Genomic DNA, 144,179 nt, shown 5'->3' with positions numbered 1-144,179 from the left:
CCACTAAATTGAGAGTCACCATATCGCAGCTAACTTTCTGAACAATCAGATTGGAAGTCACTAATTCATAAGGGACATTACATCACAATTGAAGTAGGTATTAAAATTAGGGGGTGATTTAGGGTTGGGTACAAAGGGCACTCCACCACAAACATAGCAGAGTACCCTGTCCACCAAAATGATGATCTACCTGCTCAAGAAAGAGTCTGACAGAGTCAGCAGGGGCACCACTGTTGGAAACCTTACACCACAGCCTAATGAAGTAGGTGCCATCTGCCCTATTTAGGGCAGACAGCCTAATGTTTTTTTTGCTTCAGAAATTCCAGAGAAAACTTGACAGTTCAGAATATTTATAGTAATAATCAGTATTATGTCCCCCTACCCTGCCAATTTTCAGGACTCCGGGACCCAGCCCCCATGTTTTGTGATGGTAGCTGCAATATTTCTCTTCATGTTGCAGCCAACCAATCAGAGAGTAAGCTCCTCTGTGACTTGCGGAAACCTCTTGCTATAGTGGAAACAAAGCCCCTTTGGCCAATCAGATCACTCTACTATTTGAATTTGCACACACACTGGAATCCTGCAGAACCCCATTCAGATATCTATAAATTTAAAACCTTAATTTCTCAAATCCTGCTGAATAGATGTACACCAAATCATATAAAGCACCATTTCTGAGTAAAGATCTAGCTTTCTGCCATATTTGGTGTTATTCTGTTCAGACGTTTTGACAGTTCTAATCCCTATGGAAATTGCATGGGGAAATTCCCTGCTCTTGGTTGACTAATCACCTCGAAACATTTCAGGAAGGAGCTGACGTAGATGAACCTTTACTTGGAATGTTTCTGTAAAGATTTGTCAAATAGAGCCCAAAACTTTTTTTCCCCATGATGTTACCATTGCAAAATTAGACAGTGATGAAGAAAAAATGACTGACAACAGAATTGCAACAAGAGAAATTAAGGTTCAAAATGTATAGATACCTGTCGCCATAGGACTTCTGCAAGAGTTCCAGGCCACTGCACAGGCAAATAAAGCCTTCTTATAGGCTGGTACCGCAGAACTGCAGATGGAAATTGCAATATGATTAGCAGCTGCAAAATTAAGAAAATTGTTGTGTCCAACATTACAAGAAACTGGCACTTGGCCCCAATGTTTCCTGAATGTAAGTGTTAAATAGAATGATGGCGGAAAGTAGTGATTCCCTGAACCTTTAGCAGTTATGGAGGGATCCTAGAGAGACCCACCCAAGGGGACCAACAAGGGGGGGGGCACATTGGTTCTTGATTGAGGACTGAATTAAAAAAACATAAGCACACTAAGGTGACCAAGCTCCTACTATGCACACCCTAAGCCTTGCACAGAAAGTCTCACAGAGAGCTGACTCCTTTCAGACATCCTGCAACACTATGGGGGTCATTCCGACCCTGGCGGTCGGTGTTAAAGCGCGGGCAACCCGCCAACAGGCAGGCGGTAAAACAAATGGAATTCTGACCCTGGCGGGAACCGCCAACACAGCCCGCCACTTTAACACTCCGACCTCCACCGCGGGGCAAACAAACAGCGCGGCGGTCACCGCCAACAGACAGGCGGCAGACAATGTACCGCCCACCCTATCACGACCCACCAATCCGCAACCTTTTCCGGGGCGGGAGCCCCGCCGATAAAAAACACGGCGGAAACAGACCACGAACGGGAAAACGCTCACCTCTATACACTCCACGAGGAATCTGGACAGCATGGAACCCGAATTAAACATCCTACCAGCGATTGTCTACCTGCTCCTCTACCAGGAGCACAAACGCCGCCGCAGGAGACAACGGTGAGTACTGCACCTACGACACAGGGGAGGGGGGAGGAGAAAAGATTACGGGCACACACATACGCGACCCCCCCCCCCAAATCCCCACACACATATGCACAGCAACAAGTCAGATTTACACCCCCCAAACCTCCCGGAATAATTCAAAGACAAAATAAAATGATCATTAAAATAGAAGTATATTAAAGCATATTTGAACTTAAGTGAAATATGAGATTTTTAAAACATATAAATCACAACATGAACAATGTATACATAGTCCAAAAGCCCGGCACATATTGGCTACATGCCATTGTTCGTGGGCCAATGTGCATAAACACATGGGCAAAGCCCACACACGAGACCCGATTCCATTGGAGAGAACACTGCTGGGGCATCAGATAATAAAACCACAGGCACCTCAGGGGGAAGGGAAGGGGGGCACCTCAGCCACATGAGTCCACGACGCCAGATCCACGAGGGGCCTCCATGCCCACTGTACCATCCTGGGGAGTGCAAAGCCATAGTCTCTCAAGTCTCTACAGTGGGTGGATTTCCCACTGTACCATCCTGGGGAGTGCAAAGCCACAGTCCCACAAGTCTTTTCAGTGGGTGGATTGCCCACTGTACCATCCTGGGGAGTGCAAAGCCACAGTCTCACAAGTCTCTACAGTGGGTGGATTGCCCACTGTACCATCCTGGGGAGTGCAAAGCCACAGTCCATCTGGTGGATTACAGACTCCACTGGTTATGGAGGAGGCATGGTGCCCAGAGTGCTTCGTGAAGCCCTGCCCGACACAGATCCGGCCCTGCCAATGGGCCAGCGGTGCTTGAGATGAAGGGCCCAGCGGAGCGGTGCTTGAGATGAAGGGCCCAGCAGAGCGGTGCCTGACAGGAGGGGCCCAGCGGAGCGGTGCTTGACAGGAAGGGCCCAGCGGAGCGGTGCTTGACAGGAAGGGCCCAGCGGAGCGGTGCCTGACAGAAGGGGCCCAGCGTAGCGGTGCAGAGACGGCGGGGCCCAGCGGAGCGGTGCTTGACAGGAAGGGCCCAGCGGAGCGTGCAGAGACGGTGGGGCCCAGCGGAGCGGTGCTTGACAGGAAGGGCCCAGCGGAGCGGTGCAGAGACGGCGGGGCCCAGCGGAGCGGTGCTTGACAGGAAGGGCCCAGCGGAGCGGTGCAGAGACGGCGGGGCCCAGCGGAGCGGTGCCTGACAGGAAGGGCCCAGCAGAGCTGTGCAGAGACGGTGGGGCCCAGCGGAGCGGTGCTTGACAGGAAGGGCCCAGCGGAGCGGTGCCTGAAAGGAGGGGCCCAGCGGAGCAGTGCTTGACAGGAAGGGCCCAGCGGAGCGGTGCAGAGACGGCGGGGCCCAGCGGAGCGGTGCTTGACAGGAAGGGCCCAGCGGAGCGGTGCAGAGACGGCGGGCCCAGCGGAGCGGTGCTTGACAGGAAGGGCCCAGCGGAGCTGTGCAGAGACGGCGGGGCCCAGCGGAGCGGTGCTTGACAGGAAGGGCCCAGCGGAGCGGTGCCTGACAGGAGGGGCCCAGCGGAGCGGTGCTTGACAGGAAGAGCCCAGCGGAGCGGTGCAGAGACCGCGGGGCCCAGCGGAGCGGTGCCTGACAGGAGGGGCCCAGCGGAGCGGTGCAGAGACGGCGGGCCCAGCGGAGCGGTGCTTGACAGGAAGGGCCCAGCGGAGCTGTGCAGAGACGGTGGGGTCCAGCGCAGCGGTGCTTGACAGGAAGGGCCCAGCGGAGCGGTGCCTGACAGGAGGGGCCCAGCGGAGTGGTGCTTGACAGGAAGGGCCCAGCGGAGCGGTGCAGAGACGGCGGGGCCCAGCGGAGCGGTGCTTGACAGGAAGGGCCCAGCGGAGCGGTGCAGAGACGGCGGGGCCCAGCGGAGCGGTGCTTGACAGGAAGGGCCCAGCGGAGCTGTGCAGAGACGGCGGGGCCCAGCGGAGCGGTGCTTGACAGGAAGGGCCCAGCGGAACAGTGCCTGACAGGAGGGGCCCAGTGGAGCGGTGCTTGACAGGAAGGGCCCAGCGGAGCGGTGCAGAGACGGCGGGGCCCAGCGGAGCGGTGCCTGACAGGAGGGGCCCAGCGGAGCGGTGCTTGACAGGAGGGGCCCAGCGGAGCGGTGCTTGACAGGAAGGGCCCAGCGGAGCAGTGCCTGACAGGAGGGGCCCATCGGAACGGTGCTTGACAGGAAGGGCCCAGCGGAGCGGTGCAGAGACGGCGGGGCCCAGCGGAGCGGTGTTTGACAGGAAGGGCCCAGCGGAGCGGTGCCTGACAGGAGGGGCCCAGCAGAGCGGTGCTTGACAGGAAGGGCCCAGCGGAGCGGTGCCTGACAGGAGGGGCCCAGCGGAGCGGTGCAGAAACGGCGGGGCCCAGCGGAGCGGTGCTTGACAGGAAGGGCCCAGCGGAGCGGTGCAGAGACGGCGGGGCCCAGCGGAGCGGTGCTTGACAGGAAGGGCCCAGCGGAGCGGTGCCTGACAGGAGGGGCCCAGCGGAGCGGTGCTTGACAGGAAGGGCCCAGCGGAGCGGTGCCTGACAGGAGGGGCCCAGCGGAGCTGTGCAGAGACGGCGGGGCCCAGCGGAGCGGTGCTTGACAGGAAGGGTCCAGCGGAGCGGTGCAGAGACGGGGGGCCCAGCGGAGCGGTGCTTGACAGGAAGGGCCCAGCGGAGCGGTGCTTGACAGGAACGACCCAGCGGAGCGGTGCAGAGACGGCGGGGCCCTGTTCAGCGGTGCTTCTCTTGGCGGGGCCCTGTTCAGCGGTGCTTCTCACGGCGGGGCCCTGTTCAGCGGTGCTTCTCACGGCGGGGCCCTGTTCAGCGGTGCTTCTCACGGCGGGGCCCTGTTCAGCGGTGCTTGTCTTGTGTTCCTAGGGAACCAGATCTGAGCAATTATTCCCGCTCAGTCGCCATCCGACCTATCGCTTGCGGGGCCCTCCTGTGCTGGACTCCTGGGCCCGTGGGTGTCCTCCGTCACACCCCAAATGGGGCTGGTGGGGCCCTCCTGGGCAGCTCGCCTGCTGCCGGACTTGTCCGCCCTGCTGCCCTTACCCCCCTTGGCCGAATCTCTGGGGCCCTTGCCTCCCTTTGTGGATGGGCCAGGTGACGGTGCAAGGGTGGTGTCCTTGGGGGCAGCCGTCTCAGGCCTGTCGCGCCGGCCCTTCCCTTTTTTGGTTCTTTTCCCAGGGGGTGGGCTGGCTGTCCCCTTGCTGCTGGCCGATGTTCCTGCCCTATGAGCTGGTGGACTCCAATAGCCCTGAACGATGGTCCTAGTAGGTGCAGGACTTGTGGTGGCTGAGGTGCTGTTTGGACTCTTACGAGATGGAGGGGGTGGGTCAGGTGATGCAAAGAGGTTAATTTTGGAGAGGAACAACTTTTTAGGAGCAATGGGAAGGGTAGGTGCAGTGGGTATGGGAGTGGAGGAAGAGGATGTGCTTGTAGGAGAGTCAAGTGTGCTGTCTTTGGGTGCAGGTGCTTGTGCTGTAGGCTGTGGTGAGGTGGATGGCTGTTGGGTGGGTGGCTGCCGGTGTTTGTGTGGCTTGGAAGAGGGAGTGACAGACACACTGGGAGAGGACACAGGGGACGTGTAAATGGCAGTGGGGGTGGTGACTGCACGTGTGCGGACTGTTCTGGTGGGTGTGGTGGTGATGGACGTACTGGCTGATGGTGGTGTGCATGCAGGTGTGAGTGGAGACGTCACAGGGAGGGAGGAGGGAGACGAGGAGGAGGGGGACACAGTGGAGGCAGTGGGTGTTGCTGTGTCTGCATGTGGATGTTGCTTGGGTGCATGCTTGTGTGATCTGTGGTGCTTATGTCTGGATGAGCTGCCCTTGGGTGTTGATGTGTGTGCAGGCTGGTCTGTAGGTGTGTCTGGGATAGGCAGAGGAACAGGGGAGTGGGACTGGGTTGAGGAAGTTGGAGGGGGGAGGCTAGACACAGGGACAATTGCTGCCGTCAGTGCTGAGGCCAGAGCATTGAACGATCGCTGATGGGCAGCCTGACCCGAATGAATGCCCTCCAGGTATGCATTGCTCCGATGCACCTCCCTTTCTACCCCCTGGATGGCATTCAAAAGGGTAGACTGCCCAACAATGAGCGTCTGGAGGAGGTCAATGATCTCCACACTGAGGGCAGCAGGGGTAACTGGGGCAGGACCTGAGGTGCCAGGGGCGAAGGAGATGGCCGGCTTCCTGGCCGAGCGGGCACGGGGCGAAAGCTGTGGGGCTGCTGGGAGGGCGGAGCTGGTGCGCTGGGTGGCGGCTGTACCTGTTGTTGCGGTGGGCACGGATGTTGCTGCCACCACAAGGGAGCTCCCTTCCGAGGACGTGTCGGTGTCGCTGACGTCTCTACGGGTCCCTGTTGTGGAGCCCCCCTCGCCCTCCGTCTCACTGGTTAACTCGGAGTCGGTTGCAGGGCCCTCCGGGGCCATGTGAGATGCAGCTCCCTCGTGCGACGATGCCACTTCTCCTCCGCCTGATGATGCTAATGCACACATGAACAGGAAAACCAAAAAAAAAGGGGGGGGAGAAGAAAGGAAGACATGTTGAGTGCATGCATTGGCGGCACCGTTGGCGGAGAGGACAGACACAGAAGCCCCCTGCACTACGCCGCGCACTTGGGGTACACTACTCAATGCTAGTGACTTGGCCTACAAGTCTATGGACGACAAATGCACACATAGGTGAGCCCGGGCCATGGACAGCTGTACTTAGCACCCTACAGAGGTGGGGGGCGGGGGCACAGGGCCATGTCTAATGGAGGGGCCTAGCCTACAGAAACCGCCCTGGCCTAGAGATAGCCACAGCCCTCCTCCCCCACCCAGACGCCTCCACTGTGCGCTAATATAGCGGAATGTGCTGATACTCACCCCCTTGTGTCTGCTGTGATGTCCTCACGCGCCCATCCAAATCGGGGTAGGCCACCGCCAGGATCCGGGACATCAGGGGGGTCAATTGACGACTGGCACCCCTCCTACGTTGGGAGGCCATCCCCAGCAGAGCCTCGGCGGTCTTTCTGCTCCCGCGGCAGATGTCCTCCCACCTCTTGTGGCAGTGGGTGCCCCGTCTGTTGTGGACCCCCAAGGCCCGGACGTCCTTGGCGATGGCACGCCAAATGTCGATCTTCTGATGGGCGCTGACCTATGTGACATGTACAGGGTTGAAAAATAAATATCATCACTTTTCTGCATGGTCGATGTGCGCGGCCCCCCCTCCCCAACCTTGCCATGTGGCACAAGCTCTCATCTGTCGTGCGTTGCACTCCTCATTCACTCCCCTCCCCACCATCTTACATCCACCCCACTCAACACAGGCATAGTCCATACTACGTGCTCCCAGTGTACTTACCTGTTGGTCTGGAGGACCGTAGAGTAGCGCATACTGGGGGAAGACCCCATCAACAAGTTTATCCAATTCCTCAGATGTGAAGGCATGGGCCCTTTCCCCAGTCGCAGCAGCCATTGTCTCTTCCAGACCGAGTTCACAGCAGCACTTGCAGTATAGGTCCTCTCCTGTGGATGATCAGGTCTCGAGTGATTAAGCAAGTAGAAAATGGCGGTCACGCCCGCGGCGGTGCGTACCGCGGCGGTGCGTACCGCGACCGCCGGCGCACATCGTCATTGGCTCCTGAGACCCATAGGGTTCAATGTTAACCAATGCTGCTATGCGCCGCGGTCTTCGACCGCCTACCGCCACGGTGTGCCACGCCAGCGCATTGACCTCACATCCCATTGTCACACTTCACAGGTCAGGCAGCCACCATTTCAAGGGCCCACATGGCTGAATTTCTACGGCGTCACACAGGCCTAGGCCTTGCATTGCCACTCATACAAGCCATTCAATGCATAGCGAATCGTGTGATGTGCAAGCTGTGGTTACATACCTGTGGGTTGATTGACTCTGTGCTCCATGTTGTCCTTCCTTGGCACCGTCCGCTGGGACTTGCAAGGAGATGGAGGAATCCTCCCGTGTACAGACCGCTGGTGGACCTGTCGACAATGGAAGAAAGACATGTCATACTTACATACAGACTTGACCGAGCCACTATACAGGAACTGTGTGCCCAGCTGGAGCCAGACCTGATGTCCCCCATTCGCCAACCCACAGGGATTCCCCCTCTGGTGCAGGTTCTGTCAGTACTCCATTTTTTGGCAAGTGGATCATTCCAAACAACAGTGGCCATATCATCAGGGATGTCTCATCCTATGTTTTCTAAGGTTTTGTCCAGAGTGTTGTCTGCCCTGATGAAATACATGCGGAGCTACATTGTTTTCCCTGAGGTGGGAGATTTGCCTACAGTGAAGGGTGATTTCTATGCCCTTGGACATATCCTCAACATCATTGGTGCCATTGATGGGACCCATGTGGCCTTGGTTCCCCCCAGTGGAAGTGAGCAGGTGTACAGGAACAGAAAAAGTTATCATTCTATGAATGTCCAGGTGGTCTGTTTGGCTGACCAGTACATCTCCCATGTAAATGCCAAGTTCCCTAGGTCAGTGCATGACGCGTACATCATGCGAAATAGCAGCATCCCTTATGTGATGGAACAGCTACAGAGACACCGTGTGTGGCTAATAGGTGACTCTGGTTACCCCAACCTGTCGTGGCTACTGACTCCAGTGAGGAATCCCAGGACAAGGGCAGAGGAACGTTACAATGAGGCCCATGGGCGAACTAGGAGGATTATAGAAAGAACCTTCGGCCTCCTGAAAGCCAGGTTTAGGTGCCTGCATATGACAGGGGGATCCCTAATGTACTCACCAAAGAAGGTGTGCCATATCATTGTGGCCTGCTGTATGCTTCACAACCTGGCTTTGCGACGCCAGGTGCCTTTCCTGCAGGAGGATGGTCCAGATGGTGGTGTTGTAGCAGCTGTGGAGCCTGTGGAGAGTGAAGAGGAGGAGGACGACGGGGATGACACAGACAACAGGGACACAGTGATACAACAGTATTTTCAGTAGCACACAGGTACGAATCAACCACGCCATTTTACATTTACTTAAAGTCTCCTGCCTCTCTACTGTCTGAGTTCCCCCCCAGTTCCTGTTAACTGAGTTGTGACTTTCCCTTCCGTTTTCAGAGCTGTGGGCCCCACTGCGTGACCTCTGCTTTGTTTGCCCATGGACTACAGCTGTGTGACAGTGGTATGTTGTCATCACAATGGAACTGAACATTTTGGCACCGTTATGTCTAATACATTTGTTCAAAATACAAGCAGACTCCAGATTTTTTTAGTGCAAGAAGTGATTTAATTCAAGTGCTAAATTTAAGGAACATGATTGTAAAACGGGGATGGGTGATGGTGGAGTAATGTCCATGGCAGAGTCCAGTTCTCAGTCGCACAGGTGCATTGTCCATATGCCTGTGGAAGGATGGAGCAGGGGCAGTTCAAGGTTGGACAGGGTGACAATGTGGGACAGTGGGATGACATCAGGGGGTATCGTTTGCTGGTGGGGGTCTTGCAATCCTACTCTGTCTTCTTGTGAGATCTCAGGTTCCGCTTGCGGGGTGGTTCTTCTTCTGCAGGAGGTGGGGTTCTGGTGGCCTGTCGTTGTGTGGGGGCCTCCTGTCCACTAGCGCCGGCGGAGGTGGTAGGCTGTTCCTGGTCCAGGCTAGTGACAGGGGCCCTTTGTAGTGCCAAATGGTCCCGCAATGTGGTGACTATCTGGGTTAGGGTCACGACGATGGTCCCCATTGCGGAACTAATGTTCCTCAGTTCCTCTCTGAACCCCATGTACTGTTGCTCCTGCATGACCTGGAACTCCTGGAACCTGGCCAGTACCGTAGCCATCGTCTCCTGGGAGTGGTGGAATGCTCCCATGATGGAGAGGGCCTCTTGGAGAGTCGGTTCCCTGGGCCTGTCCCCCCCCTGTCGCACAGCAGCCCTCCCAGTTCCCCTGTTTCCCTGGGCCTCTGTCCCCTGGACGGTGTGCGCACTACCACTGCCCCCAGGTCCCTGTTGTTGTTGGGGTGGTGGGTCAACCTGGGTGCCCTGTAGTGGTGGACACACCGCTGATTGACGTGTCCTGGAGACAGAGGCATGGGTCCGCTGAGTGGGAGCTGTGCTGGTGTTCCCAGAGGGGGTTAGGTCTGGTGTAGCCTGTGGCTGTCTGTGGGGAACCGACTGTCCTGAGGTCCCCGATGGGCCGGGCTGGTCATCAGGGTCCAGGGAGACAGAGCTGCTGTCATCACTGGGGGCCTCTTCTGGGGGTGGGATGGACATCTCTGGACCCTCCGTGGCGGTGTGGTGGCGTTCGGGTCCTGCAGGGGTATAAGAGTATGGTTATTGCTTCTGTGTGTGGCATTTCGTGTAATGGGTGGGTGGCCGTGTCCCTCAGTGCTGGCATTCCCTTGTGGGGGCTTTTGTGACAGTGGCTTGTGGGGGTGATGGGTGTGTGCAGTGGGCATGCTTTGGGGATGGGTGTCTGTGCTTTGGGGACGCACGCAGGGCTAGGTTTTGGGATGGGTGGGATGAGATGGTGAGCCATTTGCAAGGAGTTGGTGTGATGGGGGTGGGGGTGAGGGTGGGGGTGTGATTTGGCATGCAGGTGGGGTGGGAGGAATGGAGTAGTGAAGATTTGACTTACCAGAGTCCATTCCTCCGCCTACTCCTGCGAGGCCCTCAGGATGCAGGATGTGCAAGACTTCCTCCTCCCATGCTGTGAATTCTGGGGGAGTAGGTGGGGGTCCGCCGTCAGTCCGCTGTACCGCGATGTTGTGCCTTTATACCATGGAACGCACCTTCCCCCGTAGGTCGTTCCACCGCTTCCTGATGTCGTCCCGATTGCGTGGATGCTGTCCCACAGCGTTGACCCTGTCCACTATTCTGCTCCATAGATCCATCTTCCTGGCAATGGTGGTGTGCTGCACCTGTGCCCCGAAGAGCTGGGGCTCTACACGAACTATTTCCTCCACCATGACCCTGAGTTCTGCGTCAGAGAACCTGGGGTGTCTTTGGGGTGCCATGGGGTGGTGTGGATGAGGTGAGGGGTGGTGTATGTGTTGTAGAGTGTGGTGAGTGTGGTGGTGTATGGTGTTTTGTGTGTGGAAATTGTGTGGGTGATGTTGTGATTTGCCTCTGTGATGATGATGTACTCTATGCTGTGCTCTCTCTCTGTGTCCTTCACTCGCAATTGTGGTCGTAGGGGTTTGTGGGTGATGTGGGTGTGTGTTTTATAGTTAATTGGGTGTGTGGGAGTGGTGTGTGTATGTGTCTCAGGTGTGTGTATTTTGAATTATCCAATGTGGTAGTGTTTTGTAAAGGTGTGTGTATTTTGAGCGCGACGGTGTGTACCGCCAATGGAATACCGCGGTTGAAAGACCGCTGCGGGGATTTGTGGGTCGGAATGGCATGGGCGTATTTCTGTTGGCGTGACAGTGGAGGTTTGGTCATCGCCAGTTTCCCGCTGACCTTTGGTGTGGCGGACTTTTGTTGATGTCGGGCTTTTGGCGGTTTGCCAGTTGCGGGTCAGAATGACCGTGGCGGTTTACCGCGGCCGCGGCGGTGTTATGGCGGCCTTCTGGCCGGCGGTACGCGACTTTTACCGCCGAGGTCAGAATGACCCCCTATGTGTTCAAACCCCTTCAATGCACACTCTATGCATTGTACCAGGCTATTTGTGGGGGTTCGATCTCCTAACCACAGTCAATGAGATGTGAGTGCGCAGGCCCTCATAACACACAGCCTATGCCTTGGAAATAAATGTTCAAACTGAGTTAACTACTTCTGAAACTCACGCCTCCTAACCAGGCAAAGATCCTGCTATGCAAACCCTCACTAAGGTGGCAAAGCAGCCTCTATTCACACCTTTAGCCCTGCACAGAATACCTAGAGGAGATCTCAGTCTGTTCATACTTCCACGCCCCATTAGCCCTACTACACACACCCTTTGCCCTTTACCAGTCTATGAGTAGGTAGTCGAACTCTCGGGTGTAATCAATGAGATGTGAGCTGACAGGCTCCTACAACAGACACCCTTCACCTTGTACAGAAGTCTTCAAGCAGAGTCCACTTCCTTCTGACACACCACATTAGGTGGTAGACTCTACTACACTTATCCTCATTAAGGTGGCAAAGTATTTACTATTTACACCCCAAGCCTTGTACATAAGACTTCATAGAGATCTGCTCCTTTCAGACATCCTTGCCTTATGAGCTGTTTAAGCCCCTACTATGCACATGCTTTGCCCTCTACCAGTCTATTTGCAGGGAGGCAATCTCTCAGGTGCAATCAATGATGTGAGTGCACATGCCCCTACAACACCTTGTGAAGAAGTCCTCAAGCTGAGCCCACTCCCTTCTGACCCTTATGCATAGTTAGGCAGCAAACACCCTGCTACACACCCCCTTAGTAAGGTGGCAAAGTGTCTATTGACCTAGACTTTGTACAGAAGACTCCATGGACTTCTTGCAGACATCCATGGTCCCTTAGCTATTCAAGCCCCTAATAGGCACATTATTTGCCCTGTACCAGTCTATTTGCAGGGAGGCAATCTCTTGGGTGCAACCAATGAGATGTGAATGCACAGGTCTCTACAACAAACAGCCTGTATCTTGTAAAGAAATCTTCAAGCACTGACCACCCCTTCTAACACCCATAATGCTCACACAGTCTTATATACACACATGCAACACACCCCAAACACTCACACCCACGCATGCACATCCAGAAACACATATACACACACAGACATTCCAAATACGCAGAGACACATACCCCTATATATACCCACATGCACTCAAATAAACATGCACTCAAATAAACTCACAGCCACACCCATACACCCAACATCCACAGTCACACACAGACATAATCACACATTACCTACAACCAGACACACACTTGTAGATACAGACAGACACACAGACACAGATAAACCTATCTTTCATTATAAAGAATAGATTGCATTAGCAGACTATTATCAAATAGAAACATAAAGACACATACATGACAAACAACATAAAGTTTTTTCTATTTTTAAACCGGTGAAGGTGGTTATAAAAAAGAATCTTTTGTTTAATTGTCTTTTACATTTTTTGGGACTTTAAAAATGTTTGGAGTTTCAACTTAAAACAATGGGCACCTAAAGTTGAAAGTCTAACAGAAACGATTTCTGATGCTTGTAATTGTGTTCAATTGCAAGCTTTTTCCAGGTTGCAACATTTATTTTTCTCAAGCCACTAATATCTTTGAGCATCAGCTGCAATATGGGACAAAGCTAGTGTTCTGCTGGAGAACATGAGGTAGTGGATTCTCCCCAGATCATAGAGATGGTCCTGAGCCAGGTGAGACTCCTTCTCTTGATCTAGCTGTTCCTGCTGTTGACACTCAGCTTAGACACAAAGACATGGGTTAATTGCCCACATAAACTTTAGCGTCCCCTTTGTTCTATAAGAATACTTTTTTCCTGTGCCCATGCTTAAGTGTTGGCGGCATAACTCACAGGTCACAATTTTAGCACTAACATTTTTTCTCTGGGATGGATAGACTGAAATTGCCATATTGCCATCTCCTTTCCTGCCCTAGGACTCTCTTTCTCCTCCTCCTTTCCCTCTGGATTCTTCTTACTAGATGTTTTTCAAACTCCAAAATAAATGCTTAAAATCAAAACAAAATAAGTAAAGGAAATGCACACTAACTGATCACTTAAAAAGGTGAAAGGTTACAGGGACATTATAGTTAGCTTCTGAATTTACTCACACAAAACCATAGAAATTCATCAATTATAGATAGAGGTACTTCAAGTAACTAGAACTCGTGGCCTAAGGTAACTATAACTAGCACCCTCACCAAGCATAGTTTATTCGTCAATAATTTGTTTGCTAATGTTTTATTGATATTTTTATTGACGTTATAAAAGTTGTCCTGAGTGCTGGGGTAATTATCAGTGCATGGTGAGAGTGTGAGTTATAATTACCTTGGGCCGCGAGCTATAGTTACCTGAAATAACTCTAACCTCCTGGTCAGTGTCTGCTGCCCTCCTCAGCTCCTCTGGCTGCTGCTGCCTTTGCCTCTTGCCTGGGACAAACTGAAAGTCTCCTGACTCTCAGTTCAAGGCCCTCCTCCACCCACAGGCTCATTCCTGCACCTCATCCCTGGCGGTCTAGTGGTCATCACAACAAAGTATTTTCCTTTTCTTTTCTTCTTTCTGTTGCTCTTTAACTCTTGCATTTTCTGCCTATCTCTTCTATCATTTGCCTTTTCTTTTCTTCTCTCTGTCGCTCTTTTACTTTTGCATTTTCTGGCTTTTTCTCATATCACCCCCCATTTTTCCCTAGTGCTTTTTACTTTCTCGCCTCTTCCTCTGCTCATCCCTCCCCCTGCGAAGCACCTTTCTCGTTCCCTGCCTCCGAGCTGACTGCTCCTCCCACCCCCTCCCCTTCTTAATGGCGGCTGCAGCGCGGCCGCGCCGCTGGTGCGCCAAAGGCACACCATAGGCAAGCCTGTCTGCGGCCATCCGCGCCTGAACTGCGCCCAGCGCCAGGAACCTTGGATGTTAAACCACTGCCTGGACTGCCTCCATTACGACTCCGAGACCCTCCTCTGCTTCCACACCGGACGTCTCAACAACTGCTGCACCAAATCCCACAAAGACACCTATAGACCTTTCACTTGCAGGAACTGCAACTTCAGAGCCAACCTCAACAAACTGGAGGTACTCTCCACACATAAAGATACCAATAACCTCCACAACTCCATCAACTGCCTGCTCCTGAACATCTGTCCTTCCACAAACACACCACTGAACTCTGGGACCTGATCAACACAACCGGACATTGCCTTCTTCACCGAGACCTGGACCAACCCAACCTCGGGTCCAAACATTACCATCGCCATTCCAGATGGTTACAGGATCCTAAGGAGGGACCGGCCCTCCTGCCCAGGTGGAAGACTCGGCATCGTACACAAGTCCTCACTACGTGTCATGGCAGTCCAAGAAGATCACTGCACCCCCATGGAACACCTTCACTTCCTGGTCAACTCCAACCACAACTCCTCCATTTGTGGCACCCTGGTATTACAGGCCACCCTGCCCCCGCTCAGCTTTCATAGACGACGTCGTGGATATCGCTACCCTCCAGGCACTGGTGTCAGTCAACTGCATCCTCCTCGGTGACCTGAACTTTCATCTTGAAGACCGCACCAACCCTAACAACACCGCTCTACTCAAACACCTCGCCACCCTCGGTTGACATTGCCAAAGGCGTACTAAGAAAGCCAGCTGATTCACCACCGAACTCCAAGAATCAAAGCGTACCCACAGACATTTAGAGAAAAAATGGAGGAAAAGCCAATCCAGCGAATACCTAGTCTCATTCAGAGCCGCAACCGCCGCCCATAGATAAAAAATCAAGAACGCAAGGAAGGACGCATTCCAGGAGCACAGCAACTCCTCCGCACACAACTCAAAAGAATTATTCTCCGTCATCAACAAGTTCACAGATCCCCCCTTCAAAGCAACCAGCATCTCTGTCACAGGACCTCTGCGACAAATTCACCTCCTTTTTTCAACACAAGATCCAGGACATCTACAACAGCTTTCTGTCACCTGGCACCGGAAACTGCAACCAACCCACCCCTCCATAACCGGCCCAGACCATCCATGACTAGTCCACACTCACCACAGCGGAAACAGTCAATATCATGTACAGCACCCACTCCGGAGCCTCCTCGTACCCCTGCCCGCACCGTATATACATCAGAGCCAGCGCATCAATTGCCCCCCGCTTCGTAACACAATCAAGTGCTCCATCAGCACGGGCACCTTCTGTGAGGACTGGAAACATGCCGAAATGCGCCCTTTGGCCGACCCATCAGAACTAAACAATTTCTGGCCCATCTCGCTGCTACCATACCCTGCCAAAGTACAAGAGAAAGCAATCAACGCACAACTACGGAATTTCAACTCTCTGGACAGCTCCCAGTCTGGCTTCCGCAGCAATCAAAGCATGGAGACAGCCCTCCTGGCAGCCACCGATGACATTCGATTACTCATAGACCGTGGCCACACTGCAGCACTCATACTACTCTAGCAGCTTTCGACACAGCCTCCCACAGCACTCCGCGCACCAGACTCCATGACATTGGAATCCGTGGAAGAGCCCTGGAACGGATCCAATCCTTCCTCTTCAGGAGGACAGAGAGTGTCAGAGACCCGCCCTACGCCTCAAGACCCAAAGGAGTCAACTGCAGAGTCCCCCAAGAATCCTCACTGAGTCCCACACTGTTCAACGTATACATGGCCCCTCTTGCTGCCATCATCAGAAGCCACGGTGTGAACATCATGTCAGATGCCGATGACACACAACTCATCATTTCCCTCACCGAAGACTTGGACACGGACAAAAGGAACTTTCATGCAGGAATGGAAGCCGTCACCACCTGGATGAGAGAAAGCTGTCTCAAGCTCATCTGCGACAAGACGGAGCTCATCATCTTTGGAAACACCACCCCAGCTTGGGACGACTCATGGTTGCCCACATCCCTCTACACCCCCCCGCGCCGACCGAGCACGCCCGCAGTTTAGGAATCATCCTTGACTCCTCCCTATCCATGACCCTCCAGGTAAACTCCTGTCACCTCCTCCTGCTGGCACACATTCCGCAAACTTCTGAAGATCTTCAGATGGTTCCCAGCATACTGTTGTAGAACAGTCACCCACGCCTTAGTCACAAGCAAGCTCGACTATGGCAACGCCCTCTATGCCGGCACCTCAGCTAGGAACACCAAAAAACTTCAACTCATTCAGAACGCTGCTGCCAGACTCGTTCTGGACCTCCCTTGCAGAGTACACATCACCCAACACCTGAGGACCTTCTACTGGCTACCAGTCGAGAAGCGAATCACCTTCAAGATTCTCACCCACATGTACAAGGCCATACACAATGCAGGACCAGCCTACCTGAACCACTGCGTCTCCTTCCACACCCCCACCCGACCCCTCCGCTTCGCCAAGATGGCCCTGGCCACCGTCCCTCACATCTGCAAAACCATCGCCGGAGGACGATCTTTTACCTGCACTGCAGCGAAGAGCTGGAACATCCTCCCCCTGCACCTCATACAACGCTCTCCATCTTCAGGAAGAACCTCAAGACGTGGCTCTTCAGATGAGGTCCCTCACCCCCCAGCACCTTGAGACCCTCACTGGTGAGTAGCTGCGCTTTACAAATACTGATTGATTGGTAATTGCGGAATAACTATTGTTTTGTGTAAATAAATTCAGAAGCTAACTATAATGTCCCTGTAACATCTGTTTTTTAAGTGAATTTTCAAGGTTTTTTAATTCCATTTCCCTACCATAATGTCCCTGTTACCTCTGGTTTTTTAACGTAAAGTAAATTTCCTTACTATATGTTAATCCACCACTGCTGCTGACGGCTGAGGCCACAGGGCCTGGCCTGTGGTCAGACCCTGTGGCCAACCCCCCTAACCACTCAACCCCATGCTGCGCATGGATCTTTGGCTGTGCACAGTGAGGTTTGGCTGCAGTTTGGCTGTGAGAGTGTCTGTCTGGTGTGAGAGTAGGTGTGAGAGTGTCTGATTGTGCTCCAATAGATGAAAGATACATTCACCTCCACAAAGGATTTCTGATCATTTTTAAATATAGAATCGCAGAGTAAACACACTTGCCTTGCCTTTGCCAAGCCTAGGACTTAGGATCATTTGTCCTTTCCAGAAGTGGAACTGGGGCACCTGCCATGTTTATATTTCTAAGTGCTTCCTGTTGAGGTCTAATTTCTGTAAAGTAGAATAAATATCTAGGCTAGAATGGCCTGGCCTTTTTAAATAGTTTTTTTGGGGTGCGGAGTGCCTGGGGCCAGTCCTTTTATTATTCATGTTTTTGTTGGACGAGGGAGGCTGTGCAGCCCCTCCTTCCCTGGCTGATTTTGCCACTGGGGACTCCATCCCCTGGAGGCCAGCATCACCATTTCTTTTTTTGGGAGGTGTGCACAATCTTCCTCCTCTGGCTGATTTCGGCCCTGGGTACACTATCCCTGGCCATCAGTTCCGGGAGTCACGCAGGCCTCCCAGTGAGTGTTGGGGACTGAGGGGTAGACCTAAGGCCCCGCAGTTATAGCCAGTTCCCAGCCTCCTGCAGGAGCCAGCTTTGCTTTGCATATAGGGAGCTGCTAAACTTGCAGCTCCCTGTTTGCAAAAGCAACTGTTTCCTCTGTTTCCAGCAAGCTAAAGCTGATTGACAGCTCAAGCTTGCTGAAATCGGAGTGTTTGCTATGACTTGGTGGGAATTGTCAAAGTTCCTGTCATGTCACAGCAAACAACTAGGGGTGATCCGTCAAGTGGGGGCCGAGAAAAAGGGGGGGTCCTAAAACACATTTTGCTCATTCATTTTTCCATAGGGATTGTGAACAGCAGTAGCGCCAAAACCACTGGACCGAATTACACCAGATTCGGCTGTAAGGTAGCTTTTGGTCTAGAAAGAGGCCTTTTTGTTAATTGGTGTAAATCTATCGAGTAGTTTTAAAGAAATTAAAGTAAATTTACATTTGTATATATAGGGATGCAAAGGATTTGTGATCCCTTCCGATCTTTTACCGAGATCTGATTGACTGACAACACTTCAACAAGGAAGTGTTGTCAGCCATGTTGGGACTCCGCTTCAGCCAAATCCCACAAAACAGGTTAAAAATGGAGAAAAGGGGCAAGGGTAGAGTCACCCTGACTCCTTAGTTGTGGTGGTGGGGCCCCAGAGGGATTCTCTAGGGCTAAAAAGCATTTTTTTTAAATTTACGGTGGGAGTCGCGGTGGATCCACAGAGCCACTGCAAATTAAAAAAACAGAAACAAAGTGCAGGCTAACAGTCTTTGGGCCTGATTTCAACTTTGGAGGAGGTGTTAATCCTCCCCATAAGTGACGGTAAAGTGACGGATATACCACCAGCCGAATTACGAGTCCATTATATCCCATGGAACTCGTAATACGGCTGGTGGTATATCCGTCACTTTACCATCACTTTTGGGACGGATTAACACCTCCTCCAAAGTTGTAATCAGGCCCTTTGTCTTTTTTAAGCCCTTAGGTGGGCCAAGTCCTGGGGGCATTTATATTAAAAAGGGAGGAGGCTACCTGACCCCTCCTGCTGCCCCAGAGATCACCACCTCACCGGGGCTTATTACTAACATACGCGGGTGGCTGCGTTCCCCCCGCTGTCCCATGGACCACCAACTCCCTGTGGCTTTTATTATATATGGTGTGGGGAGACCGCACACCCCTGCAGCCCCAAGGACCACCACCTCCCCAGGACTTTTAGGATATATGGTGCTGGGGCCCGCACGCCCCCCCTGCTACCCTGGGGACCACCACCTCCCTGAGACTGTGTACAAGTATTATGTGGGGGGGGTGAAGTCCCCCCATAGCATCGGGGATCACCACCTCTCTGGGTCAAATAGTTAAAAAAAAGTAAGGGGTCTGGTTTGGACCCCCAAGCCCCTGGGACCTACCTTCCCCAGACTATGAACATTTGAGGGGGGCCGTGCGCCCCCCCTTGAGGAGCCCCTTATGGTCCTGGGGACTGCCACCTCCCAGGGCCGGCTCATGCTATGTCCTGGGGTGCCCACCCTCAGGACATAGCTAATTGCTGTGGCTTGGCCACAGACTTGACAACTGCAGCCAAGTCACAGGAAACACTCTGCTTTCTGACAGCAGGACCTATCAAACAGGCCCCGCTGTCAGAAAGAAGAGTTTTCATCTGTCTTGAATTTACTTGCGCAAAACCATCAAAAATCAGCAAATATAGCTAGAGTTATTTCAAGTAACTATAACTTGCAGCCTCGCCAAGCATGTTTTTTCTGAAATAATTTGACTGCTAATGTTTCATTGATGGGTTAGGACCTAGAATTGACATCTTTCCTGGATGGGGAGCCAGTGGATGTCTCAAAGGTGCTGGGAGATGTGGGTCATTTTGGATAGGTTGGGGATCAGTCTTGCTGCGAGTTCTGGACCTGCTGGAGTCTTTTTATAAGGTACCCAAATAGAGTGCATTGGTACCCGCATAGAGTGCATTGCTAAAGTCCAGTCTGCTTGTGATGTCACTGTTTTTCTTGTGCTGACTGGGAGCCACTTGAAGACTTTGCAGAGCTGGTGAAGGGTGTAGAAACAGGATGTGTCAATTGTGTTGATCTGGCGTTTCATGAAGAGTTCACTGTCCAGAATAATACTGAGGTTGCGGGCATGATCTTTGGGAGTTGGGGTGGGGCCGAGTTCTGCTGGCTACCAGGAGTCATCCCAGATGGAGGTGTGTCTGTTGAAGATCAGAACTTCATGCAGTTGTGGAAGTTGGATTTTGTAGTGGTGGGGTCTGGTGAGAGAGAGAGGTTGAGCTGTGTCATCGGCATAGGAGACTATGTTGATGTCATGGGTTCTGATGATGTCTGTGAGAGTCCTGTAGATGTAGATGAGAGTGAGACTGAGGGAGGAGTGTTGAGAGATACTGCAGATGGTATGATTGGGTTGCGAAGTGAATAGAGGGAACCCTGGCTCTGAGAGAAAGGATGCAATCCATTTGAGCGCACAATCTGTGATTCCGGACGGTCTCAGTTGTGGATGAACATGCAGTGGAAAACTGTGTCAAAGTCTGCAGAGAGGTACAGCAGGATTAGGGCGGCTAATTCTCCTTTGTCAAGCAGGGTGCAGATGTCGTCCATAACAGCAATGTGTGCTGTCTCGGTGCGGTGGTTGGCTCAGAACACAGATTGTGAAGGGTACAGCAGGTTGTTTCTTTCCATGTCCTGTGTGAGATGGAGGTTGATGGCCTTCTCCAGGACTTTGGCATGGATGGGAGCAGAGAAATGGGATGGTAGTTCTGAAGATCGCTGGAGTCTGCCAATGGTTTATTGAGGAGAGTTGTTGAGGGCAGTGGTAAGCTGAAGGCTAATCACATTGTTTGCTAGATTGAAGAGTCGGTGAGGGCAGGGGTTGGTGGGTACCCCCAAGTGGATGGCGTTCATGAGGGTGTTTGTGTTTGGTGCTGTGAGCAGCTCCCAAGCTGTGAGCAGATGGATGGCAGCCATGGTGGGTGTGCCTTCAGGACGGTCAGCAGGAAGGGAGTCAAAGTTTCTGTAGGTGGCCTCAATCTTGTTGAGGAAGTGATTGGCGAGGGAGTTGCAAAGTTCCTGAGGGGGGGATGGAGTTTTCTGTGGCTTGCGGGCGGGTGAACTTGTTGACTATAGCAAAGAATTATTTGGTGTGGTTGGAGCTGGTCTTGATCTGGCGTGTCAGGGCCTCCTTCTTGGTTGCTTTGAGCTGGTGGTGGTAGTTATTGAGGGCTTTTTTTTGTTGGCTCTGTCTAGGTTATTTCTACTGATCCGCCAGTTTCTTTTCAGTTGTTTTCATACATGTTTCTCCGTACTGAGTTCTGGGGTGTATTAAATGGCCGCCTATTGGGTCTGTGTGGTCAGACCGGTTTGGTGGGTCCCACTTGGTCCTTGGCGCAGGTGATCCAGACGTTGAATTTCTCTACTGTGAGGTTCATGATTGCGCTGTCGTTAGGTAGAGTGGTGCAGAGGGTGTGTTCCCAGTGGTGTTGGGTACCCTTAGTCCAGCTGCAGTGGAGGACGCTGTGGTTGTTTGAGGTGAACGCATGATGGAGTAGTCTGACCAGGTGAACTCCGTGGTGTGGCTGTAGCAGAATCCTGTTGCTGGACTTGAAAATGTGGTCTAACGTGTGCCATGCTTTGTGCATGGGGGTCTGTGAACCGTTGTTTGAGGCCTGAGTTGTCCATTTGTTTGAGGAGGTCTGTGAAGTTGTTGTCTGTGAGGCCGTCAAGGTGAAATCTCCCAGGAAGAGGTAGCGTTTGGATTAGATCGGGTTATAGTATGCCAGATTGGGGTATAGTATAACTATAATTGCTGAATTTCTATGGTTTCGTATGGGTACAATGTCAACCTAAGGTTCCTGTAACCTTTTTTGTTTTTCAGTGAAAAAAAATAAAATATATATATATATATATATATATATATATATATATATATATATATATATATATATATGTGTGTGTATTTATATATGCCCATCAAGACAAACAAAATTTCATTTGAATATATGAATATCATTGTGCATGAGTTGTAAAATATAAAATCAAAATGAACTTTATTATTAACTTACACAATAATATTGGGCCAGATGTAGCAAAGTATTTGCACGTCGCAAACGGCGAAAATCGCCGTTTGCGAGGTGCAAATGCCTCTTTGCTATGCAGAAATGCATATTGCAAGTCGGTACCGACTCGCAATATGCATTTCCGACTCGCTAATAGGAAGGGGTGTTCCCTTCCTATTTGCGAGTCTGAGTGGTATGCAATACCAAATGCGACCCCGTACGCGGTCGCAAATGGCATCGCAGTTACCATCCACTTCAAGTGGATGGTAACCCACTCGCAAATTGGAAGGGGTCCCCATGGGACCCCTTCCAGTTTGTGACTTGACCCACAAATATTTTTTCAGGGCAGGGAGTGGTCCAAGGGACCACTCCCTGCCCTGAAAAAATACCGAAACTAAAGGTTTCGCTTTTTTTTTAAGTGCAGCTCGTTTTCCTGTAAGGAAAACGGGCTACACTTAAAAAAAAAAAAACTGCTTTATTTAAAAAGAAGTCACGAACATGGAGGTCTGCTGACGACAGCAGGCCTCCATGTTTGCGAGTGCCTATACTCGCTATGGGGCCGCAATTTGCGACCCACCTCATGAATATTCACGAGGTGGTTCATTGCGACCCCATAGCGAGTTGCAGTCGGTGTCTGAGACACCGTACTGCATACCAATTTGCGAGGTGCAAAGTGCGAGTCGCATGGACTCGCACTTTGCACCTCGCAAATTTTACATTTGCTACATCTGGCCCATTGTTCTTTATGTTAAAAATCCTTTGAAAGTCTATGAAAAAACATTTTCTAAAGTGATGTTATGTTATAGATAGGTCAACGATAAAGTCTAAGGACCTGATTTTGACTTTTGCGGATGGGGTTACTCCATCTTAAATGTGACAGATATCCCATCTGCCGTATAATGATTCCATTATATCCTATGGAAAATGTAATATGGAGGACGGGATATCCGTCATGTTTCTGACAGAATAACCTGTTGAACAATCTCCAAAATTAGGCCCTATATAACATTAATACAAAAATACCCTAACAATTCAATGAAAAAAACTTTCCTTTAATGTCTAGATTTTTCAGTTTTAAAAACAAATATATATTTTATTTATTGTACAACACACAGGGCAGAGGTACCCTGATCCCATGAGTGATGGAGGAACCCCTCAAGTGCAAAAAAAGTCAAAACTGTTTTTTAAGCACATGAGAATATGGGGATCTACCTGGATCCTCATAGATTTGGGTGGATCAACAGATCCACACACCTACTCACACACTCACACACCCACTCACAAACCCACTTAAACAACCAGACAACCACTTACACCATACTCACATACCCATTCAGCTACTCACAGACCCAGAAAACCACTTGCACACCCATTCAGCCACTCACATACGCACTGACATACCAGCAAAACCACTCACACACTAACGTACACACCTACACAGCCACTCACACACCCACTTCCACACACACACAACCACTCACATACATGCTCACATATCCACACAGTCACACACACCCATTCACACTCTCACACACCCAATTCCACCCACACAGTTACTCCCACACCTACTCACAGACCCACACATCCAGTCAGACACACACACTTACCCATATATATATATATATGGGCTTTCTAACATCTTGGTCCCAGCAGTCAAGGAAGCAAAATTTAGCCAAAGGAAAGGTGGCTTAGGAATAAATCTATCAACTACACTTAAAGCTAAGACCAAGGCGTTAACAGCAGAACTTGATAAATTCCTAACACTGCTCATAAGTCTTAAAATCAACGGGAAAGAACAGGGAATAATATTAATCAATAATCTATGTATCACCAGTGCAGAAAGATCGCAGGGAGTTATTAAAACTAATAGAACATATCCTCAAACTAGGTGGATTATATCCCAGTCTACCACTAATAGTAATGGGATTTTAACATGAAATTGCTCGGCGAAGCTGAAAGCAACAAAGTTAGCGAGGCCCAAGAATGACAATGGAGAATCCCTAAACAAACTAATTAATACAGGGAGAAGAGACCAATCAAATACTATATTTATTATCAAAATTTTGTATGCATATTACTTACACAAATTTTGCAAAGATTGTATGAATAGGCTTAGTATGCGATATATGCCATTACATAAAGAATTATGGGGGTCATTACAACCCTGGCGGACGGTGTTAAAGCGGCGGTAATACCGCAAACAGGCCGGCGTAAAAAAAAAAAGGGAATTATGACCGTGGCGGAAACCGCCAACATAGACAGCAACTTTAACACTCCGACCGCCATGGCGGTACAGACAAACAGCGCAGCGGTCACCGCCAACAGACAGGCGGAAGACAAAGTACCGCCCACAGTATTACAACAGGCCAATCTCCCACCTTTTCTGGGGCGGATTCACCGTGGATAAAAACACGGCGATAAAAACAGCCATTCCAATGGGAAAACGCTCACCTTAACACACTCCACATGGAAGGAGGGCACCATGGAGCCGGAACTCCAAATACTCCCTGCGATTGTGTTCCTGCTCCTCTACGAACATCAGCAACGGCGGCGCCGAAGACAGCAGTGAGTACTGCACCTACGACATAGGGGAGGGGGAGGCAAAAGTCAGGGACACACACACGCAACACCTCCACTCCCACCCAGACCCTCACCCACTACAACACACACACCAATGCATTTCAAAACATCACAGTAACAACCCCAACCCCCCGGAAGAATGCAAAGACAAAAGGAAATAAGTACAACAATTGCAATGTAGCACAATACAGTAAGCCAATATATAAAGAAATATATACAAATGCCAAATATATACATCACGATCAGTAGTGCAGGTATGCACCATCCAATGTCCGTGGACCACTGGGCCCAAAATGCATGGGCGAGGCCCACACACGATACCTGTCCTGAAACGGAGAGAACACTGCAGGGGCATCAGATAGAAATACAACAGGCACCTCAGGGGGAAGGGAAGCGGGGGCACCTCAGCTGGATGACAGCACCACGCCAGATCCACGACTGGGCTCCATGCCCATTGATGTGTCCTGGGGATTGCAAAGCCACAGTCTCTCAAGTCTCTACAGTGGGTGGGTTGCCCACTGTACCATCCTGGGGAGTGCAAAGCCACAGTCTCACAAGTCTCTACAGTGGGTGGTTTGCCCACTGTACCAACCTGGGGAGTGCAAAGCCACAGTCTCTCAAGTGGATGTTCTGGAGGGGGACTGGTGCCCAGAGTGCTTCATCCTGTTAAGGACTGAGGTAGTGGATGCCTTTCTCCACTGGTTCTGGAGGGGGACTGGTGCCCAGAGTGCTTCATCCTGTGTAGGACTGAGGTAGTGGATGCCTTTTTCCACTGGTTCTGGAGGGGGACTGGTGCCCAGAGTGCATCACTCTCCCCGTGACGGTCCCAATTCCGTCACTGCCCCTGCCGCACATGGGCTAGCGATGCCTGAGTTGCCGGTGCTTGCCCTGTTTAGCGGTGCTTTCCATGGTGGTCTTTGCCCTGTTCAGCAGTGCTTGCCCTGTTCAGCGGTGCTTGACCTGTTCAGCGGTGATTGCCTTGGCGGTCTTTGCCCTGTTCAGCGGTCTTTGCCCTGTTCAGCGGTGCTTGCCCTGTTCAGCGGTGCTTGCCATGGCGGTCTTTGCCCTGTTCAGCAGTGATTGACTTTGCTGTCTCTGACCTGTGCAGCGGTGTGTGCCAAGGCGGTCCCTCATTGCCCAGCAGGGCGGTGGCTGCCGGGGCCCTCCTGGGCACTGACTCCGGTGGTGGTCTCCTGACCGGTGACGATTGTGCTGCCCTCCTGGTCACTGACTCTGGCGGTGGTCTCCTGACCAGTGACGATTGTGTTGCCCTCCTGGGCACCGCCGTGCTGCCTTCCTGGGCACTGACTCCGGCGGTGGTCTCCTGACCAGTGACGATTGTGCTGCCCTCCTGGGCACTGACTCCGGCGGTGGTCTGCTGACCAGTGACGATAGTGCTGCCCTCTTGGGCACTGACTCTGGCGGTGGTGTCCTGACCAGTGATGATGGGGCTGGCGGTGGCGTCCTGGGCAGCGGGGATGATGGCGGCCTTCTCCGCCGTGCTGCTCTTCCCAGACTTCGGCGCTTTCTTCTGCCCCTTCTCCACCTTGGGAGGAGTCACAGCTGAATCGACACTCCCCCCGGGACCCTTGTGAGCAGCTTTGCCGGCAGGAGTCTTCACCCTCTCCCTTCGGGCACTGTCCAACTTCTGGTGCTTCACAGGGGGTGGGACTGGCTGTGCTTTGGCTCCGTGTCACACTGGCTGCCCTGGTGCCCGGTGCACTCCACATACCTCTAACAGGCACCACTGGTACCGGACTTTTTTGGCTGAGGTGCTACTATGGGACCTATGAATTGGAGGGGGGGGTGGGAAAGAGGTCAACGTTGCTCAGGAAAAGTTTCTGATGAACACTGGGACGGGTAGCTGGAGGGGGTCTGGGAGTGGAGGAAGAGGAGGTGGTTGTAGGAGGTGTCACTTTTGATGATTTGGGTGCAGGTGCATGTTCTGGAGGCTGTCCTGAGGTGGATGGATGTTGGGTGTGTGTGTGGCTGCGTTTGTGTACTTTGGGAGGGGGCGTCACAGACACACTTGGAGAGGACACAGGGGACGTGTAAATGGTAGTGGGGGTGGTCAGTGCAGATGAGCAGGGTGTAGTGCTGGGTGTTCTGGTGCGAGTCCTAGTGGCTGTGGTGGTAGTGCATGGAGGTGAGAGTGTAGACGAGACTGGTAGGGAGGAGGGAGACGAGGAGGAGGGGGACACAGTGGAGGCAGTGGATGTTGCTATGTCTGTATGTGGGTGATGCTTGTGTGAATGCGTGTGGGATGTGTGGTGCCTATGTTTGCCTGAGCTGCCCTTGTGTGTTGAGGTGTGTGCAGGCTGGTCTGATGGTGTGCTTGGGATAGGTTGAGGTACAGGGGATTGGGTCTGGGTGGAGGAAGTTGGAGGGAGGAGGGTAGACACAGGGACAATGGCTGCCATCAGTGCTGAGGCCAGAGATTGCAGGGTTCGATGATGGGCAGCCTCACCAGATTGAATGCCCTCCAAGAATGCATTAGTGTGTTGCAACTCCCTCTCTACACCCTGGATGGCATTCACAATGGTAGACTGCCCAACAGTGAGTGACCTGAGGAGATCAATGGCCTCCTCACTGAGGGCAGCAGAGGTGCAGGGGCAGGGGCTGAGGTGCTTGGAGCGAAGGTGATGCCCACCCTCCTGGGTGAGCGGGCACGGGGCGAAGGCTGAGGGGCTGCTGGGAGGGCGGTGCTGGTAGGGGGGGTGGTGGCTGTACCTGTTGAAGTGGGGGGCACCAATGGTGCCACCACCACAAGGGAGCTCCCATTGGAGGACGAGTCTGTGTTGCTGTTTGCTGATCCGGTGACCACCGTGAAGCTCCCCTCGCCCTCCGTCCCACTGGTGTACTCAGAGTCCGTGGGGTAGCCCTCCATGGCCATGTGGGATGCAGCCCCCTCGTGCTCCGGTGCCACTGTACCTCCGCCTGATGATGCTTATGCACAAAAGAACAGGGAGAGCACAAAAAGGGGGTGGGAAACAGAAGAAAGACAGGTTGAGTGCATGGCTTACCGCTACCGTTGGCGGACAATACAGACACAGCAGCCCCCTGCACTACGCCGCTCTCTTGGCCTCTACAGATGCAGTTCTTGTGATATGGCCTACATGGCTATGGTGGACATCTGCACACATAGATGACACAGGGGCATGTATACCTGTACTTGACACTCTACAGAGGTGGGGTGGAGTGCCACATGGCCTACATTACGGAGGGGCCTAGCCTACGGAACTCGCCCTGGCCTAGGGAAACCCACAGCCCTCCTCCCCCACCCAAAACCATCCACTGCGCGCAAAGTCAGCAGAATGAGAGTGTACTCACCCCCTTGTGTCTGCTGTGATGCCCTCAAGTGCCCATCCAGCTCAGGGTAGGCCACCGCCAGAATCCGGAACATCAGGGGGGTCATGGTGCGACGGGCACCCCTCCCACGTTGGGAGGCCATCCCCATCTGAGCCTCCGCCGTCTGCTTGCTCCAGCGGCGAATGTCCTCCCATCTTTTACGGCAGTGGGTGCTCCGTCCCTGGTGGACCCCCAGGGTCTGGACGTCCTTGGCGATGGCACACCAAATATCCTTCTTCTGGTGAGTGCTGACCTACATGACATGTACAGGGGAAGAAGAGAAGTCATTACCAACTGCACCGTCGAAGTGAGTGGCCCACATCCCTGCCCTTGCCATGTGGCACATGCATTCACTCTCATTCATGCACGCAGCACTCTGCCCCCTTCCTTCTTACATCCAGCCCTCTCCACCCAGGCATAGCCCATACAACTTGCACCCTATGTACTCACCTGTTGGTCTGGAGGACCGTAGAGTAGCGTGTACTGGGGGAGGACCTCGTCCACGAGCTTCTCCAACTCCTGTGCAGTGAAGGCAGGGGCCCTTTCCCCAGACGAACGTGCCATTGTCTCTTCCAGACCGAGGTCACAGCAGCATTTGCAGTGTAGGTCCGTGGTGGTGCGTATCATCACCGCCGGCGCACTTCCTCATTGGCTCCTGGGACCCATAGGGTCCAATGTTAACCAATGCAGGATTGCGCCACGGTCTCCGACCGCCTACTGCGACGGTGTACAACGCCAGCGCAGTTACCTCACATCCCATTGTCCCACTTTAGAGGTCAGGCAGCCACCATTTCAGGGGCCCACATGACTTCATTTTCAACTGCGTCGCACATACCGAGGCCTGGACTCAACACACATACATACAACTTTTTGAAGTTTGTTTTGTGTTCTGGGTAGCTGTGGGTACATACCTCTGAATTGCTTGACTCTGTGGTCGCTTTTGTCCTTCCTAGGCACCGTCAGCTGGGACATGTGAGGAGATGGCGGAATCCTCCGGTGTACCGACCGCTGGTGGACCTGTTGAAAATGGAGGAGCGACATTTAATCATCACCTACAGGTTTGACCGTACCACAATCCAGGAACTGTGTACCCAGTTGGAGCCAGACCTTATGTCACCAATCCGCCATCCCACAGGAATACCCCCTCAAGTGCAGGTGCTATCAGTGCTCCATTTCCTAGCAAGTGGGTCATTTCAAACAACAGTGGCCATGGCATCAGGGATGTCCCAGCCTATGTTTTCCAACATGTTGTCCAGAGTGTTGTCTGCCCTGCTGAAACACATGAGGAGCTACATCGTTTTCCCTCAGGTGAAGGATTTGGCTACAGTTAAAGGTGACTTCTATGCCCTGGGACATATCCCTAACATCATAGGTGCCATTGATGGGACCCATGTAGCTCTGGTCCCCCCCCACAGGAATGAACAGGTGTACAGGAACCGGAAGAGTTATCATTCCATGAATGTACAGATGGTATGTTTGGCAAACCAGTACATCTTGCAGGTAAATGCTATGTTCCCTGGCTCTGTGCATGGCGCCTACATCCTGTGGAATAGCAGCATCCCTTATGTGATTGGTCAACTCCAGAGGCACCCGGTGTTGCTATTAGGGGACTCTGGTTACCCCAACCTGTCATGGCTACTGACCCCAGTGGGGAATCCCAGGACCAGGGCAGAGGAACGCTACAATGAGGCCCATGGGCGGACTAGGAGGGTGACCGAACGCACCTTTGGCCTCCTGAAGGCCAGGTTCAGGTGCCTCCATATGACAGGTGGTTCTGCATGAGGATGGTCCAGATGACAGTGTTGTGGTAGCTGTGGAGCCTTTGGACAGTGATGAGGTGGAAGCAGATGAAGAAGACATTGACAACAGGGACTCAGTCATACAGCGATATTTTCAGTGACAAACAGGTGAGAACTCTTTTTTTACTAATAGTTTTACTTTCACACTTCTACCTCTATCCTGTCTGTCAATTTCAAGCAGTATTTGGTGACTGAGTTGTACATTTCCATTACGGTTTCACAGGGGTGGTTACCAACGTGTGTCATCTGCTTGCATCCTTCATGGACTTGTGATGTGTGACATAGGTATGTTGACATTACTATTGTGAACGGATTTTGTCATTGTTATAGCTAATACACATTTTCCAAATCACAGACTGACTCCAGATTGTTTTGTGGTTCAAGGGTGTTTATTGAAGTGCTAAATATTGGAGGGGGTGGTAAAATGGTGATGGGTGATGGTGGAGGACTGTCCATGGCAGAGTCCAGTCTATTAGTCTCACAGGTGCACTGCCCCTATGGGCTTTGGAAGTGGAGCTGGGACAGTTCCATTATGGACAGGGTTACAAAGTGGGACAGTGGGATGACAATCAGGTTTGTCTCATTTCTTGGCGGGGGTCTTGCCATCGCGCTCTGTCCTGTTCCTGGATCTCAGGGACCGCTTGCAGGGTGGTTCTCCGTCTGCAGGGGGTGGGGTGCTGGTGTGGTGGTCCTGTGGCGGGGTGTCCTGTTCACTAGCGCCGGCGGAGGTGGTGGGCAGTTCATCGTCCAGGCTAGTTTCAGGGGGCCCTTGGAGTGCCACGGTGCCCCTCATGGTGTTCTGTATGTCCTTCAGCATCCCTACGATGGTGCCCAGGGCGGAGCTGATGGTTCTGAGTTCCTCCCTGAAGCCCAAATACTGTTCCTCCTGCAGGCGCTGGGTCTCCTGAAACTTGGCCAGGACCGTAGCCATCGTCTCCTGGGAGTAGTGGTATGCTCCCTTGATGGAGGAGAGGGCCTCGTGGAGAGTGGGTTCCCTTAGCCTGTCCGCCCCCTGTCGCACAGCAGCCCTCCCAGTTCCCCTGTGTTCCTGTGCCTCCGTCCCCTGGACCGTGTGCCCACTACCACTGCCCCCAGGTCCCTGTTGTTGTTGGGGTGGTGGGTTATCCTGGGTTCCCTGTAGTGGTGGACACACAGCTGATTGAAGTGTCCTGGGTACGGAGGTATGGGCCCGCTGGGTGGGTGCTGTACTGGTGTTTCCAGAGGGTGGAAGGTCAGTGTTGGGCTGTGCCTGCGCGAGGGGAACCGACTGTCCCGAGGCCCACGATGGTCCGGGCTGGTCATCTGGATCCAGTTGGCCAGAGCTGCTGTCATCACTGTGGGCCTCTTCTGTGGGTGGGGTGGAGATGTCTGGACCCTCCTGTCTGGTGACGTTAGGTAGTGGTCCTGCAGGGGTATAAAAGCATGATTATTGCATCTGTGTGTGTCATGGTGTGCAATGGGTGGGTGAGCGTGTACCTCAGTGCTAGCATTCCTGTGTGGGGGCTTGTGTGATGATGGTTAGGGGTTGTTATGGGTATGTGCAGTGGGCATGCTTTAGTGATGGGTGTCCATGCTTTGTTGTGTCATGCAGGGCTTGGTGTTGGGATGGGTGGTTTGTGTTATTAGTACATTAGCAAAGAGTTGGAGTGATAGGGGATGGGGCGAGGGTGGGGGTGTGTGATAGCATGCAGGCAGGGTGGGGGATATGATAGTTAAGATTTGACTTACCAGTGTCCATTTCTCCACCGACTCCTCCGAGGCCCACAGGATGCATGATGGTCAAGACTTGCTCCTCCCATGTTGTTAGTTGTGGGGGAGGAGGTGGGGGTCTGCCGCCAGTCCGCTGAACCGCGATGTTGTGCCTGGAGACCACGGAACGCACCTTCCCCCGTAGGTCGTTCCACCTCTTCCTGATGTCCTCCCGATTTCTTGGGTGCTGTCCCACTGCATTGACCCTGTCGACTGTTCTTCGCCATAGCTCCATCTTCCTAGCTATAGAGGTGTGCTGCACCTGTGATCCAAATAGCTGTCGTTCTATCCGTACGATTTCCTCCACCATGACCCTGAGCTCCTCCTCGGAGAACCTGGGGTGTCTTTGGCGTGCCATTGGGTGGTGTAGGTGATGTGTGGGGTGGTGTATGTGGTGATGAGTGTGGTGATGTGTAGTGGTGTGTGGTGTTTTGTTGGTGGATGTTGTGTGGGTGTTGGTGTTGTGTGCCTCTGTGTGGTGGGGTTGTCTATTGCTGTGCTCGCTCTCTCTGGCCTTTGTCTGTAATTTTTGGTCTAGGGTGTTTGTGGGTGATGTGGGTGTGTGTTTTATATTGTAATGGGTGTTTGGGAGTGGTGTGTGTATGTGTATCAGGTGTGTGTATTTTGAATTGTCCAATGTGGCGGTGTTTTGGAGATGTGTGTGTATTTTGAGCGCAGCGGTGTGTACCGCCAATGGAATACCGCGGTTGAAAGACCGCTGCGTGGATTCGTGGGTCGTAATAGCATGGGCGTGTTTCTGTTGGTGTGACGGTGGAGGATTTGTTTTTGCCAGTTTATCACTGACCTTTGGTGTGGTGGACTTGTGTGGGTGTCTGAATTTCGGCAGATTCCGAGATGTGGGTCATAATAGCTGTGGCGGAATTCCGCGGCCGCAGCGGTATGTTGGCAGTCTTCTGCACGGCGGTAAGCGGCTTTTACCGCCAATGTTGTAATGACCCCCTATATTTTTAGTTTTTCTGATTCGTGTATCGAAGTAAAAATACTCAACACTCTATATGCAGCAGTATGCATGACAATTGATAATCTAAGATGGGCACCACATTTTCTTTTGTGGGCTACACAGGTTATGTGTCCAGTCTGTTTTTGATGTTTACACTACACTGAAGCCTTTACACTTGGAGTTGTACACTGGCAGCAAAATGGCTAAATGGATTTTTATGATTTTTTTCTGAAATAAAGATTATGATGTAGAAAAGGTGCTATTTGATGTAAAATGGTTCACTGGTTTTTGAGTAATGAGGGACAAAGGAAATAGTGATATTGGGGCACGGTACACCACAGTAAATTCTCAGTATGCTGCAGTAATTTCATGGGCCACTCCAGTCTGTGACACAACACTTTACTGTATGTCATGATACTGCTGTGTGCAACAATTCACTCCACCCTACAACACTCAACTCTATGCCCCTCCACTTCAAGGCACTCTGCTACATGCCACTTTATGACACACGCTCTACTCCATGACACACCGGTCCACTCGACAGTATGCATTGAAATGTAAAAAAATCATTTAGATTTGACAAAAGCCAATGTATGACATGCCACTCCACTCAACTGCATGACTCACCACTCCACTCTACGACACAGCACTTCACTTTATGACATGCTGCTCCACTCTACGACACTCCATTGTATGTCACTCCATGCCACCCCACTCTATGACACAGCCCTCCAATCTATGAGACACCTCTCCACTCTCTGACATGCCACTCCATTCCATGCCTCTCCATTCTAGGTCACTCCACTCTATGCCCCCTATTATAAGACATTCTATAACAGGCTACTGTAGGACACATCACTCCACTCTGTTGTATGACTCACCCCTCCACTCTGCAATATTCTACTCTATCCTGTGTCCCTCCACTCTAAGACACTTTACGACACACCACTCTATGACACAGCTCTCTACTCTAATCTATGAGGCACCACTCCACTCTATGCCATTCCACTGTACAACTCTCTACTCTACTGTATGCCCCTCCACTTTTTTCCACTTTACTCCACTGTACGATACCCATTTCACTCCACTTCACTCTACTCTTCGCCACTCCACATTATGCCAGTCCACTCTATGCCATTCCATTCAACATCCCTACACTCAAACACCCTGTACAACATGCCACTTTATGACATGCCACTCAATTCTGCTCTGAGGCATGCCATCCACTTTACAGCACTCCACACTACAATATTCTACTCCACTCAATGCCCCTCCACTCTATGCCACTCTACTCCACTCTGCAAAATGGAACTTTACTCTTTGACACCCTGCTCCACTCTATGACAAGTCACTCTACTCTACAACACTCTACTTTATAACTGTACAAGATGTAACTGACTTGCTACTCCACTCCACAATATGTCCGTCCTCTCTACCCAAGTCCACTCTATGCTCTTCCACTGTGAGACACTCTATGACATGCCACTCTATCACGTCATGCCACCCCACTTTACTACATGACATGCCACCCCAATCTACAACTGTCTATTCCACTCTATGCCCCTCCACTTTACGCAACTCTACTACACTGTATGATACTCTATGACAGTGGTTCCCAACATTTTGACTCCTGAGGCCCTTCACTGAATCACTACTGGAAGCCAGACACCCCCAAGCAATTTCTACAATTTAAATTAGAAACATCAAAACAGTAATTCACAACAAATACACAAACAAGTTAAAACCAAACAAATACTCAAATTACTAAAGATAATTATTTTATATTGACAAACTATGCAATAATTGAAAAACTTTAATAGGAAGGTTGGTGCTGTATCTCAGCAACTAACCTTCAGTGTTTGATTTAATTTAGGAAAGCTGAATCCTCAGGTCAGATTCCACATTTCCCAATCAATTTTTGTTTTTATTAAAGTACATAAGTTCTGAGAAAGATGTTTCCATATGATATGTGGTAGGGTAAGGCCATGAAACCATAAGGGCCTCTCATTTCTCTATAACCTCTCTGTCACATGTATTTCATTTGTTTTACAGCATCTCTCATACCAGCGTAGGGTGTCAGAGTACATTACAGGGGCTACAAGTTGTAGGATTCACGTGCCATCCATACTGGTAGGCGGTTTCTAAGAGTGCATGGTCTGGAGAAGCACAAACTCAGGATTCTAAACATAACACAGTTGCTAGCGTTGACTTTATTCATAATGTACTCCTATGCAAGCAAACATTTTTGTAGCAGCATAAGGATAATGAAAGACTGTTGAAAAAACATAATTTCCTAATCTGTTCCATGCAGTTCTTTGTTGGCAGTTCATAGCTCATTGTGCTAGATTACGGTTGTAACTTATGAATTGCACAGTAACAAAAGAATCTCTGTGTCAAAAGCAGTAACCCACTATGCTATGCACATAAAATACATTTCTTTGCATGACACATGTTCTTAGCAGCAGGCATATTAACCCTCTGCGCTAACTTAGATGAGTCAAAACTGTCACCCATCACTTTCCAGCAGGTACATTAATCACTAGAGTTATCTTGCTGCTTTAATTTTGTTGGGAATCTTATAAGATACTTTGCAGTGTTTTTAATGCAGCTGCACAAATGAACTAACAAATTCAAAAATACGCATGTGTTTCTGTAGACACCCCAAACTGGAGAAGTGCTTTCCTGCTGCCCAGGTCTGCGGACCCACTGGAAATGTGTCACTGACCCCTGGGGGTCTGCAGACCACAGGTTAGGAACCTCTGCTCTATGACACGTCACTCCTCTCCACTCTAAGACATGTCACACTCCACTCTATGACATATCAAACTACTCCATGACAGGTCACTCCACTCTAAGGCACCAACCTCCACACTGCAACACTTCATGTGACTCCACCATATGACACACCACTCGAATCTATGAAACACCACTCTACTCTACAACACACCACTTCACTCTATGCACCTCCACCCAATACCACTTCACTCTATGCCACTCCATTCTGTGCCACAGCACTCTATGCCGTGACACTCTACAACACAACACTGTACAACACTCCACTCTAGGCCAGACCACCCTTCCCTATGACATGATACCATGCTATGCCACTCCACTCTATTCCACTACACTCTACGCCACACAACTCTCCTTACTCCACTGGATGCCTCTCCAATGTACGCCACAACACTATATGCCATGACACTCTATGACACAAGATCTTAAGACATGACTCTACGCCACTCTGTAGTAAAGCAAGACTGGGCAATCAATCAATCAATCAATCAAAGAAATTTGTAGAGCTCGTTACTCACCCGTGAGGGTCTCAAGGCGCTGGGGGGAGTGGGGGCAGGCCGGGGAAAGTCACTGGTCGAACAGCCAAGTCTTGTGGTTACTTCTGAAGACTAGTAGGTCTTTGGTTTTGCGAAGGTCGGTAGGGAGGGAGTTCCAGGTTTTGGGGGCGAGGTAGGAGAAATACCTGCCTCCTGTGGTGGTGTGCAGGATGCGGGGGACTGTGGCTAGGGCGAGGTCGGCTGATCGGAGGTTGTATGTGGGAGTGTGGAAGTTTACTCTTTCATTGAGGTAGGTTGGGCCGGTGTTGTGGAGGGATTTGTGTGCGTGGATGAGGATCTTGAATGTGATTCTCTTGTCTATGGGGAGCCAGTGTAAGGATTTGAGGTGTGGTGAGATTCGTTCGTGTCGTGGGAGGCCGAGGACGAGGCGCGCGGCTGTGTTCTGGATTCTTTGGAGTTTGCGTTTGAGTTTGAGTGTGGTGCCGGCGTAGAGGGCGTTGCCGTAGTCCAGTCTGCTGCTGATAAGTGCGTAGGTGACTGTCTTTCTGGTCTCTGAGGGGATCCATTTGAAGGATTTTTTTAGGGTGCGGAGTGTGTGGAAGCAGGAGGAGGTTAGAGCATTGATTTGCTGTGTCATGGAGAGGGCGGGGTCGAGGATGATGCCGATGTTGCGTACGTGGGTTGCGGGAGTGGGTGCGGGGCCTGGGGCGGTGGGACACGAGGAGGCATCCCATGTGGTTTTGTTGGGGCCGAAGATGATGACTTCGGTTCTGTTTGAGTTGAGCTTGAGATGGTTAGTGGTCATCCAGTTGGCGGTGTCTAGGAGAGCGGCGTGAAGGTTGGTTTTGGTGGTGGTGGGGTTGCGGGTGAGGGAGAGGAGGAGTTGGGTGTCATCTGCATATGAGAGGATGGTGATTCCGTGTGCTCGGAGAATGTTGGCTAGGGGGATCATGTAGATTTTGAAGAGTGTGGGGCTGAGAGAGGACCCTTGGGGGACTCCGCAGGTGATCTTGGTAGTGTTGGAGTGGAAGGGCGGGAGGGCGGGAGGCGGACTCTCTGGGTTCGGTCTGTGAGGAAGGAGGAGAGCCAGTCTAAGGCTTTGTGGCGGATTCCTATGTTGTTGAGGCGTGTGCGGAGTGTGTGGTGGCAGACGGTGTCAAAAGGTGCGGGGAGGTCTAGGAGGATGAGTGCAACGGTCTTGCCTTTGTCGACTTTGGTCCTGATGCCATCAGTGCATGCGATGAGGGCGGTTTCTGTGCTGTGGTTCTTGCGGAACCCAGATTGTGAGGGGTCAAGGGTGTTGGTTGCTTCGAGGAAGTGGGATAGGCGAGTGTTGACTAATTTCTCTGCAACCTTGGCGGGGAACGGGAGGAGGGAGATGGGGCAGTAGTTGGAGAGGATCTCCGGGTCAGCTTGTGGTTTTTTTAGGATAGCAGTAATTTCTGTGTGCTTCCAGGGGTCTGGGTAGGTGGCTGAGTCAAAAGAGGAGTTGATTATGTTGTAGAGTATGGGGGCGACTGTAGGGCTAGCTTTGTTGTAGATGCGATGTGGACAGGAGTCGAAGGGGAACCGGAGTGGATGGAGTTCATGGTTTTTTCCGTTTCTTCATGTGTGGTAGGGGTCCATGTGGATAGTGTGGTGGGGTCTTGAGGGGGGGTTGAGTTGGGTGGGAGAGGGGTATGTGTGATGGGTGTGTGTGATGTGAAGCTGTTGTGGATGTTTAGGATTTTGTGGAGGAAGTGGTTGGAAAGAGCGTCACATAGGGGCTGTGTGTGTGCGGGGTCTATGTTGCTGGCTTTGGGTTTGGCAAGTTCGTTGATGATTGTGAAGAGTTCTTTGCTGTTTTGGGAGTTGTTGTCAAGACGTGTCTTGTAGTGAACTCTTTTAGCGGTGCGTATGAGTTGGTGATGGGTGCGAATGTTGGTTTTGAGTGTGGAGAAGTTGGTTGAGGAGGGTTCTGTTCTCCATATTTTCTCAGCTTGGCGGCATTTGCGCTTGGAGTTCAGGGGTGAACCATGGGGCGTTCTTGATGTTGTGGGTGGTGATGTGTCTTCTGAGGGGTGCTAGTGTGTCTGCGCAGGTAGTGATCCATTTGGAAAGGTTGTGTGCTCCTGCGTTGGGGTCGTTGGTGTGGGGGGGTTATGGGCCAGTTGAGAGTTTAGACGTTCTGTAGGGATCTTGTCCCACATGCGGTAGGGTGTGGGGGGTTTAGTGAAGGAGAAGTAGACGCAGCGGTGGTCTGTCCAGGGGAGTTCGATGGTGTGGGTGTAGGCTATGTGTTGGCTTGAGGTGAAAATTGCATCCAGCGTGTGACCTGCTGGGTGGGTGGGTGCGGTGACCAGTTGATTGAGTCCGAGGTTGTTGAGGTTGTCTATGAGGGAGGTAGTGTTGTGGTCTTCTGGGTTTTCTAAGTGAAACTTGAAATCACCGAGGATGATGTAGTCTGTGGAGGTGAGGGCGTACGGGCTGATGCTGTCTGCGGTGGTATCTCAAAAGGCGGGGCGTGGTCTGGGTGGTCTGTAGACTAGTGTACCTCTGAGGGTGGAGTTGTTGTTGATGTGGACGAGGAAGTGCACGTGTTCAGTGTTGTCAATAGTGTCTTGGTAGCTGGTGGTGACTTTGATGGTGTCTCTGGGCCTGTGTAGAGCCTCCATTTTGGATTACACATTTTAACGTAGCCTTGCTTTCTGATGGTGACTTTTTACTTTTTTTACTTGCCTTTTGCCTCATGTGAGGATGTACTGAGAAATCATTGTACAAGCAGTATATTTCTTGCAAACATTGCTGTCATCCAGACTTAACACTTCATCCATGTCTAGGCACATAGAATGGGATGCCCTAGTTTTATGACTATCCATTGGAGACAGCTCCTCACTTGCACACATATTATCACATCAGCTCAGCACCTCTGACACAGTATGATATGAACAGTGCTTTCATTATATAAATTGCATCTGTGCTACATAGGATAGAGGAGCACTTCTGCTAGGACTGCCCTGGAAGACAGTGCACTGTGGCAGGGATACAGCCCTGTTGACTTTGAACTCTACTCTACAAGGGACAATAGCCTTCACTAACCCAGACGGACTTCCTGGCTTTCCGGTATATCTTAGTCAGGTATGAGGGTTAGGCCATCCCAATTGATTTGGCAAAAAGTACTCCCACTATGCTCTTGAAAGTGTAGGGAGTGTTCTAACACAATAAATTATCATGGCTGAACTATTTACCTTTTCCACCATTTTTGTAATGCTAATTACCATGTTTTTGTCTCATTTTCCAAATAATCGCAGCTCATGTCTTTTATGCAGAAACACAATTATTGTAATAAATGTTTGAAAATACAGTTTCATATCTTTCTTGTGTCTTATTGTGGATCTGCAGAGTGACAATGAAATTGTAGCTCTATTTTCACGATTTCCTTGAGAATCTGAGTATTCAAGTTCAAGGTTGCAGATACCATCTGGTACCCTGGTATGTATATGGGGTCAGATAGAGCACTGTGATTTAGCTAGGAACCATGTTACCATTTCCTCATGGGATAAGTGGACTAAGTTCACTATTCACTAACATTTGTGTTGACCACATACACAGTCCTACTTGATCCATAGGAACCGTATAACAAGTTCACTGTGTGGCCTTCCACTCAACTATCTTGTACGGCATGCCATTCTACTATATGAAATGCCACTCCACTCTAAGACATGCCCCTTCACTGTATGATTCTGCACTACACTCTACACCAATGCACTCTATGACATGCCACTTCACTCTACTGCACTCCACTTTATACCACTCCTCTCTAAGACACTCACTGAAATTCTACTCTATGATACGCCACTCCACTCTTCTCTATAACACATCCCTCCAATATAGGCCACCTCACTTTACTCTAGGGCACACAACCCTACTCTATGCCACTTCACTTTAGATACACGCAATGACACTATACCACAATACTGCACACCACAACACCCTATGTCACTATCCTCTACCACATGACACTCTATGGCATGACACACTATGGCACTCTACTCTATGTGACTCTACTCCACTCTGTGATATTCCACTGTACAATGCTACACTTTAGGATACTACACTTAATGACACTCTCCTCCAATGTACTCTACACACTCCACTCCATGACACTCCGCTCTACAATTTAAAACACATTTTTATTTTAAAAAAAATAATTTAATGAAAAAAACAAAGGTTGAGGATAAGTTACAGTTAGGAGAACGTGATAATTTGCATACAAAACCAACTTAAACTTCACAAACATTGGACATTTTAAATTTATACTTATAACTTAAAGTTCTAATTTGGCCCCACCCAAAACTTACTATGAGTCGCCACCTTCATACATAGGCCCTCTTTACGACCCTGGTCCATGGACCACCAGGGCTGCTATGACGGTCTTTCCAGCGCGGTACCGGTGGTACAGACTGCCATTGCCAAACCGCCACCTCCCCACCCATCCTGCTGCTTCACCGCAGCTCGCCGGGCTGGAGCTTTCCACCTGCATCCCTGTGGGAGTCGTTTAACTGCCAAGGTTATTCCGGGACACCACCAGCTTTTTCCTAGAGGTCTCATCGCCACAAAATTCTGGTGGTAAGGAATCCCAAGACAGGAGCATGTGTTCCTGTCACCTGGATACTCCATCAAATACCTCCGCACACATGCACACATTCACCCACCCACACACAATCACACACAGACACCCCCCACTCACACACGCACTCACAACATTCACCCCCATAGACATACATAGATATCCAGACATGCATGCATACACTCTCCATCCCCCATCCCCTCCCTTCAGCTATATACATACATGCACCTGCATGCACTCACTCCCCCTTACCCCTTACACATTCACCCATGCACACACCCCCACCCCTGTCCACGTGCATACACACATGCATCACCATCGCCACATTTACACAGGCACACATGCATGCATGCACAGACACTCCCCCTCTCTCCCCCACATTCATGACAAGCATACACACACTCACACACATCCATTCACCCCCTCCAACCCCCTCCCCTTGCAGATGAAACTTACCTTGTCTGACAAGGTGCTCCTCTGTAGGGGACTGGACCCGGCATTGCCCGCTGCCAGCACCGCCACACCACCAGAAGACCGCCATACAGAATTACTGGTTCTAAATCTGTGGGCGGTCTTTTTCCGGTGTGGCAGTGCCGGCAGTAGAACCGCCTAAGCGCTGCCGACCGCCGTGATTAGTGCCACTAGCTATCCGACTGCCGGCAGTGCGGATATCTATGGCAGTCATAATATGGCAACCGCAAGACTGCCAGCACTGGTGGTCTTGCGGCGGTCATGGCAAAAGACCGCCGCAGTCATAATGAGGGCTATAGTGTTGTGAACTCGCTAAATGAACTATGGTTTTGCCGTCCTACCATGCAGAGTGTTCTTATAAATTATGCAATTTGAGATGTCATGAGTATTGCTATGAATGCTATGATTCAATGTGGTAGTTTAAGTTGGTTTTGTATTCAAATTATTAATAAAGATCTCCTAACTATAAATTATCCTCAACCTTTTTCACTGTTTGTATATAATTTTCCATTTTTTCCTCAGGTTTTTGCCCCATTATAGGTTTTCACCCTTTTGATGAATGTCTGCAAAACTTTCCAGACCTGTAGTCTCCATTACATTAACAGAGGATGGGAAGTTTTGTGGCAAAAAAGGGGGTCCCAAAACAGGTTTTCCCCCCCAATAGATTTTACATAGACCTTTTGTTTTGGATGCAGCGGCAAAAAGGCTGAACAGATTGCAATGAAATTTTACAGCAATGTGCATTAGACAATGAGATTATAATTTTTTCTATTGCAAGTAATGGTATGAAGTGGTTATGAACTTATAAAAGGTTAAAAACATAGGGAAGTTTCTGTAGCACAATACTAGTAAACAGAGCAAGGTAGCCCAAACAATAAACTAGGCTGCATATGTAAATTTCAGATTTACAACATGAAGAACCGAAAGACCCATTTATGTTCACATGCTAATGGAAACCAATAAACAGCAAATTGAATACATCTTATTCTGCACATGTTTTCTTTTCATGCTCTGTGGCTCACACAATAAACTGTGCCCAGCAAGCCAAACAAAATAATCTTCCTTATGCGCTCATGGTCAACAAAATGGAAAAGTAATCTAGCAGGAAGCTACACAAACTACTATATGGATGACATGACAATTGGCCACTAGGGAAAAATAATAATCTCAGTTTCCATAACAACAGCAATGGTAGGCTTTCATTCACCTTGGCCTTAATATGTAGCACAAACCTACTAAAAAAGGAAGGAAGCCCAAAAAAATAAACCAGACTGCATATGTAAAGTTTCAGAATTACTACATAAACAACTAAACAACACATTTATGACCACATGATTATGTAAACCAATAAACAAGTACATAAGAAATACAATAGATAAAAAGAAAGAAACCACATTAAATCAGATTGCTACTCTGTAGTTACAGCTGGATTCCCAGAGATAGGAATTCCTCAATATTTTCTCCCTAATAACTTTCAACCCACTTGACGAACCACCACAAAACTTTCCAGACCTATAACATTTTGTGCATTTTATGATGATGTATATTTTTGTGGTGAGTAAGTTTGTGTGGTGAAAAGATAAAAGTAGGGGGGTCCCAAAACATATTTTTCCACCCAATGCATTTTCTTATACTATTGTATTTGACATAGTGTGAAAAAGACTGAATAGATTTACATGAATTTTGGCAGGATTATACACTATACACCACTCCACTCTATGGTATTCTAGTATACCCCTGTTGTACCTGGGACTCTGCAGGGTCATCCCCAAACATTTTGCCTTCCTTCTCCCATTTTTCTGACCTCTTTCTGTTGGCTCTATGACTCTAGGCACTTTATCACTGCTGATCAATGCTAAAGTACATGCGCTCTCCCTTTTAAACTTGGTGTGATTGGCATTCACCTTATTGGCTTATTAATTTACTTGTAAGTCCTTTGTACAGTGGTATCCCTTATGCCCAGGGCCTGTAAATTAAATGCTACTGGTGGCCTGCAGCACAGCTTGCCCAACCACAGAAGTAGCCTTTCAAACCTGTCCCAGGCCTGCCGCTGCGGCCTGCATGTGCAGTTTACTGCCACATTGACCTGGCATCTAAATTAACTTGCCAGACATAGAACACACCTTTTACTACATATAAGTCACCCCTAAGGTAGGCCCTAGGTAGCCCTATGGTCAGGGTGCTGTGTAGGTGAGAGGTAGGACAAGTTCACGGGGGAAAGAAAGTGATGCATTTCTAGAGATGCTTCACTGTAAATATGGAGCAGTAACTGCACCATCACTGTGTCAAAAAACAAATGACGTAGCAATGACTCAACCTCCTTGTAAATATGTGCCCTTGTGTCTATTAAGTAAGGCTTTCCCTTTTCTTCCAAAATCATCTTGGAAAACCTTAGTCCACTCTCTGATCATTAGTAAACTAGATTATGGCAATGTTCTACTCGCTGCTGCTAATAAAAATATATTGGCAAAACTGCAAGTAGCCAAAATACAGCTACTCGGCTTGTCTGCAATCTCCCTGCAGGTGCTGCTTCTGAACCCCTACTGAGATCCACAGTGCCTTTCCATCAAGAAAAGGTCCATATTTAAAAAAATGCTGATTAACCCATAAACCCTTATGGATAATGGCCCCACTTACTTAACTCGGAAACTCAAACATTATTTTCCTACCAGGAATTACATTTCTAAAAAAAGTTTTTAATGACACTTCCCCGTATCTGTTTGACGAGAAGTGGGGGAAGGTCTTTTTCCTATTTGGCACCGTTTTACTGGAACAAGTTGCCTCTTTTTGTTCATTCTTGTTCTGACTTCACTAGGTTCAAGAAATTGCTTAAGACTGCATTGTTTTAGACAGATGCTCAATGTCCTGACTGTAGCTTTTTCCAGTGCTGAGAAACCCCTTTGGGGAGATTCATATGCTATATAAGCTATATTAACATAATGTAGCATAAAACTGTATGCTTCTCTGGCTCTGGTCTACACCACTTCACTTTACATCAGTGAACTGTATGATACTCCATTATATACTATTCCACTTTACACCACTCCACTGTACACCTCTCCACCCTCCACTATTCCACTGAATGCCTTCCACTATATGCTTCTCCAGTCTATGCCACTCTGGTGTACACCTTACACTCAATGCCACTCTATTATACACTGATCCATCAGCCACCACTCCACTCCACACCACTTTACTGTATGCTATTCCACCCTATTCTACTCCATTGTACACCATTCCAGTCTACTCCACTCTGCTGTATGACACACCACTGTACGCTAGTCCACTCTATGATATTCCACTCTATGGTATTCCAACCTACTTTATTCTACTCTATGCCCCTTCACTGTTGTCCACTCTATGTTATTCCACTGCACACTACTCCACTCCATGCTATTATACTGTACTCAGAATCAATCTTTACCCACACTACTGTATGGAGTTCCAATCTACCATACTCCACTGCACACAACTTAATTCTACACTATTTAATTGGATGTCACTGCATCGTACACCACTCCAATGTATGCTATTACCCGCTACCCCACTGCACTTTATACTACTCCATTGTTAGCCACTCCACTGGATGCTACTACTATGTACACTACTGCATCATATGCTATTACGTTATACTCCAATCCACTGTATACCACTCTAGTCCAAGCTACACCACTGTACATCAATCCACTGTACATTACTCCATTTAATGCTATTCCACGTCACACCACTCCACTCCATGGTATTCCACTTTATGGGACTCCACTGTACACTACTCCACTCTACACCACTACAGTGTACTCTCCACTACTCTATATAACTCCACTTTACAAAACTCTACTACACTCTAAGCCACTCTTCTAGACTGTACTCCACTCTATACCTGTACACTCCACTGCCCAAATTTGCACTCACCTCTATGCCCATACCCTCTATTGTACAGCACGTGACTCCATTCTATGACATTTTCCAAACTATGTACAACCAAGCACTTCACTGTGCTCTATGAGGCACCAATCCAATTCATAACAGTTTAGTCATCTCTACACTATGCTACTTCAATTTTCTCTACTACTCTCTTCGTTAATCTATTATACTCTGAAATATCTGCTTAATCAGGTGTCTAGTTCACTCCACGGGATATCGTTATTTAAGCCACTAATATGAGTAGCTAGATGAAAGACCCAGTATTGTTCCCTCCGGAATAGAGCCTGTTTGTCCCCAAAACGGCATGCTTCCAGGACCCACAAAGCAGAGCACAACCTCAGATGTATCCTGATCAACACTCGCTCCATCCACAGGCACTCCATCGAACTCTGGAACCTAATCGACACCACATCCCCGGACGTCACCTTCCTCACAGAAACCTGGCTTAGCCCCTCCCTGGCTCCAGACATCGCCATCGGTATCCCAGATGGCTACAAGATCATCCACAAAGACTGAACGAACCTCCCCGGGGGAGGCATCGCCATCGTCCACAAAGAGTCCCTACGCCTCTCCACCAGCACCAAAAACTCCACAACCAACATGGAACTCCTCCGGGCACCCTCATCTACAGGCTGCTGGGCCCCCATCCCCCATTTTGCGACACCATCGCTGACCTTGCCACCACCCACGCACTTGCTTCCAAAGACTACATCCTCCTCGGGGACCTCAACTTCCACCTGGAGAATCGCAATGACAACAACTCCACAATACTGCTCGAAAACCTCGCCAACCTTAGACTCAAGCAACTCATCACCTCGCCCACCCACTCCACCGGACACACACTCTACGCTATCTTCACCGCCAGCAACCACATCTCCATTAGCCACATCACTGAACTCCATTGGACCAACCCCCACTGTATCCACTTTACCTTCAGCAAAACCCCTGACCAACACCTTGCACACCTGCCCCCCTCCCGCAGGAACAAGATCACCAAGGACCAGCTACTCTCCAGCCTCAACAACTCACCCCCCAGATGTCCTCGACACTAACACAGCTGCCCGAGACCTCATCAACTGGATCTCAGACTGGCCAATACCTTGGCCCCCTTCAACAAACCCTCCAACAGACGCACATCAACGGAAGCCAATTGGTTCACCCCGCCCTCAAGGAGTCCAAACAAAACTGCAGACACCTCAAAAGAAAATGGCGAACCGACAAGACCCCCCCTCAACCACGAAGACTTCAAAAAAGCCAAAAACACACTCCATCAACTCATCAGGACCACCAAGAGAAACGCCTTGCAAGAACGCATCAACAACAATGCACACAAGAGCAAATAACTCTTCACGATCATCAGCGAACTGACCAACCCCAGAACGAACTCCACAGATATCCTCCCCTTACAAGAACTCTGCAATAACCTCTCCACCTACTTCCACCGCGAGATAGCAGGCATCTACAACAGCTTCCTGACCCAGCACATCCCCACGCCCACCACCGGCCTATCCACCCACGAAGTTCCTCCAAACCACCACTCTGCTGGGCCAACATTTCCAACGAAGAAACCCTCAGCATCATGAACTCCATCCACTCCGGCTCCCCTTCTGATCCCTTCCCCCACCATATCTTCAACAAAGCAAGAATGAACACCATTGCACCCAAACTCGGACACATCATCAAACGCTCCTTTGAAACTGTCACCTTCCCAGAAATCTGGAACATGCTGAAATCAAGTCCTTACTGAAGAAACCCACCACAGACCCAGAAGACCTCAAGAACGTCTGGCCCGTCTCTCTGCTGACCTTCCCATTTAAGGTCATCGAAAAGACTGTCAACAGACAACTCACTAGACACATCGAACTCAACAACATCCTGGACCCCTCACAGTCAGGCTTCCGGAGCAACCACAGCACCGAGACTGCCCTCCTCGCCGCCACAGATGACATCTGCATTCTTCTAGACAGGGGTGAGACCACAGCTCTCATCCTTCTTGACCTGTCCGCCACCTTCGACTCCATCTTCCACCGCACGCTACAGACTCGTCTCCACGACGCCGGCATCTGAGACATAGCACTAGAATGGATCACCTCCTTCCTCTCCGAAAGGACCCAAAGACCCCGACTCCCCCCCTTCTTTTCAGAGGCCATCAAGATCATCTGCGGCATCCCACAAGGCTCCTCTCTGAGCCCCACTCTCTTCAACCTCTACATGGCCCCCTTAGCCACCATCGCCAGACAGCATTCACTCAACATCGTCTCAAACGGAGATGACATCTCCCTCACCAACGACCCGCACACAGCCAAAACCAACTTGCACAACGGAATGAGGGCAGTCACCGCCTGGATGAAGCAGAGCTGCCTCAAGATTAATACTGAAAAAACAGAAAACTCTTCATCTGCAGCAACCCCTCAGCTTGGGACATCTCCTGGTGGCCCACTGCCCTCGAAGTGCTCCGGCCCCCACCGACCACACCCGCAACCTCAGCTTCATCCTGGAATCAGCACTCTTGATGAACCGTCACATCAGCGCAGTCTCCTCCGCCTGCTTCAACATGATGTGCATGCTCCGGAAGATCTTCAAATGGATCCCAACCCAATCTGAAAGAACAGTCACCCATGCCCTCGTTAGCAGCCATCTAGACTATGGCAATGCACTCTCAACCGGAACCACCACCAAGGTACAGAAAAGATGGCAACGCATCCAGAATGCCTCCTCCCGTCTCATCATGAACACCCCAAACACAGCCACACCTTCGCTCTACTGAGAGACCTGCACTGGCTCCCAATAGACAAGAGAATCACATTCAAGCTTATCATGCACACCTACAAAGCCCTCCACAACATCGGACCAAATTACCTCAACCAAAGACTCCACTTCTACACACCCACCAGACAGCTCTGCTCCTCCGACCTCGCATTTGCCGCCGTCCCATGTGTCTGGAAGGCCACAGCTGTAGGAAGATCCTTCTCCCACCACGCTGCCAAGACCTGGAACTCCCTTCCCATTCACCTCAGAAGATCTCCCACTGTATCACAATTCAGAAAGGTCATCAAAACTTGGCTCTTCACCTGTTCCCCTCTGTTCATCAATGACTTCTCACTTACTACCGCCACAGCACCTTGAGACCCTAGCTGGTGACTAATCACTCTTTGCAAGTATTATGATTGATTGATACTTCAAACATAGATATGATCACAATTACTATTTCCTACAGGCCTCTTCTTGCCTTGAATTCTTCTTTTGAAAATACACAGCGAAGGTCCATGTCTCTTCTCCAACTTGAGACTTGGATGAGACACTTTCTTTCTAAATTCATGTTCTTCTTTTTTTCAAACATTCTTTAAAACATCTTCATTCTTGTTAGTACTATATGCAAAATGTGTTCTGCTCTCTTCTAACATCCTGCTAAAAGTTTTAACTGACGAATTCATTGAGCAGGTTAAGTTATTGTCTTATCATTATCCACAGGTAAAAAAGGTCTAAAATAATGCCAGGTTGTCTCAATTTCTTTTACTGGTGGATGTAATTTCATGCTTTTTAATCTAGGCACTTTCGAAAGGATCATGACAAAGTTAGAATAGTAATAGTCAAAATGTCTATAAAATAAACTAAATTTAGCAAAAAACTGCATTAAATAGCATAAGAAAGTGAAATTTGATGGTATGCCAGCTCCTCGTCAGGCAGTGAAGGTAAGAGTGCACACACATAACAATTCTTAGTAGTTATAGCTCATGTATACTCCAGAACTAACTTAGAATAAACATTTGTTGAGTAATTATCTTTAATTTCTGCAAATGAAGCTTTCAGCTTATCCTCATCTATGCCAGGAAACGATGTCATATTAGTGGATACATGTACAGATCTCTCTGTCTCTAGTGTAAAGTGTATCAATAATAATATCACTATGGCTAATAAAACTACTAATAAAACTGTAATGCCTATACATTACATCTAGCTCCTCTTAGAATACATAGGTTTGTCTAAAGTCAGATCTTTTAAAAACAATGAGTGGAATAGCAAAATTGGTTCTTTGCTTTCAGTTACTTATTTGCAGTGCGTATTGTTCTTCTTTTCCTTTCTTTGTAATTCAGTTCGTTTTCTTGCAGCTTGATTTGCAGTAATCTTTGTGTAGTCTTCCTTTACCCTACTCTGTGTTCTTCTAAATTTTTATCCCTACTCTTCTACGACAGCATTGGACCTAGGTAACTCTTCCCAATTCTGTATGACAATTGATCAGTTTATTTTAATCTATTTGCACAGTTTATTCTATGAGTTTCCCACAACTGTGTTTTGGTTTAACCGTTTCAAGGAGGTTCGGGCACTTCTCTATTTTGATGATTTGGGTGCAGGTGCATGTTCTGGAGGCTGTCGTGAGGTGGATGGATGTTGGGTGTGTGTGTGGCTGCGTTTGTGTACTTTGGGAGGGGGCGTCACAGACACACTTGGAGAGGACACAGGGGACGTGTAAATGGTAGTGAGGGTGGTCAGTGCAGATGAGCAGGGTGTAGTGCTGGGTGTTCTGGTGCGAGTCCTAGTGGCTGTGGTGGTAGTGCATGGAGGTGAGAGTGTAGACGAGACTGGGAGGGAGGAGGGAGACAAGGAGGAGGGGGACACAGTGGAGGCAGTGGATGTTGCTGTGTCTGTATGTGGGTGATGCTTGTGTGAGTGCCTGTGGGATGTGCGGTGCCTATGTTTGCCTGAGCTGCCCTTGTGTGTTGAGGTGTGTGCAGGCTGGTCTGATGGTGTGCTTGGGATAGGTTGAGGTACAGGGGATTGGGTCTGGGTGGAGGAAGTTGGAGGGAGGAGGGTAGACACAGGGACAATGGCTGCCATCAGTGCTGAGGCCAGAGATTGCAGGGTTTGATGGTGGGCAGCCTGACCAGAATGAATGCCCTCCAGGAATGCATTAGTGTGTTGCAACTCCCTCTCTACACCCTGGATGGCATTCACAATGGTAGACTGCCCAACAGTGAGTGACCTGAGGAGGTCAATGGCCTCCTCACTGAGGGTAGCAGAGGTGCAGGGGCAGGGGCTGAGGTGCCTGGAGCGAAGGTGATGCCCACCCTCCTGGGTGAGCGGGCACGGGGCGAAGGCTGAGGGGCTGCTGGGAGGGCGGTGCTGGTAGGGGGGGTGGCGGCTGTACCTGTTGAAGTGGGGGGCACCGATGGTGCCACCACCACAAGGGAGCTCCCATCGGAGGACGAGTCCGTGTTGCTGTTTGCTGATCCGGTGACCGCCGGGAAGCTCCCCTAGCCCTCCGTCCCACTGGTGTACTCAGAGCCCGTGGGGTGGCCCTCCATGGCCATGTGGGATGCAGCCCCCTCGTGCTCCGGTGCCACTGTACCTCCGCCTGATGATGCTTATGCACAAAAGAACAGGGAGAGCACAAAAAGGGGGTGGGAAACAGAAGAAAGACATGTTGAGTGCATGGCTTACCGCTACCGTTGGCGGACAATATAGACACAGCAGCCCCCTGCACTACGCCGCTCTCTTGGCCTCTACAGATGCAGTTCTTGTGATATGGCCTACATGGCTATGGTGGACATCTGCACACATAGATGACACAGGGGCATGTATACCTGTACTTGACACTCTACAGAGGTGGGGTGGAGTGCCACATGGCCTACATTACGGAGGGGCCTAGCCTACGGAACTCGCCCTGGCCTAGGGAAACCCACATCCCTCCTCCCCCACCCAAACCCATCCACTGCGCGCAAAGTCAGCAGGATGAGAGTGTACTCACCCCCTTGTGTCTGCTGTGATGCCCTCAAGTGCCCATCCAGCTCAGGGTAGGCCACCGCCAGAATCCAGAACATCAGGGGGGTCATGGTGCGACGGGCACCCCTCCCACGTTGGGAGGCCATCCCCATCTGAGCCTCCGCCGTCTGCTTGCTCCAGCGGCGAATGTCCTCCCATCTTTTACGGCAGTGGGTGCTCCGTCTCTGGTGGACCCCCAGGGTCTGGACGTCCTTGGCGATGGCACACCAAATATCCTTCTTCTGGTGGGTGCTGACCTACATGACATGTACAGGGGAAGAAGAGAAGTCATTACCAACTGCACCGTCGAAGTGAGTGGCCCACATCCCTGCCCTTGCCATGTGGCACATGCATTCACACTCATTCATGCACGCAGCACTCTGCCCCCTTCCTTCTTACATCCAGCCATCTCCACCCAGGCATAGCCCATACAACTTGCACCCTATGTACTCACCTGTTGGTCTGGAGGACCGTAGAGTAGCGTGTACTGGGGGAGGACCTCGTCCACGAGCTTCTCCAACACCTGTGCAGTGAAGGCAGGGGCCCTTTCCCCAGACGCACGTGCCATTGTCTCTTCCAGACCGAGGTCACAGCAGCATTTGCAGTGTAGGTCCGTGGTGGTGCGTATCATCACCGCCGGCGCACTTCCTCATTGGCTCCTGGGACCCATAGGGTCCAATGTTAACCAATGCAGGATTGCGCCACGGTCTCCGACCGCCTACTGCGACGGTGTACAACGCCAGCGCAGTTACCTCACATCCCATTGACTCACTTTAGAGGTCAGGCAGCCACCATTTCAGGGGCCCACATGACTTCATTTTCAACTGCATCGCACATACCGAGGCCTGGACTCAACACACATACATACAACTTTTTGAAGTTTGTTTTGTCTTCTGGGTAGCTGTGGGTACATACCTCTGAATTGCTTGACTCTGTGGTCGCTTTTGTCCTTCCTAGGCACCGTCAGCTGGGACATGTGAGGAGATGGCGGAATCCTCCGGTGTACCGACCGCTGGTGGACCTGTTGACAATGGAGGAGCGACATTTAATCATCACCTACAGGTTTGACCGTGCCACAATCCAGGAACTGTGTACCCAGTTGGAGCCAGACCTTATGTCACCAATCCGCCATCCCACAGGAATCCCCCCTCAAGTGCAGGTGCTATCAGTGCTCCATTTCCTAGCAAGTGGGTCATTTCAAACAACAGTGGCCATGGCATCAAGGATGTCCCAGCCTATGTTTTCCAACATGTTGTCCAGAGTGTTGTCTGCCCTGCTGAAACACATGAGGAGCTACATCGTTTTCCCTCAGGTGAAGGATTTGGCTACAGTTAAAGGTGACTTCTATGCCCTGGGACATATCCCTAACATCATAGGTGCCATTGATGGGACCCATGTAGCTCTGGTCCCCCCCCACAGGAATGAACAGGTGTACAGGAACCGGAAGAGTTATCATTCCATGAATGTACAGATGGTATGTTTGGCAAACCAGTACATCTTGCAGGTAAATGCTATGTTCCCTGGCTCTGTGCATGACGCCTACATCCTGCGGAATAGCAGCATCCCTTATGTGATGGGTCAACTCCAGAGGCACCCGGTGTTGCTATTAGGGGACTCTGGTTACCCCAACCTGTCATGGCTACTGACCCCAGTGGGGAATCCCAGGGCAGAGGAACGCTACAATGAGGCCCATGGGCGGACTAGGAGGGTGACCGAACGCACCTTTGGTCTCCTGAAGGCCAGGTTCAGGTGCCTCCATATGACAGGTGGTTCTGCATGAGGATGGTCCAGATGACAGTGTTGTGGCAGCTGTGGAGCCTGTGGACAGTGATGAGGAGGAAGCAGATGAAGAAGACATTGACAACAGGGACTCAGTCATACAGCGTAATTTTCAGTGACAAACAGGTGAGAACACTTTTTTTGCTAATAGTTTTACTTTCACACTTCTACCTCTATCCTGTCTGTCAATTTCAAGCAGTATTTGGTGACTGAGTTGTACATTTCCATTACGGTTTCACAGGGGTGGTTACCAACGTGTGTCATCTGCTTGCATCCTTCATGGACTTGTGATGTGTGACATAGGTATGTTGACATTACTATTGTGAACGGATTTTGTCATTGTTATAGCTAATACACATTTTCCAAATCACAGACTGACTCCAGATTGTTTTGTGGTTCAAGGGTGTTTATTGAAGTGCTAAATATTGGAGGGGGTGGTAAAATGGTGATGGGTGATGGTGGAGGACTGTTCATGGCAGAGTCCAGTCTATTAGTCTCACAGGTGCACTGCCCCTATGGGCTTTGGAAGTGGAGCTGGGACAGTTCCATTATGGACAGGGTTACAAAGTGGGACAGTGGGATGACAATCAGGTTTGTCTCATTTCTTGGCGGGGGTCTTGCCATCGCGCTCTGTCCTGTTCCTGGATCTCAGGGACCGCTTGCAGGGTGGTTCTCCGTCTGCAGGGGGTGGGGTGCTGGTGTGGTGGTCCTGTGGCGGGGTGTCCTGTTCACTAGCGCCGGCGGAGGTGGTGGGCAGTTCATCGTCCAGGCTAGTTTCAGGGGGCCCTTGGAGTGCCACGGTGCCCCTCATGGTGTTCTGTATGTCCTTCAGCATCCCTACGATGGTGCCCAGGGCGGAGCTGATGGTTCTGAGTTCCTCCCTGAAGCCCAAATACTGTTCCTCCTGCAGGCACTGGGTCTCCTGAAACTTGGCCAGGACCGTAGCCATCGTCTCCTGGGAGTAGTGGTATGCTCCCTTGATGGAGGAGAGGGCCTCGTGGAGAGTGGGTTCCCTTGGCCTGTCCGCCCCCTGTCGCACAGCAGCCCTCCCAGTTCCCCTGTGATCCTGTGCCTACGTCCCCTGGACCGTGTGCCCACTACCACTGCCCCCAGGTCCCTGTTGTTGTTGGGGTGGTGGGTTATCCTGGGTTCCCTGTAGTGGTGGACACACAGCTGATTGATGTGTCCTGGGTACGGAGGTATGGGCCCGCTGGGTGGGTGCTGTACTGGAGTTTCCAGAGGGTGGAAGGTCAGTGTTGGGCTGTGCCTGCGCGAGGGGAACCGACTGTCCCGAGGCCCACGATGGTCCGGGCTGGTCATCTGGATCCAGTTGGCCAGAGCTGCTGTCATCACTGTGGGCCTCTTCTGTGGGTGGGGTGGAGATGTCTGGACCCTCCTGTCTGGTGACGTTAGGTAGTGGTCCTGCAGGGGTATAAAAGCATGATTATTGCATCTGTGTGTGTCATGGTGTGCAATGGGTGGGTGAGCGTGTACCTCAGTGCTAGCATTCCTGTGTGGGGGCTTGTGTGATGATGGTTAGGGGTTGTTATGGGTATGTGCAGTGGGCATGCTTTAGTGATGGGTGTCCATGCTTTGTTGTGTCAGGCAGTGCTTGGTGTTGGGATGGGTGGTTTGTGTTATTAGTACATTAGCAAAGAGTTGGAGTGATAGGGGATGGGGCGAGGGTGGGGGTGTGTGATAGCATGCAGGTAGGGTGGGGGATATGATAGTTAAGATTTGACTTACCAGTGTCCATTTCTCCACCGACTCCTCCGAGGCCCACAGGATGCATGATGGTCAAGACTTGCTCCTCCCATGTTGTTAGTTGTGGGGGAGGAGGTGGGGGTCTGCCGCCAGTCCGCTGAACCGCGATGTTGTGCCTGGAGACCACGGAACGCACCTTCCCCCGTAGGTCGTTCCACCTCTTCCTGATGTCCTCCCGATTTCTTGGGTGCTGTCACACTGCATTGACCCTGTCGACTGTTCTTCGCCATAGCTCCATCTTCCTAGCTATAGAGGTGTGCTGCACCTGTGATCCAAATAGCTGTCGCTCTATCCGTACGATTTCCTCCACCATGACCCTGAGCTCCTCCTCGGAGAACCTGGGGTGTCTTTGGCGTGCCATTGGGTGGTGTAGGTGATGTGTGGGGTGGTGTATGTGGTGATGAGTGTGGTGATGTGTAGTGGTGTGTGGTGTTTTGTGGGTGGATGTTGTGTGGGTGTTGGTGTTGTGTGCCTCTGTGTGGTGGGGTTGTCTATTGCTGTGCTCGCTCTCTCTGGCCTTTGTCTGTAATTTTTGGTCTAGGGTGTTTGTGGGTGATGTGGGTGTGTGTTTTATATTGTAATGGGTGTGTGGGAGTGGTGTGTGTATGTGTATCAGGTGTGTGTATTTTGAATTGTCCAATGTGGCGGTGTTTTGAAGATGTGTGTGTATTTTGAGCGCAGCGGTGTGTACCGCCAATGGAATACCGCGGTTGAAATACCGCTGCGTGGATTCGTGGGTCGTAATAGCATGGGCGTGTTTCTGTTGGTGTGACGGTGGAGGATTGGTTTTCGCCAGTTTATCACTGACCTTTGGTGTGGTGGACTTGTGTGGGTGTCTGAATTTCGGCAGATTCCGAGATGTGGGTCATAATAGCTGTGGCGGAATTCCGCGGCCGCAGCGGTATGTTGGCAGTCTTCTGCACGGCGGTAAGCGGCTTTTACCGCCAATGTTGTAATGACCCCCTATATTTTTAGTTTTTCTGATTCGTGTATCGAAGTAAAAATACTCAACACTCTATATGCAGCAGTATGCATGACAATTGATAATCTAAGATGGGCACCACATTTTCTTTTGTGGGCTACACAGGTTATGCGTCCAGTCTGTTTTTGATGTTTACACTACACTGAAGCCTTTACACTTGGAGTTGTACACTGGCAGCAAAATGGCTAAATGGATTTTTATGATTTTTTTCTGAAATAAAGATTATGATGTAGAAAAGGTGCTATTTGATGTAAAATGGTTCACTGGTTTTTGAGTAATGAGGGACAAAGGAAATAGTGATATATTGGGGCACGGTACACCACAGTAAATTCTCAGTATGCTGCAGTAATTTCATGGGCCACTCCAGTCTGTGACACAACACTTTACTGTATGTCATGATACTGCTGTGTGCAACAATTCACTCCACCCTACAACACTCAACTCTATGCCCCTCCACTTCAAGGCACTCTGCTACATGCCACTTTATGACACACGCTCTACTCCATGACACACCGGTCCACTCAACAGTATGCATTGAAATGTAAAAAAATCATTTAGATTTGACAAAAGCCAATGTATGACATGCCACTCCACTCAACTGCATGACTCACCACTCCACTCTACGACACAGCACTTCACTTTATGACATGCTGCTCCACTCTACGACACTCCATTGTATGTCACTCCATGCCACCCCACTCTATGACACAGCCCTCCAATCTATGAGACACCTCTCCACTCTCTGACATGCCACTCCATTCCATGCCTCTCCATTCTAGGTCACTCCACTCTATGCCCCCTATTATAAGACATTTTGTAACAGGCTACTGTAGGACACATCACTCCACTCTGTTGTATGACTCACCCCTCCACTCTGCAATATTCTACTCTATCCTGTGTCCCTCCACTCTAAGACACTTTACGACACACCACTCTATGACACAGCTCTCTACTCTAATCTATGAGGCACCACTCCACTCTATGCCATTCCACTGTACAACTCTCTACTCTACTGTATGCCCCTCCACTTTTTTCCACTTTACTCCACTGTACGATACCCATTTCACTCCACTTCACTCTACTCTTCGCCACTCCACATTATGCCAGTCCACTCTATGCCATTCCATTCAACATCCCTACACTCAAACACCCTGTACAACATGCCACTTTATGACATGCCACTCAATTCTGCTCTGAGGCATGCCATCCACTTTACAGCACTCCACACTACAATATTCTACTCCACTCAATGCCCCTCCACTCTATGCCACTCTACTCCACTCTGCAAAATGGAACTTTACTCTTTGACACTCTGCTCCACTCTATGACAAGTCACTCTACTCTACAACACTCTACTTTATAACTGTACAAGATGTAACTGACTTGCTACTCCACTCCACAATATGTCCGTCCTCTCTACCCAAGTCCACTCTATGCTCTTCCACTGTGAGACACTCTATGACATGCCACTCTATCTCGTCATGCCACCCCACTTTACTACATGACATGCCACCCCAATCTACAACTGTCTACTCCACTCTATGCCCCTCCACTTTACGCAACTCTACTACACTGTATGATACTCTATGACAGTGGTTCCCAACATTTTGACTCCTGAGGCCCTTCACTGAATCACTACTGGAAGCCAGACACCCCCAAGCAATTTCTACAATTTAAATTAGAAACATCAAAACAGTAATTCACAACAAATACACAAACAAGTTAAAACCAAACAAATACTCAAATTACTAAAGATAATTATTTTATATTGACAAACTATGCAATAATTGAAAAACTTTAATAGGAAGGTTGGTGCTGTATCTCAGCAACTAACCTTCAGTGTTTGATTTAATTTAGGAAAGCTGAATCCTCAGGTCAGATTCCACATTTCCCAATCAATTTTTGTTTTTATTAAAGTACATAAGTTCTGAGAAAGATGTTTCCATATGATATGTGGTAGGGTAAGGCCATGAAACCATAAGGGCCTCTCATTTCTCTATAACCTCTCTGTCACATGTATTTCATTTGTTTTACAGCATCTCTCATACCAGCGTAGGGTGTCAGAGTACATTACAGGGGCTACAAGTTATAGGATTCACGTGCCATCCATACTGGTAGGCGGTTTCTAAGAGTGCATGGTCTGGAGAAGCACAAACTCAGGATTCGAAACATAACACAGTTGCTAGCGTTGACTTTATTCATAATGTACTCCTATGCAAGCAAACATTTTTGTAGCAGCATAAGGATAATGAAAGACTGTTGAAAAAACATAATTTCCTAATCTGTTCCATGCAGTTCTTTGTTGGCAGTTCATAGCTCATTGTGCTAGATTACGGCTGTAACTTATGAATTGCACAGTAACAAATTAATCTCTTTGTCAAAAGCAGTAACCCACTATGCTATGCACATAAAATACATTTCTTTGCATGACACATGTTCTTAGCAGCAGGCATATTAACCCTCTGCGCTAACTTAGATGAGGCAAAACTGTCACCCATCACTTTCCAGCAGGTACATTAATCACTAGAGTTATCTTGCTGCTTTTATTTTTGTTGGGAATCTTATAAGATACTTTGCAGTGTTTTTAATGCAGCTGCACAAATGAACTAACAAATTCAAAAATACGCATGTGTTTCTGTAGACGCCCCCAACTGGAGAAGTGCTTTCCTGCTGCCCAGGTCTGCGGACCCACTGGAAATGTGTCACTGACCCCTGGGGGTCTGCAGACCACAGGTTAGGAACCTCTGCTCTATGACACGTCACTCCTCTCCACTCTAAGACATGTCACTCCACTCTATGACATATCAAACTACTCCATGACAGGTCACTCCACTCTAAGGCACCAACCTCCACACTGCAACACTTCATGTGACTCCACCATATGACACACCACTCGAATCTATGAAACACCACTCTACTCTACAACACACCACTTCACTCTATGCACCTCCACCCAATACCACTTCACTCTATGCCACTCCATTCTGTGCCACAGCACTCTATGCCGTGACACTCTACAACACAACACTGTACAACACTCCACTCTAGGCCAGACCACTCTACCCTATGACATGATACCATGCTATGCCACTCCACTCTATTCCACTACACTCTACGCCACACAACTCTCCTTACTCCACTGGATGCCTCTCCAATGTACGCCACAACACTATATGCCATGACACTCTATGGCACAAGATCTTAAGACATGACTCTACGCCACTCTGTAGTAAAGCAAGACAGGGCAATCAATCAATCAATCAATCAAAGAAATTTGTAGAGCGCGCTACTCACCCGTGAGGGTCTCAAGGCGCTGGGGGGAGTGGGGGCAGGCCGGGGAAGGTCACTGGTCGAACAGCCAAGTCTTGAGGTTACTTCTGAAGACTAGTAGGTCTCTGGTTTTGCGAAGGTCGGTGGGGAGGGAGTTCCAGGTTTTGGGGGCGAGGTAGGAGAAATACCTGCCTCCTGTGGTGGTGTGCAGGATGCGGGGGACTGTGGCTAGGGCGAGGTCGGCTGATCGGAGGTTGCATGTGGGAGTGTGGAAGTTTACTCTTTCATTGAGGTAGGTTGGGCCGGTGTTGTGGAGGGATTTGTGTGCGTGGATGAGGATCTTGAATGTGATTCTCTTGTCTATGGGGAGCCAGTGTAGGGATTTGAGGTGTGGTGAGATTCGTTCGTGTCGTGGGAGGCCGAGGACGAGGCGCGTGGCTGTGTTCTGGATTCTTTGGAGTTTGCGTTTGAGTTTGAGTGTGGTGCCGGCGTAGAGGGCGTTGCCGTAGTCCAGTCTGCTGCTGATAAGTGCGTAGGTGACTGTCTTTCTGGTCTCTGAGGGGATCCATTTGAAGGATTTTTTTTAGGGTGCGGAGTGTGTGGAAGCAGGAGGAGGTTAGAGCATTGATTTGCTGTGTCATGGAGAGGGCGGGGTCGAGGATGATGCCGATGTTGCGTACGTGGGTTGCGGGGGTGGGTGCGGGGCCTAGGGCGGTGGGACACGAGGAGGCATCCCATGTGGTTTTGTTGGGGCCGAAGATGATGACTTCGGTTCTGTTTGAGTTGAGCTTGAGATGGTTAGTGGTCATCCAGTTGGCGGTGTCTAGGAGAGCGGCGTGTAGGTTGATTTTGGCGGTGGTGGGGTTGCGGGTGAGGGAGAGGATGAGTTGGGTGTCATCTGCATATGAGAGGATGGTGATTCCGTGTGCTCGGAGAATGTTGGCTAGGGGGATCATGTAGATGTTGAAGAGTGTGGGGCTGAGAGAGGACCCTTGGGGGACTCCGCAGGTGATCTTGGTAGTGTTGGAGTTGAAGGGCGGGAGGGCGGGAGGCGGACTCTCTGGGTTCGGTCTGTGAGGAAGGAGGAGAGCCAGTCTAAGGCTTTGTGGCGGATTCCTATGTTGTTGAGGCGTGTGCGGAGTGTGTGGTGGCAGACGGTGTCAAAAGCTGCGGGGAGGTCTAGGAGGATGAGTGCAACGGTCTTGCCTTTGTCGACTTTGGTCCTGATGCCATCAGTGCATGCGATGAAGGCGGTTTCTGTGCTGTGGTTCTTGCGGAACCCAGATTGTGAGGGGTCAAGGGTGTTGGTTGCTTCGAGGAAGAGGGATAGGCGAGTGTTGACTAATTTCTCTGCAACCTTGGCGGGGAACGGGAGGAGGGAGATGGGGCAGTAGTTGGAGAGGATCTCCGGGTCGACTTGTGGTTTTTTTAGGATAGCAGTAATTTCTGTGTGCTTCCAGGGGTCTGGGTAGGTGGCTGAGTCAAAAGAGGAGTTGATTATGTTGTAGAGTATGGGGGCGACTGTAGGGCTAGCTTTGTTGTAGATGCGATGTGGACAGGAGTCGAAGGGGAACCGGAGTGGATGGAGTTCATGGTTTTTTCCGTTTCTTCATGTGTGGTAGGGGTCCATGTGGATAGTGTGGTGGGGTTGAGTTGGGTGGGAGAGGGGTATGTGTGATGGGTGTGTGTGATGTGAAGCTGTTGTGGATGTTTAGGATTTTGTGGAGGAAGTGGTTGGAAAGAGCGTCACATAGGGGCTGTGTGTGTGTGGGGTCTATGTTGCTGGCTTTGGGTTTGGCAAGTTCGTTGATGATGGTGAAGAGTTCTTTGCTGTTTTGGGAGTTGTTGTCAAGGCGTTTCTTGTAGTGAACTCTTTTAGCGGTGCGTATGAGTTGGTGATGGGTGCGAATGTTGGTTTTGAGTGTGGAGAAGTTGGTTGAGGAGGGTTCTGTTCTCCATATTTTCTCAGCTTGGCGGCATTTGCGCTTGGAGTTCAGGGGTGAACCATGGGGCGTTCTTGATGTTGTGGGTGGTGATGTGTCTTCTGAGGGGTGCTAGTGTGTCTGCGCAGGTAGTGATCCATTTGGAGAGGTTGTGTGCTCCTGCGTTGGGGTCGTTGGTGTGGGGGGGTTATGGGCCAGTTGAGAGTTTAGACGTTCTATAGGGATCTTGTCCCACATGCGGTAGGGTGTGGGGGGTTTAGTGAAGGAGAAGTAGACGCAGCGGTGGTCTGTCCAGGGGAGTTCGGTGGTGTGGGTGTAGGCTATGTGTTGGCTTGAGGTGAAAATTGCATCCAGCGTTTGACCTGCTGGGTGGGTGGGTGCGGTGACCAGTTGATTGAGTCCGAGGTTGTTGAGGTTGTCTATGAGGGAGGTAGTGTTGTGGTCTTGTGGGTTTTCTAAGTGAAACTTGAAATCACCGAGGATGATGTAGTCTGTGGAGGTGAGGGCGTACGGGCTGATGCTGTCTGCGATGGTATCGCAGAAGGCGGGGCGTGGTCCAGGTGGTCTGTAGACTAGTGTACCTCTGAGGGTGGAGTTGTTGTTGATGTGGACGAGGAAGTGCACGTGTTCAGTGTTGTCAATAGTGTCTTGGTAGCTGGTGGTGACTTTGATGGTGTCTCTGGGCCTGTGTAGAGCCTCCATTTTGGATTACACATTTTTACGTAGCCTTGCTTTCTGATGGTGACTTTTTACTTTTTTTACTTGCCTTTTGCCTCATGTGAGGATGTACTGAGAAATCATTGTACAAGCAGTATATTTCTTGCAAACATTGCTGTCATCCAGACTTAACACTTCATCCATGTCTAGGCACCTAGAATGGGATGCCCTAGTTTTATGACTATCCATTGGAGACAGCTCAGCACCTCTGACACAGTATGATATGAACAGTGCTTTCATTATATAAATTGCATCTGTGCTACATAGGATAGAGGAGCACTTCTGCTAGGACTGCCCTGGAAGACAGTGCACTGTGGCAGGGATACAGCCCTGTTGACTTTGAACTCTACTCTACAAGGGACAATAGCCTTCACTAACCCAGACGGACTTCCTGGCTTTCCGGTATATCTTAGTCAGGTATGAGGGTTAGGCCATCCCAATTGATTTGGCAAAAAGTACTCCCACTATGCTCTTGAAAGTGTAGGGAGTGTTCTAACACAATAAATTATCATGGCTGAACTATTTACCTTTTCCACCATTTTTGTAATGCTAATTACCATGTTTTTGTCTCATTTTCCAAATAATCGCAGCTCATGTCTTTTATGCAGAAACACAATTATTGTAATAAATGTTTGAAAATACAGTTTCATATCTTTCTTGTGTCTTATTGTGGATCTGCAGAGTGACAATGAAATTGTAGCTCTATTTTCACGATTTCCTTGAGAATCTGAGTATTCAAGTTCAAGGTTGCAGATACCATCTGGTACCCTGGTATGTATATGGGGTCAGATAGAGCACTGTGATTTAGCTAGGAACCATGTTACCATTTCCTCATGGGATAAGTGGACTAAGTTCACTATTCACTAACATTTGTGTTGACCACATACACAGTCCTACTTGATCCATAGGAACCGTATAACAAGTTCACTGTGTGGCCTTCCACTCAACTATCTTGTACGGAATGCCATTCTACTATATGAAATGCCACTCCACTCTAAGGCATGCCCCTTCACTGTATGATTCTGCACTACACTCTACACCACTGCACTCTATGACATGCCACTTCACTCTACTGCACTCCACTTTATACCACTCCTCTCTAAGACACTCACTGAAATTCTACTCTATGATACGCCACTCCACTCTTCTCTATAACACATCCCTCCAACATAGGCCACCTCACTCTACTCTAGGGCACACAACCCTACTCTATGCCACTTCACTTTAGAGACACGCAATGACACTATACCACAATACTGCACACCACAACACCCTATGTCACTATCCTCTACCACATGACACTCTATGGCATGACACACTATGGCACTCTACTCTATGTGACTCTACTCCACTCTGTGATATTCCACTGTACAATGCTACACTTTAGGATACTACACTTAATGACACTCTCCTCCAATGTACTCTACACACTCCACTCCATGACACTCCGCTCTACAATTTAAAACACATTTTTATTTAAAAAAAAATAATTTAATGAAAAAAAACAAAGGTTGAGGATAAGTTACAGTTAGGAGAACGTGATAATTTGCATAAAAAACCAACTTAAACTTCACAAACATTGGACATTTTAAATTTATACTTATAACTTAAAGTTCTAATTTGGCCCCACCCAAAACTTACTATGAGTCGCCACCTTCATACATAGGCCCTCTTTACGACCCTGGTCCATGGACCACCAGGGCTGCTATGACGGTCTTACCAGCGCGGTACCGGTGGTACAGACTGCCATTGCCAAACCGCCGCCTCCCCACCCATCCTGCTGCTTCACCGCAGCTCGCCGGGCTGGAGCTTTCCACCTGCATCCCTGTGGGAGTCGTTTAACTGCCAAGGTTATTCCGGGACACCACCAGCTTTTTCCTAGAGATCTCATCGCCACAAAATTCTGGTGGTAAGGAATCCCAAGACAGGAGCCTGTGTTCCTGTCACCTGGATACTCCATCAAATACCTCCGCACACATGCACACATTCACCCACCCACACACAATCACACACAGACACCCCCCACTCACACACGCACTCACAACATTCACCCCCCTAGACATACATAGATATCCAGACATGCATGCATACACTCTCCATCCCCCATCCCCTCCCTTCAGCTATATACATACATGCACCTGCATGCACTCACTCCCCCTTACCCCTTACACATTCACCCATGCACACACCCCCACCCTTGTCCACGTGCATACACACATGCATCACCATCGCCACATTTACACAGGCACACATGCATGCATGTACAGACACTCCCCCTCTCTCCCCCACATTCATGACAAGCATACACACACTCACACACATCCATTCACCCCCTCCAACCCCCTCCCCTTGCAGATGAAACTTACCTTGTCTGACAAGGTGCTCCTCTGTAGGGGACTGGACCCGGCATTGCCCGCTGCCAGCACCGCCACACCACCAGAAGACCGCCATACAGAATTACTGGTTCTAAATCTGTGGGCGGTCTTTTTCCGGTGTGGCAGTGCCGGCAGTAGAACCGCCTAAGCGCCGCCGACCGCCTTGATTAGTGCCACTAGCTATCCGACTGCCGGCAGTGCGGATATCTATGGCAGTCATAATATGGCAACCGCAAGACTGCCAGCACTGGTGGTCTTCCGGCGGCTGCAGCGGTCATGGCAAAAGACCGCTGCAGTCATAATGAGGGCTATAGTGTTGTGAACTCGCTAAATGAACTATAGTTTTGCCGTCCTACCATGCAGAGTGTTCTTATAAATTATGCAATTTGAGATGTCATGAGTATTGCTATGAATGCTATGATTCAATGTGGTAGTTTAAGTTGGTTTTGTATTCAAATTATTAATAAAGATCTCCTAACTATAAATTATCCTCAACCTTTTTCACTGTTTGTATATAATTTTCAATTTTTTCCTCAGGTTTTTGCCCCAATTATAGGTTTTCACCCTTTTGATGAATGTCTGCAAAACTTTCCAGACCTGTAGTCTCCATTACATTAACAGAGGATGGGAAGTTTTGTGGCAAAAAAGGGGGTCCCAAAACAGGTTTTCCCCCCCAATAGATTTTACATAGACCTTTTGTTTTGGATGCAGCGGCAAAAAGGCTGAACAGATTGCAATGAAATTTTACAGCAATGTGCATTAGACAATGAGATTATAATTTTTTCTATTGCAAGTAATGGTATGAAGTGGTTATGAACTTATAAAAGGTTAAAAACATAGGGATGTTTCTGTAGCACAATACTAGTAAACGGAGCAAGGTAGCCCAAACAATAAACTAGGCTGCATATGTAAATTTCAGATTTACAACATGAAGAACCGAAAGACCCATTTATGTTCACATGCTAATGGAAACCAATAAACAGCAAATTGAATACATCTTATTCTGCACATGTTTTCTTTTCATGCTCTGTGGCTCACACAAAAAACTGTGCCCAGCAAGCCAAACAAAATAATCTTCCTTATGCGCTCATGGTCAACAAAATGGAAAAGTAATCTAGCAGGAAGCTACACAAACTACTATATGGATGACATGACAATTGGCCACTAGGGAAAAATAATAATCTCAGTTTCCATAACAACAGCAATGGTAGGCTTTCATTCACCTTGGCCTTAATATGTAGCACAAACCTACTAAAAAAGGAAGGAAGCCCAAAAAAATAAACCAGACTGCATATGTAAAGTTTCAGAATTACTACATAAACAACTAAACAACACATTTATGACCACATGATTATGTAAACCAATAAACAAGTACATAAGAAATACAATAGATAAAAAGAAAGAAACCACATTAAATCAGATTGCTACTCTGTAGTTACAGCTGGATTCCCAGAGATAGGAATTCCTCAGATATTTTCTCCCTAATAACTTTCAACCCACTTGACGAACCACCACAAAACTTTCCAGACCTATAACATTTTGTGCATTTTATGATGATGTATGTTTTTGTGGTGAGTAAGTTTGTGTGGTGAAAAGATAAAAGTAGGGGGTCCCAAAACATATTTTTCCACCCAATGCATTTTCCATAGACTATTGTATTTGACATAGTGTGAAAAAGACTGAATAGATTTACATGAAATTTGGCAGGATTATACACTATACACCACTCCACTCTATGGTATTCTAGTATACCCCTGTTGTACCTGGGACTCTGCAGGGTCATCCCCAAACATTTTGCCTTCCTTCTCCCATTTTTCTGACCTCTTTCTGTTGGCTCTATGACTCTAGGCACTTTATCACTGCTGATCAATGCTAAAGTACATGCGCTTTCCCTTTTAAACTTGGTGTGATTGGCATTCACCTTATTGGCTTATTAATTTACTTGTAAGTCCTTTGTACAGTGGTATCCCTTATGCCCAGGGCCTGTAAATTAAATGCTACTGGTGGCCTGCAGCACAGCTTGCCCAACCACAGAAGTAGCCTTTCAAACCTGTCCCAGGCCTGCCGCTGCGGCCTGCATGTGCAGTTTACTGCCACATTGACCTGGCATCTAAATTAACTTGCCAGACATAGAACACACCTTTTACTACATATAAGTCACCCCTAAGGTAGGCCCTAGGTAGCCCTATGGTCAGGGTGCTGTGTAGGTGAGAGGTAGGACAAGTTCACGGGGGAAAGAAAGTGATGCATTTCTAGAAATGCTTCACTGTAAATATGGAGCAGTAACTGCACCATCACTGTGTCAAAAAACAAATGACGTAGCAATGACTCAACCTCCTTGTAAATATGTGCCCATGTGTCTATTAAGTAAGGCTTTCCCTTTTCTTCCAAAATCATCTTGGAAAACCTTAGTCCACTCTCTGATCATTAGTAAACTAGATTATGGCAATGTTCTACTCGCTGCTGCTAATAAAAATCTATTGGCAAAACTGCAAGTAGCCAAAATACAGCTACTCGGCTTGTCTGCAATCTCCCTGCAGGTGCTGCTTCTGAACCCCTACTGAGATCCACAGTGCCTTTCCATCAAGAAAAGGTCCATATTTAAATAAATGCTGATTAACCCATAAACCCTTATGGATAATGGTCCCACTTACTTAACTCGGAAACTCAAACATTATTTTCCTACCAGGAATTACATTTCTAAAAAAAGTTTTTAATGACACTTCCCCGTATCTGTTTGACGAGAAGTGGGGGAAGGTCTTTTTCCTATTTGGCACCATTTTACTGGAACAAGCTGCCTCTTTTTGTTCATTCTTGTTCTGACTTCACTAGGTTCAAGAAATTGCTTAAGACTGCATTGTTTTAGACAGATGCTCAATGTCCTGACTGTAGCTTTTTCCAGTGCTGAGAAACCCCTTTGGGGTGATTCATATGCTATATAAGCTATATTAACATAACGTAGCATAAAACTGTATGCTTCTCTGGCTCTGGTCTACACCACTTCACTTTACATCAGTGAACTGTATGATACTCCATTATATACTATTCCACTTTACACCACTCCACTGTACACCTCTCCACCCTCCACTATTCCACTGAATGCCTTCCACTATATGCTTCTCCAGTCTATGCCACTCTGGTGTACACCTTACACTCAATGTCACTCTATTATACACTGATCCATCAGCCACCACTCCACTCCACACCACTTTACTGTATGCTATTCCACCCTATTCTACTCCATTGTACACCATTCCAGTCTACTCCACTCTGCTGTATGACACTCCACTGTACGCTAGTCCACTCTATGGTATTCCAACCTACTTTATTCTACTCTATGCCCCTTCACTGTAGTCCACTCTATGTTATTCCACTGCACACCACTCCACTCCATGCTATTATACTGTACTCAGAATCAATCTTTACCCACACTACTGTATGGAGTTCCAATCTACCATACTCCACTGCACACAACTTAATTCTACACTATTTAATTGGATGTCACTGCATCGTACACCACTCCAATGTATGCTATTACCCGCTACCCCACTGCACTTTACACTACTCCATTGTTTGCCACTCCACTGGATGCTACTACTATGTACACTACTGCATCATATGCTATTACGTTATACTCCAATCCACTGTATACCACTCTAGTCCAAGCTACACCACTGTACATCAATCCACTGTACATTACTCCATTTAATGCTATTCCACATCACACCACTCCACTCCACTCCATGGTATTCCACTTTATGGGACTCCACAGTACACTCCTCCACTCTACACCACTACAGTGTACTCTCCACTACTCTACATAACTCCACTTTACAAAACTCTACTACACTCTAAGCCACTCTTCTAGACTGTACTCCACTCTATACCTGTACACTCCACTGCCCAAAATTGCACTCACCTCTATGCCCATACCCTCTATTGTACAGCACGTGACTCCATTCTATGACATTTTCCAAACTATGTACAACCAAGCACTTCACTGTGCTCTATGAGGCACCAATCAAATTCATAACAGTTTAGTCATCTCTACACTATGCTACTTCAATTTTCTCTACTACTCTCTTCGTTAATCTATTATACTCTGAAATATCTGCTTAATCAGGTGTCTAGTTCACTCCACGGGATATCGTTATTTAAGCCACTAATATGAGTAGCTAGATGAAAGACCCAGTATTGTTCCCTCCAGAATAGAGCCTGTTTGTCCCCAAAACGGCATGCTTCCAGGACCCACAAAGCAGAGCACAACCTCAGATGTATCCTGATCAACACTCGCTCCATCCACAGGCACTCCATCGAACTCTGGAACCTAATCGACACCACATCCCCGGACGTCACCTTCCTCACAGAAACCTGGCTTAGCCCCTCCCTGGCTCCAGACATCGCCATCGGTATCCCAGATGGCTACAAGATCATCCACAAAGACTGAACGAACCTCCCCGGGGGAGGCATCGCCATCGTCCACAAAGAGTCCCTACGCCTCTCCACCAGCACCAAAAACTCCACAACCAACATGGAACTCCTCTGGGCACCCTCATCTACAGGCTGTTGGGCCCCCATCCCCCATTTTGCGACACCATCGCTGACCTTGCCACCACCCACGCACTTGCTTCCAAAGACTACATCCTCCTCGGGGACCTCAACTTCCACCTGGAGAATCGCAATGACAACATCTCCACAATGCTGCTCGAAAACCTCACCAACCTTAGACTCAAGCAACTCATCACCTCGCCCACCCACTCCACCGGACACACACTCTACACTATCTTCACCGCCAGCAACCACATCTCCATTAGCCACATCACTGAACTCCAATGGACCAACCCCCACTGTATCCACTTTACCTTCAGCAAAACCCCTGACCAACACCTTGCACACCTGCCCCCCTCCCGCAGGAACAAGATCACCAAGGACCAGCTACTCTCCAGCCTCAACAACTCACCCCCCAGATGTCCTCGACACTAACACAGCTGCCCGAGACCTCATCAACTGGATCTCAGACTGGCCAATACCTTGGCCCCCTTCAACAAACCCTCCAACAGACGCACATCAACGGAAGCCAATTGGTTCACCCCGCCCTCAAGGAGTCCAAACAAAACTGCAGACACCTCAAAAGAAAATGGCGAACCGACAAGACCTCCCCTCAACCACGAAGACTTCAAAAAAGCCAAAAACACACTCCATCAACTCATCAGGACCATCAAGAGAAACGCCTTCCAAGAACGCATCAACAACAATGCACACAAGAGCAAATAACTCTTCACGATCATCAGCGAACTGACCAACCCCAGAACGAACTCCACAGATATCCTCCCCATACAAGAACTCTGCAATAACCTCTCCACCTACTTCCACCGCGAGATAGCAGGCATCTACAACAGCTTACTGACCCAGCACATTCCCACGCCCACCACCGGCCTATCCACCCACGAAGTTCCTCCAAACCACCACTCTGCTGGGCCAACATTTCCAACGAAGAAACCCTCAGCATCATGAACTCCATCCACTCCGGCTCTCCTTCTGATCCCTTCCCCCACCACATCTTCAACAAAGCAAGCAGCACCATTGCACCCAAACTCAGACACATCATCAAACGCTCCTTTGAAACTGTCACCTTCCCAGAAATCTGGAACATGCTGAAATCAAGTCCTTACTGAAGAAACCCACCACAGACCCAGAAGACCTCAAGAACGTCTGGCCCGTCTCTCTGCTGCCCTTCCCATTTAAGGTCATCGAAAAGACTGTCAACAGACAACTCACTAGACACATCGAACTCAACAACATCCTGGACCCCTCACAGTCAGGCTTCCGGAGCAACCACAGCACCGAGACTACCCTCCTCGCCGCCACAGATGACATCTGCATTCTCCTAGACAGGGGTGAGACCACAGCTCTCATCCTCCTTGACCTGTCCGCCACCTTCGACTCCATCTTCCACCGCATGCTACAGACTCGTCTCCACGACGCCGGCATCTGAGACATAGCACTAGAATGGATCACCTCCTTCCTCTCCAAAATGACCCAAAGACTCCGACTCCCCCCCTTCTTTTCAGAGGCCATCAAGATCATCTGCAGCATCCCACAAGGCTCCTCTCTGAGCCCCACTCTCTTCAACCTCTACATGGCCACCATCGCCAGACAGCATTCACTCAACATCGTCTCAAACGCAGATGACATCTCCCTCACCAACGACCCGCACACAGCCAAAACCAACTTGCACAACGGAATGAGGGCAGTCACCGCCTGGATGAAGCAGAGCTGCCTCAAGATTAATACTGAAAAAACAGAAGTCCTCTTCATCTGCAGCAACCCCTCAGCCTGGGACATCTCCTGGTGGCCCACTGCCCTCGGAAGTGCTCCGGCCCCCACCGACCACACCCGCAACCTCAGCTTCATCCTGGAATCAGCACTCTTGATGAACCGTCACATCAGCGCAGTCTCCTCCGCCTGCTTCAACATGATGTGCATGCTCCGGAAGATCTTCAAATGGATCCCAACCTAATCTGAAAGAACAGTCACCCATGCCCTCGTTAGCAGCCATCTAGACTATGGCAATGCACTCTCAACCGGAACCACCACCAAGGTACAGAAAAGATGGCAACGCATCCAGAATGCCTCCTCCCGTCTCATCATGAACACCCCAAACACAGCCACACCTTCGCTCTACTGAGAGACCTGCACTGGCTCCCAATAGACAAGAGAATCACATTCAAGCTTATCATGCACACCTACAAAGCCCTCCACAACATCGGACCAAATTACCTCAACCAAAGACTCCACTTCTACACGCCCACCAGACAGCTCTGCTCCTCCGACCTCGCATTTGCCGCCGTCCCATGTGTCTGGAAGGCCACAGCTGTAGGAAGATCCTTCTCCCACCACGCTGCCAAGACCTGGAACTCCCTTCCCATTCACCTCAGAAGATCTCCCACTGTATCACAATTCAGAAAGGTCCTCAAAACTTGGCTCTTCACCTGTTCCCCTCTGTTCATCAATGACTTCTCACTTACTACCGCCACAGCACCTTGAGACCCTAGCTGGTGACTAATCACTCTTTGCAAGTATTATGATTGATTGATACTTCAAACATAGATATGATCACAATTACTATTTCCTACAGGCCTCTTCTTGCCTTGAATTCTTCTTTTGAAAATACACAGTTAAGGTCCATGTCTCTTCTCCAACTTGAGACTTGGATGAGACACTTTCTTTCTAAATTCATGTTCTTCTTTTTTTCAAACATTCTTTAAAACATCTTCATTCTTGTTAGTATTATATGCAAAATGTGTTCTGCTCTCTTCTAACATCCTGCTAAAAGTTTTAACTGACGGATTCATTGAGCAGGTTAAGTTATTGTCTTATCATTATCCACAGGTAAAAAAGGTCTCAAATAATGCCAGGTTGTCTCAATTTCTTTTACTGGTGGATGTAATTTCATGCTTTTTAATCTAGGCACTTTCGAAAGGATCATGACAAAGTTAGAATAGTAATAGTCAAAATGTCTATAAAATAAACTAAATTTAGCAAAAAACTGCATTAAGTAGCATAAGAAAGTGAAATTTGATGGTATGCCAGCTCCTCGTCAGGCAGTGAAGGTAAGAGTGCACACACATAACAATTCTTAGTAGTTATAGCTCATGTATACTCCAGAACTAACTTAGAATAAACATTTGTTGAGTAATTATCTTTAATTTCTGCAAATGAAGCTTTCAGCTTATCCTCATCTATGCCAGGAAAAGATTTCATATTAGTGGATACATGTACAGATCTCTCTGTCTCTAGTGTAAAGTGTATCAATAATAATATCACTATGGCTAATAAAACTACTAATAAAACTGTAATGCCTATACATTACATCTAGCTCCTCTTAGAATACATAGGTTTGTCTAAAGTCAGATCTTTTAAAAACAATGAGTGGAATAGCAAAATTGGTTCTTTGCTTTCAGTTACTTATTTGCAGTGCGTATTGTTCTTCTTTTCCTTTCTTTGTAATTCAGTTTGTTTTCTTGCAGCTTGATTTGCAGTAATCTTTGTGTAGTCTTCCTTTACCCTACTCTGTGTTCTTCTAAATTTTTATCCCTACTCTTCTACGACAGCATTGGACCTAGGTAACTCTTCCCAATTCTGTATGACAATTGATCAGTTTATTTTAATCTATTTGCACAGTTTATTCAATGAGTTTCCCACAACTGTGTTTTGGTTTAACCGTTTCAAGGAGGTTCGGGCACTTCTCTATTCCAGTCATGCAGATCTGATAGTGGGATGTCTAGTACTGGGTTCACACAATATGTCCATTCAGAGGCTGAATATCTTCAACAAGGTACTCTGGCTCATGTGGATCTCCTGACTGTTTGTTGGTCTCCTTCTATGTCACTCCATGGATTATGTTTCTTTATCAATTGTAGGCGGTAAGGATCCAACTGATGCACTTGATTTCAACCTCTTTCATCTGTAAGCCTTTGGCCATTTAGCATTATAGGCATCTCTTTGTTCTTGACTCACTGATTATTCCTTATCCTAGATTCTCTTATTGTTCTGAAGGTGTCTCAACTGTCACTCCAGTCTGTGTTCTTGCTTCCACAGCCTTTTTAGCAAGAGCTCCAAGGCCACACTGAGAGATATTCAAAAATGGGATCTTTACCTGTCTGTAGTTCTTCATCCCTTTCTTCTATTTGCTGTTGTGCCACTTGCAATTTCAGTCTTTGAAGTTGTGCGACTTGTATAGTTTGTAGTGGGACAGTCACCAGTGTTCTTGGTTCTGGCTTATAGAACACTATTTCTTTATACAGATCTCTTGTTCTTTGGGTATGCGAAGCATGCACCTAATTTGGCACTCCAGCACATTTAAGAGCAGTGTTTGTGATCAAAAGCACCTGGTAGGGGCCTCTCTACCTTGGCTCTAGACAGGACTATCTCACATGTCTTTATCAGGATGCAATCAGCGTGTCGTGGCACTGCTCTTAATGCAGATTTACAGTGAGTTTCAACCTGTAAAGAGACAGAATGCACCACATCAGCCAGTCCTTTTAAGTAATTAAGTACCATGTCAATTGTAATGTTTACAAGTTAATTTGCAGGTACAGAGGTAAGTCTCATAGCTTTTCCCAAGAGGATCTTGATTTTGTGATAACCCTGTCTTCCTATCAGATGTACTTCGAAGACTCATGAACAACAAAGATAAAGCATCAGGCCATTTCAATGAAGTGGGTGCACATTCCTTTGCCAATTGAGATTTAATGGTGCCATTAAGTTAATCTACTATGCCAGAATCCTCAAGACTATAGCTACAATACAACATCCGCTGTACATGTAATGCTGCATATAGCATCTTAATAATTTCCCTGTTAAGTGAGTTCCTCGATCTGAATCCAGAGAAACCAGTATTCCATACCTCTGTACCAGTTATCTTAACAGCAGTTCAGTTACAATGAGGCTGTCATTTCTTATTGTTCAGTAGGCTTCCACCCATCAAGAAAAAATGCAAACTATACCCAGGACATATCTCAGCCCATTACAAACGTGCATGTCGGTAAAGTCCATCTGTATCCTGTTGAAGGGACTACCTGCTCTCCCTTCGTGACTTTAACTGATGTTCATTTACCTACATTCATTTGTTGGCATGCCACATAACAATGACACAATTCTTCCGTTTAAGCCCTAAATCTAGGAGTGAACCAATTCTGTCTGAATGACGTGACCATTGTATCCCTACCTAAATGTGTAGGGCCATAGAAATGTCATGTCATGGGAGATAGTAAACTGTCTTATAACACTGGTCTTCCATCTGTAGAAACCCAAATGTCATTAGCATCTTTTTGACATTGTGCTCTGATCTAATCCTGCTGTTCTGCTTCTCTGACATTGAAAAGACAGTGTCCACTTGAGATTCATCTGTGAATGCTACAATAACACAATAGCATGCCACTACATGTGTATACCTGTTGCTGACTGTGGCATACTCATTGTTGCTCCTGCGTGTTGCACATTTCACAACAGCAATTTGCGTTTGGAGTTGCAAGGCCTCTAAAAGTCTTCTCACATGTTCACCATTGTGAATTCGTGAGCAAGAAGATTTCACTATTCCTATTTCCAACTGAAACTGACAGAAGTCATGGACCACACTAAAACTATATTGACTAACTGTGAAAATAGCCACTCTAATTTGGGTGGTCATACTGTGAGCTCTGGCGAGAGCAGTCAATTTTGCAACTTGTGCTGAGGAAACTCCTTGAAGCCATGAGGCCTCTACAATTTCTTGAATTGTGCAGGCAGCGCAGGCTGCTCTCAAGGAGTATCATTGTTTCTTTAAGCATGAACCATCAACAAACACAACATAATCAGGACTTATTAACCCCTTCGCTGCCAGGCCTTTTCCCCCTCCTGTGCCGGGCCTTTTTTTGCCTATTTGGGGCAGTTTGCGCTTAGGCCCTCATAACTTTTTGTCCACATAAGCTAACCAAGCCAAATTTGCGTCCTTTTTTTCCAACATCCTAGGGATTCTAGAGGTACCCAGACTTTGTGGGTTCCCTTGAAGGAGGCCAAGAAATTGGCCAAAATACAGTGAAAATTTCGTTTTTTTCAAAAAAATTTGAAAAAGTGGCTGCAGAAGAAGGCTTGTGGTTTTTCCTCTGAAAATGGCATCAACAAAGGGTTTGCGGTGCTAAACTCAGCAGCTTCCCAGCTTTCAGGAACAGGCAGACTTGAATCAGAAAACCCAATTTTTCAACACAATTTTGGCATTTTACTGGGGCATACCCCATTTGTGCAATTTTTTGTGCTTTCAGCCTCCTTCCAGTCAGTGACAGGAATGGTCATGAAACCAATGCTGGATCCCAGAAACCTAAACATTTCTGAAAAGTAGACAAAATTCTGAATTCAGCAAGGGGTCATTTGTGTAGATCCTACAAGGGTTTCCTACAGAAAATAACAGCTGAAAAAGAAAAATATTGAAATTGAGTTGAAAAAACCATCAATTTTTCTCTACGTTTTACTCTGTAACTTTTCCCTGCAATGTCAGATTATCGAAAGCAATATACCGTTACGTCTGCTGGACTCCTCTGGTTGCGGGGATATATAGGGCTTGTAGGTTCATCAAGAACCCGAGGAACCCAGAGCCAATAAATGAGCTGCACCCTGCAGTGCGTTTTCATTCTATACCGGGTATACAGCAATTCATTTGCTGAAATATAAGGAGTAAAAAATTGCTATCAAGAAAACCTTTGCATTTCCAAAAAGGGCACAAGATAAGGTGTTGAGGAGCAGTGGTTATTTGCACATCTCTGAATTCCGGGGTGACCATAGTAGCACGTGAATTACAGGGAATTTCTCAAATAGATGTCTTTTTTACACACACTCCTATATTTGGAAGGAAAAAATGTAGAGAAAGACAAGGGGCAATAGTACTTGTTTTGCTAATCTATGTTCCCCCAAGTCTCCCGATAAAAATGGTACCTCACTTGTGTGGGTAGGCCTAGCACCCGCGACAGGATATGCCCCAAAACACAACATGGACACATCACAGAAAACAGAGCTGTTTTTAGCAAAGTGACTACCTGTAGATTTTGGCCTCTAGCTCAGCCGCCACCTAGGGAAACCTACCAAACCTGTGCATTTCTGAAAACTAGAGACCTAGGGGAATCCAAGGAGGGGTGACTTGTGTGGCTCGGACCAGGTTCTGTTACCCAGAATCCTTTGCAAACCTCAAAATTTGGCTAAAAAAACACATGTTCCTCACATTTCTGTGGCAGAAAGTTATGGAATCTGAGAGGAGCCACAAATTTCCTTCCACCCAGCGTTCCCCCACGTCTCCCGATAAAAATGATACCTCACTTGTGTGGGTAGGCCTAGCACCCGCGACAGGATATGCCCCAAAACACAACGTGGACACATCACAGAAAACAGAGCTGTTTTTAGCAAAGTGACTACCTGTAGATTTTGGCCTCTAGCTCAGCCGCCACCTAGGGAAACCTACCAAACCTGTGCATTTCTGAAAACTAGAGACCTAGGGGAATCCAAGGAGGGGTGACTTGTGTGGCTCGGACCAGGTTCTGTTACCCAGAATCCTTTGCAAACCTCAAAATTTGGCTAAAAAAACACATGTTCCTCACATTTCTGTGGCAGAAAGTTCTGGAATCTGAGAGGAGCCACAAATTTCCTTCCACCCAGCGTTCCCCCACGTCTCCCGATAAAAATGATACCTCACTTGTGTGGGTAGGCCTAGCGCCCGCGACAGGATATACCCCAAAACACAACGTGGACATATCACAGAAAACAGAGCTGTTTTTAGCAAAGTGACTACCTGTAGATTTTGGCCTCTAGCTCAGCCGCCACCTAGGGAAACCTACCAAACCTGTGCATTTCTGAAAACTAGAGACCTAGGGGAATCCAAGGAGGGGTGACTTGCGGGGCTCGGACCAGGTTCTGTTACCCAGAATCCTTTGCAAACCTCAAAATTTCGCTAAAAAAACACATGTTCCTCACATTTCTGTGGCAGAAAGTTCTGGAATCTGAGAGGAGCCACAAATTTCCTTCCACCCAGCGTTCCCCCACGTCTCCCGATAAAAATGATACCTCACTTGTGTGGGTAGGCCTAGCGCCCGCGACAGGATATGCCCCAAAACACAACGTGGACATATCACAGAAAACAGAGCTGTTTTTAGCAAAGTGACTACCTGTAGATTTTGGCCTCTAGCTCAGCCGCCACCTAGGGAAACCTACCAAACCTGTGCATTTCTGAAAACTAGAGACCTAGGGGAATCCAAGGAGGGGTGACTTGCGGGGCTCGGACCAGGTTCTGTTACCCAGAATCCTTTGCAAACCTCAAAATTTGGCTAAAAAAACACATGTTCCTCACATTTCTGTGGCAGAAAGTTCTGGAATCTGAGAGGAGCCACAAATTTCCTTCCACCCAGCGTTCCCCCACGTCTCCCGATAAAAATGATACCTCACTTGTGTGGGTAGGCCTAGCGCCCGCGACAGGATATACCCCAAAACACAACGTGGACATATCACAGAAAACAGAGCTGTTTTTAGCAAAGTGACTACCTGTAGATTTTGGCCTCTAGCTCAGCCGCCACCTAGGGAAACCTACCAAACCTGTGCATTTCTGAAAACTAGAGACCTAGGGGAATCCAAGGAGGGGTGACTTGCGGGGCTCGGACCAGGTTCTGTTACCCAGAATCCTTTGCAAACCTCAAAATTTCGCTAAAAAAACACATGTTCCTCACATTTCTGTGGCAGAAAGTTCTGGAATCTGAGAGGAGCCACAAATTTCCTTCCACCCAGCGTTCCCCCACGTCTCCCGATAAAAATGATACCTCACTTGTGTGGGTAGGCCTAGCGCCCGCGACAGGATATGCCCCAAAACACAACGTGGACATATCACAGAAAACAGAGCTGTTTTTAGCAAAGTGACTACCTGTAGATTTTGGCCTCTAGCTCAGCCGCCACCTAGGGAAACCTACCAAACCTGTGCATTTCTGAAAACTAGAGACCTAGGGGAATCCAAGGAGGGGTGACTTGCGGGGCTCGGACCAGGTTCTGTTACCCAGAATCCTTTGCAAACCTCAAAATTTGGCTAAAAAAACACATGTTCCTCACATTTCTGTGGCAGAAAGTTCTGGAATCTGAGAGGAGCCACAAATTTCCTTCCACCCAGCGTTCCCCCACGTCTCCCGATAAAAATGATACCTCACTTGTGTGGGTAGGCCTAGCGCCCGCAACAGGATATGCCCCAAAACACAACGTGGACATATCACAGAAAACAGAGCTGTTTTTAGCAAAGTGACTACCTGTAGATTTTGGCCTCTAGCTCAGCCGCCACCAAGGGAAACCTACCAAACCTGTGCATTTCTGAAAACTAGAGACCTAGGGGAATCCAAGGAGGGGTGACTTGCGGGGCTCGGACCAGGTTCTGTTACCCAGAATCCTTTGCAAACCTCAAAATTTGGCTAAAAAAACACATGTTCCTCACATTTCTGTGGCAGAAAGTTCTGGAATCTGAGAGGAGCCACAAATTTCCTTCCACCCAGCGTTCCCCCATGTCTCCCGATAAAAATGATACCTCACTTGTGTGGGTAGGCCTAGCGCCCGCGACAGGATATGCCCCAAAACACAACGTGGACATATCACAGAAAACAGAGCTGTTTTTAGCAAAGTGACTACCTGTAGATTTTGGCCTCTAGCTCAGCCGCCACCTAGGGAAACCTACCAAACCTGTGCATTTCTGAAAACTAGAGACCTAGGGGAATCCAAGGAGGGGTGACTTGCGGGGCTCGGACCAGGTTCTGTTACCCAGAATCCTTTGCAAATCTCAAAATTTGGCTAAAAAAACACATGTTCCTCACATTTCTGTGGCAGAAAGTTCTGGAATCTGAGAGGAGCCACAAATGTCCTTCCACCCAGCGTTCCCCCACGAATCCCGATAAAAATGATACCTCACTTGTGTGGGTAGGCCTAGCGCCCGCGACAGGATATGCCCCAAAACACAACGTGGACATATCACAGAAAACAGAGCTGTTTTTAGCAAAGTGACTACCTGTAGATTTTGGCCTCTAGCTCAGCCGCCACCTAGGGAAACCTACCAAACCTGTGCATTTCTGAAAACTAGAGACCTAGGGGAATCCAAGGAGGGGTGACTTGCGGGGCTCGGACCAGGTTCTGTTACCCAGAATCCTTTGCAAACCTCAAAATTTCGCTAAAAAAAACACATGTTCCTCACATTTCTGTGGCAGAAAGTTCTGGAATCTGAGAGGAGCCACAAATTTCCTTCCACCCAGCGTTCCCCCACGTCTCCCGATAAAAATGATACCTCACTTGTGTGGGTAGGCCTAGCGCCCGCGACAGGATATGCCCCAAAACACAACATGGACATATCACAGAAAACAGAGCTGTTTTTAGCAAAGTGACTACCTGTAGATTTTGGCCTCTAGCTCAGCCGCCACCTAGGGAAACCTACCAAACCTGTGCATTTCTGAAAACTAGAGACCTAGGGGAATCCAAGGAGGGGTGACTTGCGGGGCTCGGACCAGGTTCTGTTACCCAGAATCCTTTGCAAATCTCAAAATTTGGCTAATAAAAACACATGTTCCTCACATTTCTGTGGCAGAAAGTTCTGGAATCTGAGAGGAGCCACAAATTTCCTTCCACCCAGCGTTCCCCCACGTCTCCCGATAAAAATGATACCTCACTTGTGTGGGTAGGCCTAGCGCCCGCGACAGGATATGCCCCAAAACACAACGTGGACATATCACAGAAAACAGAGCTGTTTTTAGCAAATTGACTACCTGTAGATTTTGGCCTCTAGCTCAGCCGGCACCTAGGGAAACCTACCAAACCTGTGCATTTCTGAAAACTAGAGACCTAGGGGAATCCAAGGAGGGGTGACTTGCGGGGCTCGGACCAGGTTCTGTTACCCAGAATCCTTTGCAAACCTCAAAATTTGGCTAAAAATACACATGTTACTCACATTTCTGTGGCAGGAAGTTCTGGAATCTGAGAGGAGCCACAAATTTCCTTCTACCCAGCGTTCCCCCAAGTCTCCCGATAAAAATGATACCTCACTTGTGTGGGTAGGACTAGCGCCCACGAAAGGAAAGGGCCCAAAACACAACGTGGACACATCACATTTTTTTATAAAAAGCAGTGCCTACCTGTGGATTTTGGCCTGTAGCTCAGCCGACACCTGAGGAAACCTAGCAAACCAGTGCATTTTTGAAAACTAGAAACCCAGGGGAATCCAAGATGGGGTGACTTGTGGGGCTCTGACCAGGTTATGTTACCCAGAATCCTTTGCAAACATCAAAATTTGGCCCAAAAAACACTTTTTCCTCTCATTTCGGTGACAGAAAGTTCTGGAATCTGAGAGGAGCCACAAATTTCCTTCCACCCAGCGTTCCCCTAAGTCTCTCGATAAAAATGGTACATCACTTCTGTGGGTAGGCCTAGCGCCCACAAAAGGAAATGGCCCAAAACACAACGTGGACACAACATATTTTTTCACAGAAAACAGAGGTGTTTTTTGCAAGGTGCCTACCTGTGGTGTTTGGCCTGTAGCTCAGCCGGCCACAGGGGGGGGGGGGCAGAAATGCCCTAAAATAAATTTGCCCCCCCAACCCCCACCCTCCCCCGCCGGGAGCGACCCTTGCCTACGGGGTCGCTCCCCCTGCGTGACATTGGCACCAAAAAACAAATCCCCGGTGCCTAGTGGTTTCTGCCCCCTTGGGGGCAGGTTGACCTAAACTCAGCCAATCTGCCCCCAAGGGGGGCAGAAATGGCCTAAATACAATTTGTCCCCCAGGGGAGCGACTTTTGCCTGATGGGTCGCTCCCCATCTCTAAAAAAAAAAAACAAAGAAAAAAAAGAAAAATTCCCCTGGCGCCTAGAGGTTTCTGCCCCCCCCCCCCCCGGGGGCAGTTCGGCCTAATAATAGGCCGATCTGTCCCCCGGGGGGGCAGAAATGGCCTAAAATAAATTTGCCCCCCAACCCCCACCACCCCCCCGGGAGCGACCCTTGCCTACGGGGTCGCTCCCCCTGCGTGATATTGGCGCCAAAAAACAAATCCCCGGTGCCTAGTGGTTTCTGCCCCCTTGGGGGCAGATTGACCTAAAATTTGCCAATCTGCCCCCAGGGGGGCAGAAATGGTCTAAATACAATTTGCCCCCCCAGGGGAGCGACCCTTGCCTGATGGGTCGCTCCCCATCTCTAAAAAAAGAAACAACAAAAAAAAAAAAACACAAAAAAAAAATTGCCCTGGTGCCTAGAGTGTTCTGCCCCCCCCCCCAGGGGCAGTTCGGCCTAATAATAGGCCGATCTGTCCCCCGGGGGGGCAGAAATGGCCTAAAATAAATTTGCCCCCCCAACCCCCATCCCCCCCCCGGGAGCGACCCTTGCCTACGGGGTCGCTCCCCCTGCGTGACATTGGCGCCAAAAAACAAATCCCCGGTGCCTAGTGGTTTCTGCCCCCTTGGGGGCAGATTGACCTAAAATTGGCCAATCTGCCCCCAGGGGGGCAGAAATGGTCTAAATACAATTTCCCCCCCAGGGGAGCGACCCTTGCCTGATGGGTCGCTCCCCATCTCTAAAAAAAGAAACAACAAAAAAAAAACACAAAAAAAAAATTGCCCTGGCGCCTAGAGTGTTCTGCCCCCCCCGGGGGCAGTTCGGCCTAAAAATAGGCCGATCTGTCCCCCGGGGGGGCAGAAATGGCCTAAAATAAATTTTCCCCCCCCAACCCCCACACCCCCCCCCCCCCGGAGCGACCCTTGCCTACGGGGTCGCTCCCCCTGCGTGACATTGGCGCCAAAAAACAAATCCCCGGTGCCTTGTGGTTTCTGCCCCCTTGGGGGCAGATTGACCTAAAATTGGCCAATCTGCCCCCAGGGGGGCAGAAATGGTCTAAATACAATTTGCCCCCCCAGGGGAGCGACCCTTGCCTGATGGGTCGCTCCCCATCTCTAAAAAAAGAAACAACAAAAAAAAAAACACAAAAAAAAAATTGCCCTGGCGCCTAGAGTGTTCTGCCCCCCCCCGGGGGCAGTTCGGCCTAATAATAGGCCGATCTGTCCCCCGGGGGGGCAGAAATGGCCTAAAATAAATTTGCCCCCCCAACCTCCACCCCCCCCCGGGAGCGACCCTTGCCTACGGGGTCGCTCCCCCTGCGTGACATTGGCGCCAAAAAACAAATCCCCGGTGCCTAGTGGTTTCTGCCCCCTAGGGGGCAGATTGACCTAAAATTGGCCAATCTGCCCCCAGGGGGGCAGAAATGGTCTAAATACAATTTGCCCCCCCAGGGGAGCGACCCTTGCCTGATGGGTCGCTCCCCATCTCTAAAAAAAGAAACAACAAAAAAAAAAAACACAAAAAAAAAATTGCCCTGGCGCCTAGAGTGTTCTGCCCCCCCCCCCCCCGGGGGCAGTTCGGCCTAAAAATAGGCCGATCTGTCCCCCGGGGGGGCAGAAATGGCCTAAAATAAATTTGCCCCCCCAACCCCCACACCCCCCCCCCGGAGCGACCCTTGCCTACGGGGTCGCTCCCCCTGCGTGACATTGGCGCCAAAAAACAAATCCCCGGTGCCTTGTGGTTTCTGCCCCCTTGGGGGCAGATTGACCCAAAATTGGCCAATCTGCCCCCAGGGGGGCAGAAATGGTCTAAATACAATTTGCCCCCCCAGGGGAGCGACCCTTGCCTGATGGGTCGCTCCCCATCTCTAAAAAAAGAAACAACAAAAAAAAAAAACACAAAAAAAAAAATTGCCCTGGCGCCTAGAGTGTTCTGCCCCCCCCCCCGGGGGCAGTTCGGCCTAATAATAGGCAGATCTGTCCCCCGGGGGGGCAGAAATGGCCTAAAATAAATTTGCCCCCCCAACCCCCACACCCCCCCCCTGGGAGCGACCCTTGCCTACGGGGTCGCTCCCCCTGCGTGACATTGGCGCCAAAAAACAAATCCCCGGTGCCTAGTGGTTTCTGCCCCCTAGGGGGCAGATTGACCTAAAATTGGCCAATCTGCCCCTAGGGGGGCAGAAATGGTCTAAATACAATTTGCCCCCCAGGGGAGCGACCCTTGCCTGATGGGTCGCTCCCCATCTGTAAAAAAAAAAAAAGAACAAAAAAAAAAACCACTAAAAAAAAATTTGCCCTGGCGCCTAGAGGTTTCTTCCCCCCCTGGGGGCAGATCGGCCTAATAATAGGCCGATCTGCCCCCAGGGGGGGCAGAAAAGGCCTTCCCAAAAAATTGCCCCCCCTGGGAGCGACCCTTGCCAAAGGGGTTGCTTTGTTGCGTGACATTCGCGCGCAAAAACAAACTCCCTGGTGTCTAATGGTTTCTGCCCCCCTTGGGGGCAGATTGGCCTTATCAAAATAGGCCAATCTGCCCCCAAGGGGGGCAGAAATGGCCTAAATATATATTGCCCCGTAGGGGAGCGACCCTTGCCTAAGGGATCGCTCCCCACCTAAAAAAAAAGAATTCATCACAAAAAAACAAAAACAAAAAAAAATGGTCCCTGGTGCCTAGAGGTTTATGCCCCCCTGGGGGCAGATCGGCCTAATAATAGGCCAATCTGCCCCCAGGGGGGGCAGAAAAGGCCTTCCTAAAAAAATGCCCCCCTGGGAGCGACCCTTGCCCAAGGGGTCGCTCCCTTTTGCCAATTTCAAGAAAAGAAAAAAAAATCCCTGGTGTCTAGTGGGGTTTCAAAAGCCGGATTGCAAGCAATCCAGCTTTTGAAACCTGTGAGAGACTTCAAAGGGAAGGAAATACATTTCCTTCCCTTTGAAGCCTCTCGGGGCCTCCCCCATGGGATTGAAAAAGAAATGCAAAAGCATTTCTTTTTCAATCGCGCTGGAAGCTCTGCTTCCAGCGCGATGGGGGAGACCCTGTGACTAATCAGCGCGCGCTCGCGCGCTGACGTCACAGGGGGGGTTGGGGGGGGTCGGGGGTGGGAGGGGAAGGGCTTCCCCTTCCATCCCTGACTTGGGGGGGTGGGGGGGAACCCCACAGAGGGAGCGAGAGCGCTCCCTCTGGGCTGTGTGCCGAGGACGTAGTGGTTACGTCCTCGGCACAGCAGCACTGTGCCGCGGGACGTAACCACTACGTCCGCGGCACAGAAGGGGTTAAAGGCTCATCTTTTTTGTCAGGTCGTGGCTTCTTGCATAAATCTTTCAGACAAGGGTAGTAAAGTAATTGGATTCAAAATCTGTCAGCACCCTAGCTCAACATTCTCTGAGGCAAGTGTCTGCTGTTCGTATTTAGTTAACTTTGAGCCAATCATGTTTTTGGTTTGGATTTTGGTAAGCAAAACCTCTACTGAGTGAGTGATTATAACAGTTAATGGACGTCCCATCACAGTGATTTCACATCTTTCAAGTCTCACATTCACTGCTCCCACAGCCCTTAGGCAGCCAGGAAACACAGTGGCAACAGGATCAAAGGTAATTGAAAAATAGGCCACAGGCCTTATTGTATCCCCATGCATCTGATTAAGCACTGAGAGAGTGCAGCCCTCACACCATGTAAAAACAAAATACATCTCTTGATATAATCAGGCATTCCCAGTACCTGGGAATGACAGAGACTATCTCTCAGCTCAAGGAAGGCTTTTATGCATTTGTTGTCCCATGGAAATTGATCAGTCCCATCTCTGTGTGTCAGCCTTAGTAAAGGCTTAGCCACCAAGGGCAAATGGGGTATCCACTGTTTACAGTAGCCAACCATTCCCAAGAGCATTCTGACTTCTCTTTGTGTTTTTGGAGGACCCATCCTTGGACTTTCCTTGACCCTTTCAGGTAACACTTTCCTTGTTCATTTTTCAATTATATATCCCAAATATTGGACTTCTTTTGACAGTATTGCAACTTGCTTAGGGCTATTTTATGTCCATTTTCAGCCAAATGATTTAACAGAGCAATGGTGTTGTGTTTGGAAGCTCCACTTGTGCTTGGTGCCACCAGTAAGTCATTAATGTACTGTACAAGGACTGATTTACATGGCATGTTCAATGACACAAGATTCTTCTTCAGGATCTGAATAAAAATTGAAGCAGACCCTTGTGGGTCTTGACACCATGCTAAGACCTTCTCTGGAAACATGCATGAGAATAGGAATTGGCTATCCAGATGTAATAGAATCAAGAAGAAAGCTTGACAAAGATCCACAACAGTGAACCATTCTGCTGTGCATGGAATTTGATAAAAAATAGTGGCTTGGTACCACACAATAACTTTTCGGAAAATTTAGACAATCCTAAATTTCCCATTTGGTTTCTGTAATCCCATAATTGGTGAGTTGCAAAGAACCCTGATTATTTCTTTCAAGATTTCTTTCTGTAGCATATCTTCAATTATTGGTGTTATCCCTGCTATTATTTCTGGAGTCATGTGATAGGGTGGTATTCTCAGAAAAACTACACCAGGCTTTACTGTGATTCAGACTGGTTCTACACCTTTAATTAGTCAAATATCTTCCCCAGTGAAATCCCACACTTCCAGATTCACAGTATCTTTGAGTTCAGGTGGCAGGTCCTCTACCGTTCTCATTGGGTAAAGCCCTAAACCATCTTGCTGCATCAATTTAAACTCAGCATCTTCATCAATGGTCTGAAATGTTATCCCAGTTGGAGTACAATAGAGTGTGCAATTTATTTTGTACAATAGGTCACATACTAACAGGATTACATGACTCAAATTACATGCAACACATTGATGATTTTCTTCAAATGAACCTATTTTTATATGTTTCTGTTGTTTAACTGGATTTGTAATATGTTTGTAACATCTACAACTTAGATCTTCTTTCCTGAGAGGGTCTGGGACTTCTGCTGTTCTACAGTGGAATGGGTAGCACATGTGTCAATCAGGAATGACACTTGGTGGCCATTTACCTCACCTTCTACAAATGGCCCAGTCTGGTCTACCTCTAAGACTGCACGCAATCTACCTCCCCTCACAGACACTGTCATGGACATGTCTGAGTCAAAACTCTCATTTTTGATCATTCATTTTTATTTACTCTGGATATATGGTTCGCATTCATTTTTGGATTACCCACATTCTGTTGAACCACAGGAGCTTGTGAGACTAGCATGCTGTGAACCATGCTTTGAACCAGATTTTGCACTACCATTTGCATGTGTTGGTTTGACACATTCTGCATTTGCATCTAATTTCCTCCTTGCAATTGATTATTATTTATGTAGTCCGGATTGAGTCTACACTCACACTTTCTATGCCCAGTCTTGTTACAAAGGTAGCAAGGGGTAATTTCCTTCAATGTTGCAACATCTACATCTGTACTTGAATCAAAGTGGATTATTGGCAAGGGCAGATGAGTACCTACACTGAGCAATAGGCCACAAACCCCCACAAGGTCCAGTCAGGTCTCAGTAAATTAATCCCAACTCAACCCTTTGTAGCTTGGCAATTAGCAGTTAGGTTTAATTTAGGAGACAGGTGTGAACGCTTTTAAAAATAAAATCACAAAACAGTAAATACGTAATAGACAATAAAAATCCAACATCAATTTATAAACATAGATTATATTCTTATCTTTAAAATGACACTGAAACAACAAAACTCCAGTGTAGGGAATTAGAGATATGATTTTTTAAAGACTTAAAGTAAATCTAGCAGTTAGAAGCAAATAACGCTCAAGGATCGCACTGGACAGGGACAAAGTCCAGAATTCAGGCCACTCACGAGGTAAGACTGTTACACTTACTTTTAGAAGTGTTTCTTGATTCAGTAAAGTAGTCCACAGCACCAGCCCAGGAGGATCAGAATCTCTGGCTTTCCTCTTTGGGTCTGGGACTACAGCTCCCACAATGCAACTCTTTCACTTATGAAGCTTTTGACAAAGTTGCTCCAAACTTCTCCATACATATGGATCTTCTTCCAGAATGTCTTTGAAGATCCTTTAGGAGTCCATTACTCACCCCAAGGTTCCAGAACCTCTGAGTTGCTCCTTGAAGGTGAGGACTCCAACTCCCAGAATGCACCTGGCTTAAACTCAAAAATTACATCTGGAAAATGGTCAGCTAGTCAGTTTCTTCAGGGTTTGATGCAGAGGACTCTGGTTAGCTATTTTCTATCAGTAGCAAATGGGGAGTCCCTTCTTCAACCATTTGAAGCCAGGCAAAGTCCTTTTTGTGGTGAAGCCCAAGTGTGCAGCTGGTGCAGTCCTTCAGAGTGCAGTATCCAGGCGCAGGTCAGGGGTCCAGCAGGGCAGTCTATCTTCTTCTTGTCTTGTTCCAGATAGGGATCTGAGGTGTGTGTGCAGCTCTCCAATATTTCTTCTTGCTCATGGGGCAGAAAGTTGTGGGGGGCGTTCTTGATAATCACATGCAGATCACCACCCTCTTAGATGAGCACTTCCTGGAAGTGTGGCAAAAATCAATCACAGGGAGCAACATTTCACAAAAATTCAAAATGGCAGAAATTCAAACGTGGCTGAGCCCACTGACTGGTGTGACTAAGGTCCCTTAATATACCCCCCTCCAGCCCTCTCCTAATCTAATCAGGGGGCCACCTGGCTGTGTGGGTTTGCAGGAAAAGGAGGTGGTCCACTTGCAGGACCAAATGTCCTTTCCTCCTTTGAAGTCCAGTTTGGCTGCTCTCCCACCATCCTGATTCTCCATCTGCTGAGGCAGTTCTTCTCCTCCAGGGACTTCATTTGTATTCAGCTAAGGCCACTTCACACCTCCTTAAGGCAGCCTGGCCAGGCTGCCGGAGGCTGGTCAATCAGAGAAGGGCACTACAGAGCTGAAGTTGGCAACTTTCAGATGTAGTTCTAAAACTCTTTGCCTGAACTAATTATTTAAATTCAACAATGGCAAGTTGTTGGATTTTTTATAACAATAAGTTTGATACCAAATCTGAAATATCTAGCTCCTTTTGAGACTTTATTAATTACAAATAAATTCTCCCCATGTTAGCCTAAGGAGTCTATTCACTTCAGTGAGGGAAAATGAATGTGGCTATATTTCCATCCCCAGGGGTTATAAAAACATATTTTATAAAGTCCCTGCTTATAGTTAAATAGCACCCAGGACTAGGGGCACTTAGGGCACATCTAGGCATGATGTACATGTAAAAATAAGGTAGCTTAAGGATTTGGAAGTACTTTTAATTCCAAAATCGAATTTGAAGGTACCTTTACTTTAAAAGCAGCCAGTAATGCAGGCCTGCCTTTACAATGAGACTGGACACCTCAGCAGTGCACCTATAGGTCCCTAAACCTAGATGCCCTACCATATACCAGGGACTCATAGGTAGGTTGATACTGCCAATTACAATTATGCTAATTTACATTCTCATTTTACACAGAGCACAGGCTCTGGGACTGGTTAGAGGTGCCCAGGGCATCATCGGAGTCAGGAAAATACCAGCAAAAAGTGAAATATGGTGGTAAAAAGTTAGGGGGCTTCTGCAATCAGCCCAGTTGTCCCACATGAAGCATCTACACCTCAACCTCTACCCTGTGAGGTAGCCATATCTTTCTGCGCACTTTGCACTCCATTCTGATGACTGACACTTTTCATTGCACCAAAATTTCCAGCAAACAATTCTGAAACCTCTCTAAGCCATTTTCATCTGTGCCAGCATAAACCTTTCCTTAAGCTTTTTCTGATTCATCTCCTGTTCATCACTACAATACTTGGCAAACTTAAGAATCTCATCCAACAACTTTGTTTGCCAACAGATCACATTCTGCTGTATATGCTGACTAATCTCAGGTCTCAAACTGAGAACAAACTGTGAAATGAAAAAACTCCCACAATTGGACTTAAGATGCGTTTGACCCGTGTGTTGCTGAAACACAGTCGACAACTTCTGATACTACACATATACATATTATTTTACCTCCTCCTGAATTCTGTTTAATCTCACATATACTAAATCCTTTGGAGGAACTCTGTCTTTCAGGAAAGTAATCACCTCATTGTATTTCGCTATTACAGTTGGTAATGATGCACCAGTGTGAGAATCTCTCGGTGGCATTGTAGCTGGCCAATGAACAGAAATTTTCCATTCAGACCACAAATCATTTGGAATCACAATGTCAAAGAATGTATTCAAATCAGTCCACAACACCTGTAAAACCTTAACAAACCTTTTGACTTGTATGTACCACTGCATAGGGTTTTCTCTCAATTTGGGAAAATTGTTTGTAAATGCTGCAAGATCTCCCTTACTTCAAGGAACATGGACATACCCTCTACCTGGCATCTAGCTCTGTGGAAAAGCCAAAGCCTGCCCATTATCTAGGGTCTCTACAGATGGCTTTCTCTTCAATTCAGTCACATTTTATGGTTTCTTTTTCTTTTCATGTTTGTTTGCCTGTTTGCTTTCTAATTTCCAAAATTTGCTCCACCTTTTACTAATTCAGTAATGTGCAATTGCATTCTTGAAGAACACATAGGGGGTCATTACAACCCTGGCGGACGGTGTTAAAGGTGCAGTAATACGGCAAACAGGCCGGCGGACAAAAAAATGGAATTACGACTCTGGCGGAAACCGCCAACAAAGACAGCCACTTTAACACATCGCCAGCCACGGCGGTACAGACAAGCAGCGCAGCGGTTACCGCCAACAGACAGGCGGAAGACAATGTACCGCCCACACTATTACAACCCGCCAATCCGCCACCTTTTCCGGGGCGGATTCACCGTGGATAAAAACACGGCGGAAACAGTTTCTGCAATGGGAAAACGCTCACCTTAGCACATCCCACGAGGAAGGAGGACACCATGGAGCCGGAATTACAAATCCTACCTGCCCTTGTCTTTCTGCTCCTTTACGACCAACAGCTACGTAGGCGCAGAAGATACCGGTGAGTACTGCATCTACGACACAGGGGTGGGGGGAGGAAAAAGTCAGGGGGACACCCACCAAACACCCCCACCCTCGCATTATACAACATACACACCAATGCAGTCACAAATATCACATTAACAACCCACAATCCCCCCGGAAGAATGCAAAGACAATGCGAATTTCGGGCAAACATTGTAATGTGCCAATATACATGACATACAAAAATATACAGATATATATCTCTAAATCACTCTTATTTACAAATACAACCCGAGAAGTAGTGCAGATATGTACACAACAATGTCCGTGCACCAACAGTCCAAAAATGCATGGGCGAGGCCCACAATCGATACCTGACCAAAATCGGAGAGAACACTGCCGGGGCATCAGATAGAAACACTACAGGCACCTCAGGGGGAAGGGAAGGGGGGGCACCTCAGCCACATGAATGCAAAGCCAGATCCACGACTGGGCTCCATGCCCATAGATGTATCCTGGGGAGTGCAAAGCCACAGTCTCTCAAGTCTCTACAGTGGGTGGGTTGCCCACTGTACCATCCTGGGGAGTGCAAAGCCACAGTCTCTCAAGTCTCTACAGTGGGTGGTTTGCCCACTGTGCCATCCTGGGGAGTGCAAAGCCACAGTCTCTCAAGTCTCTACAGTGGGTGGTTTGCCCACTGTGCCATCCTGGGGAGTGCAAAGCCACAGTCTCTCAAGTAGATGCAGTTCTCTACTGGCACTGGGTGGGACTGGTGCCCAGACTGGATGAGTCTCTCCGTGAAAGTTCATGTCCTGTCACTGTCACTGTCCCACCTGCACATGGGATAAGGATGCCTGATGTGGCGGCCTATTCATTCCTACACGGTGATTGCCCTGTTCAGCGGTGCTTTGCCCTGTTCAGCAGTGCTTTGACATGGCGGTCTTTGCCCTGTTCAGCGGTGCTTTGCCATGGCGGCCTTTGCCCTGTTCAGCGGTGCTTTGACATGGCGGCCTTTGCCCTGTTCAGAGGTGCTTTGACATGGCGGTCTTTGCCCTGTTCAGCGGTGCTTTGCCATGGCGGTTCTGGACTGTTCAGCGGTGCTTTGACATGGTGGCCTTTGCCCTATTCAGCGGTGCTTTGACATGGTGGTCTTTGCCCTGTTCAGCGGTGCTTTGCCATGGCGGTTCTGGACTGTTCAGCGGTGCTTTGACATGGCGGCCTTTGCCCTGTTCAGCGGTGCTTTGCCATGGCGGTTGTGGACTGTTCAGCAGTGCTTTGACATGGCGGTCTTTGCCCTGTTCAGCGGTGCTTTGCCATGGCGGTTCTGGACTGTTCAGCGGTGCTTTGACATGGCGGCCTTTGCCCTGTTCAGCGGTGCTTTGCAATGGCGGTTCTGGACTGTTCAGCGGTGCTTTGACATGACGGCCTTTGCCCTTAAAGCGGTGCTTTGACATGGCGGCCTTTGCCCTGTTCATCGGTGCTTTGACATGGCGGTCTTTGCCCTGTTCAGCGGTGCTTTGCCATGGCGGTTCTGGACTGTTCAGCAGTGCTTTGACATGGCGGCCTTTGCCCTGTTCAGCGGTGCTTTGACATGGCGGTCTTTGCCCTGTTCAGCGGTGCTTTGTCATGGCAGTTCTGGACTGTTCAGCAGTGCTTTGACATGGCGGCCTTTGCCCTGTTCAGCAGTGCTTTGCCATGGCGGTTCTGGACTGTTCAGCGGTGCTTTGACATGGCGGCCTTTGCCCTGTTCAGCAGTGCTTTGACATGGCGGCCTATGCCCTGTTCAGCGGTGCTTTGACATAGCGGCCTTTGCACTGTTCAGCGGTGCTTTGACATGGCGGTCTTTGCCCTGTTCAGCGGTGCTTTGACATGGCGGTTCTGGACTGTTCAGTGGTGCTTTGACATGGCGGCCTTTGCCCTGTTCAGCGGTGCTTTGACATGGCGGTCTTTGCCCTGTTCAGCGGTGCTTTGACATGGCGGTTCTGGATTGTTCAGCGGTGCTTTGAGATGACGGCCTTTGCCCTGTTCAGCGGTGCTTTGCCATGGCGGTTCTGGACTGTTCAGCGGTGCTTTGACATGGCGGTCTTTGCCCTGTTCAGCGGTGCTTTGCCATGGCGGTTCTGGACTGTTCAGCGGTGCTTTGACATGGCGGCCTTTGCCCTGTTCAGCGGTGCTTTGACATGGCGGTCTTTGCCCTGTTCAGCAGTGCTTTGCCATGGCAGTTCTGGACTGTTCAGCGGTGCTTTGACATGGCGGCCTTTGCCCTGTTCACCAGTGCTTTGACATGGCGGCCTTTGCCCTGTTCATCGGTGCTTTGACATGGCGGTCTTTGCCCTGTTCAGCGGTGCTTTGCCATGGCGGTTCTGGACTGTTCAGCAGTGCTTTGACATGGTGGCCTTTGCCCTGTTCAGCGGTGCTTTGACATGGCGGTCTTTGCCCTGTTCAGCGGTGCTTTCCTATGGCAGTTCTGGACTGTTCAGCGGTGCTTTGACATGGCGGCCTTTGCCCTGTTCAGCAGTGCTTTGCCATGGCGGTTCTGGACTGTTCAGCGGTGCTTTGACATGGCGGCCTTTGCTCTGTTCAGCGGTGCTTTGACATGGCGGCCTTTGCCCTGTTCAGCGGTGCTTTGACATGGCGGTCTTTGCACTGTTCAGCGGTGCTTTGACATGGCGGTCTTTGCCCTGTTCAGCGGTGCTTTGACATGGCGGTTCTGGACTGTTCAGTGGTGCTTTGACATGGCGGCGCTTGCCCTGTTCAGCGGTGCTTTGACATGGCGGTCTTTGCCCTGTTCAACAGTGCTTTGACATGGCGGTTCTGGACTGTTCAGCGGTGCTTTGACATGACGGCCTTTGCCCTGTTCAGCGGTGCTTTGCCATGGCGGTTCTGGACTGTTCAGCGGTGCTTTGACATGCCGGCCTTTGCCCTGTTCAGCGGTGCTTTGACATGGCGGCCTTTGCCCTGTTAAGCGGTGCTTTGACATGGCGGCCTTTGCCCTGTTCAGCGGTGCTTTGACATGGCGGTCTTTGCCCTGTTCAGCGGTGCTTTTATCATGGCGGTCTTTGCCCTGTTCAGCGGTGCTTTGCCATGGCGGTTCTGATACGGACATTGGTAGTGTGGCATGACGACCTCTACACTGGGCATTGGTGTGTGGCATGACGATCCCTACAATGGGCATTGGTGTGTGGCATGACGATCCCTACAATGGGCATTGGTGTGTGGCATGACGTTCCATCATTGCCCAGCTGGGCTGTGGCATCCTGGCCCCTCCTGGGCTGTGACTCCGGCGGTGGTCTCCTGACCAGTGACGATACTTGTGCCCTCCTGGGCTGTGACTCCGGCGGTGGCCTCTGGACCAGTGACGATACTTGTGCCCTCCTGGGCTGTGACTCCGGCAGTGGTCTCTGGACCAGTAAAGATACCTGTGCCCTCCTGGGCTGTGACTCTGGCGGTGGTCTCTGGACCAGTGACGATACTTGTGCCCTCCTGGGCTGTGACTCCAGCGGTGGTCTCTGGACCAGTAACGATACCTGTGCCCTCCGGGGCTATGATTCCGGCGTGGTCTCCTGACCAGTGACGATACTTGTGCCCTCCTGGGCTGTGACTCTGGCGGTGGTCTCTGGACCAGTAACGATAGCTGTGCCCTCCTGGGCTGTGACTCTGGCGGTGGTCTCTGGACCAGTGACGATACTTGTGCCCTCCTGGGCTGTGACTCCGGCGGTGGTCTCCTGACCAGTGACGATACTTGTGCCCTCCTGGGCTGTGACTCCGGCAGTGGTCTCCTGACCAGTGACGATACTTGTGCCCTCCTGGGCTGTGACTCCGGCGGTGGTCTCTGGACCAGTGACGACAGTGCTGGCGGTTGTGTCTGGACCGCAAGAAATGATGGTGCACTTCTCCGCCGTGACACTCACAACAGGCTGTGCAGACTTCCTCTGGACCTTACCACCTTTTTTGGAGTTACAGCTGACTCACCAATCGCCTTCGATCCCATGTCACTTGTTGTCCCACCAGGAGTCTTAACACGGTCCCGTCGTCCACTCTCCAATTTTAGAGCCTTTACAGGGGGTGGGCTGCCAGTGCCTTGGCTCCGGGTCCTACTGCCTGCCCTGGTGGACGTGAAGAACCAGAACCTTTTGGGCCTGGCGGCGCAGGGTACGCCTAAAATCTCCTTGGATTCACCTGCCTCAACTAACAGAGACACGGGACACTCTGTCAGGCGTAAAAGATCAGATTTTATTAGCTGCAGCTAGTACAGTTGTCCAAGAAGTACACAAGGTATGTTCTCAGGAGACTGCCACTTTACTTTGTGGCGCACAATCTTATATACCGTATAAAAACATTCATTAACTACATACACTCCCAGAACACATAGAAAGGAGCCAGTAAGAATGATGTAAAGATAGAACAGAGTCAATAGAAATGTCGGAAAACAAGACAGAACAAAGTATCAAGTGACTTAAGGCTGCCTCCCCTCCAGCTGTGTTTGTCACCCCTCCCTTGAACTAATTCATTAACCGATCCACAACGAAGTTGCATGTGGTGCGATAAGTTTGTGTGCGTTTGGAGGACAGTTGTGAAATGAGAGAATACTAGCAAAGGACAGCGAAGGCCAGACGATAAGATAAGATCGGCGGAGAATAGTGTGAGCCTACAGATAGTTGAAACAAGGATTAGAAAACCAGACAGGGATTAGTGTACTCGGTCAGACCTTAATACCAGTCTTGTAAAGATAGAGGCAGAAAGCTGTTTTGAACACCATGTTGCAGAATAAGCAGAAAAGGCAGAATGGACTTCGTTCGCTGTGCTGCCTGAGTGAAGGCAACATAAAATGGCGGCGGGCCACAAAATGACGGGTCGATACGATCGTATTAAAAATCGAATTTCCTCAGACCCTCCTTTTGCCAGAACTCAGGCAAGATACACAAACTCATGTTAGTCTGAGTCGATGTCTATGGCCATGAGGTCATCAAGCTGTTGCTGTACCATCATTTTGATATTCTCTGTTCTTTGTGACTTGGGTTTGGGAATACATGCAGTAGCACATAGGTTGCAGACGGCAGGACCGCAGTGCATACAAAGACAACAAGAGAATATAAAAGCTAAAATTACTCCAAAGAATGTCAATACCTTCCAACCCCATTTGGACAGTAATCCCCAAAACCACTCTGAAAAGGACCAATCTCCTTCGTCCTGATGAATCGACTCGGAGATTATGTGTAACTTAGAGATAGCTTGGTATACTGTCGGAGCGTCATTAGGTATGAAAATACAGCAACTTGATCCGATCAATTTGCATACTCCACCACGGTCCGCAAGAACAAAGTCTAAGGCAACACGGTTCTGCAAGGTCATAAGACGATCAGCCTGTAGTTCAGCTGTAATGTTACTTAAAGCTCCTACAGTGATGTCTATGGTGGTTTCTACGACACGAACCAATTGCCTTATATTTCTGCTGTTGGCCATTGGACCCCAGAAGGGAAGAAATCCTTTGAGGAAATCTCCTCCCTCTTGTCCTGCTGTGTCTTTCGAATCCACAATCCCTCTGCCATATCTATTTTTATGATGGTTCGCAGGAGCGGTGTATGTAGGGGGAAGAAGAAAGGCTATATAACAAGTACCAGAAAAATCAGCTGGCAACCATGTATAAGCCCTATCGTGGCAAACGAAGTATGTACCTTGAGATGGTACTAGCGGCGGTGAATTCAGGGCTGAATAAACATATGTATGGGAACATAAACTTTCTCTTTGTCCGGTGTTTGGAGTTCTACCATTTACTTGCAGACAGAAATTTCCTTGTTGGGGTATGACCCGTATCGGAGGAGATTTTCCTTGCTCAATCTTATCATTGAGGCTGGAAATGTAATCAGTTATGTTCCAATTGGTATATGCTTTTCTTTCATCTATGGAAGCTTCACTTTTTTCCATGATTTTAGCCATAGCTACCATTCCCTTTATCAATAAACTATGACTGAAATCTGAACCAACACTATGTGAACTGACAGGTTGTTTAATTTTACTTTGATATGCATTATTGAAAATGACAAAATAAGCCCAAGCGGAACCTTCATAGGAGAATGGAAGAACTAAATATGGCATTCCTTTTTCTACCGTATGTGGTATGAGTCCACACACCCAACAGTCAGTTGTATTGATCACTAACTGATGTTGATGTAACAACTGGACGAAGGAATTGTTAAAGTATTCAGTTCTTCTGATGAGTTCATGCTGGGGAAGAGTGTGAAATAGGTGCGGAGAGATAGTAGAAGAAGATGTAGAGGTAGGAGAAGAGACAACTTTTTGCTGCAGAGTAATAATGATCCAGTTTACAGATGCCAAAAGAATACACGACAATATAATGACGCATAGAGCAATACTACAACGACTACATATTTCTTTACAATTATTCTTTACATTTTTACTTTCTCTTTTATTTAATGTAGCCTCCATCTTTCTAAGTGGATGCTCACGGCAATCTTCCTCAATCACTGTAGTCACGATTATCTACCGTCCTATGACACTGTGAGGTCCTGCAGGCCTATTGCCACTTACTCAGGTCGTGACTAAGACTCCTACCGTGACCCTGCAACCGGGATAGAGTACTACATAGGAGAGAAAGTTACAAGTTCTTTGGTCTTGGTCTCAAATTATAGCGTTCCTGTCCAGAAGCAGTCTGGTTTTGAAACAATGTTCCTGGATTTGTCGTGTTCAAGCGTCGATGCGATGGTATTGCTTCTTGAAGGATGTCGTCGTCCTCTTTCTCAGAAAGTGTTCCAATTAGACGCGCATCACTGAATGGTACAAATTGCGGAACTTTCTCACTTTCAGAGTCACTGATGCCTCTACGGACCCACTGATCGAAAGGCAAAGGCACTTTCTTGCAGTGCACGGCATGCACCCAGTTTTTCTTTCCTTCGACTTTAACTGCTGTTCTTGTGGTCAAAAGAACCAGGCGTGGCTCTCTCCATCTGGGCTCCAAATTTCTCTGTCGTTGGAAATTTTTCGTGCAGACCCAGTCACCTGGTCGGATGGAATGACCTGGGTCTGTGGAAGCCTCTGGTAGAGCACTCTGAACCTGTTGATGAAGAACACGCAATTTAGTTGTAAGGTCATGCAAGTAGTCAATCAACATCGGGTATGGCAAGTCTGAGTATTTCTTAGGGCGAGGAACTCCCCATACATTAGCTGGGCGACCAAATATCACTTCGTAAGGGCTAAGCCCCAAACGAGAGTGTACTGCTGTTCTGATGGACAGAAGAGCCAATGGTAAAGCATCAGGCCAATTAAGTCCTGTGCTAGCTTGCACCTTAGCAATTTTAAGCTTCAAGGTTCCATTGTAGCATTCTACTAAACCAGCCGACTGTGGGTGATTCGCCGCGTGGAACTTCTGTTTTATGCCAAGACCTGCACAAACTTTTTGCATGACTTGACCCACAAATTCGCTCCCATTGTCACTCCAGACAATGCGCGGCAAACCAAACCTAGGGAAGAATTCTTTCAAAAGTATTTTGGCAGTTGATAAAGCAGTATTGTCCTTCAGAGGGTAGGCTTCTACCCATCTAGAAAAAGCACATACTACCACCAGAACATATTTGAGGTTGTTGCATCGTTCCATGTGAATATAATCGATCTGCAACACCTCAAATGGATATGTTGGAGGAGCAAAATGACCTGCTGGAGTTGGGGTTCCCTTTCCCGGATTGTACATCAAGCAAACAATACAATGTTTTACTACATTATTTGCACACTTTGGGATTCCCTCATTTTGCCACACTGGAGCCAGAAGTTTACATATTCCTTTTGCACTTAGGTGAGCTGGACCATGTGCCATAGTAACTACAGGTAGTACATAAGCATCTGGTAACAGCCAACGTTGATGTTCTGATAATTCAACCCAACATCCCATCTCATCTAACATTCCTGTACTTTCCTTCCACTTTCTCAACTCATTCTCCGTAGCCTCTCCTTGAATTGATTTCACACTCTCTATTGTATCTTCACACATTCCCTTTTCTCTTACGCAGTTTGCGGGACCTGCAACATACATTCGACTTGTGTTGTCTCTGGCTGTCTTTTTCGCTACCTCATCTGCAAATGCATTTCCTCGACCAACATCGTCCACAATCTTTTTGTGTGCACTACACTTCACGATCGCTATCTGAGTAGGCATTGTAAGTGACTCAAGAAGTTCAGTCACTAATTGACCATGTTGTATCTTAGTACCATGGGAAGTAAAGAATCCTCTTTCCTTCCATAAGCGCCCAAAGTTAAATGCTACACCAAAAGCGTATTGGCTATCAGTGTACACGTTTACTCTTTTTCCTTTGGATAACACACACGCTCTAGTTAAGGCTATCAATTCAGCTGCCTGAGCTGAATTATGTCTAATGCGTGCTGTCTCCACAATCGTATGCAAAGTAGTAATAGCGTAGGCTGAAACTGTATCTCCATTCGGGAGCTTGAAACAAGAACCATCTACCCATAGTGTTCCATCTGGATTCACTAATGGCGTGTCTTTTAGGTCAATTCTACCCTTAGTCTCTTCTTCAGTACGGAGAAAACAATCATGCTGTTCAGAGACATCTCTCTCTTCTGGAAGAGGCAACAAAGTAGCTGGATTCAGGGTATTACATCGTTTGATGTGTATGTGACTAGCCAAAAGCGTCAGCTCATATCCGGACAACCGAGCACTCGTAAGATGCTGCGTTTTTGTCCTATTTAGTAAAATATCCACTGCATGTGGCACCATAACAATGAGAGTATTATCTAGCACTACTCCAGCAGACTGTCGAATAGAAATTGCTGCTGCCGCTGTCGCCTTAAGACAACTAGGCAATGCTTTAGCTACTGGATCTAACGTAGCTGAGAAATATGCGCATGGTCGCTGTTGATCTCCAAAACGCTGCGTTAAGACTGACAATGCACAACCCTCTCTTTCGTGGACATAGAGCGTAAAGGGCTTACTGTAATCAGGAGTAACCAATACAGGAGCAGAACACAAAGCAATACGCAAATCAGTAAAACTCTTCTGACACTCGTCAGTCCACGGAAGAGGCTGAGGCGTATCTTTTAAAGTTAGCGCCAACAGCGGTTTAGCCAATAAAGAGAAACTCGGAATCCACTGTCTACAATAAGAAGTAATGCCCAAAAAGGCACGTACCTCTCTTTGTGTGGATGGCACTGACATTTGTGCAATTGCCTGAATTCGTTCGGGGGTCAATCGTCGTCCCTCCTTTGACAAGAGATGACCCAAATAAGTCACCTCGCGACAGACATATTGTAATTTAGAAGGAGAAACCTTGTGATTCAGATCAAACAAATGACGCAACAGTGCAACGGTCACGTTTTTGCAAATCTCCTCTGAATCAGCTGCAACCAATAAGTCATCCATGTACTGAATGAGAGCGGCACCGGACGGTAAGGAAAAAGCATCAAGATGACATTTTAGAGCTTGACTGTAAACAGAGGGACTTTCACAATAACCTTGAGGTGCGCGTTTAAACCGGAAGCTTCGGCCTCCGAGGGAAAAACCAAAAATATCTCTACTCTCTTCGGCGATGGGAATACTAAAGAAAGCATTCTTTAAATCGATAACTGAAAACCAAGTCGCTGTAGAAGGTATCATCGTCAACAGAGCAGTGATATCTGGGACTACAGGAAACTGCGGTACGACAATCTTGTTTACCTCCCGAAGATCAATTACAAAACGATAAACAGGAGGCTGAGAAGGATCAGTGCGTTTAAGAACCGGAAGAACAGGACTGTTACATATATTTCCTCTCGTTTCCTCAACCACACCCTTCTGAATCAAATCATGGACAATTTCCAGAAGTGCTTTCTCACCTTCAGCAGAAATTCTGTATTGCGGAATACGTGGCATTTCAGCATTGGGCTTGAGAGTAACAACATAGGGTGGGATCTCAAGACAACCAACGTCATTCGGACCCGTAGCCCAAAGCGTTTCGGGAAGAGAAAGCAATTCAGGTGGGAATTGATCTTTTGATAAGTACATTGGACTAGTCATTTTCTGTCCTAGAGTGAGGTATACACCAGAAGGTGAACAATATATCGTAGCATGCATTCTTTTTAATAGATCTAAACCCAACAGATTTTCACCACAACCATTCGTCAGAAGAAGCGGAGCTTCTAAATCATAAGGGCCTATTGAAACAGGCAAAGGGCAAGAAACTGGATTGCGAACAGGGGCGCCAGAAAATCCTACAGATACATTCGTTAAGCCAGACAAAGGTGCGCCAGGGAGTTTAGAATGAATGATAGAGCTTCTCATGGCACCAGTATCTAAAAGAAATGGCTCTGAAACACCCATTGTAGTGACATTAACATAAGGTCCATTCTGATCCACTGGAATTGACGTAACCCCCTTTCTTTGTCCATGGCTGTCCTATTCAAAATGAAGACTTTCATTCCCTCCTTCAATATACTGATCCTCACTGTAATACTGTGTAGACCTAACATTTTGCTGGTCAAAGTAATTTCCGGAATTTGGAGGAACAAAAGAACGCTGCCCTTGGGTTAACACACCTCGACCTCTACCTCTATTTGCTGACTGAAGACCACCACGACCTCGTGAAGCAGATGTTGCTCCATTACGCTGCAACAATGCCGGACAACTGTTCTTAAAATGACCTTCCTCCCTACAATAAGCACATTGATTGGGACCTAGCAAAGGTCTTGGAATGAATGGTTCAGGCTTTTGATACAACCTCTGAAACTGCGGAGGCTGTTGAAACTGAGGCTGAACATAACGAGGAGGATAAGCCTGTTGCAAGAGAACTTTAGTTTTTAATTCTTTCGTCTTTTTCTCTTGTTTTTCCCTTTCTTCTTTGTCTCTATTTTCATAATATTGTGCAGTAGCCAATATCTGGGCGGAAGAAGAAACTGCCCATGAACTCTCGGAGTCTTTTAGCTTGTGTGATAGTTCAGGAAGCAAGTTATATACGAACTTATCCACAAATAATCGCTGTCCCCCTTCTGTAGCCATATCTTGACCACTGTGATCAATGAATGTCTCCTCGAATCGGGTAAAGAAATCGGAAACACTTTCATCTTTCTTTTGTTTACATGCTGCTAGCTTATCCCAATTAACTCTCAAAGCAGGCATCATTGTTTTCATTAATGTAATAATCCTACCAGGGAGTTCTGAGATCAAAGCGTCGGGTTTTGCACCACCTACTTGACCTCTATCTGCGGCAATAATAGCGTTCCAATCGCCGCCTAATTCTTGAGCGTGATCCTCTCTACGAATTTTAGCCCATATTGTCTGTGGAACTACATTTCCCATCAACATGTCAATATCTGCTAGATTCATAGTACACGCATCAACTGTTTGTGACAACTCTTTATAGTAACCAGCAGGATCTTTGCGTGAATCTGGTAGTGACTGTTTAAGTGCTAAAACTTCAGACCTTTTCCAGGGGACATGTATCCATATGCGCTGAAAATGCGCAGGAATAGCTGGATTAGCACCTGCTGCTGCAACTTCTTCCTTCCATATTGGAGAAACCTCTCTCATGGGATAGTTTTTCAGTGCTGTCCTAACTGAAGGATCAGAATCAGGAAAAGTCTGTGAGAACAATAGGGATCTGAAAGAAATAAGTGTTCTGACAGCGTTTTCAACCTTAGGACCCACAATAAGTCCTTTGTCAAAGTCAGCCTGAACATCTAACAGATCCTGTGGGACCGAACCCAAATTCATATCCTCCCATTCTTTAGCGAGAGTATCGCACATAACTTTAAAAACATATCTCTGCGTAGGTGCATTCCATTGCAGAAAGGTGGACATAATATCAGACGTACTATATTGGGGACCCTTCTTGATCCATCTACAAGCAAGTGAGTCCAATTTTTCTCGCTCTTCGGAGTCTGGGAATTGACTACGAGACTGTCTTCGAGAAAAAGCTGGAGACACGTTTAAAGCTTCAAAGAAAGGTGATAAGAGACCAGAGACAGTATCGGTAAATCGCTTACGCGTAGATGGAGAATTTGACATAAGGATAGGGGACAAGGTATTAGGTGAATTAACTAAAGGAGCATTAGGAATTGCCAAAGGAGCAGAAGGCAAAGGAGTTAAAGGCAAAGCTGGCATAGGCAATACTTGAGGAGGCAAATGTGGAAAAGCTGGAGCAGGCGGAAGCACAACTGGCGGCTGAACAGGCTGTAACATCGGGGGTGCATTAGCACCTTGTACATAGGGCGGAGGCAATTTCAATAAGTGGGACATTAAGGAATCTTCCTCAAAATCTTTTCTTTTATCAAGGGAAGAGATAGGCAACGTCGGATAGCATTTATCTATTGCCATTCGATGCTGTCTGTCTGAAATTTCCATTGCATTATCTATTTCATCATCTTTGAATTGCTGAGCAGCCTGTATAATCGTCATTCCCTGTGTTTTCCTATCTCGTTTCGCTTGTTTAATTTCTCTCTGTTTGGCTTCCTTACGCCAAAGGCGAAAAGAGTCAAACATTGCCGGCCGGGCTTTTCTTTTAAATAACGTTGCTTCTAAATTATCTAGCACATCAGTTTCGAAACTACCATTTTCTGGCCATTTTAAAACACCATCTTTCTTTGTATATCGGGTCCATGTCTTATTAAAGGCAATAGGACCAACACCATGTTTAGAATAGAGCTCATATGTGGGAGTTCCAACCGAAGGAATCGGACAGGAGTCCTCAAGCTGGGAGTCCCTATTACAACCAAAGCAACAAAGTTTTCCAAACTTAGTCAGACCAGACATCTCACGATTTTTACTGGCTGTTCACAAACATCAAGGGGGTAAAACTTTCAGTTTACACAGCACAAATGCACTTACCCCTCGGCTTTGGCCACTGCAATGGCCAAATCTAAGAACCTAAGGACAAAACAAAGACCAAAATTTGTGGGCGCGACCCACCAAATACTTAACTAAGGATGTCTTCTTACACCAACAGAGGCCCGTCTATCGTCTCGCTTTACCATACATCATCAAAGAAAGGGCCAAGGCAGGGCGGCAGTCAGGGCAGCAGTCGTCAGTAGCCGTCAGGAAGGAGTAACCGCGCTGAAAAAGACCTTCGGACCACTTCGACATACAGGGGTCGCTTGACGTGGCTCGCGATTCCTCCAGAATTTTCTTGCGGGGTTCCTCACGACCTTCAGGCAGAACCGGTACCGCTGAAGCCGCCCCACGTTGGGCGCCAGTTGAAGAACCAGAACCTTTTGGGCCTGGCGGCGCAGGGTACGCCTAAAATCTCCTTGGATTCACCTGCCTCAACTAACAGAGACACGGGACACTCTGTCAGGCGTACAAGATCAGATTTTATTAGCTGCAGCTAGTACAGTTGTCCAAGAAGTACACAAGGTATGTTCTCAGGAGACTGCCACTTTACTTTGTGGCGCACAATCTTATATACCGTATAAAAACATTCATTAACTACATACACTCCCAGAACACATAGAAAGGAGCCAGTAAGAATGATGTAAAGATAGAACAGAGTCAATAGAAATGTCGGAAAACAAGACAGAACAAAGTATCAAGTGACTTAAGGCTGCCTCCCCTCCAGCTGTGTTTGTCACCCCTCCCTTGAACTAATTCATTAACCGATCCACAACGAAGTTGCATGTGGTGCGATAAGTTTGTGTGCGTTTGGAGGACAGTTGTGAAATGAGAGAATACTAGCAAAGGACAGCGAAGGCCAGACGATAAGATAGGATCGGCGGAGAATAGTGTGAGCCTACAGATAGTTGAAACAAGGATTAGAAAACCAGACAGGGATTAGTGTACTCGGTCAGACCTTAATACCAGTCTTGTAAAGATAGAGGCAGAAAGCTGTTTTGAACACCATGTTGCAGAATAAGCAGAAAAGGCAGAATGGACTTCGTTCGCTGTGCTGCCTGAGTGAAGGCAACATAAAATGGCGGCGGGCCACAAAATGACGGGTCGATACGATCGTATTAAAAATCGAATTTCCTCAGACGGTGCACTCCAAAAACCTGGAACACGCACTACTGGTACTGTAGGATTTTTGGCTGAGGCGCTACGACACGACTGATGAATTGGAGGGGGGGGTTGGGGGCAAAAAGGTCAATTTGACATAGGGACAGTTTATGACGGGCACTGGGATGGGTAGCTAGAGTGGGTCTGGGAGTGGAGGAAGAGGAGGTGGTTGTAGGAGGTGTCACTTTAGGTGTTTTGGGTGCAGGTGCAGGTACTGTAGGCTGTTGTGAGGTGGATGGATGTTGGGTGAGTGATTGCCGGCGTTTGTGTACTTTGGGAGGGGGCGTCACAGACACACTGGGAGAGGACACATGGGACGTGTAAATGGCAGTGGAGGTGGTGAGTGCAGATGAGCGGCTTGTGGTGCTGGGTGTCCTGGTGCGAGTCCTAGTGCCTGTAGATGTGGTGCATGCAGGTGTGTGTGTAGATGAGACTGGGAGGGAGGAGGGAGAAGAGGAGGAGGGGGACACAGTGGAGACAGTGGATGTTGCTGTGTCTGTATGTGGGTGATGCTTGTGTGAGTGCCTGTGAGATGTGTGGTGCCTATGTTTGCTTGAGCTACTTGTGTGTGTTGACTTGTGTGCATGCTGGTCTGTAGGTGTGCTTGGGATGGGCTGGGGTACAGGGGATTGGGTCTGGGTGGAGGAAGTTGGAGGGGGAAGGCTAGACACAGGGACAATGGCTGCCATCAGTGCTGAGGCCAGAGATTGCAGGTTCGATGAAGGGCAGCCTGACTAGAAAGAATGCCCTCCAGGAATGCATTACTGTGTTGCAACTCTCGTTCTACACCCTGGATGGCATTCACAATAGTAGACTGCCCAACAGTGAGTGACCTGAGCAGGTCAATGGCCTCCTCACTGAGGGAAGCAGGGGTGACTGGGGCAGGGCCTGAGGTGCCTGGGGTGAAGGTGATGCCCACCCTCCTGGGTGAGCGGGCACAGGGCGAACGCTGACGGGCTGCTGGGAGGGCGCTGCTGGTAGGGGAGGTGGCGGCTGTACCAGTATAAGTGGGGCGCATAGATGGTGCCGCCACCACAGGGGAGCTCCCATCGGCGGATGAGTCAGTGTCGCTGGTTGGTGAGTCCGTGGTATGGCCCTCCATGGCCATGTGGGATGCAGCTCCCTCGTGCTCCGGTGCCACTGTACCTCCGCCTGATGATGCTGATGTACAAAAGGACAGGGAGAGCAGAAAAAGGGGGGGAGACAGAAGAAAGAGAGTTTTAGTGCATGACATACCGCTACCGTTGGCGGACAAAACAGACGCAGCAGCCCCATGCATTATGCCGTGCTCCTGCCCTCTGCACATGCAATTTCTGGGATATGGGCTACATGGCAATGGTGGAAATCTGCACACATGGATGCCACAGGGGCAACTATACCTCAACTTGGCACTCTGCTGAGGTGGGGTTGAGTGCCACATGGCCTACATAAAGGAGGGGCCTTGCCTACCCAACTCGCCCTGGCCTAGGGACACCCACAGCCCACCTCCCCCACCCAGACACCTGCACTACACGCAAAGTCCGCAGAATGAGGTAGTACTCACCCCCTTGTGTCTGCTGTGATGTCCTCAAGTGCCCATCCAACTCCGGGTAGGCCACCGCCAGGATCCGGAACATCAGGGGGGTCATGGTGCGACGGGCACCCCTCCTACGTTAGGAGGCCATCCCCAGCTGAGCCTCCGCCGTCTTCTTGCTGCAGCGGCGAATGTCCTCCCATCTCTTCCGGCAGTGGGTGCCCCATCTCTGGTGGGCCCCCAGGGTCCGGACCTCCTTGGCGATGGCACGCCAAATGTCCCTATTCTGGTGGGCGCTGACCTACATGACATGCACAAGGGAAGAGGTACAGTCATTACCAACTGCACCGTCAATGTGAGTGGCCCCCTCCCTACTCTGGCCATGTGGCCCATTCATTCCCATGCATTAATGTACTATGAACTCTGGCCCTTCCCTCTTCCACCCAGCCCTCTCCACCCAGGCCTAGCCCAAACAACGTGCTCCCTGTGTACTAACCTGTTGGTCTGGAGGACCGTAGAGTAGCGTGTACTGGGGGAGGACCCCATCCACAAGTTTCTCCAACTCCTGTGCAGTGAAGGCAGGGGCCCTTTCCCCAGTCGCAGCAGCCATCGTCGCTTCCAGACCGAGGTCACAGCAGCACTAGCAGCGTAGGTCCTCTCCTGTCGAAGGTCAGGTATCTAGTGATTGAAGAGATAGAAAATGGCGGTGACGTCCGCAGCGGTGACGTCCGCGGCGAGGCGCATCATCACCGCCGGCGGACCTGTTCATTGGCTCCTGGGACCCATAGGGTCCAATGTTAACCAATGCAGCAGTGCGCCGCGGTCTACGACTGCCTACCCGACGGTGTGCAACGCCAGCGCCATTACCCCACAATCCCATTGTCACAGTTTAGAGGTCAGGCAGCCGCCATTTCAGGGGCCCACATGGCTTCAGTTACTACTGCGTCACACATAGCTAGGTCTATACTCAACACACATACAGGAAGGGTTTATTGTCTGGTGTAGTCTTGTGTGTAACTGCGGGTACATACCTGGAGGAATAGTGACTGGTTCTTCGCTGTTGTCCTTCTTAGGCACCGTCAGCTGGGACATATGAGAAGATGGCGGAATCCTCCGGTGTACCGACCGCTGGTGGACCTGTTGATAATGGAAGAAAGACATTTAATCGTCACCTACCGGTTTGACCGTGCCACAATCCAGGAACTATGTATCCAGTTGGAGCCAGTCCTGATGTCACCAATCCGCCATCCGACTGGAATCCCCCTGACGTGCAGGTGCTGTCAGTGCTCCATTTCCTTGCAAGTGGGTCTTTTCAGACAACAGTGGTCATGGCATCAGGGATGTCCCAGCCTATGTTTTCCAACGTGTTGTCCAGAGTGTTGTCTGCCCTGCTGAAACACGTAAGGAGATACATCATTTTCCCTCAGGTGGTGGATTTCCCTACAGTGAAAGGTGACTTCTATGCCCTTGGACATATCCCCAACGTCATAGGTGCCATTGATGGGACCCATGTAGCTCTGGTCCCCCCCCACAGGAGTGAACAGGTGTACAGGAACAGGAAGAGTTATCATTGATGTCCAGATGGTCTGTTTGGCAGACCAGTACATCTTGCAGGTTAATGCAATGTTCCCACGCTCTGTGCATGACGCCTACATCCTGCGGAATAGCAGCATCCCTGATATGATGGGTCAACTCCAGAGGCACCGTGTATGGCTATTGGGGGACTACGGTTACCCCAACCTTTCCTGGCTATTGACCCCAGTGAGGAATCCCAGGACCAGGGCAGAGGAACACTACAATGATGCCCATGGGCGGACTAGGAGGGTAATCGAACGCACCTTCGGCCTTCTTAAGGCCAGGTTCAGGTGCCTCCATATGACAGGTGGATCCCTATTCTACTCACCGAAGAAGGTGTGCGACATCATCGTCGCCTGCTCCATAATTTGGCATTGCGACGCCAGGTGCCTTTTTTGCAGGAGGATGATTCAGATGACGGTGTTGTGGCAGCTGTGGAGCCTGTGGAGCCTGTGGACAGTGATGAGGATGAAGCTGAGGAAGAAGAAAACGACAACAGGGATTCAGTCATACAGCAATATTTCCAGTGACACACAGGTGAGAACATTTTCTGGTTTAACATTACATTAACTTTCACACGTCTACCTCTATCCTGTACCTCCATTTCACTCACTATTTGTTAATTGAGTTGTACCCTTCCATTTCAGTTTCACAAGTAACCTACGTGTCAACTGCTTGCATCCTTGAAGGGCTTGTGATGTGTGACATTGGTATGTTGGCCTTACAATGGGTAGCCCATTATGACAGTGTAATTGATAATACAAAGTTCCAAATCATACACTGACTCCATATTTTTTGTGTTTCAATGGTGTTTATTTAAGTGCTCAAAAAATGAAGGGGGGTTGTAAACTGGTGATGGGGGATGGTAGAGGAATGGCCATGGCAGAGTCCAGTCTATTAGTCTCACAGGTGCACTGGCCATCTGGGCATAGGAAGTGGAGCTGGGGCAGTTCAAGTATGGACAGGGTGACAAAGTGGGACAGTGGGAGGACAATCAGGGTGGTCTCATTTCCTGGTGGGGGTCTTGCCATCTTGCTCTGTCCTGTTCCTGGATCTCAGGGACCGCTTGCGTGGTGGTTGTCCGTCTGCAGGGGATGGGGTGCTGGTGTGGTGGTCCTGTGGCGGGGCGTCCTGTCCACTAGCACCGGCAGAGGTGGTGGGCATTTCATCGTCCTGGCTAGTGTCAGGGGCCCCTTGGAGTGCCACGGTGTCCCTCAAGGTCTTTTGAATGTCCGTCAGCAGCCCTACGATGGTGCCCAGGGCGGCGCCTATGGTCCTGAGCTCCTCCCTGAACCCCAAATACTGTTCCTCCTGCAGACGCAGGGCCTCCTTCAACTTGTCCAGGACCGTCGCCAAGGTCTCCTGGGAGTGGTGGTATGCTCCCATGATGGAGGATAGGGCCTCGTGGAGAGTGGGTTCCCTTGGCCTGTCCTCCCTCTGTCGCACAGCAGCCCTCGCAGTTCCCTGGTGTTCGTGTGCCTCCGTCCCCTGGACCGTGTGCCCACTACCACTGCCCCCAGGTCCCTGTTGTTGTTGGGGTGGTGGGTTATCCTGGGTGCCCTGTAGTGGTGGACACACCGCTGATTGACCTGTCCTGGGTAGGGAGGTTTGGGCCCGCTGGGTGGGTGCTGTGCTGGTGTTACCAGAGGGTGGAAGGTTGGTGTTGGGCTGTGGCTGGGCAAGGGGAACCGACTGTCCTGAGGCCCACGATGGTCCGGGCTGGTCATCAAGATCCAGTGGGGCAGAGCTGCTGTCGTCACTGTGGGCCTCTTCTGGGGGTGGAGTGGTGTTGTCTGGACCCTCTGGTGTGGTGACTTTCCTTCGGGTTCCTGCAGGGGTATAAGAACATGAATATTGAATGTGTGTGTTTGATGGTGTGCAATGGGTGGGTGTGCGTGAACCCCAGTGCAGGCATTCCTGTGCGGGGGCTTGTTTGATGATGGTTGGGGGGGTGTTCTGGGTATGTGCAGTGAGCATGCTTTGGTGAGGGGTGAGCATGCTTAGTTGTGTCATGCAGGGCTTGGTGTTGGGATGTGTGGTTTGTGTTATAAGTATATTAGTTAGGATTTAGGGTGATAGGGGAGGGTGTGAGGGTGGGGGGTGTGATCGCATGCAGGTAGGGTGGGGGATGTGATAGTTAAGATTTGACTTACCAGTGTCCCATCCTCCACCGACTCCTCCGAGGCCCTCAGGATGCATGATGGTCAAGACTTGCTCCTCCCATGTTGTTAGTTGTGGGGGAGGAGGTGGGGGTCCGCCGCCAGTCCGTTGCACCGCGATGTTGTGCCTGGATACCGTGGAACGCACCTTCCCCCGTAGGTCATTCCACCTCTTCCTAATGTCCTCCCTATTTCTTGGGTGCTGGCCCACAGCGTTCACCCTGTCCACTATTCTTCGCCATAGCTCCATCTTCCTGGCTATTGATGTGTGCTGTACCTGTGAGCCAAATAGCTGTGGCTCTACCCGTACGATTTCCTCCACCATGACCCTGAGCTCCTCCTCGGAGAAGCGGGGATGTCTTTGGCGTGCCATGGGGTGGTGTGTGTGATGTGTGGGGTGGTGTATGTGTTGATGAGTGTGGTGAGTGTAGTGGTATGTGGTGTTTTGTGCGTGGATTTTGTGTGGGTGATGGTGTTGTGTGCCTCTGTGTGATGGGGTTGTCAATAGCTGTGCTCTATCTCTCGCCTTCTCTCAGAATTTTTGGTCGTAGGGGTTTGTGGGTGATGTGGGTGTGTATTTTATATTGTATTGGATGTGTGGGAGTGGTGTGTGTATGTGTGTCAGGTGTGTGCATTTGTAATTGTCCAATGTGGTGGTGTTTTGGAGATGTGTGTGTATTTTGAGCGCGGCGGTGTGTACCGCCAATGGAATACCGCAGTTGAAAGACCGCCGCGTGGATTCGTGGGTCGTAATAGCATGGGCGTGTTTCTGTTGGCGTGGAGGTGGAGGATTTGTTTCCGCATGTTTATCGCTGACCTTTGGTGTGGCGGTGTTGTGTGGGTGTCTGAATTTCGGCGGATTCCAAGATATGTGTCATAAAAGCTGTGGCGGTCTACCGCGGCCGCGGCAGTGTATTGGCGGTCTTCTGCACGGTGGTAGGCACCTTATACCGGCAATGTTGTAATGACCCCCATAGTCTCAATTGATTTATCATCCAAATGTACCCCGAAACATTTCTTCATTGGGATGATTTTTGAAATATCAACTTCATATTTAATTGTAAATTCGGTCAATTTGTCATGTACAGTGACAGCTCATTTTTTAATTTCTTTGCATACATAAATCAATTATTTTTCATGATACTGATTCACATGATCCAAATCCAAAATCGTCCAATGATTTCTTCCAAATCTGTTTTCAATCTCAGTACATTTAATGGTCTCTCTGTATTCTGGGTTGTGCTTGGGCTTTCTGTGCTTTCAGCCTTCATAATTTTCATAGCAGCTTCCTCAATTGGTACTATCCCACCTTCAGTTACATGTAGTTCACCTTGGGTTATCTGTGTTGTAAAACCAATCTTCCCTTCCATCAATAATTGAACATTCTGGGTCAGTGTCTGCACACCTATCTGTGAATTCCATGACATTGGGATAAACCTTGTCACTGTCACTCCTTCAACAGCTCCTTGAGCAATTGCATTTGGGACACCAGATGTGCAAACCTCTACCAGTTGTGCAGTTACAACCCTATTAACAGGTACTGGTACAATCACAGTGGAAGCAGTCACATTTGCAGGCATCATTGCCTGTACGGGTTCAACCTGAACAGGCATATTGTTTTTCTGGAACAGTTAATTGCATTATATTAATATTGTTTGGTATAGCAGGTTGAGTAGCAGGCTGTGTCACAAGGCTGTGCTATTATGTGTTGAGTTATAACAGGCTAAACTACAATTGGTTGTGTTACAATGGGCTGGGTCATTGCTTATGGTTTTTAATTTGATATGGTTCTATATCAACAAAGGCTGTTGTTACTGTCATACAATTAGTTGTCATTACACCAGCACTCATGCCAAGGATCCACATAAGCTGGCAGACGTACAGACAGTAATTAATCTAATATATCATCTCCTGAATCAGTATAGGACCTTAGTTTGTGTTATCCTTTATCTCATATTCCCCCTTAATCTTTTTCCTTTTAGTTTTTTTTTGTGCTTTTTTGACTGCTCATTTTTCTCATTTGTAATTTCAGGGTATAATCTAGCTCACTCTACTACATTCTTTCTCCATCTTTGTTGTTGATCATACCAAATTGCATCTGTATAATTTCTCATTGCCTTTTTTGTTTGTGTCTGGTACCTCTCTATATCTCTGTTACAAACCATTTTCTCCATGCATTTAGTGCTTCAAATTGTGTTGGTCTAGGAGGAGGCTTCATTTTACAAAGTGTTTCTCTTAATCTGTCTATAATCATAAATGTAATGAACCCCATTTAGGAAAACTTGATGAACCCTCTTTTTCAGTGATCCGGAGAAGCCATACTCATATGTGTAACCCTTCCTCAGTCATCATAAGATAAGCAGGCGTACCCTCAGGAGGTGCCTCTTTACCCTACTGTGCAGCAATAGTCACATCACCTCTTATTAAGCTCCAAATAGCTTTGACAAATTTTATGATTTCAAATTCAAATTAACAAAGTCAAACAAATGAAATACAAATCGCCTAATCAATGCAGTGTCACTTTCGTGTATCAGTCTTCACCAACATTGACTAATATTATACAACTACAACAATTTGTTGCTGTCTCTCTCCTAAAAGTGCAGTCCACGAAGTCTCACAACCTGCACCACAAATCATTGCCAAACAAAAATACCACAAATACCAAAAATCAATTGTCAATTTATTTATCTATCCCTGGATCTTTGACTACTTCTTATTTGGATAACCTCTTTATCTTCTCTGACAAAGTGCATAGGCATCAACAGTTCATAAACTTCAATAAATCATTCAACATGCATATACCAATATCAATGCTTAAGCAAAATCACACTAATCAGTAATCAATTTCGGCGCACAAGAGTACTGATATTCAAACCTCGAAATCTGCAACCACTTCAGAAAACCGCACTCCCTCAGTCTTCAAGCTTGGGCTTTGGGCAATTGGACACAAGCATTTATCTATCTCAGGGCACTTTTACATTTTGGATCTTCTCTTTCCCATCACCTGTAACCATCAATCTTTTGCCAAATTTACGAGAGGACTATTAGGAACTCCAAACATTAATAATCACTATGTATGGAAATTTGAAGTTCCTGTCGCCATTCACTGGGCCCAAGAGGAATGGTTAGGGCGGAATTAATCTGAAGCAGCAAATCAACAATCTCACAATCAGAATATGAATTTCCTTATACTTATGGGAGTCAATAATGAGATTTTAAAAATCTTTTAGTATTTATTTATTTATTGAAAATCATCAGCTACTCAATGAAAGTATTAATACAAAACAGAACAAAGCATCAAACACATTTCATAGAAGTAAATCCATATTCTAAGCCAAGGATAGTGTGAGCAAGAGACATAGATTAGAACCCAGGGAGAGCTCCTAGTTCGGATGTGAAACCATTGGTCCTTTGTAAATTATAATCAGAACTTCCCACAAAGAGAGGTTCAAGAAATTCATAGGTAGCATATAATTCAGGCAAAGGGAATAAAGGATCCTTCAGTGTAAAACTGGTGTCAGTGAAGGTTCTGCAGAGAATCTGGAAAGTGTCTAAGTAGGTTCTGCCTCTCTAATCTGGGAACATGCAATTTTATTAACTTCTCTTATTGACATATGTGACAATAGTTGCAGCAGCTCATTGTCTCGTACAATCAAACAGCTGTCTCTTCATGGGAACAGGACAGCTTTCATCGATTAAGCAAACCAAACAAAGAGCATCCTAGACATAAGATACAAATATACTACAAATTGTAATACGACTATCAATTCAGCTCACTTTCCCAGCGCTTCTTTCTATAAACAAAACAAGTTAGAATGAGAGCAGTGCATTACTTGATCACAATCATTCCCTTTTCCATATGCCTCTATTGACAAAACATATATTCATAAATAAACATTCTACGTAAATGAGACTAAACATTTTAATACATTATATTCTATGAAAAATATGTGAGTAGGTAAGATGAAGCATAATACTTCTATCTATTCTTATTGTCTCAACTCACATTTGCGTCAATTCAAATTTATGATTTTAAATTCCTGACCTCGGTCAGGGTAAAAGAGAAAAGAAAAACATGCAATAGTCAGTAACTTTAGCTAAATAAATGTAACTATGGACGAAAATCTGTGTTTGAATGCTGCTTTTCATGATAAAGCCTTCACATTTTCTCTACACTTCATTTACAATCATGTTTATTTATTTAAACACCTTCACACACTAATGGTTTTGCTAAATATATCTTGATAGCCCTACATCAAAGGTATGTAAGGATTGTTCATCTCCTACAAGTGGAGAAGGATAGAAATGAGGTAGAAATATATCATGATTGATATGAAATTCAAACACAACTTTAGGTTTAAATGTAGGTTAAAGACATAAAGCAAGACCTTCAGTGAGAAAGCAAATGGAAGGTTTTATATAAAGAAGAGCACCAGTCTCCCTTAACCTACATGCAGAGGTTATTGCTATTAGAAATATTACTTTCAGAGGACCGTTGTTCATAGACATTCTTCTAAAGGCTCCAGTACAGTGGACTCTGAGGATTGCAGAACTAAGGGGGGATTCCTAGAAGGAATAGGCTCCTACTTTTAGGCAGAGCTAACTGAACATTTGTTAGGATGGAGAGCTAATGAAGGGTACCCATTTTTTCCAAAGAGATCTGAAAGATGTGAAAGCTGCCAATTCACATCACAGAGTAGGAACAGCCAGCCGTGAAAGAAAAGCCTCCCTAAGAAAATTCAAAGCAAGACAGTGGGTCATTAGAAAGCAAATGTACGTCTCCAATACAAACAACATCTTCTGTAGATGGCCAATGTTTATTATATGACTACAAAGACCTAACCTTTCCGAAGCCAGTCAATCAATTTGATTCTGCTAACTGTTGAAAGAGTGAGGCTTACCCACCTCCAGGGTGCTGATGGAAATGGGAATGTCCAACCCTGTCGGAAACTCAATTGTTTGAGGATAAGGTACCATGATTTTCTGGTCTGAAAAGGTGATATCAGAATTCATAACTATAACATAATTCTCATTAATAGTTGAAACTGAAAGAAGATATAGAGGAGCCCCTGAGGCCAAGAGGATATCAAAACATTGAATAAAAAGGCTAGGGAGTCTTTCTCCCTAGAAAAGAAGTCGACCAGTTCTTTGTCTTTAGTATTGGCAAACTGCTGTATTAAGGGGGTACTTGATCCTCCAACAAACTATCCGAGATATTTCTGATTGTAATGAGTAGTCAGTTGAGGTTGGGAATACTCAACTCAATAGGTCTGTAATTACATTCTCCTTCTCTGGATTATATGCTGCTGCTAGAGAGTGTTGATGTGTCTCAAGCACAATTGACTATCTTGTATGATGTTCACATTAAGAGAGTGGAGGAGGACATTAATTCCATCTCCCTGATGTGTATCAGCCCATTAAATTAAAAGATACCCACCAGAACTTCGGACTTGTCTATACATTGGCAGGAACCACCGTCATGATGGTTCCTATCAATGTAGGAAAAGTTTGAGGTATTGCTCCATCAACATTTATTTTTAAAAAACAAACTCCCAAAGCAGGAGTTTCTATCTGAACAATGAAGAACTAATTTCTCCCTCTTCATGGTGGGGTGGTAATTTTTCAATTGTGTGGATGTAAATTTTGTTTCTTACTGTCCCCCTGCCACAATCTACCTGATAGTGACAGACAATAAAATAAAATAAAAACATCAGTGTATGGATTGAGTATGCCACATAGGCCTGAGCTCTGAGTAAAAAGCAAGTGGTGGCATACTGGCAATCTTGAGCCTATAATTCATATTAACTACAGGACTGAGTCTTTTGAAGCAATGAATAAACGACTGCCAGGCAAGGTAGTAAGAAGTCAATTTTCAGAGTAGCTATAATAGGGAGAGCAGCCTTGTTTAAAATAATGGTCCTGCACATTCACCCCCAGTACAGAGATCTGGGCCTAAATCCATATTTTTTTTGCTACCCATGCCATTCCAGTTTGGACCCAGCCATATGCAAATCAGTCTTGACCCTGTTCCCCATGGGAACGGTCCAGCCCGAACTGCCAAGCCAGGTCCTCTCTGGATTGGAAACAAGCATCTTAGGACCAGGCTAGCTTGATTCCAGTGGCATGGGGAGCCCGGGACCCACGTCTGGGCATACTCTACCCACTTGGGGCAGCAAATTAAAAAAAGAACAAGTGATGGACGGAATGCTGAACAATGTCAAACATTCACCCCCAGTACAGAGATCTGGGCCTAAATCCATCATTTTTTTGTTACCCATGCCATTCCAGTTTGGACCCAGCCATATGAAAATCAGTCTTGACCCTGTTCCCCATGGGAACGATCCAGCCCAAAATGCCAAGCCATGTCCTCCCTGGATTGGAAACAAGCATCCTAGGACCGGTTTCAGGGTATCACCCTTCATCAGTCAGGCTAGATTGAATCCAGTGGCATTGGGAGCACGGGACCCACGTCTGGGCATACCCTTCCCACTTGGGTCAGCAAATGCAAAAAAGAACAAGTGATGGACGGAATGCTGAACAATGTCAAACATTCACCCAGTACAGAGATCTGGGCCTAAATCCATCGTTTTTTGCTACCCATGCCATTCCAGTTTGGACCCAGCCATATGCAAATCAGTCTTGACCCTGTTCCCCATGGGAACGGTCCAGCCCGAACTGCCAAGCCAGGTCCTCCCTGGATTGGAAACAAGCATCCTAGGACCGGTTTCAGGGTATCACCCTTCATCAGCCAGGCTAGCTTGATTCCCGTGGCATGGGGAGACAGAGGTCAGGGCGTGGCTGACCAGCATCAGTACTACCGCACCTCATAAATATTGATACACAATTACTTGCTTAACGGAGACTGGTCGGATCCTGTGTGGAGCTCATTTCAATTTGGTTCAAAAAGGTCATGGACATGTTACATGGGTCATTGATCCCTAGTGTGTTACCAGGGATGTCGAAAGCTGTACTCCATCCTGGAGGACAGCTCATGGCTGGATGAATCAGGACCAAAATGTCACCATGGAAATCCCGTTATGAGAGGTCTCTGGGAGATCACAAACAGGTTGGGCTGGGCTCCCTTCTTGCAAAAAGAGATATTGCATGCCATTGGAACTCCCCATATCCACCCTTACTAATATAATGGTGCAAGGACAGGGACTAGAGTACAAAACTGGAGGAGTCAATTTATGAAGCTAGAGGATGCCCCAAAAGTATAATAAGATCTGGGTTAAATGGTGGAGTTGCTATGGACTGGTGGGGTAGCAACAAGGATTGAGTGGCTGGAATGCACATGTGCTGTTATTGAAGTTCATTTTTACAGTACATTATGCATGTTTATTTGTATAGCATACATGGGCTTGTTTGCTATAAAAGCTGTAAAATCAACAAAGTTTGTCTATAAAAAAAGTTCTATAATAAGTGTATCTAGAACCATCTGATTTTTGTAGAGGATATATTGTACTCCTGTATGTGGGAACTGAGGTATTTTCAGGATACTTCTAATCCAGATTAAAAAATATGTCTGGTTGGATGTAAGGGGAGATTGTGAGATTCTGTAGGGAATACCTTGAGTAAACATTTGTCTCTTGGGACCTAGAAGTTATAGAAGGATACTCAAAACCCATTTTAGTAAAGGTGAGCTATTATTTCTTCAAATGGGTGTCCAAATGGATTGTGAGTATTGGCACTGACGTCAATATCAGTTTTGACCAACATGCCCCTCACTGACCTTGCTCTGTGACATGTGATGTTGGGCTTTTCACTGATGGTTTTACAAGTGTGGGAACTGTAAAGCTTGTGAATATTCCACAAATTACAATAAATGTAGAGTGCCCCACACTGGTAGAAATAACGACATAAACCAGTTCATCACCTGCAGCACAACCTTTGTAATTTACATCTTACAATTCCCCTCTATTCTGATGTATGTGGGTAGTACGATACACCCAGTGTGTAAAATAATTCTTGAACATACTAGGGTGCTCACTAATCAGAACAATCATTATCCTGTAGCCCGAGAGTTTGAGATGCACTACTACAGTGAGAGGACACAAATCAAATTCTTTGGTGCAGAACACATGAGAAGTGGCCCTAGGGGAGGAAATGTGAGTCAAAACTTATCATCAAACTAAATACTAAAGCCCCATATGGTTTGAAATCTGATGAAGAGTTACATGTCCAAGATGACTAATACCATTCACGTTCACTGATGAATATGGTCTGGTTTTATAAAGGTTTTTATATTGTTACATTAAGGCCCATTAGGCCTTTTAGTATTGTGTTACATTAGAATAATGTGTTCATTTGACTGTGTCTTTCTCTGCACTTTGTGATACCTCTACTTTTGTTTCAGGGAGTAGAGGAGGGGACTCTCACCTGTCATGTTGGGTTAGAGAGGAGATCCTGGCAAGGGCACCTTGCCCTTTTCTTCCAGGACACTGCAGAAACTTGGGTGATATACTATGCACTTTCACTTTATGTTAATGTGAGAGGACGGAAAGCTGTAGAATATTTAATATGGAATTGGTGTCATTCCTGTATGGAGTGTGAATTTTCATGCCCTGGACAATTCTCAAAGAGTGAGTCAATCCATATTTAGCCCACTTGGGCGAGATTATACAACACTTGCTAGGTACTGCTTTGTGCTATTTAGAGTGTGTAATGACGCAGAAAACTCTTTTTTTGGCATAAGGGGATGGATGGTTAATGTATACCATGCATGAAACTTGTTTGTTCAGCCCACCTGGACCACATTACAACCTCTGCATACCACATTGGACACATAGGCTCTCATTATGACACTGGCGGTTGGCTGACCGCCACGCTGGCGATGGCGATAGTACAGTCACTGGGCTGGCGGTGAAGATCGCAAAATTACGACCATGGTGGTGATCCCTCCCATAGATAGCCAATGTTCCACCTGAACTGCCAGTGCGGTCCGTCAATTGACCACGGCGGTAGCCATCTTCAGGCTGGTGGAAGACAACAAACCTCCCACCATATTATGACGTAGCAGACCACCAAGATTTCAGAGGCGGGACCACTGCCATCAAAAGCCTTGCAGAAAAACATCATATAAAAGGAAACACTCACCTCCAGGGACACAGGGGAGTCCACGGCCGCAATGGAACCTGAACTGGAAGTCTTGCGGATGCGGTACCACACAATGGTAATTCAGGAGCAGCAACACCGACAAAGACGACAATGGTGAGTACAGCTGCCTAGACCACAAGAGAGGGAGGAGAGAGTGGCACACACACGCACAACTCACATCATACACACATACCAGACACCGAGAACTATCTGCAAAGCAATTTAGCAACAACACAAGCCAGGAGCAAAGAAAGCCAGTACACATACTTTTGGCCTAACCACTTTGATACTTTGGGTATAGAGACCTAAAAAAAAATTAAATATAAATATGTACAGAAAGGGCCATGGGCCAGTCCAATTGAAGTATAATGCCACAGGGCAATGTCCAAGTCCAACTTGACTCCTGGCAGCCCAAGTCTCTCCACTGGACAGGGGCATCTTGCAGATGGTAGGCAGGCACATCAAGGGGCAGGGGGTTAGGGAGATAGGGGGGTTCTGGTGAGGGGGGTCCTTGGACTTGGGTTTGAGAGGGGGCAAGTCCTTGCCCTGTTGTTCGGGGGGAGATAGTTGTTTGGGAGGGGGGCTGGAGTGCCTCTCTTGTGCCCCTTAGTGGCATGTTAAACTTCATGGGGAGGAACAGGAGTGGCCTGGGAGCTGGAGGTAGTGGCCTGGGGAGACGGATCTTCCTCTTACGGGCAGGACGGGAGGAGAGGTCAAGGCAGGAAAGGAAGCATTTCCTTGGTCCAATGGGGTGGGTAGTGGGAGGAGGTTTGGGATAGAATATGGAGGGAGTGGTTGTAGTAGGAGTAGGTGGGCTTGGGTGCAGGTACATGGACAGTGTGCGTGTGTGAAGTGGATGACTGTTAAGTGTCTGAGTGGATGCATTTATGTGCATTGGAAGGGGGCAGGCAGGGTAGGAGAGGACAAACAGGACATGTGTATGTATGTTGTTGTGGTGTCTTCAAGGGAGATGGGTGTGCTGCATGATGTTGTGATGGTGGTGGTGGTGACTGCACATGTGGTGAATGGGGTGGTAGTCTGCGTGTCTGCTGTTGCAATGACTGTGGCCAAGGCTGTACAGGTGGTAGGATCTGGGACTGATGATGCAGTGTATGCAGGTGTGTGTGTTGATGTGACTGTGAGGGAGGAAGAGAAGGAGGAGACAGTGGAGGCAGTGGCTGTTGTTGCGTGTGCTTCTGTGTGTTGTGTGTGTGTCTGTGCGAGTCCTGTCTGTCGTTCTGGGTGCATGCTTGCCTGACTGTGTGCATGGGATGGGGTGGGGGAGAGGGCTTTGGGACTGGGAACAGGTAGTAGGAGGGGGACGGAAGAAACAGGGACACTGGCTGCCATCAAAGAAGAGGCCAGAGCCTGAAACGATCTCTGTAGGGCAGCCAAGCCACCTTGAATGCCCTCCAGGTAGGTATTGCATTGCTGCATCTGGGATGTCAGCCCCTGGATGGCATTCACTATGGTTGATTGCCCTACAGAGATAGATCTCAGGAGGGCAATAGCCTCCTCAGTGAGGGCATCATGGTTGACTGGGACACGGCCTCAGGCGAAGGAGATGCCCACCCTCCTGGGTGAGCGAGCATGGGCAACTGGGTAGGGGTCTATTAGAAGGGCAGTGCTGGTATGGGGTTGAGAAAGATGTAGTAGCTGGGGTGGTCCCAGAGGGGTCCACCACCATCAGGGAGCTTCCATCGGAGGAGGAATCTGAGTTAGATGTCATTGCTCCAGTCTCTCCCATGGTGCTCCCTTTACCTTCCAACCCACCTGTCCCCTCAGCATCTGTGCTCTCCACTTCCTGGGTCCCGTAGGCTGCAGCTACCCCAGTTGCCGGTTACCCTGCTCCTTTGCCAGATGATGCTAATGCTCACAAGGACAGGATGAGGAGAGAGGGTGGGGGAGAAAGAAAGGGAGCACAGGCTCAATTACAGCAACAATAGCACATATGGCATACACATCACAGTCACTCATTAGGACTAACACTGTGCAGTATGGACCATAATGACAAACCATTACCTGGTACAGCAGCAATTAAGAACCCAAACACTACCATCTGCACACCTGCTGGGACTCACTAAGCCATGTCTGTCATGGTATGCTAGCTACTTACCAATACCAAATATACATAACGCCCCACATTGCTAAGTAGAACCCCACAAGAATAGCTAAACCGGCATTATGGGGCATCGACTGACTAGCACCTTGCACCCAAACCCCATGGCAGGCAACAAAAATAAATACCATACAGTCAGTACTCACCCCCTTGTGGCTGCTGTGCTGCCTTCAAGCTCCCATCCAACACAGAATTGGCCACCCCCAGTATGCGGGCCATTAGGGGGGTCAGGGTCTGACGGGAACCCCTCCCTCGTTGGGAGGCCATCTCCAGCTGGGCCTCCGTGGTCTTCCAGGCCCAGCGTCTCAGGTCCTCCCACCATTTCCTGCAGTGAGTACTCTGCTGGCTATGGACCCCAGGGTCCGCACGTCCTTGGCGATGGCACGCCACAACCCTTTCTTCTGATGGGTGCTGACCTGCATAGGGAACACAGACAGAAGGAAACCATGAACTCAACACTACTTTCTGTAACAGAAATGGCTTACATACTGCAAAGATCCCACATTAAGCACACACATGACCCGTACCTCTGCATACACATTGCATGCAGCCAAACTCCGCCCAAATGACACACTGCCAGCACACACATACATCTTTATGCAGCCATGTCACATCCAATGTACCCATGATGTACTCATCTGTTGGTCTTGGGGCCCATACAACTGCCCATAAAGGAATAGGACCCCATCCACAAGCTTCTCCAACTCCTCCGATGTGAAGGCTGGGGCCCTTATGCCTGTAGCACGGACCATCTTGGGTTCCAGACACAGGACACAGCAGCACACGCAGAGGAGGTGTTAAACCATAGAGAGTCAGGAATCAAGTGAAGTGGTACAGAGAAAATAGCAGTCACGTCCATGGCGGTGAACACCACCACCTCTGGCGTTGATCATCATTGGTTCCTGTGCTCTATAGAGCTCTATGTTAGCCAATGAGGAGTCGCACAGCAGTGCAGATCACCTTCTGCCATGACTCCAAATGCTAGCAGAGTGAGGTCACTTCCACCTGTCCCTGCACACAGGACAGGCGGTTGTCATTTCCTACTACTGGTACTTATGTGTGACAATTTAATGTGCGTCATAGGTATTAATTGTACAGACCAAGACAATTCCAGTCTGATACATACATAAATGCTCTGTGTAGTGTGATATTGTTTGTTCATACTTTCTGTAGTCATACACATCTCTTGTTTGGTTTACTCAGATACCTACCACTGAGGAGGAGGAGGCAAGCACCCCTAGTGGACTTGGCCACACTGGAGGACCGGCACATCATACTCACCTATCGTCTGGACAGGGACACAATTACTGGATGCAGGACTGAGCTGTCAACAATTGGAGCCAGATCTGATTATTGCTATCCGTAGCAGCACCGCTATACCCCCTGCAGTACAGGTACTGTCAGTGCTCCACTTCCTGGCAAGTGGTTCATTCCAGGTGACAGTGGGCTTGGCTGCCAGAATGTCACAGCCAATGTTTTCGATTGTACTTGGAAAGGTTTGGGTTGCCTTTCTCAAACACATGAACAGATACATCTCAATCCCCCAGAGTGAAGATTTGCCCATTGTGAAGGCTAGATTCTATGCCATGCGACACATACCACATGTGATTGGGGCCATTGACGGGACCCATATTGCCTTTGTCCCTCCCAGGGCAAATGAGCAAGTCTACAGGAATAGGAAGGGTTACCACTCTCTAAATGTCCAGATGGTGTGCCTTGCGGATCAATGCATCTCCCACGTCACTGCCAAGTTTCCTGGATCTGTGCATGATGACTATGTACTGAGGAATAGCAGCATCCCACAGGTGATGGCATGACTACAGAGGCACAGAGTGTGGCTCATAGGTGAGCTTCAGTCTTCACACAATGTATGTCGTGTATGCCAACTGGAGTTGTACTCCATGCCATTGTACATGAGTGATGGGTGTCCCTCACTACTTCCAGGTGACTCCGGCTACCCAAACCTGTCCTGGCTTTTGACCCCAGTGAGGAATCTGAGGACAGGGCCAGAAAATTATTACAATGAAGGACATGGCCATACCAGGAGAGTAGTTGAACGCACATTTGGTCTACTAAAAGCCAGGTTCCAGTGCCTCCATTTAACAGGTGGATCCCTATGCTACACCCCTAAGAAGGTCTGCCAGATAGTGGTGGCTTTCTGCATGCTGCACAATTTGGCCATCAGACGCAATGTGCCCTAGCTGCAGGACGAGGGAGAGACAATGCACCTGTGGCAGCAGAGGACTCTGAAGACAGTGATGTGGATGAGGAGGAGGCGGATGTGTACAACAGGACACATATAATACAGCAGTACTTCCAATGACACTCAGGTAAGACTGTACTTCTGTTCATATCTCCATTTCAGTTAAGTGCTGTGTGCCTGCTATGTTGTGCCAAGCAATACCTTTACTTTAAAATTGACTGTTACTTATGCTTTCCCTTTTTGCAGAAGTTGGTGTGGTCACAACTGTGTACTGATGTGATAACTACAGACTGCTTAAACACATTTGATGGATGGATTCTCACATTACAGGGCATTTGCACATGATAGCGTAGTTCCAAACATTGCAAATTGTTGCATGATAAAGCACAGATATTCAGGTTGTGTTCAAGGGTGTTTATTGAAGTGACAAAAAGGAAGGGATAGTGCAATAGAGTGGGGTAATTGTGGATGAAAACTTCAGTGTTGTGACCCAGTAGGTATGTAACACAGGCCCAGTGTCCACAGGGCCATAGGAAAAGGAACAATGGCAGTCCAAAGTGATCAAGGTGGCTCAGTGGCACACAAGGGGGACATTCTGGAGGGGCTCATTTCCTGGCAGTGGTCTTGGTCTTGGCAGCAGTCTCTGGTATCTGTATGGGTCACAGTGAACGTTTGTGGGGTGGTTCACACTCTGCAGGGGGTGGGGTGCTGGTGGCCTCTGGGTGGTGTTGCAGGTACTCCTAGCTGCAGCAGATGTGGATGGCTGCTGGGTGGAGTGGCTAGTGGAAGCGGGCTGCTGGCGTGCTCAGTTTTCCCGCATGGTGTTGGCCATGTCCCACAGAACCCCTACAATGGAGTCCATGTTGGCATTTAGGTCTTGCGACTGCTGCTTTACCTCCTGGTGGTGTACCCCCTACAGCTGCTGGTTCTCCAGCATGATGGTGGTCGCCTGGCCCAATCTGTCCTGGGATTGTTGGTATGCACCCAGGACATGTGTGAGTGCTCCTGGGCAGTAGACTCCCTAGGCCCAGCCTCCCCCTGGTGCACAGCTGATCTCCTACTGTCCCTGCCCCCCTGTGCCTGTGTCTCCTGAACAGTGTGCCCACTCCCACTTAGATCAGGACCTTCACCATCTTGCCTGTGTGCTGTCAACTCGTACCTGTACAGGTGGACACACTATTGATCGATGTGTCCTGGGGACAGAGGTTTGGGGATGTTGGCTGGCTGCTGTGGTGTTGGAGTAAGAAGGGGGGCCTTGTGGTGGACTGGCTGTGGGATGTGGGAGCCGACTGACCAGTGATCCCAGATGGGCAAGGGAGTTCATCCAGCTCGGGACATCCAGAGTTTCTGTCATCACTGAGGGCATCTTCTGGTTGAGGACTGGGTTGCCATAGCACCTACTCGCCGCTGACATTTGCTGGGGCACCTGTGTAGATGTGAGTGATTTGTTAGAGTCATTGTCTGTCACAAATTCCGCATTTCTGGCTTTCCCTATGGGTTTGGTGTTGTCCTCACCCGTTTGGTTAGTATATGGTGATGGATTGTTGGATTGGTAGTGCTACATGCTGTCCATACATTGCTGTTGTGTGTGCATGCAGAGCTGGGAGGGGTGTGCTTGCAGTGGGTAGGGTATGCAGGGGTACACACTTGAGGGTGGTTATTTAGGTGGTGCACTGTATGGGATGGAGTGGGGTGTAAGGAGTCAGGGGTGAATTGGCATGCAGGTATCGGTGGAGGTAGGGTAGTAATGGTGACTTACCAGTGTCCAGCCCTCCAGTGACTCCAGTTAGGCCCTCGGGGTGCAGGGTTGCCAAGACTTACTACTCCCATGCTGTCAACTGTTGGGAAGGAGGTGGGGGTCCACCGGCAATCCTCATGATGGGGACTTGGTGCCTTGATGAAATGGATCGTACCTTCCCCTATAGGTCATTCCACCTCTTTCGAATGTCGTCCTTTATGCGTGGATTTTATCCAAAGGAGTTCACCCTGTCCATAATCATCCACCATAGCTCTATCTTCCTGGCAATGGAGATCTGCTGGACCTGTGCATCAATCAGCTGTGGCTCTACCTTGAATATTTCTTCCACCATCACCTGCAACTCCTCACCTGCGAAACAGGGGCTCTTTTGTGGGGACATGCCTACTGTGTAGTGTGTGTGTCGTGCAGAGGGTGTTAGGTGTTGAGGTAGGGTGTGTGGTGTGTGACGCGTGACAGGTGTAAAGGTGGATGTGGTGTGTGTGTGCAGTTCTATGAAGGTTTAACCTGCCTAGGTGTAGCAATCTTTTCATGTTTGCAAAGGATTGTGGGTTGTGTGGGGAGGTGTTTTATAGTGCTGTTGATGGGTGTGTACGGTGTGTGTATATGTGTTAGGTGTGGGTATTTTAATCTGCCCATTGTTGGTATCTAGTGTTGTTGGGTGCCCAATTCTGCTGCGGCGGTGTGCACTGCCAATGGTTGACCACTGTTGAACATCCGCTGTGGTGATTTGTGGTCCATAATTTGGAGGGCGGTGTATTGTTGGCGTAGCGGGGAGGGTGGTGGGTCTAACAGTTTTTCACTCCCATTGGGCTGGCGGGATTGTGGTTGTGGCTCGTTTATCCGGCAGGCAGACTCCTGCCTCCATGGCAGTCTGTTGGTGGCCGTCACCACGGCAGTCTTCGGAAAAGACCTCCCATGTCATAATAAGGGCCATAGTGTTGGTCCCCACTACTTAGAACTGACAGGCACATGTTGTTCGTCCTCATTACTTAGAACTAACAGACAGGATATCATTTTGTATTTCGTTATGATTTTTTTTTAACGATATGCTCTGGACTTCGTATGCTCTTTACTCTATTGAAGTTTCAGTCTGTATAATGCATATCTGGCAGAAATTGTCGGCAATGGAAGCATAACATGGGCAATGATACCAGCGGGAGACCTCTTTTCTTATCCACACATTTTCTGGGTACACAAAGATTATGTACATTGAGCATACTACATTGAAATTTAATTTTGAAATATAGAGTGAAAGTCTTATCTTGGCCATAATGGTGTTTTTTAAATTTCCTATAGATTTTAACATGATGTTGTATTTAACTGATCAAATGTTTGATAAAGTTGTTAAACTAATGTATTAACAATGGGAAATCTGCAGCTAGATGTCATACTTTTGTTATGTGTATCTGACAACACTGGTGGTCATTACAACCCTGTCAGTTAGTGTTAAAGCGGCAGTAAGGGCGGCGGTAAAAAATTTGCAATTACAACCGTGGCAGAAACCGCCAACAAAGACAGCCACTTTAACACTCCGACCGCCACGGCGGTACAAACAAACAGCTTGGTGGTCACCGCCAACAGACAGGCGGAAGACAAAGTACCGCCCACAGTGTCACAACAGGCCAATCCGCCACCTTTTCCGAGGCAGATTCACCGCGGATAAAAACACGGCGGGAACAGGATTCCGAAAGGAAAACCCTCACCTCTACACACCACACGAGGAACTAGGACACCATGGAGCCGGAACTCCAAATTCTCCCTGCGATAGTCTTCCTGCTCCTCTACCAGGAGCACGAACGCCGGTGGCGAAGACCACAGTGAGTACTGCACCTACGACACAGGGGAGGGGGGAGGGAAAAAAACAGGGACACACATACGCAACACCCCCACCCCCACCCTAACCCACTACAACACACACACTAATACATATTAATACATGATAGTCACACCCCCCAGCCCCCCGGAAGAATGCAAAGACAAAAGGAAATTAGTGGAACCATTGTAATATATTAAAATCAAGTAGGCAAAAAAATATATATATATATATACACACCATAAACAAAATATACACCAAGCAGAGTAGTCCAGGTAGTGCTCAAATTAAGTCCGTGGAACACTGGGCCCACACGGTATGGGCGAGGCCCACACAAAATCCCTGACCATGAAGGAGAGAACACTGCATGGGCATCAGAGAGCAAGAAAACAGGCACCTCAGGGGGAGGGAAAGGGGGGGGCTCCTCAGCCGGTTGAGTGCATGACGCCAAATCCACGAGAGGACCACATACCCACTGTCCAATCCTGGGGAGTGCAAAGCCACAGTCTCTCAAGTCTCTACAGTGGGTGGGTTGCCCACTGTTCCATCCTGGGGAGTGCAAAGCCACAGTCTCTCAAGTCTCTACAGTGGGTGGGTTTCCCACTGTTCCATCCTGCGGAGTACAAAGCCACAGTCTCTCAAGTCTCTACAGGTGGTGGGTTGCCCACTGTTCAATCCTGGGGAGTGCAAAGCCACAGTCTCTCAAGTGGATAACAGTCTCCACTGGTTCTGGAGGAGGCATTGTGCCCAGAGTACTTGATCCTGCTAAGGACAGAGGTAGTGGATGTATACCTCCACTGGTTCTGGAGGGGGCTTTGTGCCCAGAGTGCTTTATCTTGGTAAGGACAGAGTTAGTGGATGTATCTCTCCACTGGTTCTGGAGGGGGCTTTGTGCCCAGAGTGCTTCATCCTGCTAAGGACAGAGGTAGTGGATGCCTTTCTCCACTGGTTCTGGAGGGGGCTTTGTGCCCAGAGTGCTTCATTCTGTTAAGGACAGAGGTAGTGGATGTATCTTTCCACCTGTTCTGGATGGGGCTTTGTGCCCAGAGTGCTTGATCCTGCTAAGGACAGAGGTAGTGGATGTATCTCCCTACTGGTTCTGGAGGGGGCTTTGTGCCCAGAGTGCTTCATCCTGCCCGTGACGGACCCAGTAGCGTCAGTGCCCTTGGCGCTCATGGGCCAGCGGTGCTTGAGGCGGCGGTGCCCTGTTCAGCGGTGCTTGAGTTGGCGGTGCCCTGTTCAGCGGTGCTTGAGGCGGCGGTGCCCTGTTCAGTGGTGCTTGGAGCGGCGGTGCCCTGTTCAGCAGTGCTTAAGGCGGCGGTGCCCTGTTCAGCGGTGCCTGAGGTGGCGGTGCCCTGTTCAGCGGTGCTTGGAGCGGGGGTGCCCTGTTCAGCGGTGCCTGGAGCAGTGGGCTCCTTTGCAGTGACTCAGCTGCTGGCGGTCCTCTCTGTCCAAGCGGGGCTTGCGCTGGTGGTCCTTTCTAGCCCAGCGGGGCTTGTGCTGTCGGTCCTCTCTGGCCCAGTGGGGCTTGTGCTGGCGGTCCTCTCTAGCCCAGCGTGGCTTGTGCTGGCGGTCCTTTCTAGCTCAGCGGGGCTTGTGCTGGCGGTCCTCTCCGGCTCAGCGGGGCTTGTGCTGGCGGTCCTCTCTAGTCCAGCGAGGCTTGTGCTGGCGGTCCTCTCTAGCCCAGCGTGACTTGTGCTGGCGGTCCTCTCCAGCCCAGCGGGGCTTGTGCTGGCGGTTCTCTCTAGCCCAGCGGAGCTTGTGCTGGCGGTTCTCTGTAGCCCAGCGGGGCTTGTGCTGGCGGTCCTCTCTGGCCCAGCGGGGATGATGGCGGTGGCCTCCTGGGCAGCGGGATGATGGCTGTGGCCTCCTGGGCAGCGGGGATGATGGCTGTGGCCTCCTGGCCAGCGGGGATGACGGCTGTAGCCTCCTGGGCAGCGGGGATGATGGCGGTCTCCTCCGCCATGCTGCTCTTCCCAGACTTTCCTGGTTTTTTGTGGCCCTTCCCCACCTTGGAAGGTGTCGCAGCTGACTCCACACTCCCACGGGACCCCTGGGAGCAGATTTGGTGGCTGGAGTCTTCCCCTTCTCCCGCCAGGCACTGGCCAACCTTTGATGCTTGACAGGTGGGGGACTGTCTGTGCTGTGGCTCTGTGCCACACTGGCTGCCCTGGTGGCCGGTGCACTCCATATTCCGGTGACTACAGGCACCACTGGTCCCGGAGGTGTTGTGGCTGAGGTGCTAGTTCGGGACCTAGGAGATGGACGGGGTGGGGGAGGTGTGGGAAAGAGGTCAAGGTTGGACAGGAAAAGTTTTTGGGAGACACTGGGACGGGTGGCAGGAGGGGGTTTGGGAGTGGAGGAGGAGGTTGTGGTTGTAGGAGGTGTTCGTTTGCTGACTTTGGGTGAAGGTGCATGTGCTGGAGGCTGTCGTGAGGTAGATGGCTGTTGGGTGGGTGTGTGCCTGCGTTTGTGTATCTTGGGAGGTGGCGTCACAGACACACTGGGAGAGGACACAGGGGATGTGTGAATGGTAGTGACTGCACGTGACAGGGTGTGGTGGTGGGTGTGCTGGTGATGGCAGTAGTGGCTGTTGATGTAGTGCATGCAGGTGTGAGTGGAGACGAGACTGGGAGGGAGGAGGGAGACGAGGAGGAGAGGTACACAGTGGAGGCAGTGGATGTTGGTGTGTCTGCATGTGTGTGATGCTTGCGTGAGTGCCTGTGGGATGTGTGGTGCTTATGTCTGCCTGAGCTTCCCTTGTGTGTTGACGTGTGTGCATGCTGGTCTGAAGGTGTGCTTGGGATAGGCTGGGGTACAGGGGATTGGGTCTGGGTGGAGGAAGTTGGAGGGGGGAGGCTAGACACAGGGACAATGGTTGCCATCAGTGCTGAGGCCAGAGTCTGAAAGCTAGCTAAAGGACTGCCTGACCAGAATGAATGCCCTCCAGGAATGCATTTGTTTGTTGCAACTGCCTTTCTACACCCTGGATGGCATTCAAAATGGTAGACTGCCCAACATTGAGGGACCTGAGGAGGTCAATGGCCTCCTCACTGAGGGCAGCAGGGGTGACTGGGGCAGGGCCTGAGGTGCTGGGGCGAAGGTAATGCCCACCCTCCTGGGTGAGCGGGCACGAGGGGCTGCTGGGAGGGCGGTGCTGGTAGGGGAGGTGGTGGCTGTACCTGTAGATGTGGGGGCACAGATGTTGCCGCCAACACAAGGGAGCTCCCAACAGAGGACGAGTCCGTGTCACTGGTGTCAGCTCCTGCCCCCGCCTTGGAGCTCCCCTCGCTCTCCGTCCCACTGATGAACTCCGAGTCTGTAGTTTCGCCCTCCAGGGCCATGTGGGATGCAGCTCCCTCATGCTCCGGTGCCACTGCTCCTCCGCCTGATGATGCTAATTCACACAAGAACAGGGAGACCACAAAAAGGGGGGGGAACGACAGAAGAAAGACATGTTGAGTGCATGCATTACCGCTACCGTTGGCGGACACGACAGACACAGAAGCCCCCTGCACTATGCCGCGCTCTTGGGCTCCACTGTTCAATTCCAGGGAAATGGTCTACTAGGCTATGGACGACATCTGCACACATGGATGACCCAGGGGCATGACTAAGTGTAGTTGCCACTCTACAGAGGTGCGGTGGGGTGCCACATGGCCTGCCTTATGGAGGGACCTTGCCTACTAAACTCGCCCTGACCTAGGGAAACCCACAGCCCACCTTCCCCACCCAGACACCTCCACTGTGCGCTAAATCAGCAGGATGAGAGTGTACTCACACCCTTGTGGCTGCTGTGATGCCCTCAAGCACCCATCCAACTCCGGGTACGCCACCGCCAGGATTCTGAACATCAGGGGGGTCATGGTGCGACGGGCACCCCTCCCACGTTGGGAGGCCATCCCCAGCTGAGCCTCCGCGTCTTCTTGCTCCAGCGGCGAATGTCCTCCCATCTTTTACGGCAGTGGGTGCTCCGTCTGTGGTAGACCCCCAGGGTCCAGACAGCCTTGTCGATGGCACGCCAAATATCTTTTTTCTGGTGGGCGCTGACCTACATGATTTGTACAGGGGGAAGAGAAACTTATTAGCAACTGCACCGTCACAGTCATTGGCCCCCATCCCTACCCTTGGCATGTGGCACATGCACTCACCGTCGTTTCATGCACGCCGCACTCTACCCCCTTCCTTCTTACATCCACCCCTTTCCACACAGGCATAGCCCATACAGCATGCTCCCAGAGTACTTACCTGTTTCTCTGGAGGACCGTAGAGTAGCATGTGCTGGGGGAGGACCCCATCCATGAGTTTCTCCAACTCCTCCGATGTGAAGGCAGGGGCCCTTTCCCCAGACACTTGAGCCATTGTCTCTTCCAGTCCGAGGTCACAGCAGCACTTGCAGTGTAGGTCCTCTCCTTTCGAAAATCAGGTATCGATTGATTGAACAGATAGAAAATGGTGGTCACGTCCGCAGCGGTGCGTACTGTCACTGCCAGCATACATCGTCATCTGTGTAAGATGTGGGTACGTACCTCTGAGTTGTTTGACTCTGTGCTCGCTATTGTCCTTCATAGGCACCGTCCGCTGGGACATATGAGGAGATGGCGGCATCCTCCGGTGTACCGACCGTTGGTAGACCTGTCGACAATGGAGGAAAGACATGTGATCATCACCTACAGGCTTGACCGTGCCACAATCCAGGAACTGTTTGCCCAGCTGGAGCCAGACCTGATGTCAGCTATCCGCCATACCACAGGAATCCCCCCTCAAGTTCAGGTGCTGTCAGTGCTCCATTTCCTTGAAAGTGGGTCATTTCAAACAACAGTGGCCATAGCATCAGGGATGTCCCAGCCTATGTTTTCCAACGTGTTGTCCAGAGTGTTGTCTGCCAGGCTGAAACACATGCGGAGCTACATGGTTTTCCCTCAGGTGGAGGATTTGCCTACAGTGAAAGGTGATTTATATGCCCTGGGACATAACCCCAACATCATAGGTGCCATTGATGGGACCCATGTGGCTTTGGTCCCCCCCACAGGAGTGAACAGGTGTACAGAAACCGGAAGAGTTTTCATTGGATGAATGTACAGATGGTATGTTTGGCCGACCAGTACATCTTCCATGTGAATGCCATGTTCCCTTGCTCAGTGCATGACGCCTACATCCTGCGGAATAGCAGCATCTCTTATGTGATGGGTCAACTCCAGAGGCACCATGGGGGTCATTCCAACCCTGGCGATCGGTGTTAAAGCGGCGGCCACACCGCAAATAGGCTGGCGTGGAAAAAAAATTAATTCCGACCCTGGCGGAAACCGCCAACAGCGACCGCCACATCAACACACCGCCCGCCACGGCGGTACAAACAAACAGCGCGGCGGTCACCGCCAACAGACAGGCGGGAGACAATGTACCGCCCACTGTATCACAACCTACCAATCCGCCAACTTTTCCGGGGTGGCAGCACCGCCGATAAAAACACGGCGGAATCAGCCATTTCGAAGGGAAAACGCTCACCTCCATACAGCCCACGAGGAATCAGGACAGCATGGAACCCGAACTCCACATACTCCCAGCGATAGTGTTTCTGCTCCTCTACCAGGAGCACGAACGCCGGTGCAGAAGTCAACAGTGAGTACTGCACCTATGACACAGGGGAGGGGGGAGGGGAAATTATTACGGGCACACACATACGCGACACACCCACCCTCACCCACTACAACACACACATCAATGCATAGCAACACATCAGAGTGACACCCCCCAAACCCCTCGGAAGAATGCAAATACAAAAGGAAATGATTCTAAACATTGGAATATATTGTATTACTGCCAAAAAAAAATATATATACACATCAAAAACTCTTATATACATAAATGTACAAGTCCGAGCATTGTAGCAGGCATTGTTCGTGGACCACTGGGCCCAAATCACATGGGCAAAGCCCACATAGGATACCTGACTCCAACAGAGAGAACACTGCAGGGGCATCAGATAGCAAAACTACAGGCACCTCAGGGGCAAGGGAAGGGGGGGCACCTCAGCCAGATGAGTGCACGACGCCAGATCCACGAGGGGCCTCCATGCCCACTGTTCAATCCTGGGGAGTGCAAAGCCACAGTCTCACAAATCCAGACAGTGGGTGGACTGCCCACTGTTCAATCCTGGGGAGTGCAAAGCCACAGTCTCACAAGTCCAGACAGTGGGTGGGCTGCCCACTGTTACATCCTGGGGAGTGCAAAGCCACAGTCTCACAAGTCTTTGCAGTGGGTGGGCTGCCCACTGTTACATCCTGGGGAGTGCAAAGCCACAGTCTCACAAATCCAGACAGTGGGTGGACTGCCCACTGTTACATCCTGGGGAGTGCAAAGCCACAGTCTCACAAGTCCAGACAGTGGGTGGGCTGCCCACTGTTACATCCTGGGGAGTGCAAAGCCACAGTCTCACAAGTGGATAACAGTCTCCACTGCTTCTGGAGGGGGTCTGGTGCCCAGAGTGCTTCGTGCAGCCCTGCCCGACACAGATGCGGGCCAGCCCCTGCCGCTCATGGGCCAGCGGTACTTGAGATGAAGGGCCCAGTGCAGCGGTGCTTGAGGCGGCGGTGCTCAGTGCAGCAGTGCTTGAGATGAAGGGCCCAGTTCAGCGGTACTTGAGACGGCAGTGCCCAGTGCAGCGGTGCTTGAGACGGCGGTGCCCAGTGCAGCAGTGCTTGAGATGAAGGGCCCAGTGCAGCGGTGCTTGAGACGGCGGTGCCCAGTCCAGCGGTGCTTGAGATGAAGGGCCCAGTGCAGCGGTACCTGAGACGGCGGTGCCCAGTGCAGCGGTGCTTGAGATGAAGGGCCCAGTGCAGCAGTGCTTGAGACGGCGGTGCCCAGTGCAGCGGTGCTTGAGATGAAGGGCCCAGTGCAGCAGTGCTTGAGACGGCAGTGCCCAGTGCAGCGGTACTTGAGACGGCGGTGCCCAGTGCAGCGGTGCTTGAGATGAAGGGCCCAGTGCAGCGGTGCTTGAGACGCCGGTGCCCAGTGCAGGGGTGCTTGAGATGAAGGGCCCAGTGCAGCGGTGCTTGAGATGAAGGGCCCAGTTCAGCGGATCCGGCCATGGCGGGGAGGTCATTTGCCACCTGTCCTGTGGCTGGCGGTGCCCTCCTGCCCATCTGTCCTGTGGCTGGCGGGGCCCTCCTGGGCAGCTGTGCCGGGCCTGTTGGTGGCCTCCTGCCCACCTGGGATGGGGCTGGCGGGGCCCTCCTGGCCAGCTGGGCTGATGGCGGTGTTGTCGGGTGTGCTGCCCTTCCCAGCCTTCCCTGATCGCCTGTGGCCCTTCCCCACCTTGGGCGGTGTGCCAGCTGTCTCCACACTTCCTGCCGGAGCCATGGTAGGGGTTTTAGTCCCTGGTGTTTTCACCCTCTCGTGCCGGCCACTGCCTATCTTTGGATGTTTCTCTGGGGGTGGGCTGCCCGTGCCTTGGCTTCGTACCGAACTGGCTGCCCTGGAGGGTGGGGCACTCCACAGTCCATGGCAGACTGTGATGACAGGGGCCGGTTTTGTTGTGGCTGAGGTGCTGACTGTAGTCCTATGACATGGACGGGGTGGGGGAGTTGGGGGAAAGAGGTTGAGTTTGGACAGGAAAAGCTTTTTAGGAGCAGTGGGATGGGTAGGTGTAGTGGGTATGGGAGTGGAGGAAGAGGTTGTGGTTGTAGGAGTTGTAAGTTTGGTGTCTTTGGGTGCAGGTGCTTGGGCTGGAGGCTGTCGTGAGGTGGATGGCTGTTGGGTGGGTGGCTGCCTGCGTTTGTGTATCTTGGAAGAGGGGGTCACAGACACACTGGGAGAGGACACAGGAGACGTATAAATGGCAGTGGGGGTGGTGACTGCACGTGTGCGGGGGGTTCTGGTGTGTGTGCTGCTGAGGGACGTAGTGGCTGAAGATGTTGTGCATGCAGGTGTGAGTGGAGACGTGACAGGAAGGGAGGAGGGAGACGAGGAGGAGGGGGACACAGTGGAGGCAGTGGGTGTTGGTATGTCTGTATGTGGATGTTGCTTGGGTGAATGCCTGTGTGATGTGTGGTGCTTATGTTTGTCTGAGCTTCCCTTGGGTGTTGAGGTGTGTGCAGGCTGGTCTGATGGTGTGTCTGGGATAGGTAGAGGTACAGGTGATAGGGTATGGGTGGAGGAAGTTGGAGGGGGGAGGCTAGAGACAGGGACAATGGCTGCCATCAGTGCGGAGGCCAGAGTCTGGAACGATCGCTGAAGGGCAGCCTGACCAGAATGAATGCCCTCCAGGTATGCATTACTCTGGTGCACCTCCCTTTCTACACCCTGGATGGCATTCAAAATGGTAGACTGCCCAACAGTGAGCGTCCTCAGGAGGTCAATGACCTCCTCACTGAGGGCAGCAGGGGTGACTGGGGCAGGGCCTGAGGTGTCTGGGGTGAAGGAGATGCCCACCTTCCTGGGTGAGCGGGCACGGGGCAAACGCTGAGGGGCTGCTGGGAGGGCGGTGCTGGTGCGGTGGGTGGCGGCTGTACCTGTTGTTGCGGGGGGCACAGATGTTGCCGCCACCACAAGGGAGCTCCCTTCAGAGGACGAGTCGGTGTCACTGATGTCTGCCCGAGTCCCCGCTGTGGAGCTCCCCTCGCCCTCTGTCTCACTGGTGAATTCGGAGTCCGTTGCATGGCCCTCCATGGCCATGTGGGATGCAGCTCCCTCGTGCTCCGATGCCACTTGTCCTCCGCCTGATGATGCTATTGCACACATGAACAGGAAGACCACAAAAAAGGGGGGGGGGAAATAAAACCATGTTGAGTGCATGCATTGGCGACACCGTTGGCAGACAGGACAGACACAGAAGCCCCCTGAACTACGCCGCGCACTTGGGGTCGACTACTCAATCCGTGGGACATGGCCTACAAGCCTATGGATGACATCTGCACACATAGATGACACAGGGCCATGAATAGCTGTACTAGGCACCCTACAGAGGTGGGGGGCGGGGGCACAGGGCCATGCCTTACGGAGGGGACTAGCCTACAGAAATCGCCCTGGCCTAGGGATACCCACAGCCCTCCTCCCCCACCCAGACACCTCCACTGCGCGCAAAGTCAACAAAATGAGAGTGTACTCACCCCCTTGTGTCTGCTGTGATGTCCTCACGCGCCCATCCAAATCGGGGTAGGCCACCGCCAGGATCCGGGACATCAGGGGGGCCAAAGTCCGACTGGCACCCCTCCCACGTTGGGAGGCCATCCCGAGCTGAGCCTCCGCCATCTTCCTGCTCCAGCAGCGGATGTCCTCCCATCTCTTCCGGCAGTGGGTGCCCCGTCTGTGGTGGACCCCCAGGGTCCGGACTTCCTTGGCGATGGCACGCCAAATATCGATCTTCTGGTGGGCGCTGACCTATGTGAAATGTACAGGGGGAGAAAAATAGTCATCACCTTCTGCATATTCAATGTGAGTGGCCCCCCATCCCTACCCTTGCCATGTGGCACATGCTCTCACCGTCGTTTGATGCATGCCTCAATCGGTCCCCTCCCCACCATCTTTCATCCACCCCACTCAACACAGGCATTGCCCATAAAGCATGCTCCCAGTGTACTTACCTGTTGGTCTGGAGGACCGTAGAGTAGCGCGTACTGGGGGAGGACCCCATCCCCAAGTTTCTCCAACTCCTAAGCTGTGAAGGCAGGGGCCCTTTCCTCAGTCGCATGAGCCATTGTCTCTTCCAGACCGAGGTCACAGCAGCACTTGCAGTGTAGGTCCTCTCCTGTCGAAGATCAGGTATTGAGTGATTAAGCAGATAGAAAATGGCGGTCACGCCCGCGGCGGTGCGTACCGCGACCGCCGGCACACATCGTCATTGGCTCATTAGACCCATAGGGTTCAATGTTAACCAATGCTGCTTTGCACCACGGTCTTCGACCGCCTACCGCCACGGTGTGCCACGCCAGCGCATTTACCTCACATCCCATTGTCGCACTTCACAGGTCAGGCAGCCGCCATTTCAGGGGCCCACATGGCTTACTTTTTACTGCTTCATACATACCTAGGCCTTGCATCAACACTCGTACAAACCATTCAATGGAGTGAGAATCGTGTTATGTGCAAGCTGTGGTTACGTACCTGTGGGTTGATTGACTCTGTGCTCGCTGTTGTCCTTCATAGGCACCGTCCGCTGGGACATGCGAGGAGATGGTGGAATCTTCTGGTGTACAGACCGCTGGTGGACCTGTCGACAATGGAGTAAAGACATGTCATACTGACATACAGGCTTGACCGAGCCACTATTCATGAACTGTGTGCCCAGCTGGAGCCAGACCTGATGTCACCAATCCGCCAACCCACAGGGATCCCCCCTCTAGTGCAGGTGCTGTCAGTGCTCCATTTCCTTGCAAGTGGGTCATTTCAAACAACAGTGGCCATATCATCAGGGATTTCCCAGCCTATGTTTTTCAAGGTGTTGTCCAGAGTGTTGTCTGCCCTGCTGAAACACATGCGCAGATACATCGTTTTCCCAGAGGTGGGGGATTTGCCTACAGTGAAGGGTGATTTCTATGCCCTTGAACATATCCCCAGCATCATAGGTGCCATTGATGGGACCCATGTGGCTTTGGTTCCCCCCCACAGGAGTGAACAGGTGTACAGAAACAGGAAGAGTTATCATTCGATGAATGTGCAGATGGTATGTTTGGCGGACCAGTACATCTCCCATGTTAATGCCAAGTTCCCTGGCTCAGTGCATGACGCGTACATCATGCGGAATAGCAGCATCCCTTACGTGATGGGTCAACTCCAGAGGCAACATGTGTGGCTAATTGGTGACTCTGGTTACCCCAACCTGTCATGGCTACTGACCCCAGTGAGGAATCCCAGGACAAGGGCAGAGGAACGCTACAATGAGGCCCATGGGAGAACTAGGAGGGTGATCGAGCGGACCTTCGGCCTCCTGAAGGCCAGGTTCCGCTACCTCCATATGACAGGTGGATCCCTATTCTACTCACCAAAGAAGGTGTGTCAGATCATCGTGGCCTGCTGTATGCTTCACAACCTGGCTTTGCGACGACAGGTGCCTTTTCTGCAGGAGGATGGTCCAGATGGTGGTGTTGTAGCAGCTGTGGAGCCTGTGGAGAGTGAAGACGAGGAAGCCAAAGAAGACGACATAGACAACAGGAACACAGTAATACAGCAGTATTTCCAATGACACACAGGTAAGAATACACACCGGCATATTACATATACTTAAACACTACTACCTCTCTACTGTCCGTCCTTTTCCCCCAGTGTATGGTAACTGAGTTGTGACTTTCCCTTCCGATTTCAGAGATGTGGGCCCCACTGCGTGACATCTGCTTTGCTTCCCCATGAACTACAGCTGTGTGACATTGGTATGTTGGCATCACAATGTAAATAAGCATTTTGGCACGTTAATGTCTAATACATTTGTGCAAAATCACAGCCAGACTCCTGATTGTTTTGTGCAATAACTGTGTTTATTACAGTGCTCTACATTGGTGGGTGGTTGCAAATCGGTGAGGGGTGATGATGGAGGATTGTCCGTGGCAGAGTCCAGACTATTTGTATCATAGGTGCATTGTCCAAATGCCTGTGGAAAGTGGAGCATGGGCAGTTTAAGGATGGACAGAGTGACAATGTGGGACAGTGGGATGACAATCAGGGAGGTATCCTTTCCTGGCGGGGGTCTTGGCATCTTACTCTGTCTTCTTCCTGGATCTCAGGGCCCGCTTGCGGGGTGGTTCTCCTTCTGCAGGGGTATTTCTGTTGGCGTGACGGTGGAGGTTTGGTCATCGCCAGTTTCTCGCTGGCCTTTGGTGTGGCGGACTTTTGTGGATGTCTGTATTTTGGCGGTTTGCCTGTTGTGGGTCAGAATGACCGTGGCGGTTTACCGCGGCGGGATGTTGGCGGTCTTCTGACAGCGGTAAGCGGCTTTTACCGCCAAGGTTGGAATGACCACCCATGTGTGGCTATTAGGTGAGCACCTGGAAGCAAGACAGTGGGAATGGTTGTCTGGGTCTTGGGTTATCCCTACAGGTTAGTGTGTGTCTAACAGTTGTCCCTCGCCATTTGCAGGTGACTCTGGTTACCCCAACCTGTCATGGCTACTGACCCGAGTGAGGAATCCCAGGACAAGGGCAGAGGAACGCTACAATGAGGCTCATGGGCGAACTAGGAGGGTGATCGAACGGACCTCCGGCCTCCTGACGGCCAGGTTCAGATGCCTCCATATGACAGGTGGATCCCTATTCTACTCACCAAAGAAGGTGTCCCAGATCATCGTGGCCTGCTGTATGCTTCACAACTTGGCTTTGCGACAACAGGTGCCTTTTCTGCAGGAGGATGATCCAGATGGCGGGTTTGTTGCAGCTGTGTAGCCTGTGGACAGTGAAGACGAGGAAGCAGAAGAAGAAGACATGGACAACAGGGACTCAGTGATCCAGCAATATTTCCAGTGAAACACAGGTAAGAATACAACCTGCCTACTACATGTACTTAAACACTATTACCTCTCTACTATCTGTCGTTTTCACCCAGTGTATGGTCACTGAGTTGTCACTTTCCCTTACGATTTCACAGATGTGGGTCCCAATGTGTGACATCTGCTTTGATTCCTCATGGACTACAGCTGTGTGACATAGGTATGTTGACATTACAAATGAAAGAGCTTTTTGCCACAGTAATTGCTAATACACTATTTCGAAATCACAGACTGACTCCAGATTGTTTTGTGCTTTAAGGGTGTTTATTTTAGTGCTCAATATTGGAGGGGGTAGCAAAATGGTGAGGGTTGATGGCGGAGGAATGTCCATGGCAGAGTCCAGTCTATTAGTCTCACAGGTGCATTGCCCAAATGGGCATAGGAAGTAGAGCTGGGGCAGTTTAAGGATGGACAGGGTGACCAAGTGGGACAGAAGGATGACATTCAGGGTGGTCTCATTTCTTGGCTGGGTCTTGGCATCGTTCTCTGTCTTTGTCCTGGATCTCAGGGACCGTTTGCGAGGTGGTTCTCACTCTGCAGGGGGTGGGGTGCTGGTGTGGTGGTCCTGTGGCGGTGCCTCCTGTCCACTAGTGCCGGCGGAGGTGGTGGGCAGTTCATCCTCCAGGCTAGTGTCAGGGGCCCCTTGTAGTGCCACAGTGTCGCCCCTGATGTTGAGTACTTCCTTCAGCACCCCTACGATGTTGCCCTGGGTGGAATTGATGGCTCTGAGTTCCTCCCTGAAGCCCAAATACTGTTCCTCCTGCAGGTGCTGAGTCTCCTGAAACTTGACCAGCACCATTGCCATCGTCTCCTTTGAGTGGTGCTAGGCTCCCATGAAGTTGGAGAGGGCCTCATGGAGAGTGGGTTCCCTTGGCCTTTCCTCCCCCTGTCGCACAGCAGCCCTCCCAGTTCCCCTGTGTTCCTGGGCCTCCGTCCGCTGGACTGTGTGCCCACTACCACTGCCCCCAGGACCCTGTTGTTGTTGGGGTGGTGGGTTAGCCTGGGTTCCCTGTGGTGGACACACTGCTGATTGACGTGTCCTGGGGACGGAGGTATGGGCCCGCTCGGTTGGTGCTGTGCTGGTGTTTCCAGAGGGGGGAAGCTCTGTGGTGGCTGTGCCAGTGTGAGGGGAACCGACTGTCCCGAGGTCCCCGATGGGCCAGGCTGGTCATCTAGATCCAGTTGGACAGAGGTGCTGTCATCACTGTGGGCCTCTTCTGTTGGTGGTGTGGACATGTGTGGACCCTCCTGTCCAGTGACATTGGGTAAGGGTCCTGCAGGGGTATAAAAGGATGTTTATTACATCTGTGTGTGCCATGGTGTGCAATGGGTGGGTGACCGTGTACCCCAGTGCTTGCATTCATGTGTCGGACCTTGTGTGATGATGGTTTAGGGGGGTGTATGGGTATGTGCAGTTGCCATGCTTTAGTGATGGGTGTCCATGCTTTGTTGTTGCATGCAGGGCTTGGTGTTAGGATGTGTGGTTTGTGATGTTGGGACATTTGTGAGGAGTTAGAGTGATGGGGTGAGGGTGAGGGTGGGGATATGTGCTTGCATGCAGGTAGGGTGGGGATGTAATAGTTAAGATTTGACTTACCAGAGTCCATTCCTCCACCTACTCCTGCAAGGCCCTCAGGATGCAGAATCGCCAAGACCTGCTCCTCCAATGTTGTTAGTTATGGGGGAGGAGGTGGGGGTCCGCCGCCTGTCCGCTGAACCGCAAGGTGGTGTCTTGAGACCACGGAACGCACCTCCCCCGTAGGTCGTTCCACCTCTTCCTGATGTCATCCCGATTTCTTGGGTGCTCTCCCACTGCGTTGACCCTGTCCACTATTCTTCGCCATAGCTGCATCTTCCTAGCAATGGAGGTGTGCTGCACCTGTGCTCCGAATAGCTGTGGCTCTACCCGGACGATTTCCTCCACCATGACCCTGAGCTCCTCCTCTGAGAACCTGGGGTGTCTTTGCAGTGCCATGGGGTGGTGTAGGTGATGTGTGGGGTGGTGTGTGGGGTGATTAGTGTGCTGGTATGTAGTGGTGTGTAGTGTGAGGTGCGTAGAAGTTATGTGGGTGATGGTGTTGTGTGCCTGTGGATGCTAGTATTGTTGATGGTGGTGTCTCTCTCTGGCCTTCTCTCAGTAATTGTGGTCGTAGGGGTTTGTGGGTGATGTGGGTGTGTGTTTTATATTGTATTGGGTGTGTGGGAGTGGTGTGTGTATGTATATCAGGTGTGTGTATTTCGATTTGTTCAATATTGTTGTGTTTTGAATATGTGTGTGTATTTTGAGCGCGGCGGTGTCTACCGCCAATGGAATACCGCGGTTGAAAGACTGCTGCGTGGATTCGTGGGTCATGATAGTGTGGGCGTATTTCTGTTGCCGTGACTGTGGAGGTTTTGTTTTCGCCAGTTTATCACTGACCTTTGCTGTGGCGGACTTGTGTGGGTGTCTGAATATTGGCGGATTCCGTGTTGTGGGTCATTATAGCTGTGGCGGATTTCCGGGGCCGCAGCGGTGTGTTGGCGGTCTTCTGCATGGCGGTAAGTGGCTTTTACCGCCAATGTTGTAATGACCGCCATTATGTGTAGCACCTTCATATTACTAGTTTAATTAGGCAGTCTCTATTTTCTTTGTGAGTGGTGGCCATGATAATACAAAACATTATGAAATGTAAACATTGAGGAAGAACTGGAATATATTTATATATCTATATTTATCTATCTATCTATATATATATATATTGACGTGACCAAGGCTGCTGTGTCAGGCGAAACGCGTTGTGTTTGGAATTAAATTATATTTTCTTTTCCTTGAATCCTGAGTATGCGAGAATAAACTTTTTCTTTTGGGGTATATAAATATATATATATATATATATATATATATATATATATATATTTGTAAAATTAAATTCAACTAAATTACTCTACTAATTATTCTGTAAACAAGTACATTTACAATAATTAAGTTAACTATATTTAGGAACATACAAATACATTATATAAAAACTATTTGAAAAAATAATTGCTAATAACACCTATATATATATATTAAAAGTACATGTTTATATGTTGTCACAATTGTTTCATGTTAAAATTCAAATTAAATGTATTTGAAATGTACAACAATGTGAACAAAATTTTAGAAAAAGTGTTTTTAAAATAGAGTAAAATTTGGTGGCAGCCTGTATTGTGAAAGGTTGGACAGCTGCTTCAAATGGTTGGGCTGTCTTGCAGTAATGGTCTGCAGCTAGGGCAGCATGAGCTTGCAGTTTCCCTGAGGGCAGCACATTATCATTAGTAGGACAGACTCTCCATGCTCGTGCCCTGCACCCCTACTTAAAGGTAGGTATGATGTGTAAACAGGAACTGTGCACTTTTACTGTAAAATGGCCCTTGGAGCGCAAATGACAGGCTATGAAAAGGGCTCCTAAATCCTGGACTGGTCTGACAGCTCTGGACAGGCTGGACAAGTGCAGAACAAAAATATGCTCATTTCTTAAAAGTCCCAGCTGACTAAACCTCTTCTAGCTAAGAAACAATTCCTTAATTATTTTTCTAGTGCAGTCTCTGGACAGCCCTACAAATTGCTGAAGGATATACTTTATGTACAGAGCTTATTTTAACATAGGGCTGGCCAGTTTTAATATGGTGGTAAAAAGGCATAATAATTATTCAAAATATTCAAAAGTGACAACTCATCATTGTGTTCAAATATGTTTATATCAGATAATATCATCCATACAGCATATGATAGAAATTAAAATTCATGATAAGAGGACAATAAAAAATCCTTTAAATTATCCTAAAGTATTTTAGACAGTGTTATAAAAGATTTCCTTTTTGTACAGCAGCTGCTAAAAGTGAAGAATAAAACAACATACTAAGGCAGGTTTTAGGAGAAATTAATATAAAAAAACTAGTCCATATTCTGTAAATCCAAATTTACATAAAAAGGGATTTAGAAGTTTTACTCAAACAGAATTGTATAAGTCACAAAAACAGAATCTGCATGGCTGTTTAAGGCGACAATTCATCACGAGGTCAGTTTTACATTGTCAGGGTCCCCCCTGCCTTTAAGAACAGTAACATTAACTAGGGACCTGTAAGAAATTGGAATATTAGTTGAAGGGTGTGAAAATCCACCTCAAATAATCACAATCCTTGTCACGGGAAACCACTAAAGTCACTAAATAAACCTGTGCTGAACCCTTTGGTAGCTTGGCACAAAGCTGTTGTCTTAACTTAAAGGCAATGTAAAGTATTTAAGCAGCACTCAAACCATAATAAAGTAACAACAAAACATAAGAAATATCACAAACAAATTTAGGGAAAGAGAGAATATTTAAAAAAAATACAGTTAGACCAAAACAACAAAAATCCAATAAGTCCAAACAAGGATATCAATTTTTAATTGAAAATAGCACCAAAAATCACAAAGCAACAACAGAGCACATCTAGTCCTGCTAGATCACGCCAAAGTCAAACTCTAAGGCAGACCGCAATGGATTGCTGGTCAGATGCAGGGACCAGGTTTGTCCCGGTGGAAACTTTATCTTCGGACTTAGAAACATTAATGGAGAAAAAATGGTTGTCAATGAATCGTTGAAGTAGAAAGCTGGATCCGAAGTGGTGCTCGACGAAGGAGGGTAGCTGAACAGTGGGGTCCCTATGTGGTTGTCAAAAAAGGTGGGAAAGCTCTGAGAGGGCTACGTCTGAAGTCTGTGCCCAATAAGGCCTCAACAGTGTTCAGCTGCTGCCTGGGGTCCACGTAGATGAAGCCCTCCTTCAGTGGGCCAAACCAACAAGTTGATGTCGACCAGTGATTTGACATTGATGGGAGTGGTTTTGTTTTCAATTCCAGTCTCTTTAGGTTCTTCAGGCTGATAATTGGCAAACATTTTCTAAGTCCCACTTCTTGTATTTGGACAGGAGGAGTACACTTTAACACCAGCCAACGGTTCAGGACCTGGAGGGCACCATTTGGGGAATAGCTCTCACTCCAACAGAGGCCAGTGCATGGTTTAGGACAGGTCCAGTTTGAACTAGTCAGCTGGACAGTTGCAGGAAGAGAGGACTCTGGAAGATTGTTGTGTCCCTGCAGCTAAAACAGGCATTCAGCCAACTGACCTTTGGAGTCGTTTCTGGTATCCTGGGTTCAAGGCAAGCAGGTTGAATCTTCTTTCATGTTCTTCAGACTTCAGTCTTCTTTCAGGTTGTTCAGACAGTTGGGAAATCCTTCTTCTGATTCTTCACAAGTCCAGGAGTATTGTGCGGGGTCCACATTTAAGCCCAGGGCTAGCCTGTGGGGGAGGGCAATTCTTTGTGCACCCCTTAAACTTACTCTGGTCAGTTCCTCCCCAGAATCTGCATGGCTGTTTAAGGTGACAATTCATCATGAGGTCAGTTTTACATTGTCAGGGTCCCCCCTGCCTTTAAGAACAGCTACACCCAGGTTTGTAGCTAGCCTGACTAGAGGGACAAAAGGGAGGCATGCCTAAGTATGGGCTTCATCTGCCAGTGACAAAGTAGGCATTTTTGAAGCTGAGAAAGGGGCTGGGCACAGCCTCCTGGGTATCCTGTCAACACTGTATTTCTAGAGATCAAGTGGTACCCCGTATGTATGCGGGGACTTTAAAAAGGTGCACGATTGAATGAATTTAGCCATCTTCAATAGATTAAAAGTCTATCTGTCTATCTGTAACCCTGTGAGTGTTGACTACTATAGTAGATCATTTACTTAGAGTCATTAACAAGGTTAAATTAAGTTACCCATGACTCTGAGAAGATGTTGACTCTATGTAAAAAGTGGACATGTATTTAGGATTATTGAGTGACTGGCCATGCACTAAATATTTGTGGGTATTTGTGCAAGCATTAGCATCTATTGATTATCACTGCAGATCTGGGAAAGAACTGCGGATTAGTGAGTGATGGTATGAATATGCACAGGGACAAATCTGGAAACACTGTCAGAATAATGAGCAATGGTGCAAATGTAGCCAACTCTGAACAAGTGATGGGGAAATTTAAAAGATGCCCTAAGGACTACTGAATATGAGATACATGCATCTATGATGCTATTCCATGCAATTATTGGCTCCAAGATATTGTTTGATCATAAACTCAAGATAAAAAAAATTGTGATTCCGGAAGCATTGTGGAAGAAAATATTTGGAGGAAGATGCATCTTTTTTGCTGTTTTACCATACTTTTGAAGTCTAAATATTGTTTACAGTAATATATTTTTCATATACTTGGCATTACTCAAGACCTTTTTATTTTAGTAAAATGTTATTTGTGCTTCCTGCCAGCTTTCTACCTATCCTTTTCATCCACGGGTATGCTGGTGTGTTGTTCACAATGTTCTTCTGCACTCTACAGTATACACAATGGCTCAACCTACCTTAGCCATTTGACATTGTTACTGTGACAGATGGCATTTTGTCATTTCTCAAGGATACAATCCACACAACACAAAAAGGCGCTCACTTCAGTGTCAGTGGTTGCTGTGGCAATATGTGATTTTGAGATGACATATTTTTTACATTGGTCAGGGCCTGAATGCTCCCCCAGCAATACAGATTTACAAAAGCCATATACAAAACAAAACAAGCACTGGCTAAGCCAAAAGTCTGACTATTGACTTTGCCAATGCTTATTTACTGTGGTGTTTTATTGAATGGAATTACATTTCTATTTCAGTACTTTTGTTGTAATTTTTAAAAAATATTTTATAGTAATGTATATTTTTTCAGGTTGTTGGTTTGTTTCGAATTGAATGAATAGAGTTTTCACTTCAATATTAAAGGTTTTAATATTAAAGATATAAATTGTTATATTTAAATGTTGGTGGACCGATTCACAAAGTGTACGTTTTTGTGTAAATATATGATTGTTTGCTATTCACAAAGAGATTTTTGATTAAATTCCTTACGAGTGCAA

This window comes from Pleurodeles waltl, chromosome 1_2, assembly GCF_031143425.1.
Source record: "Pleurodeles waltl isolate 20211129_DDA chromosome 1_2, aPleWal1.hap1.20221129, whole genome shotgun sequence".
In the NCBI taxonomy this organism is placed as follows: Eukaryota; Metazoa; Chordata; class Amphibia; order Caudata; family Salamandridae; genus Pleurodeles; species Pleurodeles waltl.
Note: the sequence above shows the minus strand (reverse complement) of the source record.